General features: G+C 51.6%; 4 protein-coding genes and 1 long non-coding RNA gene across 15 annotated transcripts; 2 read left to right on the top strand and 3 right to left on the bottom strand.

The window, feature by feature from the left end:
* Window positions 1-665: 665 nt before the first annotated feature.
* Ap5z1 (adaptor related protein complex 5 subunit zeta 1) lies at window positions 666-11,639 on the top strand. Of its 4 annotated transcripts, none has more exons than XM_005340049.5 (17): window positions 666-820; window positions 3,060-3,194; window positions 3,421-3,607; window positions 4,514-4,658; window positions 4,893-5,002; window positions 5,518-5,686; window positions 6,214-6,354; window positions 6,709-6,746; window positions 6,820-6,982; window positions 7,405-7,586; window positions 7,881-8,023; window positions 8,341-8,481; window positions 9,009-9,120; window positions 9,795-9,892; window positions 10,435-10,567; window positions 10,648-10,862; window positions 11,069-11,639. In XM_005340049.5, exons 1-17 carry the CDS (start codon window positions 780-782, stop codon window positions 11,337-11,339), a joined length of 2,424 nt encoding a protein of 807 aa, XP_005340106.2. In that variant the 5' UTR covers window positions 666-779; the 3' UTR covers window positions 11,340-11,639. The 4 variants fall into 4 exon arrangements, with proteins under 4 accessions (XP_005340106.2, XP_077879795.1, XP_077879797.1 ...); XM_078023669.1 differs by having other exon boundaries at window positions 4,799-5,002; window positions 5,522-5,686; XM_078023670.1 differs by lacking the exon at window positions 666-820 and adding an exon at window positions 835-2,154 and having other exon boundaries at window positions 4,799-5,002; window positions 5,522-5,686.
* An 8,200-nt stretch (window positions 11,640-19,839) lies between these two features.
* Radil (Rap associating with DIL domain) lies at window positions 19,840-76,244 on the bottom strand. 5 transcript variants are annotated; one of them, XM_078023663.1, is made up of 16 exons: window positions 76,090-76,244; window positions 71,190-71,785; window positions 44,167-44,414; window positions 43,267-43,890; window positions 41,064-41,101; window positions 34,168-34,284; window positions 33,262-33,422; window positions 30,138-30,250; window positions 29,197-29,434; window positions 28,344-28,516; window positions 24,314-24,464; window positions 23,031-23,221; window positions 22,328-22,679; window positions 20,962-21,101; window positions 20,446-20,585; window positions 19,840-20,185 (listed from the first exon to the last, which is right to left on the bottom strand). In XM_078023663.1, exons 2-16 carry the CDS (start codon window positions 71,722-71,724, stop codon window positions 20,080-20,082), a joined length of 3,327 nt encoding a protein of 1,108 aa, XP_077879789.1. In that variant the 5' UTR covers window positions 71,725-71,785; window positions 76,090-76,244; the 3' UTR covers window positions 19,840-20,079. The 5 variants fall into 5 exon arrangements, with proteins under 5 accessions (XP_077879789.1, XP_077879791.1, XP_040134554.1 ...); XM_078023665.1 differs by having other exon boundaries at window positions 20,446-20,536; XM_040278620.2 differs by lacking the exon at window positions 76,090-76,244 and adding an exon at window positions 72,386-72,597.
* LOC120887660 (uncharacterized) lies at window positions 52,640-55,572 on the top strand. Its single transcript, XR_005730972.2, has 2 exons — window positions 52,640-53,373; window positions 53,715-55,572. It is a non-coding gene; the product is annotated as an uncharacterized LOC120887660 (long non-coding RNA).
* Window positions 60,041-62,456, bottom strand: Papolb (poly(A) polymerase beta). Its single transcript, XM_005343023.5, is given in 2 exon segments — window positions 60,041-60,404; window positions 60,406-62,456. Coding segments are annotated over 2 exon segments (1,908 nt in total). The 5' UTR covers window positions 62,269-62,456; the 3' UTR covers window positions 60,041-60,359.
* An 8,162-nt stretch (window positions 76,245-84,406) lies between the features above and the next one.
* Window positions 84,407-135,318, bottom strand: Mmd2 (monocyte to macrophage differentiation associated 2). Of its 4 annotated transcripts, XR_013426814.1 has the most exons (8): window positions 134,885-135,008; window positions 107,752-107,833; window positions 105,354-105,514; window positions 102,957-103,031; window positions 95,250-95,351; window positions 94,506-94,575; window positions 92,356-92,570; window positions 91,944-92,144 (listed from the first exon to the last, which is right to left on the bottom strand). XR_013426814.1 is itself a non-coding variant. In XM_078023666.1 (7 exons), exons 1-7 carry the CDS (start codon window positions 135,072-135,074, stop codon window positions 91,941-91,943), a joined length of 741 nt encoding a protein of 246 aa, XP_077879792.1. In that variant the 5' UTR covers window positions 135,075-135,318; the 3' UTR covers window positions 84,407-91,940. The 4 variants fall into 4 exon arrangements, 3 of the variants coding, with proteins under 3 accessions (XP_077879792.1, XP_040134558.2, XP_077879793.1); XM_078023666.1 differs by lacking the exons at window positions 92,356-92,570; window positions 134,885-135,008 and adding an exon at window positions 135,028-135,318 and having other exon boundaries at window positions 84,407-92,144; XM_040278624.2 differs by lacking the exon at window positions 92,356-92,570 and having other exon boundaries at window positions 84,407-92,144; window positions 134,885-134,999.
* Window positions 135,319-141,036: the final 5,718 nt, after the last annotated feature.

Here is a 141,036-nt window from a genome sequence, read left to right as displayed (position 1 = left end):
CCCTGAATGGTTACCAAGTCTAGTCAGGGGTTCTCTAGCTCCCTACCCCATGCAGTCACCACGCTGGACTACAGAAGGCAGCATGCTGCCTAGGCTGCCCCTTGCCACACCCTTAGGGCCCACCGGATGCAGGCCTTTCCGGTGGGATCCCGGCTCAGTTCAGGCGGCGAGGTGCTTATCACGCTGGACAGCAGCTGTGGGGTGTCTCCAGCGCCCCCAAGCAGCTTACAGGTGGGAATGCTGCCGCGGGGCCCAGCATAACCTTGAATGGCATTTTTAAAGTTCTACCTACAGCCCGAGAGCAGTTCTAAATAAACGAGAGCTTTAAAACAAAAACTGCTCTAAGAGCCGCAACAAGTTGCAGTTGATGGGCCACTTCCGGGCCGCGCCACCCTGAGGCCTGCACGCCACCCAGCCGTTCAAAAAACAGAAAGTGGAAGGGGGCACTGTGACATGGCGCCACCCGAGGCTGGGCGACCAGGTGCCAGAGCGAGCAGTTCCGGGGTCAACGAGAGATCCGGGGGCACAGCGTCCAAGGAACCCGAAGCCGACCAGGACCCACAGCGCAGACGCCTCCGGCCCCGCCCCCAGACGCTCTGCCGAGGGCCCGCCCTCCTCCCACGTGACGAGGCTTGGAAGCTGGCGGGGCGCCCCAGGAGGCCGGCCTCCGTACGTGACGTGGTACGTGACGTGGTACGTGACGTGGCACGTGATGGGCCCCGGAAGTCCCTGAAGTCCTGCGGCACTGGCGCGGGTTTGGGCGTCCTCGCAGCGGCGGGATGTTCACAGCGGCCGCGGAGAGCCTGATCCACCAGGCCAGGTGCGGGGCGCGCCAGGCCCAGGTGCTGGCGATCTGCGGGAGCGCGGGCGGACCGGCTCCGGAGATTGGGGCCGGGCCGGGGCAGCTTCCTGGGCTGCGGGCTGCGGGCCGCGGAGGCGACCGCTGAGCCGAGCTACCGGAGGGCGACGGGAAGCCTCACACTCACGACAGGCGGGGAATGAGAGGCTTCGAGTTCAGACGCGGGGATGAACCCGCAGCTCTTCACCGCCCCTCGGGCGGGGAAGCCGCGCGAGTGTTGTGCGGAGGAAATGCGGCCAGATTGAGGAACTGTTCGCCACCCTGCGCTCAGTCTGATTCTGGGCTCTGACTAGACCTAGCCCCTCTTTACCAACCAACGAGCCCACGACCTGGTGCTACTCTTTTTAAAACAAAGAAAAATGCAAGCTGGCCGTTGTGGCGCACGCCAGCTCCTCGGGAGGCTGAGGCAGGAGGATCACAAATTCGAGGCCAGCTTCAGCAATTTAGCGAGACCCTGTATCAAACAAATTAAAAAGGGATGGGGATGTGGCTCGGTGATTAAAAACAATCCAGCTTCAGTCCCCAGTACCATAAAAAGTAAAAGAAGAAAATGCAGCCAGATCTTCATTTAAAAAGCTAATTTGGATTCAAAGTTGGACAAATTGGTGAGAAATTCTAGGAACGTTGAGGTCCATGGAATTATAGGGAGCAAGGTCAAGCAGGCAGGTTAAGGTTGGAAGTCTGAACAGGACAAAACTCTGGTCAGAGTAACCATTGAAAATGTCTTGGGGAAAGTGCTACATCGTCACCCCCATGAGTCCAGTGTGGCTCACCTTGCCTTCAGTAGTGGATGCATGTGTAGATCATTTGAGTTTAGATAATGAATGAAACAAACCCGCATCCCTCCCCACACCTGCTCACAGACACAAGGAGAAACAAACCCACTCATCTTCATTCCCAACTCATTCTGTCCAGGGCCATGGACCAGTAGAATGAAAGGCAAAGAACAGCTTTCTGTTCAAGTTCATGTTCTCTCTCCTCTGTGAGGGGGACATCTCCGGGAGGAGGTGGCAACAGAAGCTCAGAGTGGGAAGTTTCAGGCAGAGGGTCCACATAAAGGGGCAAAACAAGGAGAAAGGAGGTAGGGACCAGGATTTGGAAGTGACTGGGCAGGTTGGCCTTAGAAGAAGAAGCCTGAGGGGCTGGGGTTGTAGCTCAGGAGTAGAGCACTTCCTAGGCCTTGTGGGGCTCTGAGTACCATCCCCAGCACCACAAAGAAAGAAACCTGAAATTTGGAGACTAGTAGCGCCACCATTCTGGAAAAGAGTCTCCCATTAAAATTGCAAGACAAACTGGTAAGCTCCTTTCTCAGTCTCCTTTAGTGTTTATGGCTCAACATGAGCCCAGTTAGACAGAAACCTGGGCTTGTCCTCTTGTCTTTCCATGTCCCTTCGTCCAGCCTGTACCTGTTCTAACTTAGGTTCCACAATATGACTGAATGACTTAAGTGGGAAACAAGACAGGGACAAGGGGTAGTAGTGGATGTATCCAGTGAGTTTCAGAAAAAAGCCAGAGCCACCCAAGACCTTGGCCCCAGACCATCACTGAACCTCTGCCACCCCAGGGTAGCAGCTCAAATATGTGACAAGTTCAGGATGGGTTCAGTGTGTGAGCTTGGACTGGTCAGGAGGTCATCAGTGGGGTCTTCAGCCATGGGGTCACAAGGAGAGGGTCAGGGTGAAGGGGCTTTTCTCAGGTCTCAGTGGTGCCGTCTGTAGTACCTCCTTCACCTTTTGCCTTTTAGTTTGGAATAGAAAACTAAAAAGAGAGACCGGAATCTCACCTGTTGCAAGTGCTGACATATTTTCAAATTAATCCAATTAATATCAGACTACCTTATAATCAGGCTTGTCTTATAAGCTTTACATGGCCTTGTTTTCAGAAGTGAGAGGCTCACTGAAGCATCCTTTGAAAAGCTTTCCTTGAACTAAACTTGCCCTTGAATTTGAATGCAGCTCCTAAAGTCAATCAGTTTTAGTTTTGTTTCTGGAAGCACAGAACTGCTACATGTGGCGTCTCCACTCGAGGGATCTCCACTCAAGGGAGATCCGTGAAGGGTCGGTTCGTCGCCCCTGCAGCTTCCTGCTCTTTCTGCACTGCATGGGATTGTCCCCCAGGCTGGGAGGGCTGCTGCCGTTGCTCAGGCAGCACCGCGGGGTCCTCAGGCACAAGGCAAGCTGCTGATGCCCTTCCTCCTCAGGGAGATCCAGGATGAGGAGCTGCAGGGCTTCTGTTCCCGGGTCATCAAGCTGCTGCGGGAGGACCTGGGCCCAGCGGCTGTGGACGCCCTGCAGAGGCTCTTCCTCATTGTCTCCGCCACAAAGTATCCCCGGAGGTGAGTGTGAGGCAGCTGCTTCTGCCCCTTGAGGCAGCCTGGTATGTCCTGCAGGGTGGTGGTGTGCTCGCTGTCTGAGCCTCTGTGTCCCTGAAAACCAACACCAGAGGGCCTCATGGGAAAATATCCAGTCCACCTGCCAGATGGACCCAGGCCAGCTTCGTTGGGGGTGCCGGGTGCCCTTGCAGAGGGTGTGATGTGTTGCCCACTGGGTCTCAACCTCCAGGCTGGACAAGACATGCGTGGACCTGCTGCAGGCCACCCTCTGCTTGCCTACGTGCCCCGAGCAGCTCCAGGTCCTCTGTGCTGCCATTCTGAGAGAGATGTCACCCTCTGACAGCCTGACCCTATCCTGTGATCGTGCCCCAAACACCCGGCAGATGAGTCTGGTGGCATCTGTGCTCCTAGCCCAGGTAACGAGCTTGTTGCCACTCAGGGTGAATGTCCTGCCTCTGGTGGTCCTGGGCCCTGGGGGGAGCACAGCAAGCTGCCTGTGACCCTGCTTGTGCCCAATAGACTGGGTGGGCTACTTGGTTCGGTTCACATTGCCTTCAGCAGCTTTTACCGCTGGTGAACACCCCCCCCCCAAACCTCCTGGCGCTCAGATACATCCAGAAAGGGCAGGTTCCTGCCTGTGTCCTCTCTTCCTTGGGAAGGAGCCACGCAGGACTCCTTTGAAGGCTAGATCAGGCCACGGAGTCGGGGCTGCTTAGGCGACATTACTACACACGTGTACGGGTAGCATTAGTGACCAGGGGAGCAGTGGCATTCTGCTTTCCAGGTGTCTCCAGATCAGAGGCCTTGCTGTCGTGAAGGGACTACCCAGAGGAGTTTCACCGAGAGGTGACTGACGTGCCTGACAGAGCAGGCCAGACCTGTGCTTCCAGGAGCATGGCTGTCCAGGAGCCATCCTGAAGTGCCACCCACTGTACCTGCCTCCTCCGTAACCTGGGTGGCCTTGCCATTTGGAGGTCAGGAAGCCCCTGGGGTGCACATGCCCACAGGAAGCCTTGTAAGCCACTCATGGTAGTGACCAGCAGCTCAGGCCCAGATTCCTTGTCCCTGAGCATCCAACCTGGTGCCCGCTCCTTGCCACCTGGCTCTGAGGAGACTGGGTCCCTGAACCTCTGTTCACATGGCAGCCCCAGAGGCCCTGCCCCAAACCATACAGGGATGTGTTTTTCTAAGAGTCACATCAGGGAGGGGCTCACAAGGACGGAGTTTCCTCAGAGAGCCTCCTGTAGACCTCTGATGTGGGGGTCTCACTCCAGCATGAGGGCTGAGGCAGCACCTCAGCACCTGCCCTGTTTGCTTTGAAGGGTGACCGAAGACAGGAGGTCAGAAGCGTGGGCCAGCGCATCTTTACAGTCCTTGAGAGCCGGCAGCCCGAGGGGCCCAGCCTGAGGCACCTCCTCCCTGTCCTGTCAAAGGTGGTGGGCCTTGCCCCAGGGACCCTCCAGGAAGGTACACAGGCCCATTCCTGAGGCACCTACTCGGGTCTTCCCTCCTGGCCCATCTGTCCAGCATTCCCATGGGGGGGTGTGGGAAGAGGTGGGGTGGGTTCCCTGGGGAACACGACAGGCTCCCTGGATCACACCCTGTAGGGCCCTGTTTCCTGAGCCACTTCCACCAGCATCACGAGGGACTTGGGCGTCCGCAGTGTTTAACTGTTTTCCTCAATGGGACCCCTCACCACAGACCAGACCGACCTCCTCAGCAAGCGGCTTGTGGATTGGCTCCGCCATGCCAGTGTCCAGCAAGGGCTCCCACACTCAGGGGGCTTCTTCTCCACACCCAGGGCCCGGCAGGTGAGCCCAAGCTGCTTAGAGATCTCAGAACTGAAATCACAGAATCTGCCCCCTCTGGGGAGTTCTGTGTCCCCACAGTCAGCTGACCATGAGGTTCCCATCAACATCTCTCCTTCCATTGACTCTGGGAGAATCCCTCATTGCTGTCTCCACTGGGGACCCTGGGTCAGGAGGCCACAGTCCTTTAGCCTGTGTGGCTCTGGAGGTTTGTGTGGGACTGACACCCAGAGGATGCAGGACACTGTCTGCCCTGGGGTCGTGTGGTGTGTCTGCATGTCATGAGGTGGCTGCTGCTTGGACCCGGAAAAGTAGGCAACCTCCGATGTAGGGTCGGGATGGGTCAGGATGGGTGGGCTTCGGGGCTGACATCCCTGGGCCGTGCTTGAGTTCACGTCCACCTGCAGTGTCCTCTCCGCCCTCCCGGGTAGCTTGTGAACCTGTCGGCTGTTCCCCAGCCTCAGCCTCTGCACCCAGCTGGCCCAGAGAACCCCCAGCCCCTGTCCTTCCTCCCCCAGCCAGGCCCCATCACTGAGGTTGATGGAGCAGTGGCCTCGGACTTCTTCACGGTGCTCTCCACGGGCCAGCACTTCACAGAGGACCAGTGGCTGAACGTTCAGGCCTTCTCCATGCTGCGGGCATGGCTACTGCACAAAAGCCCCGAGGGCCCGAGTACCCTGGACACAGGTGAGCCAGGGGGAGACAAAGATCAGACGAGGGTAGGAGGTAGGTGCACAGATCCTCAGATGCGGGTGGGAGGTGGGGGGCACAGGTGTGTGGCAGTCCAGGAGGCCAGCAGCAAGGCCTGCTGAGCTGGGAACAACAGAAAACGAGGCCCAGACCATCAGCCTCCCCCAGGGCCTCAGTCAGCACTAGGGACCCTTCTTAGATGTGCCAGTGACTCTCGTGATGGCCCAGAGAAGCCTGAGAGGGCTCATGTATGGCCAACAGCCATGCAGTTGTTGAGACAGCCTCACTGAATTCCTTCTCTTCAGTAAACCCCTGGTTCATAGACGGTGAAACAGCTGGCATCCAGACAGGTGCCTACAGCCAGTGTGGGGTGAAAGCTGCCAGGTGCAGTGCACAGGCTCTGGGGCCACGTGGCTACTTGGGCCGGCCAGTAGGTGTCCTCCTCCTACCCATCCATGCAGGGGCAGCTGAGTATGACTGACCGTGGGCCACACTGTCCTGCTGAGCTGCCCCTCTTCCTACAGATGACAAGTCAGAGCTGGAGGGCTCCACCCTGTCTGTGCTCTCCGCTGCCTCCACAGCCACCCGCCTGCTGCCCCCACGGGAGCGGCTGAGGGAGGCGGCCTTTGAATACTGCCAGCGTCTCATTGAGCAGAGTAATAGACGTAAGTCCTCAGGCCATTGCCTGGACCATGCCCAGGACTGCCCCCGAGCCCAGCTCCCCTCCTGCCAGGTGTGGTTGAGGGCAGCAGGTCTTCACTGAGCTGCTCAAAGGAGGCTGCTCGGCCTCAGGGGCCTCCTTGTTTCTGAGGATGAGCTTGCAGTGACCAAACCTGTAGGCCTGCGACCCTGCCAGGCCCGTCCCATCCCATCCTGCACCCTGTGGGCCCTGGTCGCCACCTCATGCCCTCTCCCAGCCAGCCATTCCCTGTCCTCACCTGGAGCTTGCAGAACACAGGCACCTTCTCACGGGGCTATTTAAGGCGGGGCCAGAGGTGAGCTGACTTCCTTCCTACCAGGAGCCCTGCGAAAGGGAGACGCGGACCTGCAGAAAGCCGTAAGTGGCCGGCTGGGGTGGCTGGGGCAGTGGCAGTGCTCAGCACCCTGACATGGCCTGGGTGTCCCTGCAGTGCCTTGTGGAAGCCATACTGATCCTGGACGTGCTGTGCCGCCAGGACCCCTCCTTCCTGTACCGCACCCTCTCCTGCCTGAAGGCTCTCCACACGCGACTGGGCACAGACCCAGGCAGCGAACGGGCAGTGCTGCCCCTTGCCCAGTTCTTCCTGAATCACGGTAAGCCCCAAGCTGGGGAGGAGAGTCCGCATGAAAGGACAGCCCTTCTGTCCTCAGTTATAGAGCATTACTTTCTCCAGGGGCTGTTGGCCCCGATGGTGGTTCCCTTTATTTTTTAAATAGTGAAACAAAACATTCTCAGCTTCGTGTCAGGCTCAGAACTGTCTTTACCACATCGCGGCTATGGAACCCAGAAGCTGGGATTCAGCACCTTCCCGAGGCGCTCTGGGGTTCCTGGATTTTCCTGTCTGGGACGTCTCTGGAGTCTGTGTGCTCGAGGCTTATGCTGGCCTCAAGATTCAGCCAAGATGTCAAGGGGCCCCGAGGGGCAGCAGAGATGCCTCGCCACACGGCGCTGAAGAGGCGCCTGCAGCGGCGCCTGCAGCAGGCCTTCCTGCCCAGACGGGTCTGTTGCCTTCCAGGGGAGGCGGCAGCCGTGGGCTCAGAGGCCATCTACCAGCACCTGCTCTCCAGGCTCCCTTCTGAGCACTTCCACAACCCCATGCTGGCCTTTGAGGTCATCCGGTTCTGCAGGGACAACCTTCCCCTGTTCGACCTTCACCTCCTCGGCATCCTCAAGTCAAGCTTCCCCAACCTGTTCAAGGCATGTGCGGTAGTCCTAGGGGGACACGGGCCAGGGTCCAGGGCCTGTCCCCAGCATGCAGTCCTGGGCCCCAAGATGTGGGGTACAGGGCGAGGTGTAGAGGCCCGGTGGCTTCTCACATCCATTTAGAGAGTTATCTTAAGAAAAAAAACCTAACAGGTGGTTAAAAAGTTGATTTAATTGTTGCACCAAAACTGGCAGCAAAAACAAGAAAATGTGAAAGGAGGGGCAGAGGCGGGTCCCGCCTGGGGAGAGCAAAGCCGCTGCCTCCAGCTGAGCTTCTTGTTCCCACAGTTCCTGGCATGGAACAGCCCTCCCCTCACCTCCGAGTTTGTAGGGCTCCTCCCGGCTCTGGTGGACGCCGGCACAGCCGTGGAGATGCTGCACACGCTGTTGGACCTGCCCTGCCTGACCGCCGCCCTGTACCTGCAGCTCAGGTGGACCCTGCTCCCCCCCCGCCCCCTCGGCCCCATTACCACTCCAGCTCTCGCCCCCCCCCCCCCCGGAAAGCTGCCCCCACGCTATGCTGTGCTGTGCTGTGCTGAGCACCCACTCAGGGCAGCCCCTGAGCCTCCTGCCTGTCTTCATGTTCACGGGGAGGACCTCCCACAAGTCCCAAGGGTCCTTCCCTGTTACCCCAAGAAACTGATGTTACTGTGACATCTCTCTGATCATTGGTGACCCGGGCGCCAGGGACCAAATCTGGTGCCAGAAGCCGTATTAGCCAGGCCTCGTATTCTCTGCTTTCACACAGATCATCATCATCCCCATCTGAAAGGCCCCTGTGGGACGCCTCTCTCAGGACTCCCGGCTGCCTGGAGGCCTTCCGCGACCCGCAGTGCCAGGGTCTCTTCCAGCACCTGCTGCGCACCAAAGCCAGTGGCTCCGCAGAGAGGTGGGGCTCAGTGACCGGACAACTGTCATCAGGGTGGTGCTCCCTGTGGGGCCCTGTGTGTTCCCTGTCTCGTGGGACTGTGTTCCTCCCAGACCTGGGAGACAGCTGTGGCCACCAGCCCTGCAGAGGACTAGCTCACGTCGCCGGGTGGCCTCTAAGCACAGCCAGTCTTGGACATGCTCCTTCAGATTCCAGAACCCTGAGCTGGTGCTGTGAACACACCCTTTACAGACGGTGACACTGGGGCCTGGCATGCTCCGGGAGGGGGCAACCCGAGCAGACCCTGCGGCTCCGCCGGCCAGGCCCATTTTCCTGGGTGTGCTGACACCTCAGGGCTTCCCTGAGCCCTGTCGGTGGGTGTCGTCCTGAAGAGCAAGCAGACAGTGATGGGGACAGGGCCTGACATGAACAGTGGCAGGTGGCCCCCTGTGACCGACCACTGTGTCTGTCCTGTCCTTTCCTGGTGCCTGTGGAATTCCACAGGTGGGGGGCATTGGAGACACTGAGCGGCCCCACTGTGTCCCCAGGCTGACGCTGCTCCACCAGCTGCTGCAGCCCATGGCCAGCTGTGCCCGGGTGGCCCAGTGTGCCGAGGCAGTGCCCGCCCTGCTCCAGGCATTCTTCTCTGCTGTGATCCAGGTGAGCCCACTGTCCAGTTCCCCATTCTCGTGGGCCTCAAGCGGGGGCACTGGCCCAGTGTAAGGACTGTGGCACTGCCCGTGACCTCTGCAGACGGTTATCCTGCTGCACTCTTTGGCTGCTCTAAGGGTCAGAAATGGAGAGGATGCACTCCACAGCCCTAGCCAGGTCCTGTTCCCTGTCCCCAGGGCAGGGTTAAGTGGCTTGGAGGGGCTGGTGGCCCCAGCTAGAGCCAGCCGTGTGTCCCGGAGCTCCAGGCTTCCTACATGCTGGTGGCTCCCACTGGCTGCACCCAGGGAGCTCAACCCAGGTGGGGCCCCTGGAGACAGGCTGGTCACGACGGGGCTAGATGCGGGCTGGGCAGCCTGGGCTCCGCTGCAGCTGAGCAAGACTGCACCCTGCCTCACAGGCTGGCTCCTGCAGGGGGAGCCACAGGTCAGGAGTGGGGTCCTGCCAGGGCACCTGGGGCCAGGGATTTTTTTCCCCCTCCCAGTCAGCCCTCCCCCAGCTCCCCTCGCACCCCTCACTCTGTCTGCATGGTCCTGAGTGCTGGGGGAGGCCACTCAGAAGGAAGGACAAGGGCCTCCCTTCCAGCTCCTGGGTCTTCCCCTCTCGCTGTTGGGATGTCCAGAAAGTGGTGTCCAGTGTGTCCATGTTTTGCTCTTGACCCACAGTTTGCTGACAGGGCCCTGACCACCCAGCTGGCACTGCTGCTCCTGGAGAGAAGCGACTCACTTTACCAGGTCCCCCAGTATGAGGCCCGCGTGCACAGGTGGGCCTCACCCCATGGTGGGAGCAGGTCCCACACTGAGCAACCCCATCTCAGACCCTCCCTCCACTTCCACTGCCGCAGCTCTGCCCCCAGGCTCATCTCCCCTCCCCTCCTGGCTGTCCCCAGCAGCCTCAATCCTGCCATGCCCACAGCAGCCCCACGTGCACCCCCAGCCTTGCCCCAGCCCAGCCCCCAATCCAGAATGCTCTCTTGTCCTTCCCTCCCCTAAGCCTGTTTCCAGGGCCGGCTTAAGTCCTCCTTCCCAATCCTCTTGCCCTTTGGGTCATTTTTTTTCCTAAAGGCCTGACAGGCCTCCCTCAAGTCCAGGACTGAGGACAACACAGGCCTGGTCACCTCTCCAGTGAGGCGAAAGGCCCTGTAGGGGTGGGGAGGATCCTCATCTTCTGATTTTTGGGTGAGGAGTTACCTGCACCTGGCCACCCGTGGCTCTAGGGTCACCTCCTGGCTCTTAGACTGAATGAATGGGCAGGCCTGAGAGTTGCAGAGCTGCATGGAGCCTGAACATCTTGCTCTCCGAGCAGGGTGCTGAGCTCTCAGTTCCTGGCCCTGTGTCAGCGGAATCCCTCCCTGGTAGTGGAGCTGGCCAGAGAGCTCCTGGAGTTCGTGGGAAGCATGAGCAACATCCACAGCAGAGCAGGCGTGTTCACCAGCGTGGTAAGCTGGCCTGGCCTCTCCCGCCCTCTGCTGACAGAGGAGAGTCTGCAGTAGGGGCTAAGCCTCCGTCCTGGGCTTAGGTGTGGGCCATCGGCGAGTATCTGTCAGTGACCTGCGACAGGCGGTGCACCGTGGAGCAGATCAACAAATTCTTCGAAGCCTTGGAGGCCTTACTGTTTGAGGTCACCCAATCCCGCCCCTCAGCAGACCAGCCCAGGCATCCACCACAGGTTGTCACTGTGCTCATGACCACACTGACCAAACTGGCCTCCCGGAGCCAGGACCTGATCCCCAGGTACTGGGTTAGGGAGTGGAAAGATGGAAACCCTGCTTTCCATGGGGAAGAGACACTTCTGATGTCTGTCCTGGTGTTGCACAGGGTCCTGGCTCGGGGTGGGCACTGCCAGGCTACAGCCAGGCCACCATGTGCATCAGGGGTCTGGATCCCTCCATGAAGAAAGGTACACTGCAGCTGACAGGCTTGGACCTCCTTGTCCCCAGGGTCTCTCTGTTCCTGTCAAAGATGAGGACCTTGGCCCAGGGCCCAGCTTCCAGCTCCACACACAGTGAGGAGGATACAGAAGCCATCCGCATCCGGGCCACTGAGCTGCTGAACCTGCTGAAGATGCCCAGCGTGGCCCAGTTCGTGTTCACACCTAGTGCAGAAGTGTGCCACCCTCGCTATCACCGTGACACCAATACATCACTGCCCCTGGCCCTGCACATGGTCAGCCGGCTGGTGGAGAAGGAGTCCAGCCTCCTGCCAGGGTGAGGGGACATTGACCATATGGATGTCAGCTGCAGATTTAGAGCCTGAGGTTCGCCGGCCTGGTATTAGGGCCAAGCCACTGGCTTTGGTGATAAGAGGAATCAGGGAGGAGCAGGAGACCTCCTGGGACAGGAAGGTGGCCAGGTGGCTCAGCCTCAGGGGTGTGTCTGACCCTTGCCTCTGTAGTTGGTGGCCTCACGCTTTCTCTGGGCCGGCTAGAAGCTGCAGACCCTGCCCCATTGTTCCTGTTTCTGGACAGTTTGGCAGCGTGAGAAATACAGTACGAATAAACCTTTAAAAGCTTGTGTGAGTAGCTGCAGGTTCTTTTCCCTCTTCCCTCCTGCACCCCTACAGGAGGACAGCGTCCAGGGAGTGCAGTAGTTGCCCTGAGCTGCTGCCCAGTCCCAGGACATGGCTTGGCCAGACAGGCAGGGCCTGCCCTGCCCACTGCACCAGCCCTGCCCACTGCACAGCACCCTGACAAAAAATAATCCATCACCCACAGGAAGCAGTGTGTCCCCGGTTATTAACGGGACATGGACAGGTTCCCTGTTTATTTCCCTCAGTAACTTGAAGGCACAAGTATGAGGTCTTGACATAGCAGGGGACAGCTGGAGTGCTGTCACCTTTGCAGGCTCCCACCACCTGCCACGGGCAGCCGTTCTCAAAATGCTGGGCCCAGGACTGAGTGTGTAAGCCACAGAACCACCTTCTCCGCCCCCGCCCAGGAGCCCGTGGTGGCCCCAGGCTCTGCCCGACGCTGGAAAGCATCGGCCACGAGGTGGCGCTGCCTCCCACGGGCCTCTTGGCCAGCCCAGGCGGCCTTCAGGCCCCACCCTCGACGCCAGACTCCCGGTGGTGCGGAGGTCTAGGCGGGGAGGTTCTGCGCCCACGGGTGCCCCTCGGCCCTAACCTAAAGGGTCCTGCAAAGCTACAGCCCCGGCCCACGACCTCCTGACCCAGCTCATCCCACCCTCCCCGCCAGCTGGGGTCACGGCCAGGTTAAGAGGAACTCCGGGACGGGTGTGTCTCAGAAGCCCTCACCGTGCCTACCTGTGCCGATTAGCCCCGGTGAGGACAGCCACCCTGAAAGCCGGGGACGGAGGAAACTGCGCCTGCACGGTTTGGAGTATTGCGTTTGTCGTGTTCACGTGTAGAATGCAGATGGCATGTTACCTTGCATGGCGCACACAGCTTCAGCCATGCGTTTGGGATGTGCCCTGGGATGACTGGAGAGGGCGTGCACTCCTCCGGCCAGCGCCAGCCGGGCTGGTCCTCTGGCTGAGAGAGAAGAGGCAGCCCAGCCACTTTCCCATCCCTAAGGAAGTCCCGTGGTGCCTTTGCCCCCTCTCCTGCCCTCACCTGGTGGCTCTGGACTCCCTGGCTGATCCAGGGACCCACGGGCTGGCACGTTTTCATATCTTCTTTTAGCACCAATATCATAGACCTTCCTGTGAATGCTTGATCACAAACACATATGGCTAGAAGTGTTCAAAGTGTTTACTTTTTTAAATCTTGCCCCTCATCCTAGACGTTGAGATTTGCCCTGGTGGGCAAAAGCAGTGACAGGTCAGCCAACCTGCACTCACAATAGTGTTCTTCATCCCTCCACGTGCTCATGTTCTGCGAGAAGTGTGATTTCACTTAAGATGTCCTTGATGGAGCAGTAGCAAATTTTAACTTAATTCAATACTTCCCTAGGACACAAGCTCTTCTAATACCCGTGGTGACTACATGGGGCACGCACTCCAAGCCCTGGGCCTCTTAGACACAGACTGCCCTCAAGCCACGCGGTGTGGGGGCCTGTGCAGGGCTCTCTTGTGAGTTGAGCCTCTTTTATTTTTTTTAAGCCAACACTGTTATTTGAAAGAAGGACAAGCTATGCAGATGTGGGTATTTGGCAGACATTGCTAGGAAATGAATAAAACACTGGGTCACTTGAAGGAAAACAACAGAGAGTCTTTGTTGCCAGTGATAAAATCAGAGTTCTCAAATCCAAGTTGGAATTTCGGAAAATGTGCACCTGGGCTGTTATACTTCCCAAACTAAAGAGGAGGTTGGTCTTGATTTTCATGAATGGGATTTTAAAAACACTGCATGAAATGTCCCTTTTTCTCTCTCTTTCTAAATTAAACTTCTTTTCTCCATCTTTTTACCTCTCTATGCTTAACCCCAGATATATTATTCAGACCTTTTTTCAGTTCACTAATCCTCTCTTTTGTGACTAAATCTCCTGTTTAATTCTTCATTAATGTTTTAAATGTCACTGACTAGATTGTAGGGAAATTTGTATAACTCTAAATATATACTAGAAACCACTGATAAATTCTATGGTATTTGAATTATATGCCAATAAAACTTAAAAATGTTCAATAACAAAAAGATCGCTTAAAATTGTTTTAAAAAATGTTCAATAACTATAGTTTGCATTGCTTAAAGAAAGTTCTAGTTGTTGTACTTACCACTGAGCTTTATCCCTGACCTTTAATACCATCATCTCTGACCTAGATTGCACAGCATTTTTATTTTCGTTGATTACCATATAATTTAATAAGCACAGATTCATTTACCACCTAGCACCAGAACTGGGACCCAGGTGACATCCTACATCTACCCAGGTTCTCCTGGCCATCCATTCTCCTGTTCTGCCATCCCAATCCTGAGCCATTAGTTTCATCGACTTCCTTGAAATATAGGATCCCCCACACACATAAATAGTATCCTTCAAAATATATTGTTTCCCTTTAATTTTAGCATTACAAAACAATATCACACTGCAATCAGTCTTTTAGGGATTTTTTTATCTTTTATTGATTTTTATTTTTTTAATACATGACAGCAGTGGAATGCATATAGAGCACAATTTTTCATATCTCTATATATAGAGTATGTTCATGCCAATTCATGCCTTTATACATCTACTTTGGGTTTTTTGCATCACAATTTTAATACACATATATACCACAATTTTCATATCTCTGTATATAAAGTATGTTGACACCCAATCCGTATCTTCATACATGTACTTGGATAGTGATGTCTATCACATTCCACCTTCCTTGCTAATCCCCTGCCCCCTCCCTTCCCCTCCCACCCCTCTGTCCTATCTAGAGTTTGTCTATTCCTCCCATGCTGCCCCTCCCTACCCCACTATGAGTCCTTATATCCTCCTTATATCAGAGAAAACATTCAGCATTTGTATTTTGGGATTGGCTAACTTCACTTAGCATTATCTTCTCCAACTCCATCCATTTACCTGAAAATGCCATGATTTTATTCTCTTTTATTGCTGAGTAAAATTCCATTGGGTATATATGCCACTTTTTAAAAATCCATTCATCCACTGAAGGGCACCTAGGTTGGTTCCACAGTTTAGCTATTGTGAATTGTGCTGCTATAAACATTGATGTGGCTATATCCCTGTAGTACGCTGTTTTTAAGTCCTTTGGGTATAGTCCAAGGAGAGGAATAGCTGGGTCAAATGGTGGTTCCATTCCCAGATTTCTAAGGAATCTCCATACTGCTTTCCATATTGGCTCACCAATTGGCAGTCCCACCAGCAATGTATGAGTGTACTTTTTCCCCCACATCCTCGACAACACTTATTGTTGTTTGTCTTATAGGGATTATTTTCCATTCACATGTTACATTGGTAAGAGTGAGGGGCGTGGCTCTGCTACAGTGCTTGCCTGCTTTGTGTGGGGCACTGGGTTTGATCCCCAGCACTGAAAAAAAAAAAAAAAGTCTGCCTCCCAGCAGGTAGCTGAATTCACTCCACCAATTAGAATTGATGACACTCTGCTCCAAGATACCAACGTCTCACCTGGGTCACTGTGATAACCTCCTATCAGAGTTTCCTGCTTCTGTTCTCAGTACAAATGACAATACAGTTGGTCAGTCAATGCAGCTAAAAATAATTCTATTAAGTCTCATAGCTTCTTTGCTCCCAAGTCTCATAATAAATTCTCGCCTCACCCAGACTAAAATCCAAAGTCCTTGGGCCCCCAAACACTGTCAGCCAATTGTCTACAACTCCCCTTGATGGCTTCAGCCTCACTGGCCTTCCGGTCCTGTTAAGTCACAAATGCGCCCAGTCTAAATCCTTTGTGTGTGTTGCTCCTCCTGGGAGTGGTCTGCCACCCAGACATCCACTGGCTTGTTCCTCATCTCCTGCTCTTTGCACTGATGACACCTTATCAATGAATTAATAGACACACTGCAAATTAACTACCGCCCCCCTCCCCATCCTCCTTCTCCATCCACACGCTGCCCATCTCATCTAGCTGCACTGTTTTCCTCTGAAGCATGGATTACCGTGCACTCTGTCTTAACCTATTATTATGGGTTAGCTATGAAATAACGCAAGAATTTTCACAGGCGAAATTATTAGTGTAACTAACCTAATCGGTGAATGGATCCACTTATATGAGTTAACACGGTGGTAACTCATATAACTGTAGGCAAGTAGGGGGCTGGAGGAGGTGGGCCACTGGGGGTGTGCCTTTGGGGTTTCTGTTTTGTCCCTGGGGAGAATAATGCTGCCCCTCGCTTTCTCTCTCTGCTTCCTGGTTGCCGTGTTCTGAGCTGCTTTCCTATCATGCCCCTCTGCCATAATGTTTTGTTCTGCTTCATCTGGAGCCCAGAACTGTGGAGTAAGCCCACCATGGACTGAACCTCTGAAAGTGAGTCAAAATCAACTTTTCCTCCTCTGTGTTGTTCTTGTCAGGTCTTTTTGGTCACAGTGATGAAAAATCTGACAAAAACATCTATGAATTTGTTTATTGTCAGCCTAGGGAAAAAATGGTATTTAATTTCCAAGATGTCAAGGAAGGATGGTCCTTGTCTCTTTTGCTCATTCATATATCCTAACTGATTTTCTACCTATTTGATTTACCAATTACTGAGATTTATGCTTAGGCCTCCCTTTATGATAGAGGATTCATCCATGTTTCCCTCTGATTTTTGCTTTATGTATTCTGAAAAAAATGTTACTAGGTGCATCCAAGTTTAGAGTTGTTTCATCTTCCTGGAGAACTGAATGTTAATTACTTTATCCATCTGCTATATCTCTGTCCATCGTTTTAGCTTTAATTTTTATACATTCTTTTGTTTTATGTTTATTATAAATATTACATAGATTATGTTTATCTAGTTTGATGATCTTTTGACTTTTAACCAGTCTCAGTCCATTTGCATTTGTTGTGATTACTAATAATTTTGGATAAATTTCTACTATCTTATTTAAAAGTAAGTACCTTATTTTGTTTTTCCCCCCTCCCTTTCCACCTTTGGATTTTTGTTCTTCATAGTCCATGTTTCTCCTCTGTTTGTTTGAAAGTTAAATATTCTTTCTATTCTCTCAGTGGCCACCCTTGAAATTTCAATATATATTCTTAACCAAGTCTAAAGTTAACCAGTAACATTAGTATCTCCAAAATAATGAAAGAACATACATGCAGCTGGTATCCTGAATTTTCCCACTGACTTTTTATTTAAACACCTCCCGAATCAGATGCTACTCTTGTTGCTTTATATAGTGCTTTTATAATTATCTGCCCTGTTTATTTGCCTATCATATATTTTGCCATCTTAGACCTTCCAGCAGACGTGATTTTCATCAAGTACAATTTCTTTGGTGTCTATCAGTACTAATTTCTCTCAATGTTTATCTGAAAATATCTTAAATGTGCCCTTATTTTTGGAAGATTCCTTAGGAGGGTTTATAACTCTATATTAAATAGCTTTTCCTCATCCCTGGAGAGAGACCACTGTTTGCTGTTTCTCTGTTGTCTGGGGAGAGGCTAGCACTCTGCTGAGGCATTTTTCTGGAGATCTACCCTAACCTCTGGCAGTTGTGAAGATCCTCTGTCTTTGGGGCTCCATAGTTTCATTTTAATGTACTTAAGTGTAGTTATCTTTTGCTTTACTCTCCAGGATTCATTGATCCTTGTGATTCTAAGGATTTTAGTCTTTTATCAATTCTGGAAAATTGTCAGCCCTTAGTGCTTTAAAAATTGCTTCTCCCTTATGTGCTCTCTCTCCTTCCAGAACTCTAATTGCATCCCAGCTGGATGGGTGCGTGGTCTGTTTACTCATTCTGGGTCTCAACCTTCATGTTCACATTTTAGATCTAACTTTGCACACTGTATGATGAAGAATTTTCAACTCTTTCTTCCAGTTCATTATCTTTTTGTCTGTCTCATTGGTTAATCTGAATTTTTAATATCAATGATTCTACTTTTCACTCCTAGGAGATCTATCTAGTTTAAGGCCATTTGAAGAATCTCTTATTCCTTAAATTGTGTTTTGAATTTCCTATTTCATTTCTGCAAGCATATGATGCTTGTTTTATAATCTGTGACTCCAATAACTGAAGTGTCTGTAGATGGTATTTGGTTATTTTTGTAGCCTGTTATTTCTGTTTTGTGATTTTGATTATAAGCTCATTGATCACCTGCTGGCGTCTGAGCAGGCCTGGCTTGAGGATATGTTCATCTGAGAAGATACTCCTAGCTGTTGTTGCCACATGCCTGGGGACGGGGGAGGGTCACTTTCAACTACAGGCTCAGGCTGGGTGTCTCCACACCATCCAGACGTTGTGAGATGATCCTAGCCCTGCACGGTCACTAGCTTACCATTATATATTTTTGAGAGGGCATGTTTTTCTGGTTTATATGGAACCAGAAACATCCCCCTACCATTTCTTTGCAGGGTAGGAAGGGTCTGGAGTCAAACCCCCCAAGTTTAGATCCTGGCTTGTCTCCCTGTGGTAGACTTGATCACTGGTCTCAACTGTCTACTCCTCTGGAGGAGAGTCACATGTGCACACCTTGCTGTGGTGTGTACGTGCCACTCCTGGACTTGGGGCTTGGCCACAGGACTTGCTGCGGCCCACAGGGCATCCCCAGAGGTGACAGGAGGCAGGAATGTGCTCAGGGGCCCTGCTTGCCCTGTTGCACTTTTGCCACTGATGTGAGAACATGCCCCAGCTCGTGTGTCGGGCGAGGTGGGAGCAGCATGGAGCAGGGGCAGATGCAGAGATGCAGCCAGCTCCTACCAGGCCATGCCTGCAGGCCAGCGCAGGAGGCCCGAGTGGGAATAAATGCTTTTGTTCTAAGATGCTCAGCCCTCTGACTTTTCCCCCCCTTTACTGAATTATGGCCATGGCTGACTGATGTGTCTACCCACGGTCTCTCTGGAAAACATCTTCAGGACTAAATGGGCAAATGCTGTAATGACTTGAGGAGCCCCATGTGCAGTCGGCTCTGAGAGGTCTGTTAATGGTGGTCCTAGGCCTTCTCCCCAAGGCCCAGCCCTTCAGGAACTCTGGAGGAAGCGGAGCTCCCGGCCGCTCCCAGCTGCAGGTGGCCTTGTTCCTCTACCTCTCAGGCCCCGTAACCAAAGCAGAAGTGTGAAGTGCTGAGCCCCGCAGCCCAGCCGCCCAAGCCAGCCGCAGCCTCTCTGAACCTGTGCCCTCACTTCAGTGCTGGGCTAAGGATTTCCTGCCTTCTGAGTCCAGCCATTTTTAAAAATGCACTTTTCCCAGCATTTGGGGCACCTGGCCAGGGACCACTGGTTGGAGCTGGGTGGGGTGCTGTGTGGGCAAGCAATGGAACAGTGGCCAAAGGCCTGGGGCAGACGTGTGGCCCCGCCTCCTGGTGCTCAGCAGGGGAGCCCAGAGAGCTGCTTGAGCCCAGTGCTGAGACCCACCCAGGACACCGCTTCAGAGGGTCAGGTCCTCCGGGGAGGCCTTTCCACGTGAGGGGTGCACTGCACTGACGAACTGAGGCCTTGTCCCCAGGGTCTCTCTGTTCCTGTCAAAGATGAGGACCTTGGCCCAGGGCCCAGCGTCCAGCTCCACACACAGGAGGATGCGGAAGCCGTCCGCACCCAGGTCACCCAGCTGCTGAACCTGCTGAACACGCCCAGCGTGGCCCCATTCACGCTCACATGGTGCAGAAGTGTGCCACCCCCCACCACCATGGTGACTGGTGAGAAGGAAGCCAGCCTCCAGCCAGGGTGAGGGAACAGTTAGCCAGGTGGACATCAGCTGCAGATTAAGAGCCTGCGGTCACCAGCCTGGCAGCAGAGCCAAGCCACTGGCTTTGGTGATAAGAGAGGAATCAGGGAGGAGCAGGAGGCCTCCTGGGACAGGAGGGTGGCCCAGGTGGCTCAGCCCCTCAGGGATGTGTCAGGCTCCCTTCCTTTTGGGACATGTCGAGCAAGGTGATTGGAAAGATCAGCCCACAATGATGGGCAGTGTGGCCTCTTCCCAGCTGGATGGGTGCGTGGTCTGTTTCCTGCTGCTCCTGCTTCTGGCAGGGAGGGGGCAGGAAGGGTCAGTCAAAATAAATCCACCCACAGTGACCATTCCTGGGCCCAGCGGTGGTTCTACACACTGGCAGGGAGGCAAGTGGCCCTGGAGAGCCCCCAGCAGCCCTGCAATGCTGCCCACACGGCGGTGTTCTGGGAGCCCACAGATGGCAGAGCCCAGCGACACCACTAGGAATATGAAAGATAGTTTATTGCATCTACTTCTGAAACATCAAAGTCTTTAAACATAAAAGCTCTGTAAGAAACACCACAACTTAGTGTCATCTGTCATATAAATAAAATATACACTAAGATGTACAACAGGAACAGGGTGTTCTCAACATGAGGCCACCATGGGGACAACACATGGGTTTAAGAAACACACCCACCGCAGCCAGTGGACAGCGGGAGGGGGTCCCCCCAGCCCCGCCTAGGGAGGGGGCGAGCGGAAGCGGATCTTTTTGGCTGTGTCCACATCAGACTTGGCCACCAGAAACCTCATCTTCTTGCCCCCGTGTCGGATCAGGTCTACGGCTCTGAAACCAGGGAAGGAGGTCAGGGTGTGCCCAGGAGCACCAGCGGCCCCAGAGCGGGTGGGACCCAGGGCCTCCGAGCAGCGCAGTTGGACTGAGCCTCCTGCTCCCCTCTGCTCTGCTGTCGCCCAGGTGAGGGGCCTGTGGGGCGAATGTCCTGCACCTTCCCCACCAGGGGTGCCCAAGGGCCAGCCCTGTCTGCAGGGGGCCCCGCCCTGGCTCACCCCACTGCGAGGACGGCACGGGCCAGGGGTGGGGAGTACCTCAGGTAGCTGACACCCATCAGGCTGCTGCCATTCACTTCCAGGATGCGGTCTCCCAGGGACAGGCGCCCGTCGGAGGCTGCGGGGCTGCCTGGAAGCAGGGTCTGGATATAGAGTCCTGGGGAGCCCAGGGGTGTGTGCTGGGGAAAAGCAGAGGTCTCGGGGCTCTGCCGCACCGACACAGTCCCCAGCAAGGGCCCACCGCCCCTCCCTCAGAACCTGCAGGCCCTGCCCTGGAGTCAGCCAGCCTCATTCATGATCATGTATCCAGTAAGAAAAAGGAATGGACACCAGTCCTGCTCCCAAAGGGCCAGGAGAGTCCTCAAAGGCCTGAGGAGGGATGCAAGATGACAGCAGGCCCCAGAGAAGTCCCTTGGACAGGCTGAGCCTTCCATGAAGGGGGGTGTCCCATGCTCCTCCACCCGACTTGACCACGGCCACATGGCCACACAAGCTGGGACCAGGGGCAGCTGCAGGAGTTGGGGTCAGTCCAGGGAGGACCCAGGCCCCACTCACCATCCCATCGATCAGGCCCATCCCCAGGCCTGAGGGGCCCCTCTCCAGCTCCACCATGAACACGTAGCAGAAGTCCTCGGTGCTGGAGCTACGGCTGGAGGGGGCTGCAGGGGGCTCATCCGCGGCAGCCGCTGCATCTCCTGGTGGGAGGAGAGGTGTGAGGGACAAGGGCCCAGGGGCTGGAGGCAGTGCCCAGCTGAGGAATCAGGATGCGGGGACCTCGCGGAGGGCAGACACACCACGGGTGGGAAGTACGTGGAGCCCAGGAAAGGCACCATCCAGACACAATGTGAGCTGTAGGCCTGGGTCAAGGTCAGGCCTGTGTGTGGGCCTCACCTCGTCCTAGCCACCAAGTGCCCAAGGACATGGGCCCTCTCAGGCTGGCCATTTCCTGGAAGCAAGGACCCTGAGGGTTCCAACACGCGGTCATCCAGCAGGCTCTACTGCCTTTCCTTCCTCCTCCCCCGTACTGGTGACTCCATGTCCAATCACCCAGAGGGGACCCACCACTAAGCAGACCCTGCCCCCCACCCCCAGTCAGCTGGTGACCCACCCTGAGACCACAGGCTGGTGTTTTTGGTACCCAGAGGCACTTTACCACTGAGCCACATCTCCAGCTCTTCTTATTTTTGAGACAGGGTCTCACTAAGTTGCTGAGGCTGGCCTTGAACTTGTGATCCTCCTGCCTCAGCCTCCCAAGTCCCTGGGATTATAGGCATGCACCACCGCCACCATGCCGGCCCTGTGCCTTCTCCCTCCAGTAGCACTCATGCCACCAGGGTCAGCCGGGCCAGGGCCTTAGGGCAAAGCCGGGTCTGGTCTGGAGGCTCCCCTGACAGTTCTCTAACCTCAGTCCCCACACACCTGAGCGGTGCCCATCGCAGCCTCTATTGGCGGGATGAGCTTGTGGCACCTTCCAAACTCAGCAGGAGCACTGAGGACAAAGCACGGTGCTCCTCGCCAGGGCCAGGTGGGGGCTGCTTGGCCAGCAGTGCCCTTTCCAACCAGGCCCAGCTGTGAACTGCACCCCACAGAACACACCTGCACACCCACACGCACAGGTGCAGACAGCAGGGCACACACCCCTCCTCCTGAAGGCTCCAGCTCAGCCAGCAGAAACCATCACCTGCGTGCGTGTCCTCTACCTTAAGCACAGGGCATCCCGACAGGGGAATGTGTCAGCCGGAGAGGCAGCCACAGCTGCCAGTCCTGAGCAGGGGTTGGCTTCCCTGCTCCTTCCTATTTGGCCCACCATGCTGGGTGCTGGCGCTGGGGGACAGGCTCTTAGGGAGGAATGACACAAAGTAACCTGCTGTTAAGGTACAGAGTAGGGCCTGAGGTAGGCCAAGCATGAGCTGGGCCTTACCTTCTAGAACTGCACCCGGGGGGCCGCCCAGCCCGTTCCTCTGCCCTTCTGGGAGAGCTTTTCCACAGGGGCTGCCTGGTTCTGGCCAGCCAGGGCTTCTGGGCTCCAGGCCGAGTGGGCTGCTGGGAGGCGTGAGCAGGCATGAGGAGTCCGTGTTCAGGGGGCCAGCGGGGGAGCCCCTGTGGCCCGTTCGGCTGGGCTGCCTTGCCAGGAGGCCCTGTGTCCGGGGAGCCCCAGCAACAGGAAGAGAGTGCACAGGGGTAGATTCGAGGGCTCCTCTGCCTGGATCCCTGGGAGCCAAGGGGCAGCCCTGGCCCTCAGGGTGCTCCTCAGGGATGGTATGGTATACACCCTAGGGAGAGAAGGACAAGAGTCAGGCCCTGGGGAGCAGGCAGGCCAGCTTCCAGTGAGGGAGAGGGTCCCAGGGCCCCTGCAGGATGCTGTGCCATGAGGCTGCATGGGGCACAAAGGGTCAGAAAGGACACCTGCTGGCCTGAATCATTTAAAATGGCAGGCCTCCCCACCACCTACAGTCGCAGCTCCAGATCACTCAATGGTCCCTGCTAAGTCCCCAGCTGTTTCTAAGCAGACCTGCCTTCATTTCCACTCTAATCATCAAAAGAGGGCTGTGAAGCCCACTGGGGAGGGACCAGGCAGCCTCGAGTGACTGGCCCTCTCCCCAAGCACACCCATGCCCTGGTACCTCAATCCCAGTGGCCCGGGCTGCTCCACCACCAGGACTGGCTGGGCCCCGCAGGCCCCACAGGAAGTGCCGGATGTACAGGAGGTGCTGGTAGATGCTGTCGCGCGGGCACTCGGCCTCTAGGTCCACCTGGAAGCCCTCACTCGGCAGAACGATGGGCGGGGGGTTATCATAGGACTCCAGGACATCCTCTGCAGCAGCAGAGGAGCAAGGACACTGTGAGTGGCCCTCCCGTCACCTGCCACCCCACTAGCACTGAGGAACTGAATCAGCAGGCTGAGCTCCAAACCACCAAGGACACAGGAGGGTAGGATCTTAGGGTGACCAGCCATGACCTGGCTTTCATTCCTTCTGATGACCACCCATCAGGGTGTCCAGGCTCCTGGACAGAAGACGAAGCCCTTACAGTCTGGGACTCTCTCACCACAGCCCAGAGAGCTGCTCTGGGGCCAGCCTGCCTGAACCCACGCTAGTCCCCTGCCTGGGGCATCGCCAGGTGACTGCGGTCCCCTCAGTCCTATGAAGCTGGATGAGCTCTGCCCAGGGGTCAGGGCCCAGAGGGACCCCACCCCTGCACAGGCTGCAGCATGGGAAGGCCAAGCGCGTGCTGGGCTCCGTCCTCCAGAGTGAGCACCTCCTGGGCGCCAGGACCTTACAGTGAAGTTGCTGCTGGGCTAGAGGAGTGGCGGGGAGGGGCCCATGGAGGGGATCACACAGAACCTGGAGTGCGCTCGGAGGTGGCCTCTGCCACCGGTGGCCAGCAGCGGCTCAAAGGGTGGGGCTGCAGCCTCCCCCGCCAGGCTTCACTTCAGGTGCTGTGGCATAAACGAGGCTCACCAGTGGGATGTGAAATTATTTTAAAAATTCATACGCAACTATGTGAGGCTGTAACCACATGGACCTGCCCAGACCCCCACATGTGGATGGGGTGAAAATGTGTGTGTAGCCCACAGATCCTCCAGGCTGCGTGTGTACAGGTGTGCCCATGAGCGGCTCACGTGCTCAGAGCCCTGGACTACCCCGTGGCTTTGAACCCCAGACAGAGGGAGGCCTCTGGCCTGAGTTCGGGCGCAGACCCAGGAGCTCCTGACCCCCAGCACAGGGGTTCCTGGGTCTCTAGGTGGGGCAGAGTGGCCCAGTGGAGGTGTAGAAGCCCAAGGACCCCTACTCCCACTTCAGATGAGCAGGTACCAGTGGGCTGCTCTGCCACTTTCTGACCTGGGGATGCAGGCAGGTCCTCAGACCCCTGCCCTGACCCCTAGCCCTGCCCAAGGTGTGCTTACCTGACTGGAAGATGTCGGGGCTGTCCTGGGCGCCTGGCTCCCAGGCACTCATGGGGCCCATGGCTGAGGCCAGCTGGTACTGAGTGAGCAGCCGGTGCAGCTGCGCAGGGCTCAGGGCTGGGAATGTCGTCCGGAGGGTGGCCCAACTCATCTGGTGACAAGTAGGGGCACAGAGTCAAAGGCCTCCAGGTGCATGAGGCAGCCCCAAGCACAGCTGCACTCCCGGGAGAGTCCCAGTGTGGGGCAGGGCACCCCGGCTGGGCTCCTGGCCTGCATGCCGGTGCCCAGCGTTCTCACTCCCACCAGAGCCGTGCAGGACAGGAGTGAGATCGGTGAGGGGACAGCACTACGCTGCCTCACAGGACAGTGGACGCCACACAGAGTCCCCTGTCACCAGTCAGGAATCCCCTCACAGCCACAGGGAGGAGAGAAGAGGCTACTGGGAAACAGGGAGGGGGTGGGGGGAGAACCAGATTCTACCTGGCACTGTATGAAGAAACACCGTGGGCTAAAGTCACGGCTGAAAGCAGAAACTGTCATTTAGGTGCCCTGAGCCCACCATGAGCACAGGGCAGGGGGCTCACTTAGACAGAGGAGAACAGCAGCCTCTGGAGGAGCCCAAGCCGGCCACTCCTCCCCCCAGGGCATGTCTTGTTTTCATTTTGCTCTGGAGGGTTTCAGGTTGAACACCTGGGTGTGGCTCCTTGTGACAATCACAGCTTTCTCTTGTTGCCCCGCGGCATCTGAAGCAGTGACATGCCACCCTTCACTCACACTCTGCTGTTGATGAACAAGGACTTGGGGCCACTGAGTGGCAGGCAGACAGCCCTGTGCAGGGCCGGGGGAGGGTGCAAAGTGCAGCTTAAACAGGTCCACTGGGAGGGACTCTGGCTCAGAGCGGGGCATGTGACCACCCAGGCAGATGCCACCCACAGCCTGCGGCAATGGCAGCACAGCAGGGACCTGTGCAGTTCCACTGCTGCCCCCTCAAAAGACTTGTCTTCAGCAGCCTCCGTTACAACCAGGCCCGTGTGTCTGCGGATCAGGACACGAGGGCTTTAAACTGAGTTCCTTGGATGGTTGATGGAGCTGCTCATCTTTCATGTGGAATTTTTCTTCCCCGCTTTGCAGTTTTTCAAATTGAGGTTGTGCTGGTGTTTTCAAAATGAGGTATGATTATCAAAATGAGATCTTTTCAAGTTCCTGGAAGAATTGGGGTCATAATGGTCTTTACTTTCTTCTGTGAAGTTTAAAATAGTTCAACAATAAAACCATCTGGATCTTCTTTGTGGGGGGTTCAACAGATTCAATTTCTTCAATACACAGGACTACTCATATTTTCATTTCCTCTTGTATTAGTTTTAGTAAGTATTCATTTTCCTGTCCATTTCATCTAATTTGTCAAATCTGTCAACATAAAGCTATATATCCTACTGATTCATAATTCATAATGTGTTCCTTTTCATTTTTGATACTCGCAGTTTGTTTTCTCCCTTTTATTAAATGTTTCAAAGAACCAGCCCTTGGCTTCATCTCTTTTCTCTACATGCTTGTCTACCAACTCACTTTTTTTTTTGCCCTTATCCGTCATTTCTTCCCTTCTACTCTTTTGAGTTTGATTTGCTTTCTTTGTCTTGCTTCATGGTCATTCATTCTCAGCTGTCCTTGTTTTCAACAGTATTTATTTATGGCTATGACTTTTCCTCTTAGCACTGCTTTAGTGCTAGGATTTTGCCAGTTTGTATCTTTATACTTGCCCACCTTGATGCAGCCAGAGGGAGCCACGGGTAAGGTTCAGTCCACCTCTACACGATCCTCACACCAGGGTTTCAAAGGCAAGTTGGGTGTTTACACTCTAAGGGTCCTGAGTCTTTGTCTCCGCGTTGTGAGACTGCTGCAGATTCCATTCTGCTTTTCAGACCTCTGGGTTTAGTTTAAAACCCCTTCCCACCCTGGAGCTCCAGATCTTTGGCAAGCATCTCCAGGGGACAGCTCCCTGGGTCTCTCATTTTTGTGTCTAGCCTAAGTGATGACCAAAGCCATATAAGTGTCTTTTTCCCCAGAAATGTCCCCTGCCTGGAGAGAGTCTGGGTTCTCAGCCTCCCACATATCCTGCTCCCAAGATACCAAATGCCCCTGGGGAAAAGCAGGAGGCAGAACTTCTCTTTTGTCCCTCTGGGCAGATCTGTGTCTCTTCTAACCTTTAGCAACTCTCCCTCCTTTAAAACAGAGGACTTCTGTTCCATCTGCTGTGCAAGTTGCTCTCAGAAGAAGTGGCAGGCTCACTCCAAGCTACTACATTCAAGTCTTTTCCAAATGTCTGCTGAGGGACAGGGTATGGCTAAGTGCTTGCTTGCATGTTTGTCATGCACGAGGCCCCAGCTTCCATCCCTATCTTTCACGTGGTTCTATTGTGTCAGAATCTTTACATCAATTTCCAGAGACATCTTTCTTTCAACTCCTGAGCCTTTTGGTGGCCTTGCTATAAGCCGATTGCTTCCCTGGGGCCAGCTTTCTTAGACCTGCCAAGGCAGCTGCCATCTACCTGTCTGCCATCTGCTTTCCAGCTTCCAAAATGGTATTGCTTTCATCTCTTCTACCATTTTCTTTTTCTGGGGTATGCCACTCAAATCACTGCTTTATTTTATTGAGTGATATTTTGAAAGGAAGCAAGTTAAATTATGGTTTCCATCTGTTGTATATTCCAAGACACCTACATTTTCTATAGTGATTAAATGCTTCATTTTTATAATGAGAAAACAATAACTTTTAAAGAATGACACTATGGACTGTATGTAAGATACACAGTTCCTGACACGCAGCAGGGTTAAAGTACCCGCTGAAGGACTAAGTGATGCCTGGATCCAGATTTGAAGCTCAGTTCCACTGAGCGCTCACTGTGCAACCTCAACTCTGCCATCCATAAGACAGGGACCACAACTTCACCAACTCAGAGGGTGGCACTGAAGACCAACTGAGACGACACGGGCAAGGCCTGGACCCTCAGCTTTAGCCCCATCATCATGAACACCACCACCGGCAGGACAGGCCCGGCATGCTGTGCTGGGTGGTGGGCTGCTCTTCTGGACGAGCTGGCCATTCACTCCAGACTCTACTCGGAGTTTTGCCTGGAGATGGGCAGAGTAGCCACAAGACCATTCAGCTCAGAATCTACCTTCCTCAACAGCACGGAGAACAAACCCCGCCTGGGCCGCCCTGTGGATGGCCATCATCCTGCAGTTCACCCAGTGTTTTCCCAGCAGGAAAGAAACCCTGGACTGGGTTTCCATTAGTTACCTGTGCTGAATATTTTCCAGGGAAGGTGGCAAGGGAAGAGGGCAGGGTGGATATTACACAAAATGACCATGAATGTAATTGCACAGGTCCATGGCTCAAGAGTCCAGCACAGGTCTCACTGGCAAAAATCAAGGTGCCAGCAGCGGTGTGCCTGTGAGGGTCCAGCCCCTGGCCTGCCTGCATCTCTGTCAGAATTCCACTTCTCAAAGCTCTAGGGCTGAGGCTGTGTTTCTGTGCTGGCCATCAGCTGGGGTCCAGCCAGCTTCCAGAAGCCCTCAAATGCCCCACTCCTGGCTGCTCTATCTTCAGAGCCGGCCACGGCAGAATGAGTCCTTCTTTCCCCTTCCATCCACCTCATCCACCTCTCCACCCAATGCTGCAGACATGTCTGGTTAGATGGGACCCACCAGGATAACCCAGGGTCATCTCCTCATCTCATTAAGGTCCTTGATCTTAGTCACATCTGTGAAGCCCCCCTTTGCCATGTGGAGTGATAATCATAGGACCCCAGAACTGGGAACAGACACCCATTGGGACCAATGCTCTGCCCACTGCAGGTGGGGACAGCTGAGGAGAAACTTTGTGAGTTCTCTATGGAAGGTTTGTGTTTTCTGGGTCTGGAAACCAGGTCCCCACCACCCCTGACCCAGTGTGTCAGCCAGTGACCCCAGATAAATACATGGGACCCACTCCTCCCCACACTGCTGCTCTCCCCATTGGGATTCCCTCCTACCTGGATGAGCTGAGCGCTGGGAGTGGCCAGCAGGTGGAGGGTGCAGGAGAGCTTCCGGAAGAAGCGCTCCGCAGCTGCCCCAAGGCCGGCGCTCCTACACCATTCCAGGAGCTGCTGCAGGCGGGCGCAGGCCTGCACACCTCGGGGCCAGTGGAAGCAACTCAGGGAGGGTCCTGAGGAGGGGGAGAGGGTGATGCTCAGGCCACTCAGCACAGGGCCTGCTCTCCCTCTTCAGCTTAAGGACAAATGTGAGACCCTGCCTCAGTTTCCGACACAAACTGACCTGCTCCCCAGGCCCTGTCTGGACAGGGGTGGGCGGGGTGAGAGGTAAAGGAGGCAGAGCAACAGGGCAGAGGGGTGTGACAGCCATTGACTGCAGAGTGCAGGTGTGGACTGGGACCCTCTCCCTCCACCCAGTGCGGCCCCGTCTGTGCTGGTGACACAGGTGCTGCAGCCTGCTCCTGCTTGGCTCTCTCATGCCACAGCAGTGCCCCTGGCTGGAAGGGACCTGAACCTCAAGCTCCTGCAGCTGGAGGAGGCACATAAGCTCCCCACGGCAGTGTTGAAGGTCAGAGCCTCTGCAGCTGGCTTCTGCCCACCAGGTGGTTCTGGGCAGTGTGTATGTCCTCCCAGTGACCAGGAAGGGCCCCGGAAGGCCTGTCAACCCTGATGGGACCAGGGCTCCTGCAAGGCCCACTCCAGGCCATGATTCTACACCCCGAGGCCTCAGCCAGCCTCCCACCCACCCCCTTGGGAACCCCCCCCCCGGGGTCCCGCACTGTGGCTGAGGGTCCCTCGGGTTGAGCCGGTTTGCTGCGGGAACGTGGGCTAGAGGCCCCTTGGCCATACTCACCCTTGTCCAGGAGCTGGTTGAGGAGCAGCGTGCCAGAGAAGAAGAGGAGGTAGGAGAACATCTGGGAGGCCACCTCGGGGTGCACCTGGAGCTGCCGCAGGAGGTCCAGGGTGGCCTGGTACACACTCACGACGCGCCGCAGCTCCTCGGGCAGCGTGGGGGCTGAGCGCCAGCTCTCTCGGCGCTCCATCTGGAAAGGGGGGCATTCCAGGAGGCCCGGGAGGCAGACGTACAGGCACTAGGTGGTGACAGAGAACCGACAATCACTTCCAGAGGTGCCGGGGCTCCCTGGAAGGCCCCATCCAACAAACGCCCACCTGGGCCTCATCAGGTCCACCTGCCGAGCAAGCAGCATCGGGGCCTGGCAGGAGCTCCTCTGGGACTGCTGGGCACAGAGTCACATACAGCAGGCTCAGTGGGGGCTGGCCATGGTGGTCATACGACACATGCTCCTGTCAAACCCACGATGGCCAGCAGAGGCACACAGAGGTGGCACTGGTGGGATGAGCTCCAGCAAAAGGAGCTGGAAACACTTGTGAATTCTGAGGGAAGAGTGGCCCCTCCTGGGAAAGCAGCTCACCCTGCCCTCAAAACAGCCCACCTGGCTCAGGGCCGGGGCGCTGGCAGCAGTACTGCGGGCACCAGCCAGGGTCAGAGTGGCACAGTGTGGCATCCCAGGTGCCCCATGCCGGACCTCTCAGGCCTTATCACTGATGCCCCCAAACACTGCCAGGTAGGGGTGTGTTTCAACAGAGGGGAGGGGACGCCAGGTGATGCCAGGTGTCCTTGGAGAGCAAGAGGTGACTAGGGGACGAGGGGTGCACCCAGGGCCTGGCGGGACAGAAGCCATCTTATCCCTGCTGAGGCTGAGCTCATCACGGCCCCTTCCCCAGTGCCCCAAAGACGCCCTAGGAGATCCCCCCTGGGCGCTGCCCGGGCACCTTGGAGAGATAGTAGACGCACTGCTGGAAAGCATACAGCACCACCTCCTCCAGCGCCGCCATCGCCTCCTCGCTGGCTGTCAGCGTGCAGGAGAAGAGCGACTCCTTGGATCCTGTGTGGAGACAGCCCTGTCACCCAGGCGCAGGCTGTAGCAGACCCCGACCCTGGCTCCCAGGACGCCTCTCCCAGGAACACAGGGTGAGGAACCCACGCAGCAGCCCTTGGAGAGACCCTCACTCCATGAAGTCAGAATGCTCAAGAAGAGAGAAGCCGCCACTCAGCACCAGGGGCTGCCGGCCCAACTGCTGGCCACACTAGACAGCCCGAGATGCAGGCTGGGAGGGGGCAGGGCCAGAGCAGAGGGACAGAGCCAGGCCCTCCCACCTGCACAGGCCAGCCTTGGGCAGGCCTATCTGAGATCCAGAGTCACTGCACTCATCAGTGCAGGACAGGACAGAGCTGGCGGGAAGAGGGATGGGCAGGCTCTGCGGGACGAAGCCAGGAGTGGACCAACACAGGGGACATGGGGTCTGAGACCCTGCCACAAAGACACTTGTGTCCACTAAGCCTCTGCGAGAAGAAGAGGCCCCTGCAAGCACCTAAGGAACCCGGCCCCCGCTGCTACAGGTACAGGGGCCTGGCCACCTGCAGAAAGCCCAGGCCGTGGGGATCCTACAAGGGTACGAAGAACATGTGCCATGACAGACAGGCAATGAGGCCTCCTGAGCAAGAGCTTTGGACAAAAAATCAGGAATGACAAAACTAATCCTGCCAGCTCTCAGGACAAGACCTCCAGGCCTTCAGGATTCTCCCCACAGCCACTTCCTGAAGGTCAGCAGGGACCCCGTGGCCTCTGCCCTTTCCATCACTCTCCGGTTGCTCTGAGTCTCCCTGGGTCTCGGCGCCTGCCATGCTCACCCAGACCCCAGCCACGAGGCTTCTGCGTCATGCGCAGGACGGGACACAGGATCACTGCCCCCGTGCCCATCACCAGAAAGAGACGCTCAGGCCCCACCAAACACAAGTCTTCCCGAGACCCACAGTGCTGAGATCGCAGACCCTGGAACCAGGACAACATCTCCCAGGAGAAGCAGCCAGGGACAGTCCCTGTGAGACCTCCACATTGCCCAACAGCACTGAGCACAGCCTGATGGCACCACAAGGGAAGGGCATCAAGAGGGCACTTGTAGGTCAGGAAGGTGGGCTGTCGGGTCCTGAGCCCTGACCACAGGGATCTCCTGCCCACAGCTCCCAGCCCAACCCCAGCACATGCCCCACACGGAGCAGCAGGCCCCGGAACAGCAGCAGGGAAGTGCAGCTCCAGCCGTCCTTTACCACAGACCTGCCTGCTTCAGCAGCAAGACACGGGGAAAAGATGAGAACAAATCTGGAGTGGAGTGCAGGGGCAGGGAGAGCCAGATTGCAGGCACTGGGTTCCAGGAGCACCAGGCACCCGTGGAGCCTGGGCAGGCAGGCGGCTGGAGACCTGGGCCCCTGCAGTCATTCACACCACACCCAAGGCCTGCCAGCAGCGAGACCATGCCCCTCCCCGGGAGGGAGTCTAGCTGCTTTCACAGTCACCTGAGGGGGAAAGGGTCAGGGTCACAATCTGGAACACCCATGGGACTTGGGAGGATCCATGTCAAGGGCCAACACTTCCCTCCATGGAGCCACAGGCTCCAAGGCCCGAGGAGTCCACAGAGGGTCCCACCTCCCCTGTCCCATAAAGCAGAGGAGGAGAAAATCCCCTCTGGCTCTGTCCTGTCCAGGTGCAGGGTATGCTCTCCCCCAACAATCAGTCTGTCACCAGAGCCCTGCCAGGACAGACAGGCCTGGCCCCACCCCCACCCCGCGGGCCCAGGGTTCCCAGGCACATGGTCCCAGCTGGTCTCCGCAGCCTGTGCCCCTCCCTGACCCAAGACAGGACCAGGCCCCCCGAAGCAGAGCAGGAGCCTGTCTTGATGACTGGACACTTCAAGGTCACTATGCAGACACTCCTGTCCCTCACCCTGACCATGGAGAGCCCCTCCTCTCAGGAAATCTACCCCCAAGGCACCAGGAGCCACCGCAGGATCCCAGCTTGTCCAGGACCCACTCCGGTCTTGACTTCACAGGGCTCTTCCTGCGGAGTCCACGACAGCATCCAGGGTGACACACGTGTCTGAAGACCAAGGCCGCGTGGTCCATCTGCAGGCCTCCCGTGCCAAGTACCTGGCCTGCACGTCCCTTCCAGCTCAGAGAGGCCTGAGGGCAGCTCCCAGTGTGCCTCCTGCTGCGGCCTGGACCCTCAGAGAGAGGGCCCACTAGGGACCCACCACACCTGAGACGGGCCTCTCAGACGTGAAGGACAGCAGCTTTGTTGCTGTCACCGTAGAGCAAAGCTGTGTGAGATAACCCCTGGGCCACTCCCACAAGGCTCTGGACCCATGTCCCCTTGGTACCTGGTCCCACTGCAGGACAGTCCTGTCCTCCTCCCTGGCTGCTTCCAGGGAGGCCACCTCCCAGGCCACCTCCAGCGCCCCCCCCCCCGGGCCCCCTGCAGCCCTCAGCAGACACGCACCAGCTGAAACCCTGTGGGCCTGCAGTGCCACCTCCTCCGCAGAGCCCTCCCAGACCAACCGGCCAGAGTCCCCGTCCACTATTTTCAGAACACTTCTTACTGTATTTCATAAATCCTAAAAGGCACATTAAAATCCCCACATTTAAACCTCTGAGATTGACACAAGCTATGACTATGAGTTTGCAACTATAGGTGGCAACACCCGTCCCTCCTGAAGTAAGGGTGCACCTCTGATCCTTGCACATGACCCATGGTGCATCTGCCTCTCCCCTACCAGGTGACCTGTGCACCCCGGCCTCCCCATGAGCCAGACAGAGCAGGGCCGCGCCAAGATGCCTCCATTCGACAGGCCATGGGACTGTGGGGCCAATGGTGTCACACACTGTGCATCCAGAGGCTTCAGGTTTACCAGACCACAGGCGCTGGGCCCAGAGGCAGTCCCCACACGCCAGCTGGAGTTCAGGAAACTCTGACGTGACTCCACTCTGTTCCTGAAGCCAACTGTGCCCCAGGACCACACCCTGCCTATGAGGGCCGTGTGGCCGCGGGGCCGCCCAGCTCACCTGTGATGTCCAGTTCCTCCTCCATACTCTGCACGTATAGCGGGCATTTCTGCTGCATGAAGTACAGGAGCTCGATGGAGTTAGCCATCCAGAAGAGAATATGCTGCAGGTCCGGAAGCAGGTCGGCCATGGTGAAGCTGGCCCAGGAGATGGGCTCCTGGCTGCCAAGACAGAAAGACCAAGAGTTATGCTGGCCCACGGCCCTGGGCTGAGTCTGCTGCTCTGTCACATGGGACATTTGTTCTCATGAGACCCTGACCAAAACAACTACTTTTGTCAACCTAGTAGTGTTAGGCAGAGAGGCTTGGAACTATGCGTGAACCCACAAGATGGCAGAGGCCCCCAGATACCTAGTGGGACGGACAGCTAGTTGTCACCGTCACTGGTAAAGACCTCTAGTAAATAACCTATTTCTGTCTTTTCTCTTTTGAAATAAGATAATAAAGTAGCTGTGAATGCTGAGAGCATGTGAAGGGGGGGCTACATGCACAGGGAGGGGGTGAGGCCCATGGTTTCTAGAAAAAGGAGCATGAGCCTGGGTGTGTTATTTAAGAGTAAGAAATAGGAGCTTCACACAACATTGAACAAGGTTGTCACCCAAGGAGACAAACAATAATAGAAGTTCAGGAGATGCACTAACATTAGCTAAATTCTACTTTACTCAAGAAGGAAGTCAGGAGAAGACTGTAAAGTCAATGAAGCAAGGGGCCATGATCAAAGCCTGTTCTTTGGAGATCTGGAGGTAATCGTCAGAAAACCCCAGAGCAGACAATTAACCAGGTCACCTCACACCTCCAGGAGGAGCAAGCAGGTGGCTGGGTTTCCATTATGAACCCTCCTGCAGTTTGGTGATTTGTCCACATGGGGCGCTACTACTACGGGTAATTCAAGCAGAAGCTACCTCACCAGCATGGCCAGGTGCCAGCACCAAGAAGCAGTTCAGACCCCTCCTGAGGCCATCCTGAGTGGGAAATGAGCATCTTCCCTTCCAGACCTGCGGCCTCTCGGCTCAGAGGTCCCCCCCTTTAAAAAAAAAATACTTCTTTAGTTGTCAATGGGCCTTTATTTATTTATACGCAGTACTGAGAATCGAACCCAGAGCCTCACATGCTGGGCAAGTGCTCTGCCACTGAGCCACTGCCCCAGCCCTCAGGACTCCCTCTTTAGGGGATGGTGGCAATGTCAGGGTTGCCTGCCTCCCTCAGTGGCAGTCTTTAAGGCCACCCAACCATCCCTCCATCTCCTCGGCACTGGCCCCAGTATGTATGTCAACTGCCCTGTGTGACTTGAAGCTCCCTTTTGTCGCTGTGCTGGGTGATTCCTTAGTTTAAGATGCCAGCACGTCTTACCCATCTCATCAACACACCAGCCCAGCAGTAAGCCCTGAAGGCTGTGTGGGCCGCCTGGCGTCCCCGAAGCTCAGGACAACATGGACACCCACCAGCTTCCGCAATCCCATCTTGTGGGCACGGTGGACATCAGCTAGCTGTGCACCCCTGGAGCTGCGACTAGACAGGGGGTCCACCTGCAGACTGCCCGCCCCCATATCTGGCTCGGCCTGGCCTGGGGTGAAGACAGACCCCTGCTGCCTGATATCCAGCTAGGCTGGGACCCCATACCACCTTGTCCCCCTCACAGGGAACTCTAAATCACAAGCCAGGTGCCAGCTGCTCAACCGCCATAGGGCATCTGCGAGCAGTCTCTGCCCAGGACCTGCAGGGGCTCTTGGACCCCACCTGCGCCTGGAGGGCATCAGGATGAAGGCCATCAGAGGGGCCCAAGGGCAGCACCTGGTGTTGGTGTCTGCTCTCAGTCCAGGGTCCTGGAGGACTCAGCAGTGTCCTCGGAGGGAGCTGCTGAGAGCACGCAGGGCTGGGCTCCGAGAGGTCGTGGCAGGGCCAGGTTTGTTTTTCTCCTCCATCCACGAGTCTCCCCAGGGCCTGAAGTCCCCCTTGCTCTCTCTGATGTAATTCACTTTTGTCCACAAACAAGGCTGACATCTCTCGGTCCTACTCCACTTGGGCGGCGGCTCCTCACTGCTGCCTTGGAGCAGGGCCAACCCCTGCTCCCGCCCGTTCTCCACAGCCACCCGAGTCCATGTGCACACAGCACTGTCATTTAGAAAGGGTCAATTTGCTTTTACTATTTACTGTCCTTCTTAATTTCACCCTAAGAAACCACCCTCCAGCCACTGCCACCTGGAGCTTCGGTATCAAGCCCCAGCAAGGTCAGCACGGCGCTCCCCAGCCGCCAGCTAAGCCCTGCACCGGGGCTCCCTCTGAGTTGGGCACATGGAGACCTTCCTGCACAGCCTATGTGGACGAGGGGCAAGTTCAAGCCTCCTGGCAAAGAAAGACGCCCCACAGGCCAAGAGCAGGTCCCTCTGGAACTCAGCGAGGAGCTCGAGGGCCCGCATGGCTGAGCAAGGCCAAGGTGAGGCCTACAGAAGGGCGTGTGGAGGGTCCACAGCTGGCACTGGGGCCCGCAGGAGGCAGGCAAGGCAACCCGAGCAGCAATGGGAAGGCGGACAGCAAATGTGGTGGCAAAACCTGGACCTGCTCAGCCCGTCCACCAGGAGAAGAAGGCACGCAGGTGGTGCAGTGCCACCTGAGTTACAGCACACCACCAAGAGCAGCTCAAGTCACATCTACTGACCTGGCGCCTGTGAGAGAGAGCCAATCACTACACAGCTCATCCTGCACAGCTCACCGGGTGGACGGGAGGGGTGGGGGAAATGACCTTGTCACACCCAGCAGCTGCCTTGGGCCTGGGGAGGGATCCGGGAGGCAGCGGGTGCTGGACTTCCTGTTATGGCAGCTGAGCCCAGCCTGATTTCAGGAGAGAGCATGTTCCTGTCATGTTTGTGCAACAGTGAAACGAATTCCGCTGGAGGACCATGTGGGGACAGGACGGCCAGGCCACAAAGCCACAGAAGGTTGGACTGCAGTGAGGTGGATGGGCATGGTACCCAGGGATGACCAGGGCAAGGACTGGCAAGGTGACAGTCTGGCAGAGCCACCACTGACAGAATGAGAAGAGGTGACAAAGGCAGGCAGAATGGACAGGGGTGTTCGGGGCGGGGCATGGATGGAGGGAGCAGGCAGAGGACAGAGCAAGAAGATGGACCAGGCAGAGCTGAGGAGGGACCAAGAGGGACCAGGTGAGGAAGGTCCTGCAGAGGCCCATGGACCCCAGGACAGCAGGTGGAGCAGGACAGGGGCCACGCACCCAGCAGTCCATGGAACACTGTGGGGAGAAGCAGAAGCCTCCCGGGTCCTTAGACTCTGGATGTGGTGGCAGTGTTACCAGGTGGGGGACAAGAGGATGCCAGGCTAGGAGGCTCAGGGAAAAAGGCAGACAGAAAATAGAGGCAGCAATGCCACCAGAGGCCCAGAGTCAAGGACAACAGGGAGGGAAAAGCAGGGCAGCCATGGAGGTAGCAGAAAGGCTGAAGGAGCTGCCCCCTCCCAGGTGTGGGGGCCGAATCCAGAGGACAGCAGAGGCCGTCCCTCCATCCAATGGCAAAATTTGAGCCTACGTGAGGCTGTTTGGTCTCAGGAACCCTTCGTGCAGCAGCCCTGAGCACAACGCTGTCCAGCTAAGGACCTCTGGGACACCAGCACTCTGACCCCGACTCTCTAAACCCCAAACATTCTGAATCCCAAACACATCTGGCCCCAAAGATTAGGGATGAAGGACTGTAGGCCTGAGGATGACACACGGCGGTCATCTATTAAACTTGAGTGCTGGCACTCTAGCACATAAACCCTGGGGCACCATTAGGAACGAGGAGTCTCTCTGAGCCCCGTGGAGGCAGGAGGGTGACGTGTGTGGAGGTGCAGGAGAAGAAAGCTTCAAAGGGGTCTTCAGTCCAAGTTCTGAACACAGAAGCACACAACCAAGTTCTGCAGACAGCCTGCGGGGCCCTGGCAGCCAGGGCTCTGAACGCAGGCAAGGACAGAGTGGAGATGAATCCAGAAGAACTGGAGCTGTACCCCACAAAGCCCAGGGCTCTGCATGGATCCACAAGGCCTCTGCTTGTTCAGTGTGTGGGGAGAAGGGACAGAATCCACAGGAATACCCTCAGCCTACACCACAGAGAGGGGCACACAGCCATCGGGGGGCATGAGCAACCCGGAAACAACAGCAACAGGCCCGAGCTGCAGGACCAAGTCCCGGGACAGCAGGGGACCTCCACATGCAGTACATACCGGTCACCACAGAAAACTACACTGACTTCAGTGGGAACGGGCCAAGGGAAGGGAGAATCGCCCCAAATACACCACCCAAAGACGAGGCGTGAGGTCATGCAGCAATCATATCTCAAGGGACTAAACAAATCAAAGAAAGACTGTAAACCGTGATTGAACAGGCATAGGAAAAGAGAAGAAGGACTGAGAGGCCAGGAGCAATCGCTGAGAACGCACCAGGAGCAGGCAAGACAGGAAGGAGCGGCGGAGAGCTGCAGGACACAGGGACTTGCAGGGCAGATACGGTGGCAGGAGTCCCTGGGAAAAGCAGGGCCAGGCAGAGCTGCCAGACTAAGAACAGCCGTGTGTTTCCCAGAACCCCGACCAGGAGAAACACAAACAGAACAAGCCCAGAAATAAATAAGGTGTAAAACTGACCACCTGAAGAGAATCTCAAAAGGCAAAAGAGAAAACTAATCACAAAAGAACGAAATTAGACACACACACGACTTCTCAACAAGACAGGGTGCTAAGAGATGATGGAACCACATCTTCCAGGGCTGAAGGGAGAGAGCTGACCTCCTCCCTAAGAGGCAAGCAGATGGAGACATTTCCTGACACCACGTCCAAGGGCTGGCCACCACAGAGCTGCACTCAGGATGACTTCAGTCCCAAGGGAACGTTCCGGAATGAGGGAGCGGCACAAGAAGTCACGATAAGGAGAAAAACACTGGTAAGCAAAAGCACGTGGGTAAATCAAGATAAACACAGATTATAAATACAAATAAAAACAAAGAATGTCATGGGGAATGACAGGGTTGAGAGCAAAGAGAAACTCAAATAATCCAAGTGATAAACTGAGAGCCAGAGGTGGGACGGGATGGGAGCCAGAGCATTCTAAGACCTAATCTTGTGTTCCGCAAAGAGAGATATCAATATTTTCAGAATAACTCTGAAACCAAGAAAGGAGTTTCTAAAATCTAATGGGATAAGGAAGTATAAAAAAGAAAGACAATAGGCACGGTAAACAAAAACCACAGTGAACTTGGTAAAAATATCTCCAGTACATCAGTAAGTGTAATAAATGTAAATGGGTTAAACTTGCACACTAAGAAAGAAGAACTGACTGTGTAAACCATTACGTTCAGAAGTAAAAAGACAGAAAGATTCCAAGGAAGAAATGAAAAAACTTACCAAGACAACAGTAACACACGAAAAGTGACACTGTATTAACATCATAGAAAAAGGCAGTAAGAATTTTTAGGAAAAAAGAGGGACATGACTTTGAAAGTAACCGTTTCAAAGAATGCCATTGAAGCTGTAAGCCCCTCACTGCAAAGCACCAACAAAAATAAAACAAAGCCAATAATTTTTTAAAAGAAACTTACAAATTCACAAGAACAAGGAGAAATGCTAACTTATTCATCTCAAAATCACAGTTTAAGCTGGCAAAAAAAGCTAGTGTGCAATCAAATTAAGTAGATGAATGTGAGCTCATAGACATGCTGAACATTAGACAAAAAATACTCTTCATAGCACAGATAGAATGCTTGCAAAAATTGATCACAAACTAGCCAACAAAGGATTCTTAACAAAATGAAAAATAAGAAAAAAAGTCTTACAAACCACATTTTCTTATCATATTGTAACAAAATGAAAAATAGAAGCACAGAAAAGCTTAAGTATATAGAAATTCGAAAAACATTCAAAATAATTCATGAATTCAAGAAAAATTAAATACTAATTATGCAGGAATAGGGAACTAAAGCATGGTTCTACGTGAGAAAACCTGGCAGTGCAGACCCCACGTTAACAGACGAGAAAGAAGGGGGGGTCCCAGCTGCAGGCCGGGGTCCCGTGAAATCCAAAGGCCGTTCACATTAAAAAGAAACAACAGGCTCGCAGCGAGCACAGCAAAGCATGGGCCATGATAACCCAGGTGTGGGTTTGTGGTGCCTGGCAGCATATCCTTCACTGTTCTCTATTTTGGAAATGGTTCATTTTTTTTAAAAGGAAAATCAAAAAAAAAAAAAAAAACCCAGGAGTGTGTGTTCAGAATGGAAACAGGACTGCATTAGGCCCTGGTGAACGCTCTAAGGCGCAGTGGAACAGATGGGCTGGAGGGAAGGCCCGGCTCTTCCGGTTAGTGGAGAAGCTGGGTCCACCCTGTATCTGCTTCATACCAAGGGTGCTGGGGGCTCCAGGCCACCCACAGACAGCCACTGGGACAGAGGGGCCTGGTCTTACCTGTACCTCAGCACACAGGAGGAGGGCTGGGCAGCTTCTGCCACCTCTGTGCCCCTTGGCACTCTGGCTGTGTTGAAGCCCAGCAGGGAAGTCCCTGGAGAGGCCCCATACCCAAGCTGGCCCTGTCCCAACTTTTACCAAACTCCTCTGACACAGAAACCCAGAAACTCAAGCCCTGCGACTGCACCTACGCCTTGGCTACCTTCCTGCATCTGCCCAGTGTTGCCCCTGCTGGTTCTACAGGAAGCCATGCCTGGGTCCCCACACAGCCTCAGACCCCAGAGGCCGTGGCTCCGCTTGGCACCTCTGTCAGATCTTGCTCTGGCTCCTCACACTGGCAGGAGCCAGGGAGTAAGTGGGCCTGTGCAAGTGAGTGGCACCTTAAGCTCAACTACACCTGGGGGACACCGAGAAGGGACAGTGAGACCCCAGCCCTGAGGCCTCCATCTGAGTGTTCCCAGCTCCTACTTTGAAAGGCGGATGGTGAAATCACCTGCATGGCCCCAGAGCACATGCGAGAGCCAGCACATGCGAGAGCGAGCACATGCGGCAATGGTGAGCTCTGGTTTTGAGAGGGAGGCATGAGCAGGAATGAGGCTGGCCTCTACCACACTGTGGCCTGACTTAGCCAGGATGCCACTGGTATGTGGAGTCCCTGGGAGCCCCACAGATCCGGTCCCCTCTCTGGATTCCCCACCAGGCCTCCTTTGACTCAGCCTTCAGTGTTACCACCTGAGTGGGGCTCTTAGAGAGGTGTCTTGGTTAGGAATCCATGTGTATGTGCACGTGATCATGTGATAGGTGCAGGGAACTGTCCTTCTGCATGCTTTTTAGGTCTGATGACACAGAAAGCAAGTGGCTGCGGTTCAAGGACTCTCACATGGCAATGTCCACAGAACAGACACACAGCACTGCTGTCCCTACAAACCATCCCCACAAGAGTGCTTCTGAGCGGGCTGCAGGGCTCAGCGTCTGCACATCTGTCAGACAATCCAGATGGCATGGCCGAGGCCCAGCAGCAGCACAGGCTAGGGTGCGGGTCTTGGACAGAGCAATACATGGCCCCATCTCGGCAACTGAGGGCTGCGGGCTTTTCCTGAAGGGAGTGGGTGGTTATCAGGAGAATGGGGGAGGAAGATGGGCACAGGCTTTGCCCACTCCGCCCTTAGGAAATTTCTACCCAGAGCTCCCCAGGGTGCTGATGAGAGAAATGGACACAACTACTCTGAGATGGAAGGCCGCTGGTGAAGCACGGAGGGGAGTTCCAGCATCCGGAGGCTCCCTGAGGACTTAGCTCCCCGGAAAGCAGGAGCCCGCAGGGAAGGTGCAGCTGAGAGGCGGGGACAATAACTGGGCCATACTTACAGTTGCGCCTGCTTCTCTGCTAGCTCTTTGGTTTTCTCCTACAGAGAGAAAGAGAGAAACAGGACAACAGGATACCTCCAAATACACGATGCTCCATCTCCATGAAAAATAGGGCACACTATCCCAGACACCCTGTGAAGGCTGATATTTGATTCTCAGTGAAGTTGGAAAGAACTTTCTTCATGACTTAGGCATCTTCCCATCCATGACTGAACATGATCTACACACAATCAGTCCACAGCCCTCAGCTCACACAACTGGCCATTTAGAAAATAGTAAAGACAGGACAAACATTTGACAGATACTAGAATGAGTAGTCTACTAACACTCTTTGTTGTTACTCCTAATATACACATCTTGAGATGCCAGCCACAGTCACAGCAGGCAGACACATGTGTGCCTGGACATTTACAATATAGGTAAACAGCCCAGAGGGGAGCAGCTAACATCTTCTGTGCGTTCTCTTAATCAGCAATTGCTCTTGCTTTAGCAGCAAACTAGTCTCAGTCCAATAGAACCCTGGTCGCTGGCTTGGTCCTCGTGCCCTACTCCTGTACAGTGTGCATATCCACCTACCTATGTGTTTGCTAAGAAGACAGGGGAGTGGCCCTGGGAGCTGCTCTGTAGGAACATGAGAAAATTTATAGCAAGTGGAACTCACAGGGGCTCTGCTCAGGCCAGAGCCGAAGTGAGGAGATGCCACGGGCGTGGGGCCACCTGGATATAGACACCTATGTCTGCGAGCTCAGGATGCCATGGGAGCGGCTCCTGTCTGCCAGCCTCAGCTTCCAAGCTTGTGCAACATGGCAGGGTTGGGTCCCCGTAGGAATGAACCAGAGTGAAGAGGTGGCCGTGGGTGAGGCTCAGTCTCATCTTGCCACTGTGCCCTCTTGTCAAGTGACCTATGCCCTCCTGGCTTCAGTTTCCTTGCCTGTAACATGGGATACAGCACCTGCCCAGTCAGGGTAGCTATGAAGGTTAATTGGGTAAAAGAGCATCAGCGGGGCTGATGAGTGCCAGGCACAGAGCACACTCAGAAAATGCCATGAGGTTCCCCGTCCCCACACACGATTATAGATGGTGCGTGGCCATGCTGTGAGGCCCCCTGTCACATTCCAGCACACCCATAACGCCTATGGTCACTCTATGAACCTCTTGAGGGGATGGCCCATCAGGCTTATGCTTCCAAAGGGTGTCATCTATTTTAAATATGGATGTTTTAAAAATTTGTTTTAGTTGTTGACAGATCTTTATTTATTTATTTATATGCAGTGCTGAGAATCGAACCCAGTGCCTCACACACGCTGGGCAAGTGATCGACCACTGAGCCACAGCCTCAGCCCCTAAATGTGGACTTTAATACGAGAAAACTGACCAGGTACCACACGGCCCTGCCCACTAGAGATGAGAAAAGGCCTCTGAACAACTCCAGGTGACTACAAGCCTTCCTCTGAGTCTTGGGATTCAAGCCAGTGGGGCAGGAGCTGGCAGGGAGGCTGAGACCACGGGGCGTCCCCAGACAGCCTGTTCTGGTGCTTGTCCAGCCCAGTGGGGTGACAATTCCAAGTAATCCCCAGGGCCATGCCTGGAGTCCCTGTGAGCAGGGACCAGCCGTGGTGGGTGGAGGCCAGGGTACGATACCAGGGACAAGGCCCAGAGAAGTTCTACCCATAGGACCACAGCACCAGGTTGAGACTCTGGCCTGACGGAGAATCTATCAATGTCCAAAAACTGACCAGCCCTGCATCCTCACTACCAAGGGAAAAGGGTGTCAGCGGGGGACGGCTCAGAGGGACAGCAACTCACCTGCCCCAGAGAAAAGTGCCAGCAGTGAGCCGTGGTCAGGGGCCTACGAGAGCGCCCAAGGTCCCTGGGCCCTGCAGTGTCCAGCCTCTGGGCTGTCTCATTTCTGGGCATGTGATGGTACCAGGCCAGGGTAGACCATAGGAAAGGACAAAGTTCAGAAGCAGCAGCCAACTCTGCACTACCCAGACCCACATGGAAGCCTGGAATGTGGTGCGGCTGCCGTGGGCCTGGAGGTGAGGGGTAGACAGGCCAGAGAGGCTGGCCCTTTGTCCAGCCTGGCATTGCCACGAGGCAATCAGAGAGGAATTGGGACCCCCCTACACACACAGGCAGAAGCCGGAGGCTGTCCCGCTGCCAGTGGACACTCTGCGGTGGCCTGCGTGCCCAGCCCACTCACCCACACTGCCTCGCGGATCTTCTTGGCTATCTTGAGCAGGAGCTGTCCAAATGTGCCGGGCTCGAAGTGGGTGGCTGAGTGCTGGACACAGAGGCATAGGAGGAAGGCAGGGGTCAGCTTGTAGTCGTCCCCCCCGGGCTCAATCAGCGTCATGACTCTCTGCAGCAGTGCATCCTCCTCCTCAGGCTCAAACTCCAAGAGCAGCTGCCGCCGTCGCGGGACAGCAGCCAGCACGGAGGAGGCATTGTCCCCAGCTCCCAGTGCCATGCCACACATCTTGCAGTTCTGCGGCGCAGCCCGGAGCCGCGCCAGGGTCCCCGCGGGCAGAGACCGCGCCTGCGATGGGTCCTTGAACAGCAGCAGGTAGTAGAGGCCCAGGGAGAGCAGGTCCCCATGCTGCAGTGCCACAGTGCTCCACCCCACCTCCTTGAAGTTGACGGAGATGGGCGCCCCAGGGATGGGCTCCAGCAGTAGGGCCGCCTGTCCCTCGGGGGGCTGGTACCGCCGAAGGGTGCAATGCAGGGGCAGGATGTCGGGGGCCGACAGGCTGATGCTGGGCTTGCTGGAAGGCGTGCGCTGGCCCACCGTGTGCCGCTCGCGGTTGAGCACATACACCAGGCTGTCCTGAAACACAACGCCTGACTCAGGGGTGGGACCCCACCTGCCCAGACCAGAGCAGAGGGTAAGAAAGGGGAGGAACAGGTGTTCCAGTCTCTGGCTGGGACTGCTGTCCACCAGACACACCACACTAAGTCGCCCACCCCTGGCCACCCAGCCTGTGCTGGGGAAGGTGGTTTCCCGGAGGAGCCTTGTGGGTGCGTGAGAGGCCACACCAGAGGCACAGGGTTGATGTGAGTCCTTGGGTGGGGCTTGGGGCTGCGGGTGTCAGCGGGGGCTCACATGCTGCTGGCTGTAACCCTGCAGGAGAAGCAGGTGTGGGGACTGGTACAGGCAGTCACGCATGGTGTCTTGGCTGGGCTCCTCAGGCCCCTGGGCAGCGTCAGACAGGGTGCTGGCCAGGTTCAAGCTGGTCTCACTGACAGTGCGGCGCAGCCGGGGTGGAGGGGAGCTCCGGGCAGCCCCTGGGTCCACGGCCGGGGTGCCCTTGGCACGGACTCGCTGCAGCCTCCGGGCTTGGGCATTTATTCCTGAAACAGAACCAACACAGGTAAACGGACCTGTGACCATCTCCCAGGTCCTCCTGCATCATGTGAATCTCCTAAGACACTGCTGACACCTGTCACAATTCTATCAAAGCAGGTTTACAGGAGGCTCAAGGAACTCTGTCCACTGGCTGTGCCCTCTGAAAGGACAGGCAGCACCTCAGGATCACAAAGCACCCCCAGAAAAGCCACCCCCAGGGCAGTCAGGAAGAAAGCACCTGCCCTACAGAAGCCCAGTGACACATGGCCTGCACTGTGGGCCTTGGGCCAAAGCCCATCAAACACTCCTCCCACCAAGCACCAGCTCCTCTCAGGTCACCATGTCACCCCAGAACGTTGTCCTGTCCACCTACTGCCCTGTCCTCCAGCCCCGTGTGTGGAAGGCTATACTTCCCTGGGATGAGACACAGTTGGTCATCATCCCTCACTAGACGAGGGGGAGTGATCAATTACCACAGTGTCCTGTGGGTGGCTTCCGCAACAGCATGCCTGCCACCTTCCCAAGGCCACCTGTACTCCATCAGGCTAGACAGGCATATGCACAACACACACACATGCACACACAAATACATGTACACTCACATGTGCACACACACACATTCATGCACTCACACCAGCACTGCACCACAGTCCTCATGCAACTTAAAGGCAAACAGACATAAACATGGGCATATGCACACTCATAAGCGCGCGCGCGCACACACACGTACACACAGCCCAGAAATCACCCACATCCCGTAAAAGACCTTTAAAATCTCATGCTCACAAGTACAGGAAGCGCTCTCTGAACCGATGCTGCGGAAGGCTTGAGCAGGATGGATGGAGCCCAGGAGACCCCAGACCTCTCAACATTCCCAGCGACCCCGGCGCTTTCTGCCGCACGCCTCTGCTGGGTCTCCTCCAGCCTTATCCCCTGGTGTGGCATCTTTGTCTCCAGCCATTCCAAACAAAACCAGACAAAAGCCAGAGGAAGGAGGCTTGTGAGAGCAAGAGCAGTGGCCAGTGCAAGCCATACCAGGAGCTGGCGGCTGAGCCCTGTCCTTCCTTCCAGAAGGCTGCCTGTGCATCTGCAGCCCGCAGGGGGCCGAGGCTGCCGGGAGGCCTGCTAGCTGCTAGCTGCAGTGTTGAGGCCGCTCCACCCACTGCACCCCTGCTCCTGCCTGCTGCAGAGCCAGCTCAGCCAGGCCGGGAGCTGAGCAGGTGCCCAGCAGGTGGGGTCGGAGCCTAGCCTGTCCCACCTGTCCCACTGGCTGCAAGAACAGCAGCAGACCCACAGCCTGGCCTCACTGCACAGCCTGGGGCCAGATCTGAAAAAAGAACACAACAGTTCAAATGATGCTCCAGCCCCTAAGTGTCCCCAGTGGAGCACCAGGCTGCAGGAGAGCATGCTCAGTATCTTGAGCAGCAAGCCAAGAAGGGGGGCCTGTCCTCTTGGCTTCCCAGGGTCTCCAGAGGGCCCCAGCCCTGATGATCAGCACACAGGGTGTTCCAGGAGTTCCCCGGGGCTGCTGTCCCATGCAGAAGGCACACAGCAGACTGGACCCCGCTCTTCCAGATGGGGACTGGCACACTTCTCTCGGGTGACCCCCTTGCAGGGCTGGGCTCTGACTCACCCCGGTCTACCCATCCTGCACGTGGGAGCTGGGGCTGCCAGGGCCCACTCAAGGTTTGTGTCCTTGATCCTGGTGGGTTAAGGGCCACAGCCTGTGGCTCCAGGCAGCAGCAGTGGTGACTATACCAGGGCCAGGGGCATGTGGGCACCCGAGGGCAGGAGGGCTGTGGAGCAGCAGCAGCTTCTGTGTCTTCTGTGGCAGCGGCTCTCGCGGCCACTGTGGTGCCGGCCAAGGGGACAAAAATCTGACTGCTCCCTGTATCCTTTCCCTGCCATGGTGCAGCCAGGAGGACACCTGGGCACACACGTGTGCACATGTATACACACAGGCTGAACCCTGCATCAGGATGGCCTCACGCACAGGCCACCTGAAGGGCCCTTCCCTGAGCACCCAGTGGTGAGTGCAGACTGCCAGTTGAGACGCCACCAAGATCATGAGGTCCAACACCTGCGTGACAGACCTAAAGGCACCTAGATACCGCTGAGCATGGCTGTGGCTTGTGCAGAAGTAAACATGACACCATCTTTCACAACAGAAAAGGCCACAGTGCCTTCACAACAGGGCTGGGCCCACGGGTGGGGCTCCCGTGCAGGGGATAGCACTGCATTACAGAAATGTGAGGTGCGATGTCAGGAAGGTGCCAGTGACTTGGTGTATATGGTGCTTATTTAATTTTTTTAAATTTTAAATAAATCTGATAAACAGTTATCGTCTGCAGCTCTGAGAGGCAGGTACCAGGTGTCCATTCAATGTAACCGATTCTTTAAGCTTTTATTTTAAAAAGCTTTTCTTAGGGGAACAGTCACAGAGGTCCCACGGGCCCCTCGCTTGCATGTGACTCTGTGATGTTTTTTTCCTACTCCCAGGAGGTGGGTCCAGGCCTTGGGGTCCAGGAGGTCTTGGGAAGAGCTGTGGTCACAGTGTCACGTCCGGTGAGCCTCAGCCCTGCACAGTGCCATCTAAGCCATGACTACAGCCCTGCACAGTGCCATATCAGCCATGACCACACGGCTCCTGGGCTGAGGGTGACAGAGGGGCAGGGGATGGAGTCCCTCACAGGTCTACACTTACAAGTCAGAGCCATTGCTGGAAGGACACGGTACGGGGCTGCAAGTTTCTCGGGCCCCAGCCATGAATCTGAGGAAGGAGATTACAATTTAAGTGGCTGACTTCTTTTGGGGTCTTACACATGTGGGGTCTTTGCCAAGAACAAGGTCACTCTGGGGCCCCTACAAAGCCAATAGGGACTTCACATCCAAGGGAAATGCGATAACAGATCCATCATAGAGAACCACTGGCTGCCACAGCCTAATTCTGGGCAGCCAGGTGACAAGAGCGCCAGGCCTTTGGCAACACAGTAATTTGAGAGGCAGTTACTCATCATGAATAGAAGCCGGTCCTTGCCACTGGAAGAGGGAGGCAGACCCCAAGGCTCTCTCACTCCTTAACCACGACCCAGGTGACAACTGCCGGCTGGTACAGCCACAGTCAGCTCTGGTCCTGATGTTCTAAAATTCTTCAGGGGTTTCTGTGGCAGGTTCAGTAGGTCAGAGGCTCTGATTCTGAAGGTCTGGGGTCTGGGGTCTACCCAGGAACCCATAATTTGTAAAAGCTCCCTGACAGGTTCAGGACCCTTCCCTGCCCCAAAGCTCTGAGTACAGCACTTCCTCTCAGGAAGAAAACCCCCAGGACACTCAGAAAGCTTCATCAAAAACCTACATTCTTTTATTTGTTTGGACATTTAGTTCTTCTCCAGATAAACACCCATTAGTTCCTAGAGAGAAAATAGGCAGATGTGGGCTTCCTGGATTCGCCTGTTAGTATCTGCTCTGCGGCAGAGAACCAGAAAACCACCAGGCACAGCATGAAGGACTTGGGTATCGGGACCTAGGGGGCTGCTGTGTCCCATCTTGGGGACCTTGCCTGTTGCACCTGAGGATACACTTGGGGACCATGCCCGCCCCCAACACATGGCACCCAGACCCAAAAGCAAAATGAACACTTTCTAAAATTTTGAGGACACAATGCACCCAGAGCAGCTCTGGGACAACTCTGCAGGCGTCCAGAGGAAACAGCTGAGCAAACAGGCCACCTGGGAGGGAGCACTCTGACACTGGGCTGGGAAGGACAGAGGGGAATGTGACTGTGCCGGAGACAGCGCCAGCACCAGGAGCTGAGCGCTCTGGGAGGAGCCTGTGCTTGCCCCCTCACACCCCTCTCACTGCCTCAGTGCCCAGGGTGCAGCTCGAGGGAGAGGAACCCTGGCTCCCGGGCTCCCGGGCTCCCAGGCTCCCAGGCAGATGCGCTGGATGAAGGAGTGGGATGACCTGCGGGCCATGTGGTTCTTTCCTGTGTCACCCTCCTGTCACCTCCACAAGGAGGTGGTGGCCAATGTGCCCTCTTCCTGCAGAGACTATGTGTGGATTAGGGATGGCAAAATTAGTTTTGACCACAGCTGGAGATGGTCATCAGAGCTGCCATGTTGGCCTGACTGTGGCTTCAGACAGCCCTGGAAAGAAAAACACAGCTCCTTCCTGAACGTCACCGAGTTCCTCCAAACACTCTCCCTGCAGTTCTCCCGTCCTGCTCCTGCTTTCCCTTCCTCCCTGACCACAGGCAGAGCAAGGAAACACGTGGGCCTCTGCTCCTGCCAGCGGGACGTGGGACAGGTGGGCTGGAGGCACAGGCAGTGCAATGTCCCCTGTGCTCAGGAGTTTCACCAAAACCGGGGGCAACAAGCCTTTCTATAAGTGACCCCAGTAACAGCTGGGGATTTGCTGCCAAAGTAAACCCTCAGGAGCTGCTGCAAACCCACAAGTCACTGGCCTGCGCATCTCCCTTTGCTGGAAATATCCTTTCCTAAGTCAGCAAAGGCATGGGCTCCGCCAGCCAGGCATCAGGGAAGAGAATCACCCAACGCCCACAGGAGACTCCCCGCACAGGTAGGGGCCAGCACCTCCCCCTCCACAGACAGCCTTACTTGGGCACTGTGTCTCACCCTCTCTGTAGCCCTACAAAGGACTGCAGCCTGGTGGGAACACAGCAGCCTAGGCTTTTAGGACCAAGTCTACCAGGAGGGGAAGATCTCTGAAGAAAATTTACACAGAAACCCACTCTAACTAGGAACAGGATGAGGTGGCCTCCTGGGACCATTTCTATTCAACACTGTGCTGAGGAACCCAGCCAGTATTCTGTCATCCCAGTGACCTGGAGGCTGAAAAGGAAGGATCGTAAGTTCAAGGCCAGATTGGGCAACTCAAGTGTTTCTTTTTTTTTTTTTAATTTATTTTTTTAGTTACAGGTGGACACAGTATCTTTATTTTATCTTTATGTGGTGCTGAGGATTGAACCCAGTGCCTTAAGCATGCAAGTTGAGTGCTCTCCCTCTGAGCCACAATCCCAACCCAACTCAAGTGTTTCAAAATGAAAAAGGGCTGAGGATGTCGCTCAGTGGTAGAGCGTCTGGGGCTCCATCCCCAGAACTCAGAAACCAAATGACAAGCCAAAGCCTGGGAGAAAGAATACTTTAAAATAACATATCTGGTAAGAGACTTGTATCTGGAATTTATACACACATACACACACACACACACACACACACACACACTTTTATAATTCAGTAATGCAATAAGAATTCAAACTACCACATTTAAAGATGGGAAAGAATCTGAATAAACATTTCTCCAAAGAAGATGTACAAAATGGCCGACAAGAACATGAATGAATGCTCAACACCATTAGTCATCTGCAAATTCAACCCCAACAAGAGAGCACGTCACACTCACGGCCATGGTTATAATAAAAAAGTACCCAACGGGGGCTGGGGTGACACAGAGCTGGAGTGCTGCCTGCCATGCCCAGGCCCTGGGTCAGAGCCCAGTACTGAATAAAACAAGCAAACCCCCCCAAAGGTAAACAATAACAAGGGTGCAGAGAAGCTGGGACCCTCCCACATCACTGGTAGAAATGTGAAGGGGGGGCATTTGGGGACAATTTGTTGATTTATTGACATATTAAACCTAAATTTACCTTAGGCTCCAGTAATTCCACTCCTCGCTGTGCGCCAGGAGAAATAAAAATAATACATGTCCACACAAATGCTCGTCCACAGATGTTCAAGCAGCATTATCCATGATGGTCAAAAAGTGGAACTCACCCAAATGTCCATCAACCGGCAGATGGATGAACAAAACATTAGGGTCATAAGAGGGAACTATTCAGCAATAAACAGAAATCAAATGCTGACACCTTTACACACGGATGAAACTCAAAAAAATTACATTGAATAAAAAAGTCAGATGTCTCTGTCTGGCTGTCTGTCTCTGACACACACACACACACACAGTACAATTCTATTTATTTGAAATGTCCAGTAAGAATACACTACAATGCCAGAGCTGGCTGGTGGCTGCCTGGGACCAGGGCTGGGGGCCGACCAACTGCAGTGGGCTCAGGGGTCCTTTCCTCACGGTGCTGGGAGGGAGGCGGGGCCAGCACGAATTAAGCAAGCTCTCACCACCCCACCCAGCCCACAGGAGGTTTTGTTTTGTTTTGGTAATGAATCGTATACTATTCAGTTCATTGAGTTTATGGCATATAAATCATATATAGGAGCACACATGTATGTATGTGTGTACACATGTGTATTTGCAATGCTGGAACTAAACCCAGGGCCTTGCATGTGCTGGGCCAGTGCTCTACCCTGAGCCGAATCTCCAGCCCCCTAAATTATCTCTCTTAAAATAGAAGTTTAAAAAACTTAATGGATACCATCTTCTTCAGTCATAAAGTCCCGACTGACACCAACAAGGAAGAAGGCTCTACAGAGCAGAGACTGACAGGACACCCAGCGTTGCCAAGCATCTCCCAGAGTCCACTGATGGAGCAGGAAGAGTGGCAAGGACAGGAGAAAAGGATGACAACCAACAAGGTCGACAAGGCAGGAAGGAAGAGTAGTCTGCACGCACGGCTCCTCGGCTGTGTGAAGCTGTACACGGCCACAGAAAAGAAACCCATGGCTTTTAACCCAATCAGACTGACTGCACAGAGAGGAGAGGTCACAGGAATGGGGTGTTTGGGGGAAGTGGGCAGGGGGAGGACCAAATCCTCATTTCCCATGGTAGGAAGTCACTAGGTACCGTCTGAAGTTCAAAACTCAAGAACTAGTGGGATAAAACTGTCATTTAAAAATATAGAACTAAATGCCAAAACGAGCAGGCCACAGCTGAATGCAGTAGCCCCTAGGGACAGCAGAACTGGGAAGCGAGAGGAAGGGCTGGCAGAAACCGCTGCTGTGCTTTTGCTTTGATTAGCAAGCGTTGCTTTCCCTGTGCACATACATGTCTCTGGTGAAAAGAAAGCTCTTTAAAAGCACTTGCTTCCCAGCCCAGCAAGAGCACAGGTGGACATGCACACTCATGGACTCTGTCTCATCACCCCAGGGGTCCGTCTTTTCCCCTCTCACACTGGGAAGCAGCCCATCTTCACACGAGAGCCGTCATGCGGGAGTTTGGCTACCACTCCTGGGGTCCAGATGCCACATGTAATCCAGGTGAGGACCACTGAGGAAGGCACCGAAGCTCCAGATGTCATCTGCAAGCTTGCAGAGCACAAGCCAGGAAAGCACCCTCCTAAGAAATGCTATCACCAACAGGCTCAAGGACACAGAGGCTGCACTGTGTACAGTGTGGCACTGACAGCTCTGTGCTCAGAAGATGGGTTCCGTATCTGTGTCATTCACACACACCTTTTTGTATAAGCACAGCACAAACGCAAGGTAAAAAGCCACGTGCTAATGGATCTTTAGATCTTTACTAGAGTTCTTTCTATAAGTACAAAAATAAAATTCTTGAGAAATTACAGTATTTTTCATGTTAGTGTTGATCATGGAGGTGTGATCTTACAACTGATAACCATTTTATTTGTTAAAATACAGAATACATAGGAATATGTATTATGAAATTATTCAGATGACCCCAAAAATATATAGAACTCCATACACATCGTGAACTATGTCACAACCATTAAGAATGGATTGGAGGGCTGGGGTTGTAGCTCAGCGGTACAGAGCTTGCCTAGCACATGTGAGGCACTGGGTTTCATCCTCAGCACCACATAAAAATAAACAAATAAAATAAAAGCATCTGTCCATCAATAACCTCAAAAAAATTTTTAAAAAGAATGAGTTGGGGGGCCGGGGATGTGGCTCAAGCGGTAGCGTGCTCGCCTAGCATGCGTGCGGCCTGGGTTCGATCCTCAGCAGCACCACATACCAACAAAGATGTTGTGTCCGCCGAGAACTAAGAAAAAATAAATAAATGTTAAAATTCTCTCTCTCTCTCTCTGTCCCCCTCCCCCTCTCTCTCTCACTCTCTCTTTAAAAAAAAAAAAAAAAGAATGAGTTGGAGCTATAAGAGGTGATGTGTAGACAATTCCAAGGAGACTAAGAAAAGAAAGACATAGAAACTAGGGTTATGAGGGCAAAAAGAACTGTGTGTGTGTGTGTGTGTGTGTGTGTGTGTGTGTGTGTGTGTGTGTGTGTGAGAGAGAGAGAGAGGGAGAGAGAGAGAGAGAGAGAGAGAGAGAGAGAGACATGATCCTGTGCAGGGCAGCATTGCCTAGGAGAGATATGGAAGGCCGCTGTTCTGAGTGAAATTCTAAGATGGTCTCTGTCTCCTGGGGTCTCTCAGGGATTGTGTCTCGTGGCAGAAGAGATCTGACAGACAAATCAAGTTACCAATCAGCTGACTTTTAAGTCATGGAGATCACCCCAAGGGCTGAACCTGACCATATTTTCTCCTTCTGTGCTGAGGGAGCTCTCTAGCTGGTCACAGAGGAGAAGGCGCAGAGATCTCAAGGGTGAGAAGAGTATGATGCCAGAAGTTCTCCAGCAACCACTGGGAGCTGAGGGCGGTTGCTGGCCAGCAGCCAGTGAGACAGAAAGAAGAGCGTCAGGGACTCTAGTCCTATGTCCCTGAGGAATTGAGTTCTGCCAACAACCTGTGAGCTGGCAAGAGGCCTCCAAGCCCCAGAAAGGAGCCATGTGAGCCTGAGCAGAGGTCCCCACGATCCTGTGCCCAGACTCCTGACCATGGAAACGGTGAGAAATAAAGACCTGTTGTTTTACGTTTCCAGCTTCAGCAGCAGAAAACAAGTGCTGATTCCAGTCCAGGGAAATGAGGGGCTGCGGCAACGCGCCTGAAACTGGGAGCCAGGCAGCAGGCAGAGGCTAGAGGCCTGAGGAGCAGGAGAGAAAAGCCCCGGGTGCCTGGGAGAGGCCACCGGTGGGAGATGCTGCGACAGCGGGCGTGTTGCTGGCAGGGCCGGAGCAGGTGAGAGGGCCGCACAGGGAGCAGAGCTGCAGAAACCCAGAGGAACAGTGCTGCCAGCGGAGGCTGAAGGCTCCGAGGAAGCAAGGGGCAGGTTCCTGGAAACTGGAGGAAGGAGGGTCCCTGTCACATCCAGGCAGAGTGCTTACAGCAATGTGTCCTGGGGACTGGGGTGCAGCTCACTGGGAAAGCACAAGCTTAGTGTGCAAGAGGCACAGAGCTTGAGAGGGAGGGCGAGGAGGGAGGAGGAAAAAGAACCTTCCTGCAGTTGCGTGGGAAGTGAGGTTCGCAAAGTTTCTGAGCGGACGGTGGAGGTGCGGCCTCGTGTCTTCTGTGGCTTACAGAGAGAAGCAAGGGGACAGAGACCAACTGCAGAGAGCTGTCAAGCAAACAAGAGCCATGATCAGATGACTCTGGAACGGTCGGTCTCCCCAGAGGACAAGACGCCCAAGGTAGAAATGGCTGCCAAGAACGGCACGGAGGAGAGTGGGTGTGTGCCTGCCCAAGGTGGGAAGGTCAGCGCTTGGCCACTCAGGAGATGCCTGCAGGGTGAGCGTGCTTTGCAGATTTTCTCAATAGAGGACCTTGAGGGAGTTCAAGAGCACTGTCCTTTCACCACAGAAGCTAAAAATAGAGATGGGATTAGCTCACATCTGTGCACATGGCTTACGCACGTGACTTTGGTCTAATGGCGTGAACTCCCATGAAATCCTCATGTGACCCACAAAGTTCTTGGGAAAATCCTACCGGTGGGAACGCTGAGGGCAGCACTGGAGGTTCAAACATGGAGCAGCAGCACACTGACAGGACCTGGGCTGACGCACAGGCTCCCTTCCATGAAGAAGGGCGAACAGCTTAGGGTGGGGCCGAAGGACCAACAGGTGGCACCTAGAGCCCAGAGGGAAGGCAGAGACGCTATTCCCAGGTCTGAACACCTAGCTGAAGAACTCGGCCTGAAGTTGACTGGGATGGATTTCAAAACTGCTTTAGAGCAGTGATTCTTTGTTCTTCTAACTCCCTGCTTCTGAACCAGGATGTCCACCGTCATCATCCCAGGCCCGTCCCCCTGCAGGCCAGGAGTGTGGGGAGATAGTGTGTCCCTTGAGATTATGGGTCCACAGTCAACCTGTGCCCAAACAGGCCCCATTCCATCTGATTAGAGTAATGAGATTCTCAGATTGGTGTTGAATTGATAACAGGATGAGACTGGAGGACCTTGAAATGGGGTGGGTGCATTTTCCAAGGGAATACAGATACGAATCACTGGTTGCCAGAGGGTGAAGTATGGCAGCCAGAATTCTAAGATGAACTCCCAAGGCCCCTGCCTATAAAATATGTCCCAAGTGGGAGTGGAGCCTGTGAAAATGATGTCATTCTCTGATTATGTTTTGTTACATAGCAAAAGAGATCTGGCAGATATGATTTTACTAAGCAGATCACTTCAGGTTCATCACAAGGGAACTTCTCCAGGTGAGCCACACGTGAGTGCGAGCCTCTTAAAAGCAGAAAGGAAGCCAAACAGTCAAAAACAAGGGAGACCTGGGGTGCCCTGGGGTGCCCTGGCAGACCTGAAGACACTGGAGGCCGTCTGGGAGGCTAGTGTATGTTGGGAAGGCTGTCACCCACTGCCAGTCCCCACGCTCTTCTTCCTCATAGCACAATCCCTGGGCTACTGGTGAGTTTGCCCAGTCAACAGGAACTGCATTTTCAGGGGTCCCTTGCAGGTAGGCACGGTCACGGAAATGAGCTCCAGCAGGTAAAACATGAGGGATGCTCCTGTGGGGGGATGATCAGGAAAGCTCCACAGGAGGACAGAGTTTGCAGGAACACCTCTGCCTTGCCCTTCCTTCCTGCTCTAAATGAGGTGGGGTGCCAGGGGCCCCCTCAGCCATTCTGTACCTTGAATGACTCTGAGAACAGAATGAGGTGGCAGACAAAAGTGGAAACAACTCGGAGCCCTCATGACCAGACAAGCCAGCCCTGAGCTTATTATCCGTTATGTGGAAGGAAATAAAACTGCACTGTGTTCAAGCTAAATCCTGGCCAAATGCAATTGCTAACTTGATAAAATCGATTATTTCACGATATCACTTTGGTATTGATGTTGGTATTGAAGGGTAAGGTGACTGCACAGGGCATATTTCACAAGTATGAAAGCATTTATAACTTAAACTAATAATAAAATGAATACCTTTGTACCCACCATTCAACCTAAAAATAATGAATCATTCCATTATGTACAATTTTCCATCTCTTACCCTACCAAGGAGAACCCCTATTTTGGATTCTTTGTTTAACAGTCCCTTATTTTTAATTTATAGTTATTCCACACATTTCTGCAACTTTGAATTATACTGCTTGACTTTACTAGTTTTAAAATCTTATATAAATTATACTACACTTGATGTACTTTTCAGCCATTTGTTTTTTTCCTCAGCAATCTGACACATGTGAATGTGGACATACGTAGCTAGGGTTTACTTTCACAGCTTTATGGTACTGACTGCATGAATGCACCACTCTCAGCCATTCCACCCTTGATGGGTATGTGTGGTGGATATGTGGGTTGTTTCGAGTTTTAGGCTAACACAAAACACTATCAACACTCCACAGGCTTCTTGGTTACCCATGGGACACAGCCTCTTGGAAAGTGCTTCCCAACTTCTCTGACACCACAGTGTATACAGAAAATTTACGTGGCACATTGGAGGCAGCTAAATGATATATAAAGTCCCAGATGCAGCTATGGGCCCACAGACTCTGGCCATCCCAAGGGTTAAGGGGACCAGAGAGATGAAGCACATCCATGCCCCCCAGCATGATGCAAAGATTTCGAGTAGAACATCTGGGACTCCAGCGTAGAGGCATGTCAACCTAACTAGATAAGGCCAACTGTTCCCAGAGGGGTCAAAACAACGTGCACTATCCTTGGCCCTGTGCTGAGGTTCCCACTGCTCCTCAACCTCATCAACCTAGATATTGTGAGCCTTTTTCATTTTTGTGAAAAAGTTTTTTCCTAAGCTGGGCATGGTGGTGCACTCCTGTAATCCCAGAGACTGGGGAGGCTGAGGCAAAAGGATCCCAAATATAAGGCCTCTGCAATTTAATGAGATCTGTCTCAAAATTTAAAACAATAGTTTTTTCCCTGGTCTTAATTCATATTTTATTTCTTACAAGAATAGGATCTTTTCTTATTGATTGATCATTCCTAGTTCCTTTTCTGTGAAATGCCTGTATATTTCTTTTGCCCATTTTTAACTGATTTATTTGATCTTTTTAAATATATTTTTTCTTGCCATCTTTAATATATTTTGGACATTAATCATTTGTCAGTTTTATGTATTACAAACTCTTCTCCCCAATTAAGATTATTTGTCAGCTTTTCATTTTCATTATTTGATGAAGAAAATCTTTTGTTATCAATTTCTTCTTATATGGTTAGAGCTTTTCTGGGTCCTCCTTAGGAAATTCTTCTGTGTCATTTGTTACTGATTCCTAGCTTACAATACTGAATTCACACAACATATTTTAGGAGTCAGATACTTGGAAATATGTTGAATATTACTTTCTAACCTAGCACGGAGGTTAATTTTTATACATGCTCAATACTTACTCCAGAATTATATGAATTTTCCAGTTGTCAGGTGGAGAGTTCTATAATGAATGTCCTGGAAATCACTGATAGCAAACAAACAATGGTGGGGGCAGGAGATGGGTGACAGATCCAGCCCTGGCCATCTGCTAATGTATTGTCAGTGTCTGCTTTCGTTCTACAAAGCAGAGTTAAGTGGTTGTGACAGAGACCGTATGGTCTCACAAAACTGAAACGATGTACTAGCTGGCCCTTTATAGAAAAAGATCACCAACTTCTACACTAGATTGAGTTCAAAAACCATTTCCCTTCTACCTTTTGTCTGCTCAATATCAGAGCTGTTTTTAAATTTTCTTTGATGATGACACATTTGGCAATACCCATTAATCTCTGCTGTTATTTTATGCAAGCTAATTTATCAGGTGCAAAGAAGTTACAAATGGTCCCATTTTCCTGGTGCATGCTTTCTTCTATCATTAATGCAGTGGCCCTCTCGTCCCGTAACTGTTTTTGAAATGTTTGAATGTTGTTGTTACAGTACCAGCTTCTTCTCATTAGCTTATCCCCACCCCACCCCCAAACACCATTTTCATGCCTTACATTTTGAATGTCTCTTGAAAATAAAATAACACACAGCCTGACTTAATTTTTCCACAGACTCTGACAATCTGTCTTTTACTCCAGATGTTTCATCCACTTTTAGTAGTGATGGGTATGTTTGTCTTAATTCCCACTACCTTAGATAATTATCTCCTTCTCTATTTGTCTCTTTTCCCTCCTTTCTGTTTTGCATTCTTCTTTTTGGTGAGGAGGGGTACCATGGATTGAGCCCAGAGGCACTTAACCACTGAACCACATCCCCAGTCCTTTATTTTAGAGACAGGGTCTCGCTAAGTTTCTTAGGGCCTCACCAAATTGCTGAGGCTGGCTTTGAATATGTCATCCTCCTGCCTCAGCCTCCCAAGCCACTGGGATTACAGGTGTGCATCACCACACCCAGCTTTTGCACTCTTTTGTATTAAGTTTTAACTCCATTTAAAAATTATTATTGAAAGAGCTGAAGTTTTAACCCTTTCATTTGCCCAACATTATACCATACATTTTAGGGTCAGTAAAGTTGAAAAATTCATCAGTGTTTCTACCCTCTTTCAGAACAATGTAAGAACATCTGAATTCTTATCAGATTTAAACATTATTCAGTATTTTAGTTTCACTTATTTGTTTGCCACTTATTTTTATTGTGTTTGTAATGGAGAAATACATTATCTGTTTTCAAAATAGTGCTTGAAAATACAAGGAGTACAGATACTACATAACAAAGCAAACCCCAGGCATGAGACTCTACATATATCACATGAAAAAATAGTCTGATATTCAGGTAATAAAAACTAGAATTAAAAAGTCCCAAGTTTCCAGCTTGGTAAAACAGGTATGGCTACATGAAACACTTAATAAACTAATTTTTTTGCCAATGTGTAAACAAAATGACAAGACTAAACTTGTGCCTGGAGATTTCAACCAAACACCATAGCTATTCAAAATACAGATACTGTGCACGTTTCACCTGATTTATTATTGTCATGGAAGGGTAAGGTGACTGCACAGGGCGAAGACGTGAGACACAGAAATATTGTATACCAGATATCAGAAAGTCTCAATTACTGCATAGCCTAAAAGGAAAAAGACTATCTTCCAACTTTGGAAAATTTATCTAGAAGGACAGGGAAAGAGTCTAAACATTGCAGTTTAACATGAAACAAGAAAAAGAATGCACGCATGGGAAAAGGGAACACAGGTGGGAGAGGGGAAGACAGAACCAGGCTACTTGGAAAATCTGTTAAGTCTTCTGGGCTTTCATTCATCTACATCCATTATCCCTCGTGGTTCCTGGACATGGGTATTCAGCTGCTTATGCTCTATTATGAGGGATCCTTTTTAAAGAACAGTATTTCTAATCTTGGATAAAAACGAAAGAATAGAAAGCTAACTAGCTATCAAATGCTTTCTAGAAATTATTTTTATATGACTACATGAAAAATCCACTGATGGTTTTTGGTAAGTCTTTAAAAAATAACAATTGGTTAAAGATTCTTGCAGAAAATGTCTTTTTTTGCCTATGGAAAAGACAAAGATTGGGAATTAGCTTTCCTATAAAGCAGTATTCTATGGAATTTGTAAAACTTCTCAGACACAGAGATTAAATATTTAGTGAAGTTTTACTGAAATATTAGCCATGGAATCAATTTGGTGTTTTGTGCCATGTGGCACAAGATTGTTGGTTTCACATCATGGTTTAGAAAATACTAGATTTCCATGTTTTTTAATGAAACAACATACAAGCATACCCTGTGCACACAGCAAAGAGAAGAGGGTAGAGGCCATAAGCTTATTTTAGGACAAATGATTGAGGACAGGAGAATATGGAGCTTTGCTAGCTCAAAGAAAATGTCTGATTGCTGATCATGCGCTCTCTAATATCATCCTACAGCTATCATTTCTAGGTCATGTCCCATCAAAACCAAACACTTAGTAATTACTGTTTTGATGTCAAATATATACCCAAGAGTTGACATTTCATTTTTAAGGGTTTGCAGTTATCTCACAGGGACTGAGTTACATGTACTTATATGCTTTCTCTGAAGTATATTACACCACTGCACAATGGTATCCAATTTTAAGATCAGTACTGAAGAAACTTCTTCAAGGAAAAAAAAAAACTAAAATTCACCAAGCTGAAAAAGCCAAAATTAGTTATGATTTCTAACCTTAAAAAAAGTACATAAAGTGCATTATTAATATTAGAAATTCTGATATTAGTTTGTATTGCAAATTTCCCCCAAAAATGCATCAAACATAAATTCAGTCCAGATGTCAGTCATGGGTACAAATATAGTTGTTTTTTTCTTTTCTATATTTTTCTCATCTTTTAAGAGTAGTAGTCTCTTTGAAATAGTTAATGTACTGGGACTAACACAAATAATCTGAGGCATTAATAACGGCACTTCTAGCTTCACATACTAATCTGGACTTCTGATCAAGATTAAGTCAGTAAAGGAAGTTACCAAGTGAACATTAATCTTTTGAGTCATATCTAGTCTGGTACCCTTGTTCTCCTTCTTTAGCATTTGAAGACAACAGGTTGAGTTGGCAGATATTGTTTATGGGCCCTTGTGGTTGTCTTTATCCATTTCCATTCAGTATGTTTTACTGAATTCTTGATAACAGGAATAGGATCTGGAGAGAGAACAGGGATACCAAGTATATCTGAGCCAGATGTTTCCTGAGAGGCCAACAGAGAAGTTGCTGTCTGTTTCTAACTGAGCTGTACTTATCTGGTTGTTGCCCTTCTGTTCTGGTTTTCTGTCTTTATGAAGTGAGAATGTCCTCTACATTCCTACTATAGGATTAGGTATATTAGTTGCTGCATTTCCTGAAGGTCTAGGTGGATGATTTACCAAATGTGTTGAAGAAACAACTCTGGTGACTGTGGGCTTTGGTGGTGGAGAAATGGTAGGCTGTGAGGGAGTCTGAGGAATGCTTTCACTCAATGTAACCCCTGAGCTTTCACTGGGATTCACTTGTTGCAAGGAAACTTCAGGAGCCTGTATGTTGGTCACAGATGTTGCCATCACAGCCAGAGCAGGACTGCTTCTTCCCTGAGGGCTGCCAGTCAATGGGCCAGTCTTTGTGGCACCCATAGGTAAAGGCACAGACATGCTGTTTTCACTATCTACAGTCAAGTGGAGGTTGCTGTCATTTACAGCTGACAACATTATACCTTCTGCAGAATGTGTTTTCTTTTTCTGAAGAACATGATTAGGGAGTAGTTGATGAAGCTCCTTTCTTCTTAAATGCATTGCAGCAATTTTCATATCCATCTCAAACATCTTACTATTTATTGCTTGCCTATAAACTGTATCTGTGAAAGACTGAATATCATAGGTAAGATCAATACTGAGAGTTTCAGAATTTTCTGGCTTTTTTAACACTAACCCAATCACCCACATTGTACGAAATTCTTCCTTGTCAGGATTTTCTTTGGGTGCTGGAAATGACTGGGGATTCACGTGTGCCAGTGTAATAAATTCATTCTTCTCTAAGCTCCCAACCAGAATTCGGATCTTTGATTCCACCAAGCCCACCCATTCTAGATGTTGTTTTTCTGTTGGTGCACTTGCCAGAAGTACAATATAATGTTTGTACTTTTGAAAGAAGCTTGGAGCTTCAAAAAGTTTGGACCACTCTGCCTTGTTCAGCAAAATTTCATGTGTGATAGCAAGCCCTTGCTTAAACTCCTCAATCATGACCATCCTGGTTGAAACTGAAACATTGTATGTGGAGTTCTGCTGTGGATATGCTGGTGTGATTATAGGCATAAGATGGTACCTATCACTGGGATTTACTCTTGGGTCCCACACAGGTAAATTAAGATTTCGTTCTTCAGGCTCTTTTAATAACACTGGATTTGGCCATTCCCATTCAGAAAACACCAGGAAAAATTTACGAACAAGAGTTGATGCTATTGCATTTGGATAAAGCTGGCAGGTTCTTGCTACTAGCATAGCCCAGGAAACACCTCCAAGGAAACCTAATATATTGGAATAGATATTGTGGCATTTGGCCCACAATTTGATGGCTCTCAGAGTTAGCCTGAAGTTGTCAATGTTTGGTACTAGATGCAAAATTTCATCAGTTACCCGGCAGCCATTTAGGCTTCTTATGCATCTAATATCTAAATTTTTAAGCAGACTGTCATCTCTTAAGTCCAAATCTTCTGGAATAGTCTGCAATGCTAATCTTGCAAACAAAATATCTATCTCTATCCCATCAAAACACAGTTTGATCACTGGTACAAATGCCTCCTCAACGGCCCTTAAATCTTTGACTTCTTCCTGTAGTTTCAATTTATCATAAAATGAGGTGAAAAAGTCGCTGCGGTCGACATGTCTCGGCGCGACGCACAGCGCATCGATATCGGCACCCTTCGTGTGCACTCCCAGTCTGTAAGAGCCGAACGTGAAAATTTTCCCCCCAACACTCTCAGTCACAGCTTGCGGAAGACTCTTGCTTTCACTGATTTCGCGTATCCACTCCTTCACCAAGTTGTTTAGTTTTTCCAAAATTAGAATCCTGCGCTGCAGCTCCTCTTCCTCCTCGAACACCCCGAAGGGCTTCAGGGTCTCCACCAGCTTCTGCGTGAGCTCGTGGTCCGTGTCCCTGGGGGCGGCCAGGCTGATCGCCGAGGAGATGCCGCAGGGTTGCGGCGGCGCCAGCGGCGCTCCCGGGCCGGCCGCGGGAAACGGCATCGCGCCTAGCGCCGGCGCCGCCCAGGCACCTGGCCCGCCACCGCGCCCTGGGCGGCCGCCGCCCGGCTCATGATCCGCTAGGCGGGAGGGGCGGGATCCACTGCCCCGCCGCCGCTCGGCTCCGCCGCCTCAAGCGCTCCCCCGCCTTCCCCCCGGGGCCAACATGGCGCCGGGCCCTCGGCGGCGGCGTTCCAGGCGGGCCGCGCACGCGCGCGCCTGCGCACCGGCCGCCACGGCCTCGCGAGAGTCGGAGGTCTCGGCCTGGCCGCGGGGCCTATGTCGCTGTGAGCCGAGGCACGCGGCTCTCCCGCTTCTCCCTCCTGGAACTTCCTCTGACTTTCGCCCTAGCGCGCGTCCCCAGAACTCCTTTCGCCGGCCCGTACCGCGGCGGCCGTGTCGCCTCCGGCGGAGCTGCGCCGACCCGCGGTGTTTCCCACCAGTGCACCTGCCTTGCTTCCCGCCTCCCCAGGCCGCAGTCCCCGGCCACAGGCCACAAATAACCGGGCCGAGCGCCGTGCAACCCGTCGCCGAGGGTTGACTCACATACTCTTGCATCTCCTGACCTCCTCATTCTCAGGCCTGTCCCACCATTCTCCTGCTTCTTTTCCTTAAAACACATGGTACACCTCATCCTGTCTCCCAGTTCTCTCCTCTCCGCAGACGCTTAATCTTGTTCTTTTTCAAGTCATCTCTGCTTTTGGAGTAACTGTGTTTCTGCATGATTTGTATGTACCGTTATTTCTTTAAATATATCAATCATACTTATTATTTAGCACAGCATAACCAATGACTCCTAATTCTAACGCTCTCGAGAACCCCGTTCTATACAGTTCGTGGTTTTCCACTGGCTCAGAGAGCACTGCTTGTCATTTTGCACGTGAACTCGTTTCTGTTGAGGTCTGGGATGCCTGTGTGGAGGAAGCGTCCTCCCGAAGAGGATCTGCGTGGTTTCCACCCGATGCCCTTGCGCCACCACATCGCAGACACTGTCATCTACTTTCCCATCCAGGGATTGTCCAGACCATGGAAGTGCAAGTTGAACCCCAAATACATGGTAGGACACAGTGGTTTTCAATTCTAAGGCAGAGTCTGCCCTACCCAGAGCCCAGGTTAAGAATGACAATTGTCATTTCTTACCAGGAAGAAGATCCTTCTGATTCCATCTTTTCTCTCAGCACCCTTTAATTATTCACCTCTCTCAAGGGTGGAGGCGGTATCAGTTCCAACTCCCAACCTTTTACAGCCTCAAGGGCTTTAGGTCTTTTCCTGGGCAGCTATTAAGCTTGAAGTTTCTTGGTTGCCAAGACTGACAGATGCCTCCAGGGCGATAATAGTTTGAGAATCAGCTAAGCGTCTAAGTTTTCAGGTCCCTTTTTTTCACCCCTACACTTTCCTTTGTTTTCTTGGGTCCTCACCTATTTATGCATTTAAAACACATTATTACTTAATTCTAGTTATTCATCATAATAGTTTTAAATATTGCAAACTTTTTCTTCCAGGATATCACCTATTTTTTCATTTTATCTATATAGTGTTTTTCAGTTTGTTTGATATTTACATCAGTTTATATTTGATATAATAAAATCTACCTACTTTTTCTTCTTTTAAAAAAATAGTTGTTAATGGACCTTTATTTTATTTATTCATATTTGGTGCTGAGAATCGAACCCAGTGCCTCACACATGCTAGGCAAGTGCATTTCCGCTGAGCTACAACCCCAGCCCCTACTTTTGTCTTCTTATAGCATGCACTTTTTAAGCCTTATTTTTGAAAACTCTTTTTCTACATAATTTTACCTTTGACATCTGGGTTTTTAATGTATTTGGAGTAAGGATCTAATTTTTATTTTTCTCCATATGGGTGAAAACAATTATCCCAACACCATTTCATAAAATCCTGTCCTCAGGATTTATTTTGGTTTCTACATCACAACACATTTCCTGGGTCATTTGCTTTTGCCCTCTCTATTCCATTCCTCTGGTCTACTTGTCTGTTCCCTCCCCTAAAACTACATAATTCCAGTTACCATGGCTTCATAGTGTAATCTCAATGTGGAAAAGATCAGTCCTTCCCACTTTGGCTTTTCCTGCAAGGTGTTTATGACTCTATTCTTTCACAGAGATGTACACTCTGACCAAAGACAGCCCAGCAAAGATGGACTCTGGCAGCTTAATATACTGATTCCACTCTATCTGTATACATCTGAAACCTCTAGAGATATTTCTGCCACTTTTAACTTTCAAACAACAAAAAAAGGTATTTGGTTAGCATTTTCTATGTTAATATATAGTATCTGAAACTATGAGATGCTACTCAATGTGATTTAAACACATCTTGTAAAACAACCAACATTATAGGTCACATTTGGAAACCAGTAGATATTAACATGGTTTAAATGTTAGTAATAACAAAGCTACAGTATTAGTACTTCTTGGAAATACTTCAAATGTTGACAGGACAAAATGAGGTCTCTATTTCCATTTAACCAAATTCAAAATTTGCTCTTATGTTTGCCTGTTTCCAGATGGCTTTAAAGAGGCCAATTCATCTTACTAAAATTTGGTGCAATACAAAAAGGTTAGAAGAACAGGTCATTTTGTTGCAGTTGCAAGACAAATACTGACTAGTGAAGTTTTGAAAATATACTTCTAGAATTTTTAAGTCATTTTCAGTAAAACAGTAAAGAGGATTTAGAAAATAGGAATTGAAAGTCATTTAGTTGGACTGGATTGTGGCTCAGTGATAGAGCGCTTCCTGGCATGTGTGAGGTTCAATTCTCAGCACTACATATAAATAAATTAATTAAATAAAGGTCCATCAAAAACTAAAAAATATATATTTTAAAAAAGAGTCACTTGGTTTATAAAATCATTAGATATTCATGACAGCCATGAATGTGTACCCACATTTTGAGTATCTCAATTTAGAGTCAAGTGCTGAGAAAAATCAAGAATTTTCAACTTGGGACCACAAAATTTGAGGGTTGAAGAATAACTGGTATTCTTCTCCCCCTTACCTACACACACCCGTGTCCTCAGCCTGATAACAGAAGAAGCATTCCTTCCAGTCCTGTGCTCAAACCCCCAGGAAGGGCCTGGACCGCCCTCCCCCAATGCAGCCCACTCAGATACACTCTTCCTGGCTAAAATTCTCCCCTGGGTGAAAGCTGTCAGATCAAAATGAAGTCGCTTGTGTCAAAACCTAAAATAAATAAATAGAGCTGTGGCATCATGAAGGAGAGGATCTCATGCACACACATCTTATATCAAGAATTATCACAGGAGACTACCAGAACCTCAGCCTCGCACAAAGGCCACCACCACCTGATACAGAAATACTTCTATAACAACATTTGCCCAGCAACTGCCTGTCCAGCCTTGGACAGGTGCCATCCTTGTTACTGATCCTTATAGCCAAAGGTAATTATTTCTGAACATCTTAGGTAAACTTTAAAACCCATTTTATGTTTAAAAACCCTTTTCTTTCTTTGCCTTCTTGGATAACAGGTAATTTAGTATAGCACATGTATTCCCATCATGATGCTAATTTCTGATTAAATTCATTATCAAGAATTTTTGAGCTGGGTGCTATAATCCCAACAACTTGGGAGGCAGGAGGATTGTGAGTTCAAAGCCAGCTTCAGCAAAATCGAAGCACTAAGCAACTCAGTGAGATGCTGTCTTGAAATAAAATTTAAAAACAGGGTTGGGGATGCAGCTTATTGGTCAAGTGCCCCTGAGTTCAATTCACAGTACAAAAAAAAAAAAGAAATTCTGTGTTATTTAGGTGGCAACTATAATGTCCACCTTGGCCACTCCTTTGCCAATCTGTCTTATTTTGTATCTTTTAAATATCTTACACCAGTGATGACATTCCTGTGCTCTCAGTGTCAACACTAAGCCTCTCCAACAGTGGCTCCTTATAGAATGATGCCAGATATCTCTGCTTCCCCAGGCTCTGGGGATAGGAGGTTCTGCCCACCAGGCCCCAGTGGGGACCACCCAGCTCCCAGGGGACCTTCCAACACAGTGCTTCTATGATGAAACAAGGACATGGATTTTTTTTTAATCTACGCAGAGATGGAAGGAGAACACTGACTGTGAACAACCACCTAAATAAATTTTCTCTGAATTGGAAATGCCCTGAACTGTCTTTCAAAGTCAATTGCTTTTCTAATCTTATATTGGTGGGAAAAAGTGTTGGTTGTTTTGTCTGGCAAAACCACAGGAAATAAATATTTTCCCCAGTGATCCTATCATTGAGAATCTGCAGAGAGGCAGCTGCCCCCAGATGAAAAGAGGCGTGACAATGCAGATGGCCGCCTATGTCTGAAGGTAAGAGCTATTGAAAAGTCATATTTGAAGCAGAAGGAAAAAACTTTCAAAAGAAAATGACCACCAGGATGCTGGAGGGCTCTCCAGGACATAATTCATGGGACATAGATGGCATCATGTGTGAAATACTGGCTGTCCCCAGGGGAGGGGAAATCACTGTCCATGAATGACAAGGTGGCATGACAAAAACAACTGAGCTGGGTACTCAGTGACAACACCTCTGCCACCTCTGCCACCACCTGCCCAGTCGAACTCTAAGGAGCATGTTCCCCCCTGGCTGGGTGTGCTCCAGGGCAGCAGTCCACTGCATGACACCCTTCCCCTTCCCCTGTTCCTGCCAGGAACACTGGTCCCATTCTGGGGTCTTGTGCGTGTGGAAGCTATGACCTGTGAAGGGGCTTTCTCTCCGAGCACTAACCCTCCCACAGACTGAGCCAGACTGTACAGAAGCCACAGAGGACATTGATGGCAGTGTTTGGGTCGAAAGTCCATGGCTGCTTTTGTGGCCCCTGGCCTCTGCTTAGCCTACAGAGGTAACCTCAAATCTTGGTGGCCTTAAAAACTCTCTATGCTTGCCTCGTTATGGCGAAGACACTCAAAGCAAAGGAGGCCCTTCCCCAACAAGAAACCAATGCCCGGCCTCTGAAGGCCATGCAGGAAGGCGCACAGGCAGAGCAGCTCCACATATCCCTCAGAGCCAGGCTTCAGGGACCCCAAACTCTAAGACAGCAGCCTGAGAGAGACAAGTGAGGCCATTGCAGGGGCACACAGCCATCACACTCAAGGGCAAGGACTGGGTGTGGATGACACATAGCCCTTGGGAGCTGAGCACAGGCCTAGAGTCCAATGAAATGGCTCCCAGTGGAGGGCAGGTCTGTCCCCCAAGGGACATGTGACAATATCCAGAGACATGTGCTACACCTGGGGAGCAGGCAGGAGGCAGGAATGCCGCTCCACCCTCTGCCGCACAAAAGCTGCCCTGCGAGCCGCTGAGGAGGCTGAGGAGGCTGAGGAGAGGCGGGATCTGAGCCCCTCACCCGCAGAGGAGGCTAGAGGGGCGTGGGGACCTCCCGTTCTATGCTGCGCTCAGCTCACCTCCCTCTCCCTGCCTTTCCCAAGCCCTGACAGAAACCACATGGCCCTGCCACAGGAGGCCACATGATTGTCATCTTTATCTCAGTAACAGGTCCCAGGACCCTCTCCACACGGCACAGCCCTAGATACCAACTCCGGGGAACAGGAGAGCAGCTGCCCACCGGCGCCCCCTCCATGCCACCTCCCTCGCAGGGCACACCCGTTTTGTTGGCCTGGAAGCCAAAACCGAGCTCTGAGAAGGCAGTGCTCCTGGAAAACTGAATCCTAAAGTGCCTGACAGCCACCCACGGCTCCCAGCAGGCTGTCTGCTCTCATGTCCTGGGGGCTCCCAGCGACTCTCCTGACACTGGTCTGCTGGAGGTGTCCACACGGGCACCTGCTCCCTGCTGCACTCAGCCCCAAACACTCTGCTGAACACTGCCAGCTCGCAGGGACAGCCAGCTCCCGAGAGCCGGGGGACCAGGGACAAAAACTAGGGTTCCATCACTCTGTCACCTGAAGCTCTGGATGGCCAGCCTCATCCACACACACTCGTGCACACACGTGCACACTTTTTCCAGATGAGGTCAGATGATCCTCTCACTGGGGAAGTAGGTACAGCCTCATTTTTGGTCCTTTGAGAAAAGAATGCGGGGGAGGACCTGCCTGGCCCTTCCTTCCATCCTGCTGAAAACGACAGCACCCAGCTCTGTAGTATTAATGTCCCTGCAGCAAATGCCCCACAGAGCCACCACCAACTGTGGGTGGGCCTGCCCTGGGGCCACACTGGGAGCCTGTCAGCACCTGGGGAGGCTCAGAACAGACAGCTTCCTGGGAGGTCTGAATGCCCTTCCCAGGAACGTGTAAGGCAGGGAACACAGCAGCATAGTCAAGAGTGCCAGGAAAAGTGTCCCCTGCCAGAGAGACAAAAAAGCCGTACCTTTCTGGATGTTTCAGTTTAATGCTGACAGTCACCAAGCTGCTACAAAGAACAACTCTTTGGCTTCCTGTGGCCTCCTCACAGTGACTTGGGGTCTCTGTCTCCGCAGTTCCCACAGAGGGGGCAGACAGGGGGCTGTGAGCCCTGGGCAGTGAGGCTCTCAGGAGGGGCCGCCGTCCTGACATCCCAGAGACATCCCCACGTGGGTGTGTGCCACCCCAGCAGGGCAGCCACAGAGATGCCGGCCCAAGGGCTCCAGGCTCCAGGTCAGGCTCTGCTCGCCGCTCTGCTGCAGCAGGACTGAGCACCTGAGGGCCATCCTCAGCTCCCGACTGCATGGAGTCTGCCCTTCCATTCACGCTCTCCAGGGCCTCGCCCCTGCCTGGCCCCAAGCCAGGCTCCATGAGCACGCTGGAATGAAAGGAAGCTCGTGGGCATGCCCTTGACAGTGGACTACCTCACCTCCCCACAGCCCAGGCCATTGGTGAGCTCAGGAGCATGGCCAGGAGGCACGAGAGAAGGAGGTCAGCCAGGAGGATGTCTCTGGAGCCTGGGGCCTGCTTGGGCAGGTAACGTGACTCACTGTAGCCTGACAAGTGGGTCAGTTGGACCGGCCAGCTCAATGGACTCTTTATTGGAAAGGCATTAAAAACCACCAAGTGAAAGCTTCCTCTTGCCCCGACTGGTGTGGAAGGAGCAGCACTAAAGGGCAGCGAGCTCAGAACAAACTCTGCGTCCTGCAATACAAACATGGCCCCACTGTCCTGCGCCAGCCAGCGGCCACCTGCCTGAGCAGAGCAGGCTTTCCAAGGCTCTGCCCCACCTCTGGCACTACACAGCAGCCTTAGGATGGACAGCGCTGGGTGCAGGTCACAGGCAGAGGCCTGGCCCCCAAACTCCACAGCCCCAAGATGGCTCCATGGCGCAGGCTCTCTGGCGTCCACTTGGAAGAGGAGGCGAAGCTAAGAATGACCACAGTGCGGCCGTTTATGTCAAGGGTGCTCTGTCTGTACAAGATGCCCACTCCACCCCACCACCGTCTCTACCTTTTGCAGATACTTTCCATCTCACAGGAGGGCTTTTAGAACGAGGCAGAGGGAACGCAAGTCCTCTAGGTGGTTACAAGGCAGGGTCAGGATGAATACCAAACCTCAGTAAGCGGCAGCCTTTGGGGCAGATGAGGGTCCCCACGCAGACAATGGGAATGGGGGTGCTCATCTGATGAGGCTTAAGCAGAGTTGGCCTGCTTTTCCTTATCACATGCCAGCAACTCTACACGGTGTCAATGAGAGAAGACTCCTCCCAGTGGGAAGGAACTCCCACTGCCACCCCCTCCCACGCTGGGTGCCCCATGGCTTTTGTGCACTCACAGGAATTGCTGGCCACTTCAACAGGATGACACTACACCACCAGGACTTGCTAAGTTCCATGGCCAGCATGGTGGCACGGGCTGCTTCACTAATCCCTTCGTGTCTGTTATCCCCATTCTCCAGATCAGGAAATGCCTCAGGAGGTACCATAACTTACCTGAGGGAACGAGAGGGCCAGTGTTACCTAGAGCCAGCCATGGCACCCACAGCTGGGTCCTATTCAGACCCAAGGCACCCTGGCCTGTGAGGCCAACCGCTCCATCACCACACCTGATGTATACATGGAACCCAAGCCTGGCTCATGCTCAAGCAGGGATGGGGGAATTGAACGGCCATGACACTACATGCAAACCACACCTCGGGAAGGACTAGGTCACAGGAAGCCCTTCTACATCTTCTCCTGGGCAATGTGAGCCCAGTCTACTTTCTTGTATAAAGTAATCGTTTTTTACAGGAAACTAAGAAAATATATTTTAAAAATTTGGTATTTGAAAAATTGTTTTTATGAGGCATGCCTATCAAAATAATCAACTTCTTTCCACCAAATGAACAAGCATCAGACACAAAGCTGTGGGCCACAGGCTGCCGAGGCCTCAAGCCCAAGTAGGCAGAACCACCCTGCTTCCGGCACTTCCCACACAGGACAATAACCAGCCACCTCTGGCTGGGCCTTCCCCAAAAACAGCCTGCAATCACTACAGGTGCCCACCAACCCACTGCACACCCAAATGAAGCCAGTTCACAGCTGGATACCATGTGACCAGAAAGTGCCACGTGGCCTTTGTGACAGCTTTCTTCATTGTCCCTCCATCTGATCCCCAAGATTCACACGGCATCTGAAGGCCCTCTGTAACACCACAGTAACCTGGTAGTTTATGAGGCATACACAGTTCCCTGGGGCTAACAGGCTGGGCAAGACCTGATTAAACAGAAGGACGGATTTGGCCTAAAATACTGCAAGAAGATATTAGGAGCCGATAAAAGGAACCACCAGGCCTCCTGTAGGCAGACAGGCTGAAGGGTGCACCGTGGCATGGGGGTCTTCAAAGGCTCACAGCAGGGTTCCCTCCAGAGCAGACTACCTCCACACCTGTCCCTCCACACACACCCCGACCTCTGCGCCTCGTCGTCCTCTCCTAACCACTACCCTGTGCTTAGACAAAAGGCTTTTCTGGAAACTTCTACCCCTCCTCACTTTCTCACCTGCTGTGATGGTATCCACATCCTTGGCTGCCAGCTCTTCCACGTCTGACCTCTTTCTCAGCTCAAACCTCCGGGATAAACCTTCTCGGGGTTTCCATAATTCCTGGATCAACAGGGGCTTCTCGTTATCCCCAAACACCCGGAAGCACTGGGCCTGCCATGGCCGTCCAGGGGACCCAGCCCGGCCCACCACATCACACAGCACGTACTGGCTGGCACACGCAGGGTCCAGGGCATAGCGCTCCAGGGCCTCCTTCACCAGCTCCTGGGCACTGGAGGTGCCCGTGGCCAGGACACTCTTGTAGTGCGTGCCAGTGCAGACACTGTCCCCAAACACCTTCAGGACACCAGGGGCTGACAGCTGGGTGGAAAGCTCTGCGGGGTCATCGCTGGCACCCAGGCTGCAGAAGCTGGAGTCCAGTTCCCTGTACTTGTAGCTCAGTGTCCGGGACAGCACACTGGACAGCAGCTGGCTCTGTCGCTTCAGCTTGCTCTTGGCGGGTGGAGACATGATGAAGTGCGTCCCATAAAACATGGTGGGCAAGTCTTCATGGGCAGGACCAAGGCTTCAGCCAAAGGGAGGGGATAGACTGGGCCTGGGAGAACAAAGCAAGAGGTCAGCACCAACCATCATGAGCACCAGGAGCAAAGGAAACATGAGTTCCAACCAAGTGGACAGAAGAGTCACTCAGTGTCCCAGCCCTGTGGACACCACCACAGGTCAGACCCCACCAGAGCACCTGCATTGAGGACAGGATCACAGCCTGAGGGGTCACAGGGACAAAGCAGGTTTGATGGGCTGAAACACACTTCAGGGAAAGCCACTACTAAGAAGCATGATGAGGTCACCAAAAGTAAGACATGCTCCGTCCATCACAGGGCTGACTTCCAGGAAGCACGGGGCACAAGGAACAACACAGCTGACAGCTGGGTGAGGGACAGGTTTGCCGGACAGCCTGAATTGGCTCCATGCCCCCAGGTTGAGCCCACCATCCAGGACCACCACAGCCAAGGAAAAGGGATAAACAAGTTGGGGACCAAGCTTCCCTCTCCGTAAACTCTGAAAATCCCCTGCACCAGTCGGTAGTGTGGACTACCAAGTCACCCAGTCAAAGAGACAAGTGGAGCTGGGGAAGCAGGTAAGATGGCAGCCATGTTCACAGCATAATAAGCAATCAGACCCTTGAAACACGAACCTCCAGAAAACGCACTCCTCCACAACCCGGCAGAAGAGGCTGGTCCCACTTGAAGGGACAATTCCCTGGGACACAGCTTAGAATGTCCACACCGCAACAATGGACACAAGGCCTCTTCCAGAACCAGTGGAAGCATGCTTGGAATTTGTGCATTCCACCCACCGCATCCAGCCAGCACAGGCCTCTCCAGGCCAGACACCCAACCTCACTAAGAGGAGAAGCCGGCCTTGCACAGCTTTGTGTGTGTGTGTTCTAGAGTCCTAATTCTAATGTCCTTAGTGTCCCACAGGCTTAGAGGTGGAGATTATTAGTCTCCCTATAAATCTCAGTGGGGCAGGAGAGCAGATAGAAGGGACGGGTTCTCGAGGCATTGCTGTAGGACAAGGGACACTGGAAAGCTGTGCGCATAGTTCCTTGGTGGCTGCATCTCACTTCTGCACTCACCAAAACCAAAAGCAGACAGACCACTGAGCTAGGAGAAGAGCCCGTTTTCTAAAAGGCTTTGGAAAGAGTGGCCCAGGACCCAGTAAAAGCAGCATGGGCACCTGCCATTGTAACTCCAGCCAACTCCTGTGGGTCAATTAACATTCCCAGCCTCAACTCACATGCGGTTCTGTGGGCTTTGAAAGGGAAAGTGGCTGCATAGGGCAGAAGTACCGGGGAGCCCCTCAACAGAAAAGGAGCCACACCATCCTCAGGACACCAAAGAGTGAACTCTCCAGGCCTCCGACACTGACTCTGCAAATCAGTTTTCCTTCAGGCTACCATGCACCTTGGCTGCGTCCTGCTCCCTGAAGCCACAAAGACTGTCATGAATGAACCTGAAAAGCAGGCCACGGCTATTCGGTTGGTGTAGAGCCAGTGGCCTGCCTGCTGCCATGCAGGAGAGAAGCCTGAGAGAAGCCTGAGCTCTTCCGAATCGCTCTGTTAGCTTCACATAGAACACCAATGTGTGCCCTAGAAGGGTGAAACGTCCCCTACTCCTACAACCTACTGCTTATGGTTTACCACTGCAAAGCCTTTTGAAGTACTGGTTTTCCAAAAACCTGAATTTGCAGCTGGGAGTCTGGGGGATGCTAAATAGTCTTAAGCAGGAACACAGGAGGTTCTCTTGGGGCTCAGTGGGTCAAGATATAGAGGAGTCAAGAAGTCAAAGCCAGGGCTGGGGATGTGGCTCAAGCGGTAAGGCACTTGCCTGGCATGCTGGGTTCTATCCTCAGTATCACATAAAATAAAGATGTTGTGTCCACCAAAAACTGAAGAATAAATATTAAAAAAAATTCCTCTCTCTAAAAAAATTAAAAAAAAAAAAGTCAAAGCCTTTGTTTCTCCTCCCCTGAGGTGCATGCCACAAGTCTCTTTATCAAATCCTAAGAAGTCCAGAACCAACTGTGGATTCCCCTCACGGATCCATCATTTATTTTACAGTAAAAGCATTTTCCAAGGGTACTCCTGTCACAAATGTGCGGCTCTGAATCTTCACACCCTATCAGCAGGTTCAAATCATTCCCAAAAAAGTACTTGAATCAGAGATCAGAGTCCCTACAAACAGCCCCTCAAATCAGCCCTTACTGGCCATCCCTAAGGGGTGCACAACCCTGCCTGAGAAATTTCCCATGGGACTCTCAAGATGCCCTTGCTCAAAAACCTCAAGGCTGGAACACATTCTCAGAGGACCTGACTTTCACTTGGCCTAATTGGCCACCTTTCTGGAAGAGAGCAGACATCTCTGCCAGAGGTTCTCCAGGGTCCCAAGCCCAACCCAAAGTGGGCAACAGCATAGCCTCTGCCACCAGGCACCCTCTGGCTCGGAAAGCCTCTGCTTCTGCAGACAGTGTCTGAATGTAAATTTAAGCACAACACCAAAAGCTGTGGAAGCTACGCTTAGTTGGGAAAAAGTCATGATTCAAATTCAAGGAGTATTTAAAAGGCCCCCAGATACAATGGAGAAGTGAACTGGCATCTTGCACACAGAGGTGGACGCAGGCTGGGTGAGTTCTGAGGCTTCCATTAAAAAAAAAAATGGAAAATTACAAATACACAACTGCTAGTCCCCCTTCCAGGGCCTCACAAGTGAGGGGCCCTGGAGCTTGAACTTCAGAGATGCCCCTCCCTCCTTTCCAGCAGCCTCTTGAGCCAGATTCTAAGAAAGAATTAGGAAAATCATGAAAAATAAGAGAGACATATGAGTTGGGAGAAAGTGACTCATTCCTTTCCAAAAACTCCTTCTTAACCCCAAGAAGTCCTGGTAAACCAGAACCTTATCTAGTTGAGGTTTTACAGAAAATTTTCTTCTCCTTATGATCATTCTCCCTGTGGTCATTGCAGAAGGTGCTGCTGTGCACACATCCCTGTGGCCACTTGCACACACACACACTGCTTTCCTTTCTAATCACAAAATGAAGAGTAGAGCCTGTTTGTCTAAAGGGACAAATTTGATTTTTAAAAGGCCAGGAGGAGTGCAGGAAAATCCTACAGAGTGGAGCACGCCCTTCGTAACCAGATCTGTTTTTCTGGAAGTGTGACCTGCCTTTTCCTTTTCTGCTCAATTCTCGCCTCTGTCACACAAACACTAGGGAAAGCGTAGGGCCCAGAGCACCAGGGTGCAGGACGCTTGCTTTGGCAGCTCTCAGAGAATGTTTGTCTCTTGTTCTCAAGAAAGAGTCCCATTTCTGATGAAAACCCAGCCCAAGTCACAGCGGCAGGGGCAGAGACAGAGGTCAGTTGCAGGGCTGACATGGGTGGAGGGATGTCTCTCTGTTCCAACAGGACAATGTGGAACCCATTATCATTCCACCAGGAGGACAAACAGCAAACTTTGCAAACTGAGCTTTATCCCTGCTTCTTCAAATACTATCTTTACAGCTTTGAGACAGAGCGAAGCTTTTGATTGCCAACATAATTCAATCAGGTTTCATTCTGCCTGGTAGGCTCCTGAGAGGGAATGACTTCCCCAGTGGGATTAAAGACTGGCTCCTCTTTGGAATGCACAAGAGGTGGCCCGTGTTAACCGAGACACCGGTAATCAAATTCTTTTTGGCAATTCAGATTAACCAAGCCCTTGACAGGCGACAGGGGCTGGGCGGGCAGGCAGGTCTGCACCCTCCAAGGCCCCACCCACCGGCTCCCCAGGGAAATAAACCAGATCTCCAGAGGCCTGGAGCTCCCGCTCAGCATCTGTCTCCAGGGATGCAGTATTTGTTGGGGGACTGGAAGTGGGACAGAAATAGCGGGGAAACAATGCCTGTCTCCGCACACGGGCGGGGAACGCCTTGCCGGCGGGGAGGTGATGGGGGGCGGGAGAGTGCGGTACCCCGCGCCGCACTCTTCCGCGGCGCCCCGCGCCAGACTCCCGCTCCAAGGCACCTCTAAGGAAATCAATGAGGGGAGTCCCCCGGTGCTGGGGGTTGGCCGCGGGCCCGACCCTGGCAGCCCACGGGCCAGGTCACTCGCGCACCCGGGCCTTCGGGGACCGCGCCGGGCCCGAGAGGAGGTCGGTCACTATGGCAACGAAGCAAGCCTGCCTCCCCCCCACACCCGGATTCCCGGCGGGTAAAAAGCCCCGCGCGGTCCCTCGGCCCCAAGCGCGCGACCCGCCGCCCCCAGCCCGCGGCCCCCGCGCCCCTGGGCCCCCGTAACCTCAGAGCAGCACAGCCTGGGCCACCCCCGCCACCGCCTACCCTCCTCGCGCGCCCCCCACTCACCTCCAACGCTGCCCTCCGCTGCCGCCGCCGCCGCGTCCCCGCGCGGCTCCCACGCCCGCCGTTAGCGGGAGCCGGTGCCTGGGACCTGCACGCGCCGCGGCGCCTCCTGCTGGCCGCGCAACGGACGGGGCGGGGCCTCGGGGCGGGGCCTACGAAAGGCGTGGCCTTTGGGAGGGTGGGGCGAGAAGAGGCGGACGGTGAGTTGGAACCTCGGTGCCCAATAGACGAAGAGGAAGCTTCTAGGGGCGGAGCCACCCGTCGAGGAAAGAGGCTGTGCGCTGGTGCCTCCTGCCGGCCACTCAATGGATGGGGATGGGCTAGGGCTCGGGGGCGGGGCCTCTGGAAGGGCGGGTCTCTGCCGGGGGCGGGGCCTGTGCTAAGCCGGGCGCCACTTGGGGCCTCTGTGTTCCCAAGTTGGTTGGGTGATGTTTCCACTCTCACCTTCTGTGTGGGCAGGTGTGGATGGGTACAGAACTGGGCTCCTCGATTTATGAACATCTGAGATATTGGAAGGGAAAAGGGTTTCCTTGCCTCCCACCCAGCAGCTGGAGCTTTAAGAGACAAAGCAGATGGTGGCACTAGGCTTAAACGAGGCAAAACGGGGCCAGGTCAGCTCAGGGGCTCTGGCCCAACTGCCTTCCCTGGTCACTTGTTTTGTTTTTCTTTTATAAAGCCCATGACCTTAGCCCTCTGCCTTGGTGTTAACTTTGAGGAATGCTTCTCACAGGGAGGTTCTTTTAGACTTTTCTGTTGCTGCTGTCCTGAGAGATTCCCGTGGTGTGCGATCACAATGCAGAATTCCCACGCTGGGGCCCCCCTTTTTGTTGACAGTGATGGAGTTATAATATTTCCTAGTAATGACCCCATATTTGAGATGGGGGAATGGGAATGGGGACAGACATCTGTAAATGACCATGTTCTATATGCCAGGCCTTTTACTAAGGGCTTTACCTCGGTTATCTCACTCCACGGTGGCATCAACCCTTGTGAAGCAGATAAGAAAAGAGGTTTGGAGAATCAGGCTGCCCGAGGCTGAGCCAAGACTTGGCTTTTCTGATAAAATAACTCCCACGAATCTTTGCATGACCCCCCCCTCCCCGCAATCCACACCAGTCTGCTCACCCGCCATGGGATGGGAGGTTGTAACCAAAATGGCACGCTGGATTATGTCATGGAGGGCAATCTCCCAAGAGACAATTTCAGAGCTGGAAAGATAGCCTGGGTTTAGGCCTGGGTTTTCCTCCAAAGGTATTCCTCACAATCACCAGGGCCGGGCTTCTACTCTCCCCAAACCCTCTTCCATAGGGATTGGAAAGTTACAGTCTGGGGGCCAGATCCGATTTGCTATTTTTATAAATAAAGTTTTATTGGAACCCAGCTGCAGCCTTTTGTTTGCATATTGTCTATGACTGTTTTTATGCAATAGAGAGACTTTATAGCCCAAAAGCCTAGAACATTTATTATCTGGCCCTTTGTAGAAAAAAAAAAATGTGCTGGTCCCTTCCAGTAACACCCGCTGTCTAGTACTGTTCCTCACCTTTGTGTCTGCCCCGGCCAGTTCTCTGCATTGAGCTCCTTCCTCAACTGAGCTGTACTGCTCAAGCCTCCATAACAAAATACCACAGACAGGTCCTTAAAAAATAGGAGTTTCCTTTTTAAAAAAATATTTTTTTAGTTGTTGATGGATCTTTATTTTATTTGCTTATTTATATGTGGTGCTGGGAATCAAACACAGTGCCTTACATGAACGAGGCAAGTGCTCTACCTTGGAGCTACAACTCCAGCCCCAGGAGTTTCCTTTTTAACAGTTGTGTTTAAGTCCAAGACCAAGGTGACAGCAGGGTTGGTTTCTTCTATGGCCCCTCTCAGATTTAAGTTGGCCACCTTCTCACAGTGTCCTCACCTGGCCTTCCTCTGTGTGTGCCTCTTGCATGTCTCTGTGTATCCTGGTTTCCTCTCCTCTCAAGGACACCAGTCAGATTGGATTAGGGTCCACCCTCATTTAATTTAATCACCTCTTTAAAGTCCTTACCTCCAAATTCAGTCACATACTGAAGTACCGTATGTTAGGGCTTCAACATGTGTATTTTATGGGGACACAATTTCTCCCATAACACCTACTTTCATCACCTGGTTTGTCTCTACTCATCCTTTAAAGCCTCACAGGAAGTGTTACTCTTGTGGTAGTCAACCTCCAAGATGGCCCCCAGTGATTCACAGCTCTTGGTTTTCACACCCTAGACAGACTTACATTGAATAGGACTGAATTGTGTAACCAATAAGGTGTTGCCAAAATGGCACTGTGACTTCCAGAACTACTTAATAAAAGAGCTGCCTTTGCCCTCACTCCCACTTAGATGAGTAATTCTGAAGGAAGCCAGCCGCCATGTTGGGAGGACACTCAAGCAGCTCCAGAGGGAAAGGAGAAAGTGGAGCATCTGCCAACAGTCACCACCCACTCACCATCAGTGTCAGCGAGTGCGCTGGATGTGGTCCCTCCAGCCTCCATAGTCATCAGAATGCTGCATCCCTGACCAACATCTTGATAAAGTCAAATGAGGGACCAGGAGCCAGAATCTCTCAGCAAAGCTGCTCCCAAAGCCCTGGCTCTCATAAATCACATGTGGTAATAAATGGCTATTATTATTGATTCAAGAACTGAGTTTTGGGGGACAGTTTGTTATGTGGCATTAGGTAACTAATACCCATCACTCCAGAAGGCCTTCCCCTCCCCCCCCAAACATGGCTACCTGTCCTTCTTTGAATTCCCACAACCTTTTGTGTTTTTCCTTTTCATTAAGCCAGTCCACATTAGTCAAATTATACTCCTTAAACATAAATCAGATGTTGCTACTTCTCCACCTATAATCCTCTAACAATTTCCTTTTACACTTTAAATACAGTAGGATTCACAAAACCCTGCTCCCACGGGGCCCTGCTGGCAGCCGCAGCTTCCCTTCTGTCACAGAGCTCCAGCCCCCTGAACTGTCTCCAAGCACACTAGCTCACGTCCCTCCTCCCAGACCTTTCCTCTTGCCGTCTCCTATGCCTGAATGTTCTTTCTGCTGTGTGCACGAGGGTGTGTCCATCCTAGTTTGCCGACCACCTCCTGACCATCACCCCCGATTTATTTAATTCATAGACCTTTGTCACTGCTGAACTTCATCCACTTGTATATTTCAGACACGGTAGTTTATGTTCCTTTACTGTTATCTTTGGTGCATAGTAGGCTTGTAATAAATATTTGTTAAATGAATAAATGAATGGATAGATTTCCATCTCCTCCCACTCCCTCCTCAACTGGAAGTTTCTCAAGGGCAAGTCCAGTTTTGTTCACCTTTGTCTCTCAGCAGCTGCACCCAGGCAAGCCATCAAAACAAGTTTTTCAACAATTAGGTTGACTATCTTTGGAAATCTTACTGGACAGAAATGGAGTGTTGAGCTGCTCTCTTTGGCCACTGGAAGGTGGAAGTGTCCTGGGACCTAAGGAAAGGACCCACTGAACCCAAAAGAGAAGCATCTGGTTAAGGTCAAAGGGTGGTTCCTTAGGTTTTACTAGGGACAAAGAGAATGGGCTGTTGGGAGAGCCAGGAGAGAGGAAGATGACTGCAGACACAGCACCTCTTGGCACTGGTAACATATGGGGTGACAGAGTGACAGCAATGAGCCAGGCACCCTCTAGGAACTTACACTCTAGTGAACAGTAAAGAAATCATTCTATTGCAGTGAGATAGCAATTATGTGACAGTTAATGCTGTGTAACAAACACTCAGAGGCTTATACTAGGAAGCATTCACTGCTGCTCATGGGTCTGCAGGTTCCTGTTGCTCCAGTGAGCTGGACTTGAACTGGCAGGGTTTGGCCTCAGATCTTCTCTACATGTCTCCTCATTCAGGAAGCAGTACTCTGACCGGTGGCAGAAGTGTGAGCTTATTAAAGCATCTACGGACGTCACATCCACCAGCATTCCATTGGCCCAAACAAATGGCATGGCGAAGGCGAGTGAGTGAAGGGGAAGAGAGGTCAGGATGCTGCTTCTACAAGCCAGAGAGCACCAGCGATTGCAGCACCCCTGAACGCTGGGAAACCCCAGGACAGATTCTCCCTGACACCCCCGAGAAGGAACCAGCCCTGCCAACAACGTGATGTCAGACTTCTGATCTATGAGGCAATAAATTTCTGTCATTCCATCTTCCCAGTTTGCTGCCCCAGGAAGCTAGTAGAACACACTAATAGGATCACAGATGTCACCCAGGTTGCTGGCTTGCCAAAGACCAAGAGGCCATCACCCAAAGTCATGGGAGAGAAGCGTCTATATTATCTTTTTTGATACAGTACGCACATATTGGGGTTCGTGCATGGATTCATGATATCCAGTAGGCATTTGGATCTATGGAGCTGCAGCTGGGGTGAGATATTTAAGAAAGTGTTGATTTGGGGCCCGGTGCCATGGATGTGGATGTGTTTGATTGAAACAAACAACGATGACCGTTTCAATACCACTGAAACAGATCATACAGGGGCTGGGGCTGGGGCTCAGTGGTACGGTGCTTGCCCAGCATGTGTGAGGCCTTGGGTTCGATCCTCAGCACCACATATGAATAAATAAAATTAAAAAGTATTGTGTCCAACTACAACTAAAAAAATAAATATTAAAAGAGAAGATAATTATAATTATTTTAAAAAACCAAATCATACTATATTCTTGAGTGTTTTGTCTATTCTGAAGAAAATTGAACTACATTTACTCAACTCAAAAAAAAAAAAAAACTTCCAGGTGGGGTGGAACTTCAGGACTCATCTACCTAACTCTGGATATTTTCTTTTTCTGCTCTACCAGCATAGATTCATTTCTCTCAGCATACTTTGTGGATTCATTCAATTTCACCTCTACAAAATCTCCGGTGAGGGCTCTAAATGCATACAGCACAGACTGTGTACAAAATAATTCAATAGGTAAATAAATAATACAAATAATACAAATACAAAATAATTCAGTTCCATTAAAGTTGTGCGGGTGGAGAAGGCTTTGGGAAGTCCGGTGTTCTCGGGTCTGGGAGTATGTTGAAACACTGATTCATCTCCATCTGCACAGAAGTTAGGAGCCATCTTGTTAGCCAAAAATGTGAGTCCAGCATACAGACACAGCATAGAAGAAAATGTGTGAGGCACTGGGCTCGGTCCTAGCACCACATAAAATCAAATAAAGGCATTGAGTCCATACACAACTAAAAGTTTTGTTCACTTGGTCTCTCAAAAAATTAGGAAAAAAAAAGAAAAAGAAAACACATATTGAACCAGATATGCTTGGGAGGGTCTGATATTTCCATCAATATTGATTTTTTTAATTTGTTTACTTGACACTTCACCTGTGAGCACTGGTTTATGACATATACAGGAGAAAAAATGATGACAGATGACAGATGACAGATGATACTACATATTAATATTTTATTTTGAGAACTGATAGTAAGTGGCCATTTTTTTCCCCCAAATTTAGGGTAAAAGAGGCCCAGGTGGAGGTCTTCTCTCTAGTGCCCAAGAAAAGAAATGGGTGAGTTTCAGAATCTGACATCACTGATTTGTGGACCCAAAGCCAAAAGAGGCCAACAGATTTGCCCAGGTTCACAAAATGAATCACAGATTACTTCTCCCTTGTGAATCACTATAAAAAAAGACACATTAAATGTTGGAGAGGATATGGTGAAATCATATCCTCGGCTGGTAGGAATGTAGCATTGTGCCTCAAAAACAACCGTTTGGCGGTCCCTCAAATGATGAGACAGAATGGCCATATGACCCAGAATTTCTACTCTGAAGTCTATTCCCAAGAGAAATGAAGACATAGTTCTACACAAATACTCACCTACAAAATGTTTACAGCATTATTTTAATAGCCCAAAAGGTAGAAATAAAGGTGGAAAACTAGATGTCCATCAATGGGCAAATGGATAAACAAAAATATGGACACAATGAAATATTACGCAGTCATGAAAAGATATGAAGTACTAACACACATACTACAATGCAGACGGACCTTGAAAAGGTTAGGCTAAGTGAACTAAGCCAGACACAGAAAGGAAAAATGTTGTGTGGTTCCTGTGATATGAATATCTAGAATAGGCAAATCTATAGAGATAAAATAGAAGAGAGGTTGCTCAGGGCTGGAGGGGAGATGAGAGATAAGAAGGTGGTGTCTGAGGGGTTTCTCTGGGGTTCATAAAAATGTTCTGAAATTGTAATGGTTGCATAACTCAGTATATACTAAATATCTTTGAATTATGCACTTCAGTGGGTAAATCATATAATATGTGAAATATATCTCAATAAAGATGGGTTTTAAAATATTTATTTATTTTCCTTTTTTATTATTTGTTCTTTTTTAGATATACATGACAGTAGAGTGTATTCTGGCATATTACACATACACAGAATTTAACTTATTCTAATTAGGATCCCATTCTTGTGGTTGTACATGATGTGGAGTTACCCGGGTCATGGATTCATAGATAAGAATAGGGAATTTATGTCTGACTCATTCTGCTCTCCTTCCTATTCCCACACTCCTCCCACCCCTGGGATTCATTCCTCTTTGTCTAATCCCATGGACTTCTATTCTTCCCCTCCCCAGCCTCTCTTGTTGTGGGTTAGTATCCACGTATCAGAGAGAACATTCAGCCTTTGGTTGGGGGGGTTGGCTTATCGCTCTTAGCATGTTATTATCTAGTTCCATCCATTTACTGGAGAATGTCAAAAAGATGGTCTTTTAAAGATAGACAATCTTACCACCAAAATGAGTACATGATGTAATGCTTATGCTAATTAGCTCAATAGAGTCATTCCACAACATGCATCTATTTTTTTTTAGTTATAGATGGACAGAATGCCTTTATTTTATTTGTTTATTTATTTTTTTACTATTTATTTATTTTTTAGATGTAGATGGACACAACACAATGCCTTTATTTTTATGTGGTGCTGAGGATCAAACCCGGGTCCAGCCCGTCCTAGGCGAGCGTTCCACTGCTGAGCCACAGTCCCAGCCCTATTTGTTTATTTTTATGTGGTGCTGAGGATCAAACCCAGAGCCTCGCACAGGCTAGGCAAGTGCTCTGCCACTGAGCTACATCTCCAGCCCCACATGTATCTATTCCAAGACATTGTGTTCTACTCAACAAACATGTACAATTTTTATTCGTGATTTTTTTTTGGTTAGGAGGATATTTAGGATTGAACCCAAAGGTGCTCTGTTACTGATACACCCCCAGCCCCCCCTTTTTTTTTATTTTGAAACAAGGTCTCCCTAAATTACTGAGGCTGGCTTTGAACTAGTGATCTTCTTGCTTCAGACACCCAAGTCACTGGGATTATAGGCATGTACTGCCCCTGACTTTTATTTATGAATTTAAAAAATTAAATTGAATTAGAAATCAATCAATTAATATTTAACCAGGATGAAGTAAAAATATGCAAGCAAGACAGACAAAGCAATTCTAATAGTAGGGACTTCTGGGTGATAGAGTTTGTAGAAGACTGCATTTCTGAAGATAGCCATACCAACGTACATCCGTCCCACACTTATCAGGCACTGTAACAGACTCATATCCATGAGGGTGGAGGAGGGAGTCTACATTATCTTCCCTTGAACTTGGAAGGACCTTTTTAGCTGCCTCCACCCATGGAAGATGGCAGAAATGGTGATGAATGGCTTCCAAGTCCAGGTCAAAAGGCCATATGTCTCCCCATGACTCTTTCTCTTGAGACACTGGCCTTGGGACCCAACCACCATGTTGTAAGGAAGCCCAGGTCACATGTGGAGGTCCCACCTGGGTTTAGAGTCACGTTGTCTTTATTCTGATAAAATAAGGTCTTTTTTGACATCTGGAGCATTAGGGATCAGTACGGACTCGGGGGGCCGGGGGGGGGGCACGCTGGTCAATTCCTAGAGCCTCTTCCTCTCCTCTTTCCCACAGAAGCCATAATAAAGGCCCTAGAGTTTGTTTTCCTCTATCTACCACCTGAACAAACCTAGTGCTCCCCCATGTGGCCCCAAGGTGTGGCATCCTGTGCCCTCTCCTCTGAAGATCTGGAAGTAGGCAACCGTGTTCCAGTGGCAATTTTCTCCTGATCTCACTGAACCTGAATCATAATAAAACCTGCAAGTTAAGGCAAGGTTTTCTGCTGATCTCCCCCCCCACCCCCACCCCAGGGTCCTCGCCAACTACCAGCCTTCGCCACCAGATGCACAAGGGGAGTCCAGCCTCCATTTCCACCAGCTGAGGTTCCCACCCACAGAAACCACAAGAGACGCTGATGATTCCCATGGTCTCAGCCACTGTATTTTAGGATGGTTTGTCATACAGCAACAGATGATAGTACAGCACTTGGAATTTACTTTACATGTTTTTACTGAACATCTCAACTTTTCTACAATGAGCAGAGAATGCTTTTATTTTTTATTTTTTTAAAAAAAAAGAGCCAGCAAATGTTATTTTTAAAAAGAAGAAAGAATTCGGCAAGACCGAGGCATCTTGAATTTTTCTTTATTGAAGTGCTTTCTACTCCACTGGAAACAGCAGCAATTCACCAGAAGGGTTATTATTCTTCTTCATACAAATGTTTATCAAATAACTGTGTTAATACAAAATACCGATTTCACAAACACGGGAAGGTTTCCAATATCAGCAGGACATTTTTAAAAAGTCATGCCACAAATGTCACTCTCGAACACTGTGGGCTTCATAGATCTATAAAAGAGGGCTTGAAAGACACTCAGAGGGCTCCTGCTTTCTACCTTAAGAAGCAAGTGGGAAGCTCTTTGTGGACCCCAAATGTAAACAGGGATGGTGGGCAGTCCATCCAGCGGGAAGCCAGAGCCTGGAATTGAAATCGCCTCTGGAGGCAGGGTAGCCCTTTCAAAATGGGGTCCAGAACTTTCTAGAATGCATTCCACCTTTCCCTCCGGCCTTCCATCTCTGGCTGAGCACATTCCTGTGGTCTGCCCTTTCAAGGTCTCTAAATCTTCTAATCCCCAAACACCCTCCAACCAGCATGGGGCCGCCACCAGGACCAGAGACCCTAAGATTTGACCCCACAGTCCTCTCAGTAAGGTCAGGGTACTGCATAACCAGACATTTGGAAACTCCTCATTTCTCTCTCCCTACCTGTCCCCACGTGGCTTCAGGGCACCCAGACCCCTCCGAGGTGTGGCACCATGTCAACCCCCGCCAGTCACAACAGATGGGCACGGAGCACCCGCTACTGACGACATCGGCTTTCCAGGGGTGTCCCACCAAGAGCAGCTTCCAGAATTTAGGGTTCAACCCCACTTGTCGATCACAAGATCAATCTAGTTGGATTGCAACTTGAACAAACCAGATTGGCTGGAGGAGGGCAGAGCACAGAAAGATGGGCAAAGATCGATCGGATGGTGGCATGACGTGAATGTTTGTGTCCCTCAAAATTCTGTGTTGAAATGCCAGCCCCTAAAGTTCTCATGATAAGGGATGGACCCTTGGGGAGGTGACGGGTCAGAGGGTCTGAGCCCTCACGAATGAGACCCGTGCTCCATCAAGAGGCCTCAGAGAGCTCCCTTGTGCCTTCAGACACAGGAGGACAGACCGCAAGGAGCCAGGAGCCGGGAGGGTGAGCCGCCCTCATTGGAATCTGCCAGCCCTTGATCTTGAACTGCCAGCTTCCAGACAGTGAGAAATAAATGTCTGTTGTTTGATGACGAGCCACCTAGTCTGTGGGATTTTTCTTGTAGCAGCCCACATGGACTCTGATTGGGAGAGAATAGGAGAGGACAGAACAGGACGGGACACATTGATCCCCCAGGCCCCTGCAGTGACCGATGTAAAAGCCAGAATCACAGTGTGAGACATAAATTCTAAGAATGGGTCTTCATTAAAAAGGGGAAACACTGACATCACTTGGGGTGCTGTGTCACCTGGAGCCTGTCCCGGGTGACAGAAGGAGCAGGACACGCCACTCCTACAAGGGCTGCTGGAGACACCGGGAGGTGGCATCCTCCCCTACCACAGCTGTGAGGTGGCCTGACCAGGCACAGGAACGTGAGCATGCCCCTTCAGATCTCTCGGAGCTGGGGCAAAGCTGGCAGAGCTGGTGACATGGCAGTGGGAGGCGAGCCACCAAGGCCTGGTTGGTGGGGGTGCGCTTCACCTGCTGCCTGGACGTCAGCTCTTGGGGAACAAAACAGCCCCTACCCAGAAAGAGGAAGGACAAGACACCTAAGATCCTGAGCTGTGCTCCAGTCCTGCCCTGCTCTGGCTGGGTGACCAGGGATAGGTCTCTCAACCTCTCTGGGCAGCCTCAGTCTCTGCACACAATGCAAACAGACATTTCTTCTTGCCAGGTTTTGGGGGGCAAAATATATAAGAACATGGATGTGAATCTGTACGCGTTCCTAAGTGCATGCATGACCTCAGGAACTGGGGAGATGCGTGGTGCAGGCGGTGCTGGCTCTACAAAACCATGAGACTGAGTGCAGCCTCTGCCTGCTACCGTGATGCCAAGACTCGCCTTAGCCAAGTTCATGCTCCCAGAGGCTCCTGGCTTGCAGTGTGGCTGAGTAGTTGACCACCCACCTCTGGAGCTTGCAGGAACGCCAGCACCCCCTCCTTAGTCCTGCAGCAGCACTCCAGAGGGTGGCAGGCCCTCGCTGCAGGGCCCCTTACGGCTCTGCCTTGAGTAGCATCCTCCACAATTCTCACCTTCTCTCCCACCTCCAACCAGGTCACCTGCAGAATGGCATGCACCTCTCCCCACCCCCCTCCCTCATGCCAGAGTTGATGGTCCTGCATCTCCCGGGCGATCCAGCCTGTGGGCAGCACCCAAGCAGCTGGTCCTGGGATACCCAGGCTCCCCTGGGGATTGGGCACAGTGGCCATTGTGGGGAAAGGCTGGGCCAGTGACAGGTAGCAGTATGGCAGCCATGGCTGGATGGCACAGGAAGCATGAGGTGACCTAGAAAAAAGTGCCTCAGTATGGAAAGGCCCTCGTCACGGCTTGTCTGAACCTTCTCATGACCTAGACATGAGCTCTGATGACCTGCAGGATCCCTCGTCAGAGGTCACCTGCCACCTCGTGGCTAACCTAAGCTACAGTGGCTGAAATGGGGGTAGCTTGGTCTATGAACATTGTCACTGGTGGAGGATGTCCAGGTGCAAAGTGAAGAGGAAGATTTTAGATCTAGACCAGTGGTTCTAGAACAGCAGTGAATGTTGTGGACCAGCCTGGAGATCCCCAATGTCCTGCCAAGGGATTCACAAAGCCTCACTATTTTCATGATAATACCAGGACATTGTTTGTCCTGTCCCCCTCACTCTTTCCCACAGGTACACCACCGATTTCCAGCAGCTACCCGACTGTGACATCGTGACATCGCAGCCAACCAAATACAAAGGCAGGTGGGAGAATCCTGCGCCTTCTGCAAAATCAGACATGCAAGAGATTCACACAAGTGCACACCCCTCCTGCCCGCATGGACTTTGTTTGGGGGAAAAAAAAGTTATTTCTAATAGAAAAATAGGTTGCTCATGTTACCATGTAACGGGTTTGTTCCCTTTAAATGAGTTAACAGTTATTTTTTTACTATTGTTTTAATTTCTAGTCTGATGAATGTTAACAGACACAGACCACCTGAACTAAGGCTCTTTGGTGTTGTCAATAATTTTAAAGAAGTCCCAAGGCCAGAACACGGGAGAGCTGCTGAGCCACCTGCCTTGTCCAGTCGCTTTCAGCAATGATGGAAAACGTTCCAGTTGGTGTGGCCCCAAATGGTAGCCACTCGCCATGTGTCCCCAGTAAGCCCTTAACACATGGCTAGTGCACCTGAGGGGAATGGATTTTCATTTTGATTTCATTTTAATTGGTGTAAGTTTAAATATCCCCCTGAAACTAGAGGCTACTATTTTGGAGAGCACCTCTAAGTTCCTGTGCCCACCAGAATTCTCTAGTTTTATTTCCCCATGTTGAGTTGATCAGAGGGATCTGTGCATGAGGGGGTGTCCTGGATTTCCACCCCTTCCCCTCCCAGGAGACCTCTCCTCAGGCTGGGAAGGGGTCTGCCATGCTCATCAATTCCAGCTTTATGCCACACTGGTAGCCTGAAATTGACCATGGTGGAATTCTTTACATCTTGGAAATTGTTAATGTTAACACATCAGAGATTTTTAAAAACTGCTATTTGATTTTTTTTTCTCTCTGCACATGTTATTTCAAATTTTTTTAAGCTCAGCTCTTTTTCTTGGAGAAAAGTCTTAGGGGCAGTGAGTTTCCTGGGAAGCGGCAAAGGTAGGCCAAGGGCAGGATGCTTGGGCATCAGATAGTCCTGGTTTTAAAGCTTTGCTCAGCTGGGTGCCATTGGGAAAGTCATCAGACCTCTCTGTGCTTTGGCTTTCTGCTTTGTAAGATCCTCTAATGATCCTCCCCACACAGGGAGACTGAGTCAGTCAATGCAGGGGGCATCTAGGAAACCACTAGCAAAGACAGAGACCGCCACCACCTTCCAGTAGGAGCTCATACGGGGAACCCCACCTCCACAGCGTCCTGCTCCTTGTCTGCATTGGAAGTGACTGTTGGGATTGTCATTGGCTCTTTCTGGCCCTCACGGATGCTGTTCCCAGAGCCAGCACGTCTACATCAGGCTATGCAGTCTAGGGAGAGGCCTGCAGGTAGCTTCCCAGTCAGTGATAAAGACCCCAGGGGAGATGCAACCCTGAGATCCCCAAGAGTTCTCAGTGCTGGCCCCGCCCTACTGTGCGTGGCCCCGCCCACAACCAAGGCGACTTTCAAATTCAAATCAAGGCCCACTGCAATTCCCAGCTCCACATCCTCCTCCCAACTGCCTAGAACTTTCCTGGGTTTCTACCTCATCGGAGCCCCAGGGGATAGACAGAAGCTCAGACTTGCGCATATGCCATACCTTCAACTTCCAATCAAGAGGAAGGGCAGCTCTGAGATTTGGAGGGGGGCGGGTACCAGGGACTGAACTCGAAGAAGACTCGACCACTGAGCCACATCCCCAGCCCTATTTTTGTATTTTGTGTAGAGACAAGGTCTCACTGAGTTGCTTAGCACCTCACTTTTCCTGAGGCTGGCTCTGGACTCGCCATCCTCCTGTCTCAGCCTCCCGAGCCACTGGGAGTACAGGCGTGTGCCATGGCAACCGGCCAATTCTGTGATATTGATCCAAATTCTTCTAGGGTAGCCACAGGAACCCAGCCTAGGATGCTTCTGAGACAGCCTTACCCACCAGAGGGACTGGCCAGATGGAACTTCTCTGAACTGTTTGTGATGCGCTGGGGGAGATCCAGAGTGTGGATCCTGGGAAACTCAACTTGTGAATGATGCTGGGAAAAGACAGGTTTATGGGAAGCATGTCCTAAATTGGAACTAGGACAGGAAAGGTGACCAAGACCCCTCAGAACGCCACCCTTCCAGAGTCCTCACCAGCCTGACCACAGTTGGAAATTCTACCATTAGGGGTTCACTTCTTTGGCTGACGCCCCTGAGAGTGTCATCTTTGTGATCACGACTTGCCTCTCCAGTGGACAGCTAGCAGAAGGAAGGAGCATGCAAGGCCCCGTGTCACACTTCCCTTATCCTGCTGTGTCTTCAGGCAGCCCTGTAAGGTGCCGACGTACAGCTGCAACAAGGTCATCTTACAGCTGGGGACGCTGAAGCTCTCTCATGGGGATGCCAGGTTTGGCCCCAAGCCTAGGGAGACACAGCTCTTCCCTCAGGGAGCATACAAGTACCTGGATGACAGACAGGTCCCTGAGCACTGGTGTAGGCGAGACAGGGAGGCACAGGAGGCCGAGCCCGGAGTCAGACCAAGGACATGCGCCTCAGTGCTGATGCCCGGGCTGGGTTTTGAAGGATGCGTAGGAGTTGGGTAGATAAGGAGGTGAACAAAGATCCCTGCAGAGGGACTGGCACCTCAAGAGGGGCACACAGGGGTGGCTGTTTTGGGAAAACGTACCATCAAGTGCCTAAGAGGAGGAGCACAGAGAGATGCAGGTCCCAGACTCAGGGGCCACTAGAGAAGCCCAAGTCAACATTCCCAGCACCTGCCACTATTTCCGGGAACCTGCCTGTCCCCAGCAGCATCCTGATGTCGGGACTTTTGGTTGGCCTGGCATGGTGCCACACTTCCTTCCCACGCAGCACCTCAGGTCCTCCGGGACTCCCTTTCCCAGCCTCAGGCCCAGGCAGAAGTCGGTTCTCTGTGTCTCTGACCCCAGGCGGGAGACAACCTCTCCCCGGCTGCCCTCGCCTCCAAAGCTTTCCCTTCCCTCTGACCTCCAGTCCTGGCCCCAGCTGGTTGGAGACACCCAGGGAGTCACAGGGACAGGTTTACCCAAGACACCTGCCAGGGGACGGAGGGCAGATATGCAGGTGTGCACACATGGACAGGTAAACAGAACCAGCCCAAGGCATCCCCCACTCAGAAGCCAGCTGTCTGAGGAATGTGTCAAGATGATTTAACACTGGCTTGAACCAACGGGATTCCAGGTCCCCGGGAGCTCAGAAATGCCCTGGAATGTTCTAGAAGGAAGCATAAGGCACCCTGTGTCGGTCCACCTTTGTCCACCCCAGTCGGGTTGGAAGTCATGGAATAAGAACCTTCAAACTTGAGACAGATGTGTTATTACCCAGAGGTTCTGAGATGCCAATTCAGATCCCAGAGCCGGGCAGCCACTTCTGTCCTGTCCCCAGCAAAAGTCCAGAGAGAGGCTGGCCCCGTCCCGCAGGATGTAGGGTCAGGCCCTCGGGGGCTGCGGTGTTGGCTGGGTGGGCCCTCCAGAGGGCCAGGACCCGGATGCTCTGCACAGGTCCACATCCAGGTGAGGCCAAGGAGCGCAGCTGAGTGGCCTCTAGGAGCCATGACCTGGCACCTGGAGAGACTCCCAATGTTGGCACCACCACAGGCAGAGGAGCAGGTTCCCAGGGACCTGCTTGTCCCCTCTGATGAATGAATGAGTCATTGTTTCTCTGGACTCTTCGGGATGAGAAGAAATGGCCAAGAAGCAGCACCCGCGCTTCTCCTGCTCCCTCCTCCTCAGTGCTGAGGACCAACTCTGGTTCTTGGAGGCATTGGGGGCTGCCCCGCTGGGGTGCCTCAGTCTCCCGCTAGTGCCCAAAGCTGCCCACTCCAAGAGCTTCTCCAGAAGGAGAAAGGAAGAGGGAGTCGAAGGCATTAGTGCCATTAGCCCCTTGGTGACTTCCATCTGCTCTGCCCGTGATCCCTTCAGAGGTCGCCAGACTGGATGAGCCGGGAGGTTCCATCCGCAGTGCCAAACCGATGGGTAGTGGGCACCCAGGGCACCGAGCGGAAAAGAATTCTGACCCCAGGCACAGGCTGTGATTGACAGGCGCTCTCTTCCACGGTCAAGGGTGTGATGTGCCACCTCTCATCTGAACAGGGGACAATTTCCCAGCTGGGACCTTGGCAGCACAGAGAGAGGCCCTGGCAAGTGGGTTCTGTGCCACCCACTAGACTCCTCAGGACTTTCAAAGGCACGGCTCGGCCCATGGTTCCCCAGTCTGCCCTTTCTGAAGACGTTAATGCTGGTTGTTAGGAAACGCTCGTCTACGGTAGAAACGCACGGCAGGGTTAGTTTCTCCTTCGTGGAGATGACTAAAAGCTCTCCTTCTTACCAGTCTTCAGGGATGGCCTGGCTGTCACCAGAAGGAAACTCACACCCTGCAAAAACTCAGTCCAGGGAAGGGCAGGGCCTCGGCACTGATTCCGGTGACAGTTCACAGATCACGCCCAGTGATGCTCTGATCCCAAAGCCCAAGGGACGGATGGAGTCTGGGCCATCTCATTTGGACACCTTGGTTTGCAGGGTGCTGGGCAGGTAGAGGTACCTCCAGATGGCGTAGTAGTGGGTGCCAGCACCGAACGCCACAAAGAGGTGCCAGATGGCGTGGGCAAAGGGGATCCTGCCGTCACTCTTGAAGAACACCATGCCCAAGCAGTAGAAGACCCCTCCGGTCATCAGCTCCCAGATACCATCGGTGTTGGGCTGTTAGCAAGGACAGGGTGGGGCACAGGTCAGAGGAGCAGCCAGCAGCCCCTACCACCCAAACCAAAAGACAAGTAGGTGTCGAGCCAGCCCACAGTCCCCATGGGAGTCTTGAAATTGCTGAGTGGACAATCCAGCTGCAGAGTGATCCTTTGGGGATCACTCCCCAGGTCCCCGAGGGACCTTGCCCGCCTGCCCACCAGGTACTCACCAGTCAAGAACCTTCAAACTTGAGACAGATGCGTTACCCAGAGGTTCTGAGATGCCAATTCAGATCCCAGAGCCGGGCGGCCACTTCTATTAATTACACAGTCATAGTAATTCCCAGCATTTCCCAGTACTTTCTATGGGCCAGGTACCATCTTAAGTGTGTATTTGAATTGTGTAACGTCATCTTCACGAGAATCTTATGAGGTGGGTTTTATGCTGTGGACAGCCACGGGGAAATGCCAGTGACATGGTGCAAAGAAAAACACAGGTATAGAAGAGTCCATTTCAATCTTGTATAATAAAAATAGACACCAGACGTAATGGTGCACACCTGTAATCCCAGCAGCTCGGGAGGCTGAGGCAGGAGGATTTCAAGTTCAAGGCCAGCCTCACCAACTTAGGGAGGCTCTAAGCAACTTAGTGAGATCCTGTCTCTAAAAAAGGGGGCAGGGGCTGGGGATGTGACTCCGTGGTTAAGCCCCCCTGGGTTCAATCCCTGGCACCAAAAAAAGAAAAAAAATTGAATAATAGACAAGGCAGTATGTGTCTGCCTATCCCCAGATACCTGCATCTAAAATTTTTAAATGGAGGGCTGAGGATGTAGCTCAGCAGTAAAGCACTTGCCTAGCATGCACAAGGCCCTGGGTTCTATCCCCAGCACCACAATAAAAAGTAAATCTTACAATAGGAAAAGATACACAACAAACTGCTCATGGTGGTTACAGCTGGCGGTATTGTGCTCTGGAGAGGGTGGGAGGTGCCATTTTATGCAGGACTTCTCTGTTGAGTGACTACATGATTACACATGCATCTACTATGTATGTATCTAAAGATATGATACATAATTTAATGAATATGTTATAATTTAATAGATGAATATATATATTTAAACAAAAATAAACTCAAGTGGGGGAAAAAGGTAATCTGGGAAAACAAATACAAATATAAAGGGAAACTGTTGAACAGGTAGAACAATATGGAAAGATTTCACTGCCCAGTATGAAAATGCAGTTAAAGCTGCCCACAAATCCGTTTGGTAAAAAGAAGCCAACAATGGAATCTAAGAAACAGTTCTATCTATCTAGGTGGACATTTGAATTTCCCATGTGATGCAAGGAAGATTTGTAAATGGTAGATAAATGAAACAATGGCTGACCATTTGGGGAGGGATCACCATATACAAAAGAAACCACAGTGAATAGAAAAGTAAAATGTGGCCTGGTGCAGTGGCGCATGCCTGTGATCCCAGAGACACGGGAGGCTGAGGCAGGAGGATCGCAAGTTGCAGGCCAGCCTCAGCAACTTTGCCAGACCCTGTCTCAAAATTTTAAAAAGTTAAAGGGCTAGGGATGTAGCTTAGTAGTAGAGCACCCCTGGGTTCCGTCCCCAGTGCCAAGATAAATAAGTAAATAAAATAACAACAAAAGGTAAGTGTAAAAAACAAACTATAAAAGAAATAGGAGAGGGCTGGGGCTGTAGCTCAGTGGTAGAGCGCTCGCCTAGCATGTGTGAGACACTGGGTTTGATCCTCAGCACTATATACAAATAAAATAAAGGTATTGTATCCATCTACAACCACACACACACACACAAAAAAAAAAAACCTTAAAAAACATTTAGAGACAGGGTCTCACTGAGTTGCTTAGTGCCTCACTTTTGCTGAGGCTGCTTTGAACTCGTGATCCTCCTGCCTCAGCCTCCTGAGCTGTTCAGATTACAGGCATGAAACATTGCACCCAGCCCATTTTTTTAAAAATTTTTGATTTGCAGAGCTGGGGATGGACCCCAGGGCCTTACATATACTAGGCAAGAGCTCTCCCACTGAGCTACACCTCCAGCCCATTTTTTTAAAAAATTTTGAGACAGGGTCTCACTACCTTGCTGAGGCCGTTCCTGAAATTGAGATCCTCCTGCCTCAGCCTCCAGTGCAGCTGGGATTACAGGTGTGCACCACCATGCCTGGCTCATGGGTCTCCCACTAAATCCTTAAATTCAAAGTAGACCTGAAGCACAGGAGTTGGCAGACCCACTCGGGGTTGAGTGGACAGGGAGTGGTGGGGAGCCCAGGGTGGGGGCCCCAGGATTAACTCTCATGTTCTCCTGCCCCCTCCAGGCTGACTGGACACCCCGTGCTGGACATGTGGGACTCACCATGGAGAGGATGACCAGGGCCGGGAAGAAGCCCATCACAACGTAGCAGAGCAGTTCCACGAGCTTGTACCTGGCAGGAAGAGAAGCCGTGTTGGCCTCAGGACGAGACTGCCCACGAGGAGACCATTTCCTGCTCCCGCTGCTGGGGAGAAGGGGTGCCCTGACCAGGAAAGGGAGAAGAAGGGACCCTCTCTGCAGCACTCCTTGGCCCAGCTTTGACCAACTGCATCTCCGGGCAGTCGTGTGGCTTTGGGAAAATCTCTTTCCCTCTTGAGACTCACACTTACAAAATGACATGCTGGAGCTGGACCAGGGACAGCCAATATTAGAGCAAGCACATGGACTCTCCCCAGGCTCAGTCCACAGCAGACATTACTATTCGACCCCAGCATCTCTTCCCACAGGGCACAAACAGCCAGTCTCCATCGAGTGAGTTACTCGATCCATGAAATCTGGGTGCCATCCTGGACACTCTATAGAGTTCTCATCTGCTGACACAGTCCAGGGAAGGCAGGTTACAGTGACCCAGTTCAATGGGCCTAGCAACCTATGATGTCTTTTTGAAAAATTATTCAAATTGAATCTGTGGTCTGGGGGGCTAGGTCCAGTCTATGGACCTGGACATTGGGGGTGCCAGGCAGAGCTCTGCTCTCATTTTCTGGGGTCATCCTGGGGTCTCATCTGCCTAGGACACTAGGAGGCTTCCAGAAGCACCCCAACCTCCAACTCCCAGCCTGGGCTTACCGCTCATGGAAGAAGAAGACATAGATGGTGCCCACAGAGGCCATAATCCAGACCAGCCACCGCATGTGGGAGGCCCAGGGACCCAGCTCCCGAAGGTTCAGCCTGGGGGAGAGAAGCCGAGGGCACAGGCTGGGGGAGGTCCATTGGGACACAGCCCTCCACAGCTGGCCTGCTGCAGGAAGCTGACCCCAGAGAAGCCCTGTCCCCTGCAGCTGCCCAGGCAGGACAAGGATTCTCCGTGGAAAGGAAGAAAGGACACGGTAATCCCAGCAGCTTGGGAGGCTGAGGCAAGAGGATCGCAAGTTCAAAGCTAGCCTCAGCAATTTAGCAAGACCCTGTCTCTAAATAAAATATAAAATAAGGCTGGGGATGTGGCTCAGTGGTTAAGCACCCCTGAGTTCAATCCCTGCTACCATAAAACAAAAAAAGGCACTAACTATATTGAAGGGGCAAACACTCACAGGCTGAGGATCCCTCATCTAAAATGCTTGGGACCGGAAGGGCTTCAGATCTTGGAATATTTGCATATGCATAATATGGGATGGGACCCAGGGCTAAACTTAGAATTCACTTATATCTCCTAGACACTCATGCACATGGCCTGAAGGTGAGGTTGCACGATATTTTTAGCGTTCCAGTGTTTGGGCTCATGTGTGGTCACGGGTGGAATTTTCCTTTCATGATGTCCCAGAGGTACTCACAAAATTTGGATTTCAGATTTCCAGTTTTCAGATAAGGAGATGCTCAACCTGGATCAGAGGGAAGTTGGCAAAACAGGTCATGTCCAAGAGAGAAGCGGAGGAGCACCTCAAAAGAGTGGGACATCAGGGGGTGAAGCATGTTCAGGGGGAAATTTGGTAGAATCCATAGAACTTTGCAGTTTGCATCCCCAGGATTCCGGTTCCAGCCGAAAGCCAAGGAAAGAGTTGTGTGCTCATTACCAACCTACTGCCGGATCCATCTCTGCTCCTTTTGCCTGCACTGGGATAATGCAGCTGGGCCTTGGGAATAGCCTTCCTTTGTAGAGGGTGCAATATTACGTTTTGGCAGTAGAGGGCGGTGGGGAGCCGCTCCTCTGCAGGAGGCTCTTCCTCCTGGCTCCCATAATCCTCTGGCTTTTCTCCTGCCTTGCCCAGCCCTGTCTTTCTCCAGTGCCAGGTGCGCGTGAGGCACAGCTTTTAGCACCTGGCTTCAGTATGATTTAAGTAACCACAGCACAGCCAGGGGACCCAGACAGAGCAGGCCTGGTCTGTGCTCCGAAGAGTCACTCCCTGAATGGTGTTCTCCGCCCTGCACACGTGCTTGGGGTTCCCACAGCACTTCCCATGCAGCAAGCTGACCATCTAGCTGCCCCCAGGGTCCCTGCAGAGGGACCACTCCTCTGCTGTTCCAGCAGCACACAATGACCCCCAGCATGGAGCAGGTGCTGACTCAGCACCTCCCAGTGGATGGCCTCCTCTGGCATCTTGAGGGCCAGGTGCCAGCAAGTCACACCAGTGGGATCTTCACCAACGTCTCTGTCACCCCATGTACTGAAACTGTGCCCTCTCAGGAAAGGTGAGATCCCAGCCCTGGGCAGAGGGCTCTTCCTTGGGCATCAGAGCCCAGCACAGGTTTCAGAGGTAGTTGTGATCTCTTATAACTTTACTACCACTGTTCTTTAGAATTGTCTCTTTTTTTTGGGGGGGGGTACCAGGGATTGAACTCAAGGGCACTCGACCACTGAGCAACATCCCCAGCCCTATTTTGCATTTTATTTAGAGACAGGGTCTCACCAAGTTGCTTCCCACCTTCCTTTGGCTGAGGCTGGCTTTGAGATCCTCCTGCCTTAGCCTCCAGAGCCGCTGGGATGACAGGCAGGCGCCACTGTCGTGGCACCCCGTCCTCCACAGAAAATCTTAATGAAGCTTCTCCAGAAACCCTCAACATAATTGTCCTTAGACTCACAGCAAAGATCCTGCAAAAGAATTTTCAGGCAGGGGGTATGCTTGCAGCCTCAAGAGTTGGAGAAGAAAAAGTAACTAGGGCCCAGCCGGCACAGAGGCGTTTGCATTTCAAAGGACAACAGTCAGGCCCCGTGGAGGAAGCTGTGGGAGAGAAAGGGAGGCAAACTCTCCCTTGCTTGGCCGCTGGTTTTCCCAGAGAGTGTCCTTGATTTTGTATCCTGGCCTGGGTGGATTTGCCCAGAACAGGGGAAAAAAGCCGCTTTTGTGTGGACGTCGGCAGATTGTGAGCCTCTGAGCCCCTCCCCCTACACACTGGGTCTCAAGTTCTGAAACTTTCTGAACTTGGGGTTCAGAGGGATGGACTGATTGGAGCGAAAGCTTTTCCCCTGTGGACCTGGCTGCAGCCAATAAACCTGCTTCCTGCTAATTCCTCCATGTCCAGCCCTGTGGTCCTACAATACCACCACATCCGGCTTAAAGCAGTCTTTTATTCTTATTAGCCAATCCCCTGCCACTTCAGTAATCCATTAATAATTCTTAATATTGGGGCTGGGGTTGTGGCTCAGTGGTAGAGCACTCGCCTAGCACATGTGAGGCACTGGGTTCCATCCTCAGCATCACACAAAAATAAATAAATAAAATAAAGGCATCATGTCCACCTACAACTAAAAAAATATATATTTTTAAAGTATCAAATTTTTTTTATGGGTTTTTTTTTTTTTGGTAGCGGAGATTGGACCCAAGAGTGCTTAACCACTGAACCACATCCCCAGCCCTTTTTGTTTTTATATTTTATTTAGAGATAAGGTCCTGCTGAGTTGCTTAGGGCCTCACTAAGTTGCTGAGGCTGGCCTTGAACTTGAGATCCTTCTGTCTCAGCCTCCCTGTGGCTCAGGAGGCTGCGGCTAAAGGATTGAGAGTTTAAAGCCAGCCTCAAAAATTTAGAGAGGCTTTAAGCAACTCAGTGAGATCCTGTCTCTAAATAAAATATAAAAAAGAGGGATGAGGATGTGGCTCAATGGTTGAGTGGCCCTGGGTTCATTTCCCAGTACCCCCCCCAAAAAAAATTCTCTTAATTGGTCAAATGTTGTTGCAAAGTAGTTTTTCCAAAAACTCCTGAGTACTGCACTCCCTGACTTCTCTCATACATCAGAATGGTCACCTATTGCTCTCATGGCTGTGAGAGAGCCTCCCTAGGATGATGTTCCCTGAAAGTCTCCCTTTGGGAAACTGCAGAAGTCTCCATTGTGTTTCAGGATCGAATAGTGCCGTGGCCACATTCAGAGGCTGGCCTGATTTTTTTTTTTTTTACCCTTTATCATTGATTTATGATTATTTCCAGTCTCTGCCTGAAGAACTTACCTATCTTTCATTTCTTTTACTTCCTCTCTGATTGCTTGACCTTTCCGCTTTTTATAATTTTGTGTATCCTCCCTGATCATCTCATGCCTGTTCTCTGTGTCAGCATGTGATTTTTTTGGTAGTTGTTTTTTTTTTTTCCTGAATTGAATTCATTCATTTATTCGATGTACTATCCTATTGTGATGTGAGTTTGTTCTTCAATTTGTTTCTTTGGGCTTGAAGTCACTGTTTTGGTTTCCATTGGTTGTTCTGTTATCTCGTTTGGGGGCTCTTGTTTAACTGCGCTCATTTTCTTATTCAGGGCTTGAAGTGGTTCGGCTCAGCCGGGCAGCAGTCGGAAGCTGAGTTGGAAATGAAGTAGAGGAGTGGGGACCTCCAGCCTGCGTCTCCCTGCCACCACCTCTAACCTCCAAGACCTAGGAGCATGAAGCAGGGACCAGCAGCAAAAACTGGGAGACCAGCACTGAGCTGCAATATGTGCTTCTCCGGAGACCATAGACACCTGAGAAAGAGATCCTAGGCCATCAATTAAGGACGACGGGCATGAGCAGCAGCCCCGGTGCCACATACCAGATGGCCCTGCTTCCCTTCCACTTTCCAGGGATGGCAGATCCGGGCCGCAATACCCACAACGCACATCAGAGGGCGCTGCTTCCCTTCCACCTTCCAGGAACAATGTCCTTGAGCAGCAGCCCCAGTACCACGCACCAGAGGGCGCTGCTTCCCCGGAATCCACCCACTGCTGAACTCCTCACACACACTTTTCTAAGGAGCCTTGTCCAGTGTCCAGGACAGAGCAGGATGTCACCTGCAGGGGTGGGGTTACTGGCAGCGTTTCTCTAAACGGCTGCTAGAGAGTGAAGTGACGCATCCGTGCTCTGCCCCAGGACGTTCCCTTTCTGAAATCTCAGCCTTGGGTTCTGTGCTTGTCCGACAGGTGATGGTGGTGACAGTCTTTGCCCTCCAAAATATTTTTAACAGTCTTTGTTGTTGTTGTTTAGTTTGGTGTGGTTTTTGTAAAAGCCCCAGGAAAGCTTGTGTCACATGTGATTTTCTACACTTTCCTGCCTCCCTAATCCTGGGACTGGCTGGGGTGATGGATAGTGTGTTCTTATCTCATTTTTCCTGGCGGCTGCTGACAGGGGCCACGGGGTGGATCATCACTGTCTCCACCTCACAGGTCAGGAAAACTGAGGCTCAGGCTCAGTCAGTTGCTCAAGAAACAGCAAAGCTGGGACCAGAACTCCCCATACAGCCTGTTCTCTTTCGATTACAACAGAACTTTTCAACGTTCTTTTGGCCACGCGGCACCCTTTCTTTCAATAAAACGTCTGTGCAGAAATCTTATATATAAACCCAATGTGTAAAAAAAGAGAAAAACAAAAGCACAAATTTTTTTTTTCCCCTGAGGAGAAGAAATGGGAAAACCCGGAGTCATTCATGTCCAACTCCCCTCCCTGGTCCTCTGGGGACCCTCCAGGGCTCTGCAGAGAATAGCTTAAAAACCAGAAAAATGCAAAGAAAAACACCCACCTGGTGATTCCAGGCCACCTCACCCCACATTACCCTGTCACCCATGCACCCCGTAGCCACTTTCTCTGTCTCTCTTGCCCCCATGTCAACCCTCCCCGCAAAGTCCTGCCAATTTCCCCCCGGGGTGCGCTCACAGGGCGCTCACACCAGTTTACTCAGTGGTGTGAGTATTGGACCAGTGGCTCTGTGCCCTGTTGCTACACAAGGACAGGCTGCCGGCGCTTTGGTTCACCGCGATCCCCTCCCACAGGGTCCCAACGGAGCGGTGCACAATCAGGGCAGAATATAGAGGCCCCGGCACTCCATCAGCCGGGGGAGAAACTGCGTTGGAGGGAGTGAGTGCAGCTAAGCACACACTCAGCTTCGCTTTTCTTGGCAACAACCAAAAGGAGCCGGGGAAATTGTCAAGACAGAAGGTGGCACCCAGAGACGGCACGGGGCCAGGAGAAGCCTCCTGCTGGAATGAGCATCTTCCAGGGCCTCTGACTGCTCTTGCCTTCTGCTCCCGGCAGCCCCTGAGGCCTCCACCTACCTGCTAAGACCGTGGCCCTCAACCTCGGCCTAAGTCTAGACTTTCTCTGCAGGCCTGCCCACTTGGTGTCTGGCAACCAGAAGTCCTTGGCTTTCAGGCCCCTTCTGTCGCTAAGCCAGCTGTGCATGGGGATCACGTGCCACCATGTCCCCAGCCAGATGGCACCAGGGCTGCTCTGCTCCCGGTAGACACTGACCTCTAACCCCATCCCCACCTTCAATTACAGTCCACTCAGAGGTTCCTGCTAAACTTCTTCTTAGTCCCTCCTCTTGATCTCCCTGACCACTGTGATGGCCCAGGCTACTGCTGTTTCTCCCCAGAGACCTCTGCACCCCCCCTGGGCCCTTTCCTGGTGCCTGGGCAGCCCATCATCGCAAAAGACAAAAGCACACCAGAGTCCTGTTCAGACCCTCCCGTCCACTGCTCAGTGCTGACCCAGCAGGACCACGTACTCCTGACCTATCTGCAGGGACAGGAATGTCTCTGGGTCCATCACCCATGACCCTGAAACCTGGGAACCATGCAGACCCCTATAAACAGGAAAAGGACTATTCACCCTGAGCGAATGGCAGCCCGGCCGCCATCTGCCTGGGGAAATGGTGGGATAGCAGCCCTGTGCCTAGCAAGGAGAAGAAACAGGTGACTCCTGTACAGAGGACCCCATGAGTCCCCGCCTGACTGACGGGATGCCCTGGAGAGGAATGAGGTGCTCAGAATGGTGATTCCTGCCTGTGGGTCCCAGCAGGAGGCCACACTACCCTGGGAGTGCAGGAGTCAGAACTGCAGCTGGCTTTGGGGCTCAGGGCCAGGGGCCAGGGTCTGAGCACGGTTTCAGGGCAGCTCTCCTGCGGTTCCCCTGCCAGGTTAGGTCCCGCTGAGCACTGCTGTGTATCACTGACCCGTCACAAGCCTCCCTCCACCCACCAGAGCCTCAGCAGCTTGACCCTGGCACCGATGGCCATGGGACACTCATTCCACAATTCTATGCAAAATCATCTTCCCTCTCAGTGGCCCATGGGGTCCTTGGGCTACAGGTGCTTGGCCTGAAGCTCAGTGTTTGTTCCATCCAGAACTGTCTGGATTTGTTCCTAGATCAAGTTCAAAGCCTCTGAGACGTTTACTGAAGGAATTTAAACTGGACACTCTTGTTTTGTTTTTCTTTTTGTACCGGGGATTGAACTCAGGGGCACTTTACCATTGAGCCACATGCCCAGTCCTTTATTTTTATTTTTATTTTTTTTATTTTGAGATACAGTCTCAATTGCTGAGACTGGCCTTGAACTCTCGATCCTCCTGCCTCAGCCTCCAGAGCTGCTGGGATTACAGGTGCGCGCGCCACCATGTCCAGCTTAAACTGGACAATCTTGGTGGAGGGTGATTTGGCAACTTGTACCCGAGTTATTAGTACCTACCCTCCAGGCCCAGGAAGAACAATTCTAGAAGCATTCTTCCTCAGAGATGAAGCTTAACCACATGAAGTCCCTGCTTCTGTAAGCCAAAGGTTGGCTATCAGCAATTTCATGTGATTGTAGACAACACATCCATGCACCTTTGCTAAATGTTACATGAAGATGTGCACTGATAGGCACTTTCACATCGAGAAATAGACACTATTTATGGGGTAGCAAGGGAATATTATGCATCTGTTAAAAATGGGATATGGGGGCTGGGGTTGTGGCTCAGCAGTAGAGCGCTTACCTAGCACGTGCGAGGCCTTGGGTTCTATCCTCAGCACCACATAAAAACAAATAAACAAAATAAGGTATTGTGTACAACTAAAAAAAATTTTTTTAAATGGGATATGATCTTTTTTTATTTTACATACAACGGAAATATTCAATGTGCTAACATGCAAAGATATCCCTGGTTTCATTCCTAAGAGTTACCAAAGTAAATTGCAGAAGGGTTTGTATAGCATTCTTCCTTTGTATTAAAAATAGGCAGAAAGCAGAACTATAAATATACACTTCATAAATATCAAAGGCACTTATGGGGCTGGGGGTGTAGCTTAGAGGTACAGCCTTTGCTGAGGATGCCTGAGGTCCTGGGTTTGATCCTCAACTCCACAAATAAGTAAATAACTTTAAAATACATGCATAGACACAAGCACATACATATATACATATAGTACCTATTTGCTCTTTTATGCATGCAATAACTCTAGGTTATGCAAGAAATGTAATCAACAGCAGCTTCCTGACGGGAGAACAGGGCAGAGGGTTCTTGTCACCACCTCTTTCTATGCCAAGTCAACCTATTACCCAGTTAACTATAATCATGAATGTGCAGAGCAGCGAAGCCCACCGACCCAGGGTGGCCACACAGAGTACTCACCAGGGCGCGTAGGAGGCTGCTATGAAGAAATAGATGACCATCCGGTCAATCATATGCAGACAATGTTCCACCATCCTAGGGAGGCAGAGAAGGTGTTGGTCACGACCCTGGACTGGAGAGCTACCCAGGGACACCCGCGGCTTCCCCACTGGGAGGGGATGGGCTGGGGCAGACCCGCCCCCATCCAGCCAGCGGGACCCCAGGGGCCTCAGTCTCCCTGCCTGTAAGTGACCAGAGCAGCAGTTTTCAAACCCGGCTCCTTGCTGTTGTAGGGGTGCACGAGTCGCCCCGGGGTTCCCTGGGGTGACTACTGACACACTCCCTGCATACAACTCTGCATTTGGGGTTTCTATACTGGGATCTTCAAAAGATGCCAGATGGAGAGAGAATCCTATAACTCAAAAACATGTACCACTGCAAAAACAAACAAACCAAAACCGATGACACTATGCACCCCTGGGTTCCAGCATCCTGCTCAGAAGACCTCCATGACTGGCTGCCTGGCCTTGCCACCCAAGGACCTGGCAGGAGTCACCAACCCTTCTTAGCTCTGTAAAATAGGAAGGAGACTGTATCCCAACCACAGAGTCCTTGGGAGCACTAAGTGAGTTACTATTTAGCACATCGCACAAGGAGAAGTGCTCAATTAAAGCCAAATCCTGCCATGGCCTCCCCTTGAACAGTTGAGCTGTGGCCCTCATGCTAGGGCTGGTGGCTAGCCTCCAAAATGGCGCCATGAGCCCTGCCTCCTGGAATTCTCACCCTGTACAGTCCCACCCACAGGGGAAAAAAAAAAAAAAAAACAGGGCAAACTCATGCAACCAACAGGCTCTTACAGAAATAACAGGGTGTGATTTCCAAGGCTGGATCATAGGATATATTACAGCATCTACCTTGTTCTCTTGGGCCACTAACTTTGGGGGGAAACTAGCCATCATGTGGTGTGGGGAAGTTCATCCGGGGAAGAAATATTTAGTTGGCACTAAACATCCAGCGCCAACTTGCTAGCCACTGAAGTGGGCCCTCCAGCCCCCCGTCCGGCCTTCAGATGACAGAGCACCAGCCAACAAGTGACTGACCCCCAGACCACAGCTGGGGAGCTCCCGATCCTCTGAGGCATTGACAGAGGACGCACATTTCTTATTTTTAAGCTACCACATTTGGGGGCATTTTTGTTAATGCAGCAATCAAGAACTAATACAAACTGTGATTCTCTCCAGTAAACCGCAGCCCTGAACAAGCTTGAACAGGGACTCAGCAGGGGTTCAGCCACACCTGTTTCTAGACAAGAAGACAATGGTAATGGCTGCCACGTGGGGAGCCCATGCCACCATCAGCAAGCATGCTGTTCTAGGCCCCTACTGACGCTGACTGGCAATCTTACCTACAAGGCTGGTCCTTCATTTTTTTTTTATGGGGGTGGTAGTTACCAGGGATTGAACTCAGGGGCACTCCACCACTGAGCCCCATCCCCAGCCCTATTTTGTATTTTATTTAGAGACATGGTCTCATTGAGTTGCTTAGCACCTCACTTTTGCTGAGTTTGGCTTTGAACTCACGATCCTCCTGCCTCAGCCTCCCGAGCTACTGTGATTATAGGGGTAGATCACTAAGCCCAGCGAGGTCCCTCATTTTTATCTTCCACATCACGGTGAGGACAGAACAATCATGCTGCTGGCTAGTGGGCCCTAAAACTAATGACTGGTATCTTTAGAGGAGGAAAGAGAGAGACCTGTGGACAGAAACACACAGCAGGAAGCCGAGGCAGAGGAAGATGGAGGCTGAGTTAGGAGTGCTGTGGCCACACTCTGAGGAGCTCCTGGAGCCTCCAGAAGCTGGTGGGGACAGGAGGGAGCCTCCCCTGGGGCCTTGGGAGGAGGCCCTGCCCACACCTTGAACTCAGACTCTGGCCTCCAGGACTGTGAGGAAATAGATTTAAGGTGCTTAAGCCTCTGGGTCTAGGGTCATTTGTCACAGCAGCAACAGGACACTCAACCTGTGGGGCTCAAGAAGGACCTGAGAAGGAGGGGAAGGATGGGGACAGGAAGGGAGGGACAAGCTTCATCGGGAACTGGCATCCTGGACAAAGCTCTGCTCAGACAGGAGCAGCTGTGTGACCTTGAGCAAGGCCCTGTGCTGAGCCACGATGTCACGCTCTGAGCGGGAGGCACATGTGGGGGGCTCCTGTGAGTGAGGGGTCTGTCCAGGTGGGATCAACCCAGCTGCCCAAGGCAAAGCTTGTCCCCCGCCCCAAGTCAGCCTAGGGGTCACCCCACCCTCAGTCACTCCGGGCCTGGTTAAGCAGGTCCCTGGCAAATTCAGTTCCCTGCCCCGTCTCTTGGGCTGAGGCCACCCCATCCTGCTGGTGTGCCCTCCCATGGGTTGGACAGAAGCTACCTGAGGTGGCTCTTCTTCCAGGAGACAGTGTGGAATATGGTGGACACCACGAAGAGGGCGCAGAGGCCAAGGCCATAGATGGAGGCGGAAATGGTCTCCCAGCTGTCGTCGGACAGGAAGTAGAGGTTGGAGCTTCCGAGGATGCTGGGGATGATCCAGAGCTGGGGACAGGGCGGGACAGCACTGTGGGCCACTGGGACGCGCAGCCCAGGCCACCACGCTTACCCCCCCCCACTTCCTCTAGATCACACTGACCAATGTGGCGCCAACATGGTGGCCTCGGGGCATGTGATGGGTGGCCGATGGCCCTGCAGAACTGAGTCGGTTTCTTTAATTGCATGTGAATGGATTCACATTGACATTCCAGTGGCCACATGGGGCTAGCGGCCACCAAGGTGGACCACGGAGATCCAGAGCATTCCTTAGGCTCTCCAGGTGCGTAAGAACCGCCGCTCAGAGAACAGCAACTCCGCAGCCCTGGTGCCACTCGGAGCCACCACCTGAGAGCCGATGGGCCATGTGTCACACCATCACCTCCTTGGACTTCCCTGAAGGCCGAGCTCAGGTGCCCAGGTGCCACGCAGCTTGCAAAGGGTTTAAATAGCAGATGATGCATTACGATCGGCCGTAGAGGACGGAACCGCAAAGCCCTTTGCCTTTACAAATGCATCATCTGCCCCTTGGGTCCTTGAACTTGACCTCCAAGCCCTTCCTTCCTGCTCTGCCCAGATTACATGCTCTGACCTTACTGTCAGCCACTCCAGGGTGACAGTTTTCCTGCCTCAGAGCCTTTGCACATGCTGTTCCCTCCCCTCCTCGGGTGGCTGGCTTCTTGTCAGGTGAGACAGGAACCGGGACAAAGGGGTCAGAGTTATAGATGTTCAAAAATCATTTTTCTTAATCTTCTATGTCACCTTAAAAAGTGAACCGCCAGCATCTCATGCTTCTGCATGAGGCTGTCATCCTCTTTGTGACCACCTCCGGGCCCTCTTCGGTACCTAGTCACTCATTCCTTCCTTCCTGTGTGCGCTGATATACCCTCAAGCGAACAAGGATTCAAAGCTCACTGCGGGCATCCTGCCCGCCCACGGGCTCCCAGGGGCTGGCTAAGAGGGTGTACAGTAAGTGCTCAGTTAACAGGGGGCCAGGTGGTGGCTCAGTGGTAGAGCATTTACCCAACATGTGTGAGGCACTGGGTTCGAGTCTCAGCACCGCATATCAATAAATGAATAAAATAAAGCCCACCAACAATTACAAATACATATAAATTTTTTTTTTTTAAATAGAGGGCTGGGACGGGTGCTGCTCCATCTCCAAAGGCTGCTGGGCACAGCCATGACTGTCTGCAGCTTCAGGGCCCAGAGCAGAACAAAACAGAGGCTCCTCCTCAGCCTCAGGCCCCACCCCCCACCCCGCTCAGCACCCCCCCCCGCCCCCGCCCCATAGGCACTTGCATTTGCCAGGAGGATACATAGTGGCTCCAGGGACCCTCAAGCCACCCTTGAGAATGACTCATGACACCCATTCTGCAGACGAGGAAACGGAGGCTCCAGTCGCTCAATGACGGAGCTGGGGTTCAGAGACAGGTCTCCCCTCGCTGGAGGTTTGCTCTTGGGACTTGGGGCAAGTCCTCTGGCCCCAGCCTGTTTCCTCCTCTGTAAAACCGAGAGCTCCTGTTCTAAGGGGGTTGACTAAGAGCAGCACGCGCAGGATGGGGCATCCGTGTGGCGCCGGGCACTCACCATCTCAGTGCCAGCCAGACGAACCCCTCAGTCTGGGGCTAAGAGGTGGGAGCGGGGGCCCAAGAGAAGTGGGCGGGGCCAAGGTGAGTGGGCGGGCCAAGAGAATTGGGTGGGGCCAAGGTGAGTGGGCGGGGACAAGTGGGGAGGGACTAAGGTGAGTGGGCGGGGACAAGTGGAGGGCGGGGCTGGATGAGTGGGAGGGACCATGGGTGGGTGGGACCAATGAGTGGGCGGGCTTAAATGAGTGGGCGGAGCCAAGAGGCGGGGGCAGGGCTGAGAAGCAATGCAATTCAGCTTGTGGGTTCACTGGCAGCCTCCTGAAACGCCAAGGAGCCACCTCAAGGGCTCAAACTACACTCAGGTCAGGACAAGGGCAGTCTGGCACCTCCAGGGAACCAGGAACAGCTTGCAGAATGGCCGAGCGATGGGCACTGCAGGGCAGCAGGGCATACCACTCAGGGCTCCCCAGCAGCCGGGCAGCCGAGAGGGACTTGGGGGGAGCATCTCGACAAGGCCACAGAAGACGAGGAGGGCTCCGGAGGCGGAGGTGGCAGGTGTTCCCGGCAGTGGGAACGGCATGTGCAAAGTCACGCTGTCTCCCCGGCCCCACCCAGCAGGGTCCCCCTCGCAGCCCTCGGCCCCCAGGGCAGACTCACAGCGTGGGTGGCACAGTTGGCGGCATGTTCGTACTCCGTGGGCTGGTACCGCTTGTGGGCGGGGACCCGGTGGTTCATGAACCTGGAACAGAGGCAGAATTCCAGGGAGCTCAGCTGGGGAGCCAGGGGCCCTGACGACCTCCCCCCAGGGGAGGGGACAGGCGCCTCTCCTCCCTCAGGTTCAGATGGGGCCGCGTCCCAGAAAAACCCCTGGGAAGTCAAACGTGCAGTTATAGCCCGACTCGCCCATCATGAGGGAAACCCCAAGCTGAACCAGCGTTAGTCAGGGGCTGTCAGCTGCAGGATGCCATATTCCATTGCCCTCCCTCCCCCGGGGATTGAACCCAGGGGGGTGCTTAGCCACAGCTCTGGGTTTGCTCCCAAGCCGCTGGGATTACAGGTGTGCACCACTGCATCTGGCTTCTAATTTTTTAAAGTATAACTCACACACAGTTTGGCTCCCCAGGGGTAGAGCTCCATGAATCTTTACATACACACACCCACATAACACCACCCGGGACACAGCCAAATCCCCTTCTGCCCCTCCCCAGTGTGCACCTTTCCTCAAAGAAATCACCTTTTGACATTTGACTGATTATAGATCAGTTTTCCTGCTCTTGAACTTGGTATTAATGGATATATATTGCACACACTCTTTTATTTCTGGCTTATTTTGTTCCAATGATTTTTGTGATATCCATCCATGTTATTAGATACAGCAATTGTTTTTTCGTGGCTGCATAGTATTCCACTGGGTAAATATACCACACGTGATTTATTCAAACTGTTGCAGGTGGACATTTAGTTTAGGACAACAAGGGATAATTCTGTTCATGAACACTTTTGTGCACATCTTTGGGTGAACATGTGTATTTGTTTTTGCTGAGTTAGGATCTACCTGCAGAATTACCAGGTGACTTCATTTTAAAAATAAACATTCATGATGTTTTGGTGATTGGAAACTTTAAAGTGTCACCACCTCTGGTCCTCACGGGAGCACCACGTGGAATTATTATTGGGTTTATGGGTGGGGAGACTGCCGTGCAAAGAGGTGAGAAAGCGAGGTCCGTCAGCAGGTGACTTGGGACTCCACCTGTCCTAGCTGACTTCCAAACCTGGCTTCACCATGACATGGCTGTGTGGGGCACTGGGTCAGCCTGGGATGTCACACAAGTGAGAGCTGGTGGTACCTGGCTCTCAGCACAGGGGACAGGAGCAGCGTGTGAGCAGCATTCAGTTCCTGGAGTGCATGGGCTCAGATCAGGTAAGTAACCAGTTCACCTTGAACTTCACCAGCATCATCTACCAGAGGGATCAGCCACCACTCAGCGCACCAAAACACTCTCCCCCAAGATCTCCATTATGACTATGTAAACACACACACACACACACACACACACACACACACACACGACAGAAATGAGTGTGTTGAGAGCCACAGCCAAGTCGGAATGGCCCCTGGCATTCTGCCAGAAGTAATGGTTGAGAGGTGAGCCATTAAGATGATGCTGGATTAATTCAATTGTTCATTAGACCTTTACTGTCCGGTAATAGGATGGCTCTTGCTGTGTCAGGCACCCGGCTACTTTGGAGTTCCCGTTGAGTTCTCTGAGTTCTCGCGGGTTCCGAGAGTGAGTGCGCAGGCAGCCGGGGGAGGGAGTTCCAGTTGGTGGGTGGCGGTGGCGTTCGGGAGAGAGTTCCCGGGGAGCGTGTGTGGAGTGTGCTGGTGGAGTTCAGAAATAAAGTTTGTTCCTGCTTGAGTGGCTCGTGATTTGTGCCCAGCCAGACTGCAGCATGAGTGTATGGTTCAGAGCCCAGGGCTCCAAGCAACTTGGTTCAATGAGCATTTATTGAACACCTGCTGTATGCTGGTATCATGTAGTCCAGTTTATGGGGGCATGTATTGAGCACTTTCCATCTGCTGGAACCATGAAGTAAAATCCCTGGAGCACTTGTTGAGTGCCTTCGGTGTGCCAGCTTTATGTTAACATAGTTCATGGGACATTCATAGAGCCCTTTCTGTATGCTGGCTGTGCATATACTAGTGTGGCTAGGGCAGGAGCAAAGGCTGGAGGAGGCTCTGCCAGGCACTGACACTAACCTCCCCTGGGGTCCCCAGGGTCCGGTTTCCCTATGCTGGTCCCCTGGCACCTGGATCAGGTCAGGGGTCCAAGTCAGCTCCCCCACCCTTCCTGTTCTGATCACTGACCTGCCTGCATCAGGCCCTGGCTCCACGGTCATGTGACTCCATGGTCAGCATCAGGCCGAGCCCATCAGACCCAAGAAAGCTAAGACCCCAGTCACTGGTCCCAAGGCTTCTGGGCTGAGCCTGCCCAACCCAGTGCTCCACATCCCTGCTCTGAGCACTTTGGCAGGAGGAGACTGAAAACGCGGCCTAGGATCTCAGAGGGAACAGCAGGAACCCTGCAGAGGGGAGCCCAAAAGGAGAGCCTCCCTGCAGATCTAGAACAGAAGGCTCAGCAGCCACCCTCTGCCCAGGTGGCCCAGGACGTCAGCAGCAGCCAAGACCAGCTTCTCAACAAAAACCATGCTGTGGGGCGAACCCAGGGAGAGACAGCCACGAGGTCCCATGGGCAGTGACAGGAGTGAGCCTTCTGCAAACCCAGGAGCATCCTGGGTGCCAGCCGCCACCAGAGCCAGACCTCCAGCCTGCTCATGCCGTGATCCTGGATTTCTGTCCCTGGAACCAAGTGCATGCTCCTCTGTCACTGCAGCTGGAAGACACTGTCCCAGGTACACGCTGTGGGCATGGCGATGGGCTCTGCCCAAAAGCCCCCAAGGAGATGGTGCCAATTGCCAATCTATACCGCCGCCACCGGGCCGGGGACCGCAGCAGCCAACTGCGAAGGGACCACAGGTGGGCGCTGCGTCTGTACCTGCTCCAGGTGTGGCCTGGCCACCTCTCCTCCCCTGCACTCAAACAAACACCCTGAGCCACCCACAGCGCCAGCCACCAGGGTTCAAGGGTGATGTCATGGTTGCCGTGGTGACCTGGGACAAGCCGTTATTTATTTGTTTCTGGGCTCCACAAAACTCCCCTTGTCTGTTACTTACGCTGCAGCTATTGAAGGCCAGCGAGGGAGGGGATGAGAGGCCAGGAGACGGGGGCCAGGCCGGGCAAGCGCCCAAAAAACAGTTCCCACCACCCTAAAGACCCGGGGACGTTGCCTTTAACCCCTTGGGGACCAGTTTCTTCATAAGTCCCACTTTAAGACGATAGAGATTTTATTTTTTAAGTTTACATGATAGTTTGCATCCATAAGGTTTTATTTTTCTGCTATAGTTTTATGAGTTTGGATCACAGAAACATCACCATTGTTGAGATAAATAACAGCCCCTTCAGATCCCCACGTCCCAGGTCCTTGGTCCCCAACACCTCTCCAGCCTCAGCCCCAGCGATGGCTGTTCCATCTCTTTCTAATTTTTACCTTTTCCAGAATGTCACATAAACAGAGTCATCCCACAGCTGTAGAGCCTTTAAAAATGTTTGAAGAGATCTTATGATATCAAGTCAAAGTGCATTTTCCATTTTTATTTATTAATTTATTTTGGTACCAGGGATTAAACCCAGGGGTGCTTAACCACTGAGCCACATCCCCAGCCCTTTTTTGTATTTTATTTAGAGACAGGGTCTCGCTAATTTGTTTAGGGCCTCATTAAGTTGCTGAGGCTGGCTTTGAACTCACAATCCTCCTGCTTCAGCCTCCTGAGCCACTGGGATTATAGGAAAGCATCACTGTACATTTTTAAGTGAAAAGAAACTGTGTTTTGGATGCCAAACAGGACTTGCTTATTTTCTACTAACATGAATCTAAGACAGACTTATTTACACTAAAGGCAAACGGAGTCTCCTGAAGAGAACCTCACCTTTCTGAGCAATTGCTCCATATCTTCCATTCTGTTTCCACATACAGGCCTCTGAGCCTGGCTTCTCTCATTTAGCATTTGGGAATCATCCTCAATGTTGTATGTGCCTTCATTTTATTTACTTTTATCTCATTTAATTATTTTATTTTATGGGTGCCGGGGATTGAGTCCCTGGCCATATTATGTACACATTTCACCTCTGGCCTACACCCACAACCCTCCTTCCTTTGCAGGACTGAGCAGTATTCCATTGTATGGATGTGCCAGAATTTATTCATCCCCAAAGGGACAAGGGGACTCATTTTTTTTTTTGGTACCAGGAATTGAACTCAGGGGCACTCAACCACTGAGCCCCAGCCCCAGCCCTATTTTGCATTTTATTAGAGACAGGGTCTCACTGAGTTGCTTAGTGCTTTACTTTTGCTGAGTCTGGCTTTGAAATCGAGATCTTCCTGCCTCAGCCTCCCAAGTGACTGGGATCACAGGTGTGCGCCACCTTCAACAGCTTCATTTTGAACAGATGAAATCATAATTGAGATGTTTCAGAACAGAGTTGGCCAAGAGGCAACCTCAAGACTCCAGAAAGTTTCTCTTGAAAGAGGCCAATACTTCTAGCAGCATGTTGCTGGTTAAACCAAAGAAGGAAACTGGGTTTTTTTCCTCCCTCCTCTCTGGAGAACAGAATCCCCATTCTGTGGCCAACCTTTGTAGCTTTGATGACCATGTGGCCACAACCACTTGGAGGGCTCCCAAACTGAGCCAGGATCCAGACCCGAAGCTGGCAGGAGTTGAGCACACTATGCTGAATCCTGAACTGGAGGGGCCAGGGCTTTGGAGCGAGGCACAGTGAGGAGGAAGCCCTCTGCATTGGTCACTTAGCTGCTGTGCCAGCTAGTGGAAATTACTTAACATCTCTGGGCTGCTGATTCCTGGTGACTGAAAGGAGATAAAATACTCTCTAGCCTGCAGGACCCACAGGAGAATATGGCTCAAGACTCACATGGGACCAGACATGGCAGGGGCCCAAACAAATTCTCCTTTTCCCTCCTCCCAGAGAGTTCCCCCAAGAGCCCAGCACCTTTTTCTTACTGAAGCCTAAGGCACCCAGGTACTTCACATTGGTTGGCAGGGGGTCTCACTTACGTCCACAGCACGGGTATAAAGCACACAGTACCAATATGAAGGGAGGTTGGAAAAGGTTAGGCCACTGGTACTCAATCTTGGTTGCCCTGTAAGAGTCACTTGGATGCCAAGTACAGTCCCAGCTACTCAGGAGGCCGAGGCAGGAGGATCGCTCTAGCCCAGGAGTTCAAGACCAGCCTGGACAACATAGCGAGACCAGTTTATATGTATCACCTAGGAAATGGCTGGGTGGAGAAACAAAATGTGGTCTACCCATACGGTGGAATATTACTGGGTCATAGAAAAGGATGAGGTACTGAGAGATGCTGCAGCTCCGATGAACCTCAAAAACAAGACACTAAGTGAAAGAAGCCAGACACAAAAGATCATATATTATATAATTTCATTTATATGAAATACCCGGAATCAGCAGGCATGCACCGCTGCACCTGGCCAAGAATCTTTGTGTTAGCCAGGTGCAGTAGTGCACACCTGTAATCTCAGTGGCTCAGGAGGCTGAAGCAGGAGGATCCCAAGTTTTGAGGCCAGCCTCAGCAACTCAGCAAGGCCCTGAGCAACTTAGTGAGACCCCTGTCTCAAAATAAAAATATAAAAAGGGCTGGGGATGTGGCTCAGTGGTAAAGCACCCCTGGGTTCAATCTCGGTATCCTGCCCCCCCAAAAGAATTCTCTTAAGGGCCCTGGGGGAAGTTGGTGGGAGACGGCTTGTTAGATCACAGTATTGACTCTGATGTGGAAGATTCTGGGAGCAGTGTGTTGAGCTTCTGTAGGAGAATGTATGCTGATGGGTTTAGGGAGGAAATGTCAAGGCATCTGCAGAGAAGAGCCACAAACAGGGCAAGACGTTGTGAAATGTCAGCAGCTGGTGAATCTAAGTCGATGGCGCTTGGATATTCATTGAATTTCTCTTGCCGTTCTCCCTTAAGCAGAGGAAATTCGAGGCTACACGAGACACCCCCAGCAGGTTGGGCAATCGGACCAGAGTGAATGTAGCCACCCGACTCCGTCACTAGGCCAGATCTTAAGATTCCCAATGCCCAGGTCCCAGCCCAGTCGAACAGGATGGCTGGGGTGAGGCTGGTATGTTTCACAACTTCCAGGTGATTTCAAGGCACAGCCAAGGTCAAGAGCCCCGGGACTGGAGGGAGAGCCCTGCAGAGGGGGACCACATGGCAAGGGACTCATGATTCCCAAGGCCACCATGCCAGCGCCTGGCCCAGCAGAGGTGGCAAGCAGGCTCCTGCCCACAAGCCAGCTCTCCTGGATGTCACCAGAGGTCCTGAGTCTAGCAGCTGGAATGAAAGCTGTGGGGAATTAGCAACGTCCGCACTGACCCAAGGCAGGCCAGGCACAGCCGCCCCGGCTCAGCCCTAGCAGCTGACACCACCTTCACTTTATCTGGGGACTCAGAGAAGGGATCTTGAGACTCCAGATTCACCTTCTCTAATGCATCCACTGGTCCTTTCCACACCATCTGTGCTGCTGATGGGAGAGTCCGCATCAGCCCTTCACACTATAGTATAATACAGCTGGCCATCACTCCCAGAAGGAAGATGGTTAGGGGCCCTGAGGCCAAGGAAGGGAAGAGGCAGAGCCCTTTTTCCGGCTTCTACATCACAGCTGTGAACGATCCCTGCTCTCTCTGAACCTGGTAGGCCATGCCGTTGTTTGGATGTGAGGTGTCCCCAAAGCTCCTGTGTTCATGCAGAATATTCAGGGGTGAGATGATCACGTTATGAGAGCTGTAACCTAATTGGTCCATCCTACTTTGAATGGACTGGCGGGATGATAGGTGGGGCGTGGCTGGAGGAGGTGCGTCACCTGGGGTGTGTCCAGGAAGGGTCCATCTTTCCTGTGACCCCCTCCACCCCTTCCCTCTGCTTCCCAGCTGGCCACCATGAGATGAGAGGCTTCCCCCCATCACACCCTTCTGCCCTGATGTTCTGCCTCACCTCTGCACAGAGCAATGGCCTCAACCACAGACTAAATCTCTGAAACCTTGAGCCCAAATAAACTTTTCCTCCCCTAAGCTGTCCATATCTAGTATCTTGTGTCACAGTGACACAAAGCTGACTAACATAGTGCCTTCACCTTAGAAAGTCTTCATCAAATGCAGTGTGAGCTCAGGAGGCGGAGGCAGGAGGATCGAGAGTTCAAAGCCGGCTTCAGCAAAAGCCAGGCATAAGCAACTCAGTGGGACCCTGACTCTAAATAAAATACAAAATAGGGCTGGGATGTGGCTCAGTGGTGGAGTGCCCCTGAGTTCAATCCCCGGTACCCCCAAACCCCCCACAAGAAAAATGCAGAAATGCCAGATGTGTTTAAAGGCCCAGTGTTCTGCAGAGAATTGCTTCTTTCCTTTCCCATCCTTGGCCCTGCGATTACCCTCACCCTAGGAAAGCTGTCTTGTGGCCCACAACTGTCATGCCTCTGGGCCTTCGACACATCATTTCCTAGGCTTGATAGTCCCTTTCACTCTTTTCTAGTTGGAGAACTCCTATTTGTCCTTCAGAGCCCAGGTCAAAAGGCCCCTAATCTGAAAAGTGTTTCTTGACTCCCACTCTCACACCCTGTCCTTGTCAACTGCCTTCTCCTATCTCCTAGGCCAAGGCACAAGCTGTTTCCTGCCTGGGATTGCCCTTCCTCTCTCTGGAGAACTCATAGAGAGACCCCACAGCTTCCCATGTGACCTCACAGCACCTGTGATGCAGCCTTGGGTCTGTGTGTTTCTGGGTCTGCATGGGCCCCTCGGTTGCAAACCTGGTCCTGATTCATCTTTATCTTCCCAGTACCAACCAGGGCCAGGTGAGCAACAGGTAACTCCTGGTAAATAAACAAACAATCCATCATCTCAGAGAGTTTATTAAATCCTTCGCAGATGGGAGATAATGAGTTAGGAACAGTCCCAGTTAGGAATAGACTCTTCAGGGCTGTGAGGCATGGTGGTGCACACCTGTAACCCCAGCAGTTCTGGAGGCTGTTGCAGGAGGATCGCAAGTTCAAAGCCAGCCTCAGCAACTTAGTGAGGCTCTGTCTCAAAATTGAAAAAATATTTAAAAAAGGGCTGGGATTGTGGCTCAGTGGTTAAATGTCCCCTGAGTTCAATCCCTGGTACCCGCCTCCCCCAAAAAGAATCTTTTGGGGTACCAACTGAGACAGTTTCATCTAAGCAGGTCCACAGAGTCACACAATCTTTATGGGCCAAGGTTAATTTGCCAACCTGGAAAAAAAAGAAGATACAAAGGGAGGCAAACTGGACCTTATCTGAGCTGTAGGGAGGTGAGAGGGGAGGAGCAGTGATAAATACCATTTCCTTAATACTCCTGTGTTACTGGCCAGTTACAATGTTCATTTGCTACTTTAACATTCTTTTTCTTTCCTAGTCTTTTTGCAACATTGGGATCCACAGGGCCTTCCCCAGTTCTAGGCACTGAGCTCCATCCCCAGCCCTTAAGTGATTGTTTTAAAAATCTAATGGAACAGAAATATTTTAGCACTGGGTTCAATTCATAGCGGAGGAGGAGGAGGAGGAAGAGGAGGGTGGTGAAACAAAACAGAAATGTCTTAAGTATTGAAATCTAGGTTTGAAATCAACATTCAAGACCAGAGGTTCTCTTCTGCATCAGAATTGAGAAGGGAAGGTGCTGGCCAGAGAGACCTGGCAACTACCCAGATACCTGTCACAGGAGAATGGGAATAAAGGGGAACAGCCACACCAAGGCATACTAGATGCATCCAGAACAAATCTCTGCACCCAGAGACCCGCATGCAGCCCAGGGCGAATGCATGCCCACTTTGGTCCTATTTGTATCGCTTTCAAAAGCAACATGAGTCTGATGATTAAAAACCAGAAGAGGGTGCTCCCTCCCTGGGCAGGGATGATGGGGATGAGGGGCAGGAAGAGTTTCAGGGCCTGGGTGCTGGGCTCAGCCCGCTCCAGCTCCCTCCTCTGCAGTCTGGCAAGAGCCAGGCCCAACCTCAGAGCCCAGTTTCTGCAATTCCTCCTTCTGCTGGCCTGTCCCTGGTGGGGGTCTGCACCCCCCATAAAGGAGGCCCAGAGAGAAGGGCAAGCTGCTAAGGATGCCCCTTCCCAGCTGGGCTGGTGCCTGTCGGCAGCGACCCTGAATTCTTTGGACAATGCACTAAAGAGGTTTGCCCAGGCTCCTAGACAAAGGGGCATCTGTCTGTCTGTCCCACAGAGGCCAAGAACAGCCCAGGGCCAAGCGCCCCTGGGAAGCCTCCCCCCACCTCTCCAGCAGGGCCCCCCCCCCCCCCCCCCCGTTGCTTCTTTGTGTCCATTCATGAATTCAAGGCTCCTCCTGAAAGGCCCAAGCATCCTGGCTCAGTCTTTGGGAAAGAGCCCTTGGGCTGGTGCCACGTGGGGAATGGCCAAGAGATCAAACCCTGGGGGAGGGGGGCGGGAGCAGGGGGTGGGGGGCAGGGAACAGGAAGGGGAAACTGAGCAAGAGGTTTAAGATGGTTGAGGGGAACATGTGCCAGGTCAAGGGACTCTGGCATTCTCAGCAGGACAGAGCGCAGGGCCAGACCAGCCAGAGACAGAGGTACCATCCATGTGAAGGGCCCCATACCTGATGGCACTGACCAGCCAAGCCTGGGACCAGCCCTCAGCTCTGCCACGGGCTCTGTAACTCTCTGAGAAATCTCCTCCTCTCTGCAAGCATGCAGGTGCCTCCATAACGAAAAGCGAGTCCCGCGGTGGCGCACACCTGTAATCCCAGCGGCTCGGGAGGCTGAGGCAGGAGGATCACGAGTTCAAAGCTAGACTAGGCGCTAAGCAATTTAGCCAGACCCTGTCACTAAATAAAACATAAAAGAGGGTTGGGGATGTGGCTCATGGTTAAGCATCCTGGGTTCAATCCTTGGTACCAAAAAAAAAAAAAAAGGGGGGGGGGAGGAGGGGGGAGTCCCATGCCCAGCCTCCCTGCCTCCGGGAAGATGATGGGCGAGGAGCCATGAAATGCAGGCGGCTCAGAGTGGGGCTAGGATGAGGGCTCACCCCACAGAAACCGGGCCTCTTCCACTCCCCTGTCTCTCCCTAGGTGTTGGGGACCACGGACACCCGCCCTGGCCAGGGAGCCCTGCTCACACCTGACCTGGAGTTCTCATCCACCAATCACGGCCCAGCTAGTCCGATGACGTCACCAGCAGCCAATCCCTGGCGGGCCGGCCCCAGATGGGCGGTGCCGTGGTTGCTCCTAGTTGTAGGTTGGTGGGTCTGTGGTGGGGTTGGATCGCACGGCCAGCGCCCCACCGCTGGACGGCCCCCACCCAGTCCTAGTGTCACTTTTAAAGTCCATGAATCTTCAGCCAAAAGGATACTTTGTAAATCCACCTGTGGGAGGGATTTCTAATGCCCTATGATTTCTGTCCCGTCTCGGACTCCACGCCGCCCAGGATGACCCCTCAGAAATCTAGGACCCCACTTCAGGAGGCCTGCCTGGCCCAACTCCTTCCTCCCTCTCCACAGAGAGACCGAGGCCCTACACTGTCCCCTGACGCCCCGTCAGTGCCACCACCGCAAGAGGCAAAGGGCGGTGGGGGGATTGGGTGGCGCTGCACTCTGGGCTTGAGGAAAGCTCTGGATGAGGAGCCTGACCGCCAACACTACTAGCCCTGCAGTCCAGTCCTGGCTGTGTGACCCAGGGAACAGCACTTAGCCTCTCTGAGCTTGAGATCCTCCTGGAAACTTCACAAGCTACCTGTGAGAGTGAGCCAAAAAGAGAGTGGCTTGAAGACAGGTCCGTGTCTTCAGTCTTATCTCCTGGTGCTCACCAAGCTCCAGGCACTTTATACTAGTTCTCTGATTTTCTCCCCCCACTCTCCTTTAAGGACAAATGACAGCAGTCATTTTCAATGGGGTATGTGACAGAGTCTGGGCACCACTGTAGGAGGGCAGACACTGAGTTGAGAGCTGGACATGGCAGGAGGGGTTGCTTCTGCCGTAGAGACCATGGGCCCTGGGGCTGCCTAGTGGCTTCTGGGCTGTTCCCTGGGCAGGGCCCAGGAGGAACTGTGGGCCATAATGGGGGGTGGGGAGAGCAGCATCCAGTGTCTGAAGTCAGGGCCAGTGTATGGGTCATCCACATAGGTCCTGCATGACTCTGCTCTTGCCCACCCCTTTGCCCCATGACAATGTCACCATTGTCCACCATCTTACCAGCCCATGGTAGAGTGGGGAGGTGGGCCTGACACTGAGGCTGCATCTGAGAGCCAAGACTAGCACACCTTAGAGAGACCCAGGAGGACGAGTCTTGCCAGGGTCACTCAGGGAGCCACCAGTGGGGCGGAGTCACCAGACTCCCAGCCCCTCACTCTGGGTCACTTGTCCTCCTGCAGAGAGGTGCCAGGGTCCACTGATCAATCCAGCACCCACAGAGGCCCACTGTGTGCCGTGTGGACGAGCCCCTCATCTCTACAGTCCCCTCTTCCCAGGGACACTCAGGGAAGGATTGACCAGAGGACAGTAACCAGCTTGGCAGAAAGGACAACAAAGAGTCAAATGCTGAGCTCCCCAAGGGCCACATCACAGGCAGTCCCTTCACCTGTCCCCAGTGCCAGGACGATACAGTGCTCCCATCTGGCAGATGAGAATACCAAGGCCCACACAGGAGGGTGGAGTCCAAGTCTAACCCCCAAGTGGCGAACATGGCACCCACCATCTGGGTAGTTGTGGAGATTAAACGGGACACCTGGGAGCCTTCATTGCCGGGGTGAGGGAGAGGGGGGTGGGGGTGGGGGGCTTGCGTGCACAGCACTTCAGTGTACAAGCTCACTCAGGCTGCCCGCTGCAGGCAGGGTGGTGTCTGCTCTGCTCGCCCACCTCTCCCTGGGGCAGGCATTGGGTTGAGACCATGGCAGCTCATGAGCTCCCCTCCAAAGCCCCTGAAGCTTGCAGAGCAGGGCTTGCTGAGCCATTTTTCAGATGAGAAGGAAGATCAGCAAGGGGGCCAGCAGGGTGGACTCCAAACCAAGGGTGTCAGGATGCAGGGGATTCTGAGAGCTGCCATTCTTAGACTCTAGTCACCAAAACACATGAGTTGTGGCACTGTTGCCCACCATCACCCTGCCAACACTGCCCAGGGCACTTGGTGTTTGCTCCCCTTTTGCTGTTTCTAGAGGGGACCAGGCCGCTGCCCTCTCTGTCTTCTCCCTCATAAATCCAGTGAGCTGGGGGCAAACAGATTCTGAGATCCCTCCCCGCCAGATCTAGGTCTCTGCAGTTCTCCCTTCCCTGATACCATGAGGGAATTGCAACCCAGCGGCATTGCCTATGAGTTCAGGGAATGACCATCCTCCTCACAATGGTAGTGCCCAGGACACGCTGCTAAGATGATCCCAAACTGGATCTGCTGGGAAAAACTCTGGAGAGAATGAGCAAATCCCTTCCTCTTCTCCCAGGGGATCTTCAATCCAGAGATGGAGCATCTGGAGAGACCTCCTCCTGCTAGGACCATGGCATGCCCCGGAGCCACCCTCCACCCTGGAGAACCACAGGGCAGGCCCAGCAGCAGATCACTGGATACTCCACTTAGTGCTGCTACTCTGTCAGGGAAAGGAGAAGTAGAATGTGCTGGAGGCCTCGGACATGCATGCCGCACCACAGCCCAATCCTGCCAATGGCCAAGAGGCCGACATGCCATCCAGGGAAGATTGGCACAATGAAGATTCCAAAGCAGAAGGTTCTGGTATGTGCTGAAGCCAATATCTAGTCCCCTATGAGCAGATATGTTCCTGAGTAATTCAGCTGCCTGCTTGGAGAAACAGATTCCCCCAGAGACCCACAGAGCTCCAGGGCAAAATGTGTGTGCATATGCGCACGCGCGCGCACACACACACACATATACACACACTCTTGCATACATACATTGTGCGCACCGTCCCAGAGGCTTCACAGAGCCGAAACACTATCCACACATCTAAGAATAACCATGCTTCAAAGACAGACTAATAGATTTTTTCCTCCTCTGAGGCCTTTCTTGGAAAGAAATGATATCTTGGCTTTACCTTGAAGCCAACCACTCTGGAATACTTTGTGTGAGTGTGTATACACGTGCACACATGGAGGGGGTCCTCCTTCCCTAAGAGATGATCTTGAAAAATCACAACCCCCCCCCCCCACTGAAACAACTGATTCAGGCAATGATAACCGATGGCCACTGAGACCACAGGAGGAGAGGTTGCCTGGCAACGGGATACTCAAAGACTGCAGAGCATCACCCCAGGGTTATCTTGCAGGACTCACTGATCAATCCAGCATCACCAGAAGCAGGTTGACCAGATGTCTTGCGCTTCCCAGTAAGAAACATACTCTGTGGTCTATGAAGGTTCTTCCCATTCCTGCCAGAAACATCGATCCTGGATCTAATCAAGCTCATGGAGTGCAGCTGCACTAATATGGGAGCCACCAGTCTCATGGGCTAATGACATATAAGTTCATTAAAAATAAATTAGTTATAGTCCCAGCAACTTGGAAGGCTGAGACAGGAGGTTCATCTGAGCTCATGAGCTTTGAATTCATTCTGGGCAACAGAGCTAGATCCTGTCTCAAAACAAATAAACAAAAATATACAAAATTTAAAATGGAAGTTCCCCAGTCACACTAGCCACATGTCAAATGCTCAGGAGTAGTAGGACTTGCGGCTGGAGTCGTCAAGAGTGACAGTCGCATAGTGCACATGAGAGAAATTGTCCTTCTCCGCAAGAGATGTATGCCTAGGAAATATCATCTGGGATTTGTCATCAAACACAGAGAAAAAACAAAGAGATAGAGCAAATATGGAAAAACACCAGCAATTGTTCATTTAAGGCTGGACGTCAGGGGCGTGTTATACCCCATTCTCTATACTCCTATGAATGAAAGTTTTCACATTGAATAGTGTAGGACTTGTATAACACCCCATAACACACACACACACACACACACACACACACACACACACACAGTGCTACCAAATGCAATAGTAATTTTACAGGGAGACTGATCGGGATGGATAATTTAGAAATGTGAATACCCTGAAAGTGAGGGAGGCTGGGGAGGCGTTCTGGAGTCAGGGACGTCAACAGGTATGAATGCACCATCCCCCACCGGATCCTGGATCAGAGGAAGCTGCTGGAAGGACCGGCTGGGATGGACATCGGCAGTCAGTAGAATCTGAATATGGAGTCTGCATTAGTGTGTGGACTGCATGTTTGTGCCCCCATGAATGCATATGTCACGAGCCTGACTCTGGTGATGTTGGTTGGGGGCTTTGGGAGTGATTAGGTTGGAAGGTGGGGCCCTCGAGAATGGGACTTGTCTCCTTGTAAGAAGACACCAGAGCCAGGCAGGGTGGCACACACCTGTAATCCTAGCGGTCTGGGAGGCTGAGACTGGAGGATCGGGAGTTCAAAGCCAGCCTCAGCAATTTAGCAAGGTGCTAAGCAACTCAGTGAGACCCTGTCTTTAAATAGAATATGAAATAGGGCTGGGGACATGGCTCAGTGGTCAAGTGCCCTTGAATTCAATCCCTGGTACCAAAAGAAAAAAAGGAGGAGGAGGAGGAGGGCCGGGGGGAGAGGAGGGGGAGGGGGAGACAATGACAACAAGGACACCAGAAGCTAGATGTGATGGCACATGCCTATAATCCCAGCAACACAGTGGGCTGAGGCAGGAGGATTATGAGGTCAAACCCAGCCTCAGCAACCTACTGAGGCCTTAAGTAACTTAGCAAGACATTGTCACAGAATTTAAAAAAAAAATTTGGGGGGCGGGGTGGGGCAGGGATGTAGCTCAGTGGTTAAGTGCCTCTGGGCTCATGCCTAGTACAAAAAAAAAAAAAAACAGAAGAAGACAAACCAGAGAGCTCTCCCACTCTGCCCTCTGAAAATACAATGAAAAGTTGGCCTTCTACAACCTACAAGAGAATCTAACCATGATCCCGAGACTTGCAGCCTCCAGAACTTTTAGAGATAAACTTTTGTCATGTGTAAGCTGACTGGCCTGTGGTATTTTGTAATAGCAGCCCCAACAGGCTAAGACAATATGATAATAATATTGCATCAATATGAATATTCCCCTTTTTCTCTTTCCCTTCACAATTAATAAGTCACCTGCTAATGTTACCATTTTCAGCTAAGTTTTTAAAACCATTTTAATTGTAGTAAAATACACCTCAAATGTGCCATCTTAACCACTTTTAAGTGTCCCGTCCAGTGGCATTAAGTACATTCATATTATGCAGCCGTCACCACCATCCACTTCCAAAATGTTTTTATCTTCCCAAATTCAAATTCTGTCCCCATTTAACACTAACTCCCATTCCCCAGTCCCCAGCACCCCTGATGCCCCTTTCTGTCTCTATGGACTCTCCTCATTTGGGGAAATCACATGCTGTTCATATTTTTGTGAACAGAATATCTCATGGTTTGTCCCTGCTAAAGCATCAGATGTCATTTCTTTTTAAGGCTAAAGTTCCTGATTTTGACCTCATTTCTTTCCTTTCTTTCTTTTTTTATTTTTTTGGTACTGGAGATTGAACCCAGAGCCACATCCCCAGTCCTTTTTTATATTTTATTTTGAGTCAAGGTCTCTCTGAGTTGCTTAGGGCCTTGCTAAGTGGTTGAGGCTGGCTTTGAACTTGTGATCCTCCTGACTCAGCCTCCTGAGTCACTGGAATCATAGGCATGCGCCACCATGCCCGGCTTGACTTCATTTCATAAGAAAGTACTCTGGTCCTGAAGTACTCAAGATGGAGAAGCATGAGGTCCACCCATAACTTTTGAGCAGTCCCCAGCCCACCCCTCCTGCAATCAGGTGATGGTCTGTGTGCAGGGAGGTGAGCAAAGGGACAGGTCATGCAGCACCATCCTCTGCTCTCTAAGGAAGACTCAAGGCGATGTGCCAGGGATGCTGGGGCTTGGGACAAACTAGAAGGGTGGGCTGCGCCTGGATGAACCTGAAGGTGCGTTTCTGCAGGGCGGTGGCCGAGGAGTTTCCAGACGGATCTCACTTCCTATTCCCTCCAGCAGATTTCTCAGTTCAGCTCTTCATCTAGGAAGATCATGGTGGCTCCTGCCTGTGATTCCCAGGTTCTTAGGAGGCTGAGGCAGGAGAATTGCTTGAGTCCAGGAGTCTGAGGCCAGCCTAGGCAACACAGTGAGGCTGCAACCTGAGGTGCTAAAAGGACAGCTCCCTTGCATCAGCCCACCATTTAACTGGAACCTACTGTATGCTACTTTACATCATCCTGAAAACAGCCCTAGGAAGGCATCATGATCCTTGTTTTGTCTATCCTCCGCCTTTGCCTGGCCACCTGCCTACCAGAAGTGCTATCATGAAGTCTCCCAGGTCATCTGCCTCCCACACACACTGCGTGAGCTGCGGCAAGACAGAGGATCACCCGGGGCAGCCTTGTATCCCCAGGACCTAGGACACTGCCCACACATCACAGGCACTGCAATTCCTGACACAATGAGTGAATGGAATAAAGACTTGCATTGGGGTCACCCCATGTGTCCGGGTGAGGGCAGTAAAGGTATTCCTGCTTGTCCTCCCGAAGATCAAACATCATCAAAACAGGATCCAACCTCTCTCCCTCTCCTGCCCCATCTCCAGCTACAGACTCGAACTGAAGTGATAATTATTAACATCAGAACCACAGAATCCCCAGGGCACATCAGCGCTTGGCCGCCCTCTTGCCCTCTGGTACTCCCACTATTTGGTTAGTGAGATCTGCAAACATGATAGAGCCTCAGGGCTGCAGAGGTTCAGACCTCAGCCTAGGAGCTCTGGCAGTTGGGGCTTAGGGTAGGTCTGGGATGGGTGGAGAGAACAGCTGGATTTGATCACAACTTTTATTCAGCTGGCAAGATCACAGACCCAGGGCAGACAGACCTCAGTTTGCACTGGCTCTGCCTCTCACAGGCTGTCCAATCAACCTCACTCTGAACTGGAGCATCTTCATCTGGAAGATGGGGCTGTTACATCTATCTGGCAGGGTCTGGAATGGATCAGAATCAATGTACATAACACTCAGATCAGAGTTCAGAATATACTAGACATTTGATAAATGGTAGACGTCATTACTGTGATGTGGTTAATAAGAACAAAACTAGTGGCCATCTGGGAAATTGGGAATCAGGGTAAACCAACCTCAGTCCACACTTATTTCTCTGACCTCACTATGTTATTGATTTGCTCCTCTGTCCATTGGGAGCACCAGACTGATGTAGCTGGGCTCTTTCTGTGCTCAGTGGGAAGGATGGTTAATTATTCCACAATGGATTAGTGATGTCTGTCCTGGCCACAGTAATAGGTGGTGGCAAGTAAGTATATTGTTTACCTGATAATTCTATTAAACAGGTAATGATATGATAATATACCTGATATAATATATAATAATATACCTGATAATTCTATTAAACAGGCAGAACCATCCTTAAAGAAGCCTGTCCTTTGGATTAGCACATCTCAAACTTTCATGAGCATAAGTTACCAAGGGATCTTATAAAAATGAAGATTCTGATTTGATAGGTCTGGGAGGGGAGCCCAGCAGTCTGTATTTCTAACAAGCATGTTACTAGACGATACCTGTGAGCCTGGGATAGAATAAGAAGTATCTATTTGGCCTTCATCCCTAGTTCCTGGCATAAGAGTTTCTAAAACCCTTGGGATTTCCAAAGTCAGGATGAGAGGAGTGTCATTTGTGATTCGTAACAAGCCCCTTCCAACACTGGAGTCTCTGCTAAGGAGGTGCCTCTCGGTGGCCCCTGGTAGCCTCAGGTGGTCACAACCTTAAGACTAGAGTCAGGAACTTTCAGGACGTCTGGACCTTGCCACAGCCCAGGAGGAGGAGGAGGAGGAGGAGGAGGAAGAGAGGGTACTAGCACCTGAGGGCAGTCGCCAATGAATGACTGGTGATGTAATCAGCTCAGTGGAGGCTGTGTCAAAGCTCTAAACAGGTCAAAGCGCTAAACTTCCAGGGTAGTGAATGTGCATTCCCACCCCCTGGGGGGGTGGCCCACCCTAAGTCAGCAGGGACAGAGGCTCTTGCCCTTGGGGACTTGACTGTGCACTCCTTCATCCGGTGTTCATCTGTATCCGTTACAATATCCATTACAGTAAACCGGTCAACAAAAGTAAATGTTTCCTTGTCGTGAGAATCCCAGGTTTGTACCCCATGGGACAGAGCATGGGTAACCTGGAGACCCATTACTCAGGACTGGTGACAAATTGGAGACAGTCTGTGGGACTGAGCCTTTGACCTGTGATAACGCTGGATAGTTAATGTCAGAAATGAATTATTAGACAACGGTGTCTACAGTAAACTGAACACTTGTGACGTTGATGTCAGACTGTTCTGAGCCGAGGAACTTTCCTTGAACTCTGAAGCTGCCTATCCGTGTACCACATCACAGGTCAGAATACAGGGGACCCTGCTGTCACTGACATAGATTGATTTGTTCAAGAGCCCTGGAGCACCGTGGTCACTGGGGATCCTGAGCTCATTACCGGCTCAGCCTGACACATAATCCTAAACGTCCACTTCCTGACCAACGCCTGACAGGCCCTGATCCACAATTCTTCCTAAGTCCTCCGAACAGAAGATAACTGCATAGCCGTAGGTGGAACTTTTATTCAGCTTTTAAAAGGCAGAACAAGCCAAGTGCGGTGGCGCTCACCTGTAATCCCAGTGACTCAGGAGGCTGAGGAGGGAGGATCGCAAGTTCAAAGCCAGCTTCAGAAACTTAGTAAGGCCCTAAGCAACTCAGCAAGATCCTGTCTCTAAATAAAATACAAAAAGAGGGCTGGGATGTGGCTCAGTCATTAAGTGCCCCTGGGTTCAATCCCCAGTACCAAAACAAAAAGTGACTGCATGGAATATGATTCAGCTTTTAAAAGGCAGGACAATCTGACACCTGCTACAATATGGAGGCATCTTGAGGACATGATGTGAAATAAGTCATTCACAAAAGGACACGGAGAGTAGGGATTCCACTCATAGAAGGTTCCCAGAGGAGGCAAAAACCCAGAGACAGAAAAAACAGCCAGGGGCTGGGACATGGGGAGTCAGTGTTTAATGGCAACCGAGATCCACTTTGAGAAAGTAAAAGAGTTCTGTGGATGGGTGGTATACATGTGCTTAATGCCACCAAACCAACCCATGCACTTGAAAATGGTCACAATGAGCTGGGTGCCATGGTGCACGCCTGTAATCCCAGCAACTGGGGAGGCTGAGGCAGGAGGGTCTCAAGTTCAAAGCCAGCTGTAGAAATTTAGCGAGGCCCTAACTAACTCAGTGAGACTCTGTCTCTAAATTTAAAAAAGTAAAAAGGGCTGGGGATGTGGCTCAGTGGTTAAACACCCCTGGGTTCAATCCCTGGTACCCCCTTCCCCCGCAAAAAAAAAGAGAAAGGTTATAATGGCAAATTTTCAATCATGCATATTTCACAATAATGACGACAGCTACAAAATGACAACTGCATCCAGATGCTGCATGGGTTTGTGGGACGTGTCACAACCTACTATGGAGACAGGAGGATTTGAGCACAGACAGGCTTAGGACAGAGGAAAAGATAGGCTGAAGCCTCTGTCAAACCCTCCTCTCAGGGAGCATGAGCACTGCCCCAGAAAGCACTGTTTCCCGGAGTCTCAATGATGGAGTTCCTGCTCCTCTCCCTGTCCTCCCAAGTGTCAGCTGTGCTCCTGAAGAGCCCTGGGGACTTCCAGGAGGAGCACATGTCTGCTCAGGACACTGAGTGACGTTAATAGGTTCATGATGCTTCTGAGCTGGCGCAGCACAGAGAGAGACTCAAACACTGGCAACTTGGTGCATGTGGAACTCTTATTGAGTGGTTTCATTTCATAAGATTCAATTATATTTCCCGGAAACCCAAAGGGATATTTTATTTCAGCTTTCTTGAAATCTTTTGGACTGTCATTTTTTTTTTTCCTTCAATGTGATGGGGATTGATCCTGGAGCCTTGGGGGTGCTAGGCAAGCACTCCATCACTGAACCACAACTCCGGCCCTTGGACTGTAAATTTTATACTTGTGACTCCCTAATTTACCTGTTCCCTTTTAAATATAATAATAAAAAAAACTCTGGGTATTTCAGAATAAAAGCCATTGAAATGTTTCCATGTTTTTCTACTTATTTTAATCTACGTGTATAGGTTTTCTTTCCTTACATGGTACATTTAAATCCTTTAGACCATGGCTCACCAGGAGAAAATTTCTACAATGATGAAATGGTTTTATTCCATTTTCTTTTTTTTTACCCCTGGGATCAAAAAGACCCGACAAGAACCATTTTAGAGGAGGAAAAGTTTTATTTGGAATTGATGGTTTCAGAGATCTCAGTTCATAGATGGCTGGTTCCATTGTTCTGGGTCCAAGATGAGGCAGAACATCATGGCAGGAGGGCACGGAGGAGGAAGGCAGCTCAGGACATAGCAAGCAGGAAGCAGAGAGAGCTCCACTCATCAGGGATAAAATATAAACCCGAAAGGCATGCCCCAGTGACCCACCTCCTCCAGCCATACCCTACCTGCCTCCAGTTAATATATGGTTAATTCATATCAGTGAATTAATATACTGATTAGGTTAAGACCCTCATAACTGAATCATGTCACCACTAAACTTTCTCGAATTGCCTTACACATGAGCTCTTGGGGAACACCTCCTATCTAATCCATAACAGAAATGTTCTGCATCTCTGCATGTCCAATATGGTACCAACTAGTCACAGGAGGCCACCAAGTACTTGAAACACAGCCAGTGAAAGTGAGCTGGCTTGTTCGTTTAATTTAATGTAATTAATTTCAATTTCAGTAGCCACAGGTGGTTGATGCTACTGTATCTGACAACCCAGCTTTAGAGTATTACTATCAACAGAACCTAAATTTAAGTGGAAATTGTGAAGGCCAATAACAATGACTTTGCTGCAATAAAGTCAGGAAATAATTGCATGAAAATATATAGCAACTAATGAATGATGTAGGGGGTGAGGTTATTGCTCATGCTAACACTGCTAGCCCAGCAGCAAATGCCAAAATATACGTCTAAATAGTCAAACTCAATCATCTCTGGACTTGGCCAGACTTCAATCATATAATGACTGCCATTTATAGAGTGTTCGGTACTATCTCTATAGACACATAATTGTCACAAAAGCAGGACAAAACCCCTTTGGCTGAAAAGCTTGTCAGCTTGGATGTTAACTTAAAATATTCAGGCATATGGAATGTGGGCTTCCACTTGTGCATTTGCTCCAGCCCCACAGATGTTGGAGCAGCTGGTCAGTGAATGAATAAAGGAGCTTGGCGTACTGATGATGTGTTCTGAGAGCCCAGGCGTGGGCAGGTAGAGGACACCAAAGATGAATCTGAAGCCATGTGTCCCACAGGGAGGGAGATGAATAGGGGAGAGGGAGCTTCTCTGCAACTGTCATTGTTAGGATCATCATTACCCCCACGGTTGGTACTGCCATTGGCGTTGGTTGGCATTGGCATGATTCACGTGAAAGGCAGAAAAGCAGAGAAGAAGCCAATATACCAAGATGGGATCTTACCACTTGGCCTGAGACCTTAGGCAAACCAAACAGGGATTAAAAAAAAAAAAAAAGAAAGAAAGAAAAATACCTACTCATTGGATTGCTGGAAAAATTAAATGAGATGATGTTGGAAAGTGCCTAGCACACAGTCAGGGCCCATTTTCCCCAACTCCAGGAAACCCTGTGCAGGACCCTTAGCAATAACCCCCAGCAAGATAGGAGGGATGAACTTCACCTCCCCATCACCTGCTCTCTGCACACACAGAAAATCAATGGAGCCAGATGTGATGGTGCCCACCTATACTCCCAGCAGCTCGGGAGGCTGAGGCAGGAGGATCGTGAGTTCAAAGCCAGCCTCAGCCACTTAGGGAGACCCTAAGCAACTCAGCAAGGCCCTGTCTCAAAATAAAATATTAAAAAGGGCTGGGGATGTGGCTCAGTGGTTAAGCGATCCTGGGTTCAACCCTGGTACCAGAAAAAAAAAAAAAAAGAAAGAAAAGAAAAGAAAGAAAGAGTCAGCGGTGCTGCAGAGAGGATAGGAACTTGCTTTACAAAATGTCCCAAAGCCTCTCTGGGAAAAGGCAGACTGAAAATAATAATGCTGACATAAACAGCCAGCCCTTTTAAGCACCCAACTGTATACCAGGTGCTGTGCCTCACATACATTATCTTTTTTGTGTATGTGTGTGGTGCTGGGGATTGAACCCAGGGCCTTGTGCATGGGAGGCAAGCACTCTACCAGCTGAGCTATTGCCCCAGCCCTCATGTATGTTATTTTAATCATCTTTACAAGAACTGTCGGTAGAACCCACGGGCTTCCCAAAGCCAAGGTCCCAGCTGGAATGTGAGTAGGTTTAAGTGGCTTCAAAGGGGCATTTAGGCAGTAAGACAGGAACTGAGTCTACACATGGCCAAACAGGGCCCCTCTGGGCCTTAAGGACCCTCCTCACAGCCCACAGATGAGCAAGGCCATACAGCCAGGGCAAACTTGAAGCATGAGCTCCCAGCCCCCCTCCCCCAAGAGCCCCTCCATGCAAACAGCTGGACCTTTGCCTTGACCTTTGCCTCTCTGGCCTTGGGAGGTACTGCAAGCCCCAGGGTGGAAATTCCACAGCAGGGGCCGGTCACATTAGGGCCCTGTTTGACCTGGCCAGTGTCCACTGGGCAGAAAGTGAGATTGGGAACCACAGGCCTTGACTAGTACTGCCTGGAACTGACACTGGATCAAGTATGCTCCACCCAAGTCCTCCTGAACACTGCTCCAGAGACATCTCGGGCGGCATCATTTACAGAAGTGGAATCCAGGAAACAACTCAAATGTCCAAAAGTAGGAAATAATAAAGATGGACTAGTAGGCACACATTAAACTGAGGTTGTGAATGATTATTAAAGACAAAATAGGATTACAGCAGGTCAGAAATTTTAAATTAGAACTTGGTATCAGGGCCACACACCTGTAATTCCAGCAGCTCAGGAGAACGAGGCAGGAGGATCACAATTTCGAGGCTAGCCTCAGCAACTTAGAAAAACCCTAAGCAAAGTTAGTGAGACCTTGTTTCTAAATAAAAAATTTTTATAAAGGTGGGGGATGCAGGGGCTGGGGTTGTAGCTCAGTGGTAGAGCGCTCGCCTAGCACGTGTGAGGCACTGGCTTTGATCCTCAGCACCACATAAAAATCAATAAACAAAATAAAGGTATTGTGTCCACCTACAACTAAAAAATAAATATATTAAATAAATTAAATTAAATTAATTTACTTGTAGATGTATTAATCTACAAGTAAAAAAAAATTAAGGGGCTGGGGATGTGGCTCAGAGGTTAAGTGTTCCTGGGTTCAATCCCTGGTTAAAAAAAAAAAAAAAAGAAAAAGAAAACTTTTAAAGTAGGCTACAATGCATTATATAGAGTATCAACTATTTTTTTCAAAGTATAAGAAAAAAAGACTAGGAAAAAAACATGGCAAAACATTAATAGTAACAATCTAATGATGAAGAATTAAAGATGACCATTGCAGACCTATTTTAAATTATATAAAATTATTTTCCAAGGAGCACATACTACCATTGCGGAAGGACCATAAGTTGTTTAAGTAACTACCCCTATTTAAAGTCACACGGCATATGCAACAGAGGGGACTGACGTCTCCAGAGGTCAATTCACTCGTCCAACCTCACACAGCCAGTATTTGTTCAACAGACTTTTCTGGTACCTATTCAGATGCCCGGTGCTGTGTGGTGGGCATGCTCCTAGAGGGAGGCTGGGTGAGACCTCATGAATAAGTCTCCCCCAGGGGATGTGAGCAGTGTACTACTTATAGGGCTCCAAAAAAATCCAGCTTGGTTTTCCTCCCAAGGCAATAAATATATAATTGCCAGGGCCCAGAAGCATGCCCTGTGCCCTTCCTAACCTCAACCTTATCTTTGTCCATTTTCTGTTGCTGTAACAAAACACTAGAGACCCGGTGACTTGGAAAGAATGGAGGTTCACTTTGGCTCATGGACCTAGAGTCTGGGAAGTCTGAGAACCAGCATCTAGTTGGCTTCAGCCCATGGCAGGAAGTGCCAGGGCAAGCAGGTGCATGAGGAAGAGGCAAACCAGGAGGGAGAGGCTCCCTCTGGAACAACCTACACTTTGCATGACAAATCCAGTCCCCTGAGAGGGAGAACTTACTCACCAGGGAAACAAAGGTACTAACCCAAGTGCATCATAAATTCTTTCTTTTGGTGGTAGTGGAACTAAAGATCAAACCCAGGACCCCATGCATACTAGGAAAGTGGTCTCATCTCCAGCTCTACCATAGTGGAAATCAAGTCTCAGCATGAGTTTTGGTGAGTCAAACCACATTCAAGCCATACATAGCAGACCTCTTCTCTCCCTTCCCACAGGGAACCACAGACTGACCCTTTAGACCCTTTCCTAGGTGCTCTTAAAAATATAGAAAGTTTGCCTGTTTTCAAGTGGTATCTGATTGCATTCTTCTATATTCTGTTATGTCTGCAAGATCTAGCCACATAGTTGCCTGGAACTGGAGTTTGTTTTTACTACTGGATTCTTCTCCTGTGCGTGAATTTATACCACATCCTTTGTCAGCGATGGACGTTGGGGATGTATCCAAGCCTCTCTATGAACAATGCTACTGAGAAGATTCCTGTCTGTTTCCCCTGGTGCTCAGGGGGAGAAATGCAGAAGAGGACCGCTGAGTCTTAGGAGGTTCACATGCCAACTCTACTAGACAGTTTCTGATTTCCAAAGTAGTTATAATATAAATTTTTAATTATATTTTAATTATTATTTTACTTTTAAATCTTTACTCCATCCAGAAACACCCGTTCTGTATGGTGTGAGGTAGGGATCCAGCTTCATTGCTCCCATCTGGATAATCAATTATCTCCAATACCATTGATTCAATACACCATCCTTGCCTACGTTCATCAGCAATGCCACCTTTGTCAAAGATCAAATGCCTTTACAAGCGTGGACTGCACATACAATAGACTTCTCTATTCTGCTCCATTGGTCAATTTGTCTGACTCTGCACCAAGACCACACTGTCTTCATTCCAATAGCTTTATGATAAGTATGTTTCTTGAAGTAGAAAAGCCATTCTCTCCATAATGGCTATTACTGTGCTATTCAATATGGTGGACATTAGCCACACGTGGTTTTTGGGCACTTGGAATATGCTAGTCCAAGTTCAGATGAGCCGTAAGTATAAAATACACATAAGATATTAAAAACATGGTGAAAAATGCAAAATTTTTAATGAATTATATGTTCATATGGATCACATGTTGAAATCATAATGCTCTGCATATGAAGACTTAACTACACTATATTCTCAAAATTAGTTTCAACTGTTTCTTTTGCCTTCTTAGGACAATAAGATATAATATTAGGCCAGCAGTAAGCTGAAGGGCTACCAGAAAATTTTAAATTACATCTGTGGTTTGTATATTTCTAATGGGCAGCACTGGTTCTACCATTAAACTCATTCAATCAAGGAGCCTTTATTAAGGGCTACACAGTGAGGAAGGGAATGGAAATAGTTCTAATCAATGTAATCCATTTCCTCAGGGGACCCATCGTAGACGCTACATCAGCCCAAGAATAAAAGGAGCCCCTGATCCAGCTCCTGCCCCAGCTGGAGAACCCCATTCCAGAGGCTGCAACACTGGAGTCAAATCTAGAGATTATTTGGACCAACCCTCCTGTCTTTACAGATGAACCAATTAAGGACCAGAAAGGCTGAAACACCTATCTGAGATCACACAACAGGTGAGTGCCCACTGCACAGGGTTCAGAGTTCCTTCCCTGAGTATTTGCATCTTTGGCCTTGACCCCGGGCTTCTTCCTTCTCTATCAACTATTGCCTCAAGCCAACACTCCGAACCCTTGAGAACAAGCCTTTGGAAGTCCAAGTACCTACTACAGAGAAGTGGGCACTTCACCATCTGATCAAGAGAAAATCCCCAGGAATCACTGTCAAGTTGTACTCAGGCACATCGTCATTCCCAGAGGGACTCGGGCACCAAGAGGAACTAAAGACTGAGATGGAGGGGGAAGGGCTCAGTCCTGTCCTTCAGCCTGCCCTACCCTTAACAGGCCCTGGGTCTCTAAGCTCAAGTTATGCTGTTTGACTGGAACTTGTAGGGACTTCATGAGCACTAGGAGCTCTGGACACCCGCAGGGAGGTAATGAGCCACGTTGATATGAATGTGGAAAATGATGCCAATCTATCTCAAATGTACCACGGACTGGGGCTTGCACCTGCCCCCTGCCCAGGAAGATCCAGATCCAAGCCCAGGAAGGGTGAAAGGTGACCAGGCAGGGCAGGTAGGGTGCTCCCTCCACAGAGCTCCAGGGGGCTGCCCCACCAAATCAGCCAGTGTCCCTGAAGACCGTTGGAGACTGCCAGGGACTTCAGGAGAGGTTTTCTATGTCAGCTTTCAGGCAAGCACGGCCCTAATAAAAAAAATCACTGATAAATTTAATCATTGTAACTCTTGCCCCTTTTCTGGGAGTCCAGACAGCTGGAGTCTGACTACTGGTCAGCAGTCTGTGGCAGTATCTGTCATGACCATTTTACGAAAGAAACCGAGGCTCAGAGGGGACCCTGAGATTGACACCGTGAAAAGACCAGGATATGCAATCAGCTCCTCCTGGGTCCTGAGTCTCAGTTTCCTCCCTCTGGAAAGAGCACTTTCCCATTCCTCCACCTCGCTGTGCGGGTGGACGGATGGGGGATAAGTGCACAGAGGTGACACGCAAGCACCCTTCATCGTTAACAGCAGCGCTGGGTAGAAACCGAGCAATTCCTCAGCCCCAGGCGCAGTGCTGAGTGCTTTCCAAGGATCATCTCAATTAATCCTCACGGGGGCCCTAGCGATGGGGACTCTCATGATCCCTGTTTTGCAAATGTGGACAGATGAGAAAAGAAGCGACTCGCCAAAGGGTACCCAGCTAAGAGAGAAAGAGCCGGGAATCCGAGCTGTTCCCGGGTCCAGAGCGCAAAATAGCAAATACCATTCATTTAGGAAGTCGATGCTGTACCGTTTCTGATTTTTTCGTCCCCCCTCTGGCCGGGCCAGGGGTTCATCCATCAACTCCAATTCTCCAGGCAGCGGGCGACAGGAGCGCGGCGGCCCCAGCGCCCGGAGGCGGCCGCCCCCGCGCCCGCGCCTCGCCCGGCTCACCTCGCGTATTTCGTCTTTTGGAAATCCAGCAGCCTGGGAGCAAACATCGCGGCGGTTCCATCAGCACCCAGCCCTAGGCTTCGACACTGGGAACTTGGCGGGCCGCGGGGGAGGCTCGGGGCGCGGGTGCAGCAGGTGGGAGCGCGCGGGCCCGGGGCGCACGGGGGCCGAGCAGACCCGGTCGGTGCCCGGAGCCCGAGCCGGAGCCCAAGCCGGAGCCGAGCCGGAGCAGGAGGCGCCGGGAGCCGCCGCCGCCGCCGCCAAATCCCGAGCAGATGGTGGCGGGGGCGGGGGCGGGGCGGGGGGGCTCCAGGCGCGCGCCACCAATCGCTTGGCCCGGGCGGCCCCCTCTCTCCCGCCCTCGCTGGGAGCTGGGGGTGGCACGGGACCGGGGCCCTAATCCAGCCCCTTTTTTCCGAGACCCCTCCACCGGTAGTTTATCAATCGAACAGAAGACCGCCTGGACTAGACGAAGCCACCCTAACCCAGCCGGCCGGGGCTGGGCTAGAAACAAGAGGGGACACTGCCCACACGTCCACCATTCGGCCCTGGGGTGGCCGCCTGGTCTACTTGTGGCTCATGATCCCCTCCCCCCGCTGGCGCCTCCCCTTTGCACCCCTGAGAGGCGCGACAGCACCGTAGGTTCCGCCCAGGAATGGCCACAATCTCCAGGAGCCCTCTTCACCCAGGACAGTGTGACTCTGGGGACCTTCTTTACCCTGAGACAGGGATATCGGCCTTTGGTTGCAGGATTCCAGTATTCCCAGGATCTGCCCCTCAGCCCCACTCCCAGATCTTCTACAAAATCCAACTTTCTCCTTGAGGGGCCCTTGTGGGGGTTGTGGGCTCTGGGAGACCAGTCATCTGATGGTAGGTTTGACACCCTTGGGGGCTGCTGGAGGTGAGGTGGCCTTCCATGTGGAAGAAATGTCAACACCACCTGGGGGACACAAGGACTGGTTCCCAAATTGAAGGGAAGGCCTATCCCCCCCCCACACACACACCTTCCATCTCCACCCCTCCTTCCCGTGTTCCAACTCCCTGTTCCTTTTTATATCAGTGCTTTGTTGGAGATCCTACTGCACTCTGGGAGGATAATCCCACCTGTACCCAACCCCCTTAAGGAACTAGAAAAAGAAACAAAGAGACACAAGGACTCCACCAAATTCATCTCTGCATTCCAAAAGCTGGGCCCAGGGTGGACACACACATCTATCAAGTGGATGCATTCAGAAAGCACTGCAGGGTAGGGGGTAGAGGGGCCTGGGGAGGTGCTAGAAATGAGGACACAGAAGGGATCCAGGGATCTTTAGGGGGCAAGACCCAGCAGCCCTGATGATAGGTTAGAAGATGGGGGCAGAGAAGTCAGAGATGACCCCTGAAGTTTGGGCTGGCCCTACTAGGTGAGACTTGGTGCTACTTGGCCTGCAAGGGTGGGGGGGAGCAGAGGAGAAGCAACAGGGAGTGGGAGGAAAGATCACAAACTGGGTTTTGGCCAAGTGAGCTTGAGGTCAATGTTGGCTTGAAGCAAAGGGTAAGGAATGGCTGGTGCAGGCCAGAGGAGCAGGAAGGGCAGGACACCCACCAGTGTGGTGTCTGCCTGGGATGGTGACAGGAGGGTTGGGGAAGCCCAAGCTAGAGGGCTCCCCAGGTTTCAACTTGTTCATCTCCACTAAGTAGACTTCCAATACAGTAGCCACCAGCCTTATGTGACTATTTGCATTGACATTAAGTAGAATTAAGTAATAATTCAGCCACTTGAGAGGCTGAAGCAGGAGGATCACAGGTTCAAGGCCAGTCTTGGCAACTTAGTGAGACCATATATCAAAAAAGGTGGGGTGCTGAGGATGTAGCCAGTGGTAGAGCACTCCCCCCAGTTCAATCCCCAGTACTTCAAAATAAATTAAAAATGCAGTTCCTTGGCCTTATAAGTTAGGTATGGCTAGTGGCTACCTTATAGGATCCTTTGCAAAAATGCAGAAAGTTCTAGGGGCTAGCAATGCACTTACTATCATGGCATCCACTTAGTGGGTAGAAGCAGCATTTCAAAGGCAGATGAGACAGGAGAAGCAACTGGAAGGTATTTGCACATGTTGGGAGAAGACAAGTCCATGACACTTCTGGTTGGTTGTGTGTCCTAGTTGGGATGGAGAAGAATTTCTTAGTGTAAGTTATGGTTAAAAATGAATGAACCATTGCTCAGTGGTCAGTGCCTCCCCTCCCCTCCTATGGAAGAGGAAAAAACAGGTCTAGGGGGCCAGAGACCCTTCCAAGAGCATGTGATCCATGGGGACAGGGACTTCGCAGGGGCCCCATTTTCTGGACTCTGAGCTCATTGCCCAACACACAGCTTCCAGAAACGAATGATTTCTCAGGGCTCCGGGAGTTGAAATGCAAGTCCTGCATTTCTCTGCTCCCCAGCCCAATCCTGCAGGACTAGGCCTCATTCATTTCACTCTTGTCACCTGTCCCCAGGTACCAAATACACCTTAGCCCCATCCCTCAACCTCAGCTCCCAGAAAGGTCTATGCTGGCTTTGCAAAGGTGGAAGGCCCACAATGATTCCTCCATGGTCCCCTGTCTTGCTGGGGAGGCCAGGCCAGGCTCCAGATGGTCACTGGTAGCTATGGCTCCCAGCAGGCTGAGACAGGACTGCCCTGATTCTCACAGTCTCCTCCTGGTCCCCAGCTAACATCCACCTGCAAGCAGGCTGGCAGTGAGCCCCGCTGGGCCCAGAGGAGACCCCTGAAATGAAATACAAGCCTAGAAATGGATTTTCTTCTCCATGAGCTAAAGAAGTTGAATAAAAAATAAGTTACTATTTTTACTGCCAGGATACAGTTGTTATGGCAACAGAGGGCCTGACTTCTGCACCAGAGTCTGGGTTGGACTATGTCTGAGGGAGGAGACAGATGGAGGTGGCTGGAGGACAGGCCTCAAGGCCACGGCCTATCCCCCAATATATCCACTCACCCACCAGCTACCTGGAGGCCATTCCTAATGATTTTATTTCCCTTTGACCCAAGACATCTTCTGCCAGCTCTGAGGTCTCAGACTTGACCCTGAAGCCTCTCCTTTCCACTCCTGGGAACGAGCCAAATAGATCATCCCCCTCGGCCTTGCCTGGCCCAGACAACCCCTCCCTGCTCCTCCAGGAGGTACCAGCTGGGCTATGTCAGACCATGGCCAAAATCTCCGCAGGTGGCCTTACCTGGGTTCAAGGCTTGGCTCCACCACGTACCTTTGTGTCCAAGACCAAGTACCTGACACTTGAGTCTCAGTTTCTCCACTTGTAATAAAATGTTGACAGTACTCACCCTGCCAGGATACTGGAGAGGCAAAGGACAGCAGGACACAACATTGTTACTCAAGCTGGGTACAGTGATGCTGGCCTGTAATCCCAGGGATTCGGGAGACTGAGGCAGGAGGATCCCAAGTTCAAGGCCAACCTCAGCAACTTAGGGAGCCCTAAGCAACTTAGGGAGACCCTATCTCAAAATAATAAAGATAAAAAGGGCTAGGGATGTGGCTCAGTGATGTGGGTTCAATTCCTAGTACCAAAGACAAACACAAAGGCAAAAGCATTGTTAACTCAAAGCTCATTGTTGGTCTGGGGATACAGCTCAGCTGAGCATGCACAAGGCCCTGGGTGTGGTGCCTACGAACACACACACACACACACACACACACACACACACAGACACACACACAGACACACACACACAATATATATATAACTATTTCCCCTCAAACCCTCTCTGTTCAGGCTACATGGTAGGTGTTCCCATATCTGATTTGGTAGCTCAGGAAACTAGGGCTCTGGTGCCTTAAGTTGCACAGCAAACTGTCCAGGTGAATGAACTGGAATCCCTACCTGGGTCTGACTCCCCCTGAAACTGCTTCCACACTGTGTTCGGGGACCTAGGGGGATGGAACAGGAAGCAGAAAGTTAAATAAAGCCCTCCCACCACTTCAGCTTCCCAGCCCTTTCTTAGAGGCCCTGCCCATGTCCCCAGCCTATTCCCACGAGGCCAGTAGGTACTAAATGGGCACCTATGATGTGCCCATGCAGTGCCTGAAATCAAGGGGGGACACAGAAGTTACAGTCTTTAGCCACCTGAGCTTAGAGGACAAGGGACAATTGCAAACCGTTGGTTCGTTTGTTGTCAATGAATTTGAGTCGCTGCCACGTTCCTGACTCTTTACAGACATGAGCTCATGCATCATTTCAACAACTAGACAATGATTCCCCTTTGACCCAAGGGCATACTGAGGCTGGGAGCCATGGCTGGTGACAGACAGGACTTAAAGCCAAGATGTCTTAAAGCCGAGATGACCTCCCTCCAGTCACCCTGCTTGCTTTCAGAATTACTCTTCCGGGGTCTCAGCCTCCCTGCCTGGGTGAGGCCTTGGACTGGGCACTGGTCTTTACCTTGGAGCTCACAGGCTCTATCTTCCAGAAGATAGAGCCTGCAAACAACAGCCAAGGGCCAGGCAAGGTATTTGGGGCCGGGGTCGAAGATAAACCAAGCTGGACACATTGTTAAGTGGCAAGGACAGATTTTAATCACTAGTCACTATTGCAACAGGGAAAAGTCCAACATGGACAGAGCTTCCATTTGTACAGAAGTGACTGGCATTTTTTTTTTTTTTTTAAAAGAAGGAGCCAGAAAGGGACGGGTAGGGCTCAGGGAAGTTAAAAGTTACAAGCAGCAAGCAGGGGCTTTGGCCCACGTGGAACCCGTCTGAGTGACTGCCTGGCTTATCAGGATTGCGCTCCTACCTCCCACAGAGCCCGGTACAGAGGGGCCTGGAACAAACTGAACTCTTTTGGAGGCCTTGAGCTTTCTCAGGCAGGAATGTGAAGGGGAGCGAGGCTGCAGGGAGGCAGCCTTGACCTGTTAGAAACTATGTGAATGTTTGTTCCAGGCTTTATAGGCCAAGGCCGAGGTGGAGCTGAGAAAAGGGCTCCGAGGAGCCTGGCTGGAGTTCCTTCAAGAAATCTTCAGGGGAGGGGCTCGTGGTTAGGGAGGGGGAAGGGCAGGCAAAGCTTCTCAACTGAGTCTTGGAAGATGGCCAGGGCCAGAAGAGATGGCCAGGTGGGGAGAGGTGGCCTGGTGGGGAAATGTGTTCCACCTGCCAGGGCTCAGTGCCATGCGCAGCCTGGTATGATGGGGTCCTTCCTGAAATCTAAGTTAGGGGTCCAGTCTCCACCTTAACTGGGGAAACCACAATTCTGAGCAAGGGAGGATGTGGCTGTGATCCTCAGAGAGGATGGTACTGCCATTTGGGGCAGGAGCAGAGGGCTCCAAGCTGAGCTGAGGGGACAGGGAACAGAGATTCTGGGAGTTTTTTTGTTTGTTTGTTTGTTTGTTTTCAATGCTGAGCATCCAACCCTGGGTCCTTGCATATGCTAGGCAAGTGCTCTACTGAAGCCGCATGCCCAGTCCAGCTTCTTAACAATCATACCACGTTTCATCACATCTAAGACACCGTCAGATCTAAGATGCAATTTTCTCTTAGGTGACACCGAAAAAGACAAGGCCCTGGACATTCATTTAACTGACATTTTTTTTTTAATATTTATTTTTTAGTTGTAGTGGGACACAATACCTTTATTTCACTTATTTGTTTTTATGTGGTGCTGAGGATCAAACCCAGGGTCTCGCACATGCGAGGCGAGTGCTCTATCGCTGAGCCACAACCCCAGCCCTAACTGACATTTTATTATGAACTTATTCAAGCACTCAGAGATGTTAAAAAGAATTGTACAGTGAACACACATATGGCCACCTCCTAATATCTACCATATATATGTTCTATCATGTAAGTATCCCTCAATCCACCCCATCCATCCTTTTTTTTGGGGGGGTGGGGGGGGTCCTGGGGATTGAACCCAGGAGGGCTTAACCACTAAACCACACCACAATTTATTGTTTTTTAAAATTGAAACAGGGCCTTGCTAATTTACCGAGGCTGGCCTCCAACTTGCCATCCTCCTGCCTCAGC

Source organism: Ictidomys tridecemlineatus, chromosome 10 (assembly GCF_052094955.1).
Source record: "Ictidomys tridecemlineatus isolate mIctTri1 chromosome 10, mIctTri1.hap1, whole genome shotgun sequence".
In the NCBI taxonomy this organism is placed as follows: Eukaryota; Metazoa; Chordata; class Mammalia; order Rodentia; family Sciuridae; genus Ictidomys; species Ictidomys tridecemlineatus.
Note: the sequence above shows the minus strand (reverse complement) of the source record. Positions and strands in the feature narration are given on the sequence as shown.

Excerpts from the sequence above, each read along its gene's own strand:
- Ap5z1 (XM_078023669.1), top strand. The coding sequence starts at position 780 with ATGTTCACAGCGGCCGCGGAGAGCCTGATCCACCAGGCCAG. Across the intron at positions 5,003-5,521 it reads CCACACCCAGGGCCCGGCAG|GCCCCATCACTGAGGTTGAT; the intron begins GTGAGCCCAAGC and ends TCCCCCAGCCAG. Across the intron at positions 6,747-6,819 it reads ACGCGGACCTGCAGAAAGCC|TGCCTTGTGGAAGCCATACT; the intron begins GTAAGTGGCCGG and ends GTGTCCCTGCAG.
- Mmd2 (XM_040278624.2), bottom strand. The coding sequence starts at position 134,934 with ATGGATGAACCCCTGGCCCGGCCAGAGGGGGGACGAAAAAATCAGAAA. Across the intron at positions 107,834-134,884 it reads GGACGAAAAAATCAGAAACG|GTTCATGAACCACCGGGTCC; the intron begins GTACAGCATCGA and ends CCTCTGTTCCAG. Across the intron at positions 94,576-95,249 it reads GTCTTCTTCTTCCATGAGCG|GTACAAGCTCGTGGAACTGC; the intron begins GTAAGCCCAGGC and ends TCTTCCTGCCAG.
- Radil (XM_078023663.1), bottom strand. The coding sequence starts at position 71,724 with ATGTTTTATGGGACGCACTTCATCATGTCTCCACCCGCCAAGAGCAAG. Across the intron at positions 33,423-34,167 it reads GCTGGCACCTGGCCATGCTG|CCAGGAGCCCATCTCCTGGG; the intron begins GTGAGGTAGCTT and ends CTGTCTTGGCAG. Across the intron at positions 20,586-20,961 it reads TGGGCCTGATCGATGGGATG|CACACACCCCTGGGCTCCCC; the intron begins GTGAGTGGGGCC and ends GCTTTTCCCCAG.